Raw genomic sequence first — 144,179 nt, 5'->3', positions numbered from 1 at the left:
TCCATTGCCCCCACCCCCAACCCCACCCCATCCCTCTCAAAAAATAAATAAATAAACTTAAAAAAATAAAATCTTTAGAAAATAAATAAATAAAATTCCTCATCTTGCTCATACTGTGCAAAATGAAGTCTTTGTGAACAAAAGGATCTTGGGTAGAGTATGTCCGCTAAATAATATATGTGCAGGTTCTAGGTGATAAATAAATGGATGCAAAGAGTGGATAAATACATTTGGAGAGTTCAATATTTTTAAAGAAAGGTATATAAAGGAAAGCATACTTCTGAAACAGTAAATAAACACTTATATTTGCTAAGTCTTATTTTTTTCATAAGCACACAACTAATATATTTTATTTTCATGATTAATATAAACCATTTACCTATTACACATAATAAAGCTACCTATAACAGAAAACATATGTATATGCTTAATATGTGCATAATAAAATCTACAAGTGCAAATAAAAATACTCCCTTTACTTCTGAAGAGGCCAAAAGTTGTCCAAATATGCCAATCCTCAAAAAACATTTTAATTAACTCACTTTTCTTATTTTACATCCAAAAATATTTTTTAACACAAAGTGAGAAATTATTTTTATGTATATAAGATCAATATTCTTGCTCTTCTCCAGGATTACTTCAACGACAATAAACCCTTTCTGTTGATAATAAACTTTTAATAGGACCTTTATACACCTTTTCCTGTAGAAAGCACAGATTTTCTTTGAAGGCAAAGAAAAATGCATGTAAATACAAAGGCTTAGAAATAACAAATGTCATCACATTTTGTGCATTTTTGGGCTTAACATAAAACCGTAGTCTGCTTGTGTGTACCTATGATCACACTGATTTTTGTTCTCACTTAGTGATCAACTAAAGCACAGCTCTGCATCTCTGTGTATATCTATTATCTATGCCACTTTCAATGATCACATATCCATCTTATGGATGTAATGACATTTACTTATAAAAGCCATTATACGAGTTCTTCTTAATACATTGCTATTTTAAATAGTGCTGAGAAAAGCAAAATGTATGTCATTTATCTCTAGTGATTTCCTAAAGATATTTTAGTAGAAATAAAATTGATGGGTAAAAGGAATACATATTTTTTAAATGTGGTACTTACACCAAATTGTCTATTGGAAAGTCGAAAACAACTTAAACTTTAGCGGCAGTATAAGCACCATCACTCTATTTTCACAAAGGTTGTAGATGGAAAACTGTATTTCAGTCCCTTTTTCACTTAAATTTCTTTTTTCCCAGGGACACTATATTTCCCTATGTCCACTGGTCCCTTGTAGATATGCAAAGAAATACTTTGCACGATTTCAAATTACAGGTTTTTGTTCGTTTTGATTTCAAAGACTTCCCTGTAAAACGAAGATAGATTCTGTTGTCTGATACAAATATGTTGTAAATATTTGCAAGTGCATTGTCTTTTATTTTAATAATATTATTTTCTGATAGAGGCTTTTAGTTTTTTATGTTGCTAAATCAATCTCCAGAATTCTTGATTTAAAAAAATATTTTTTAATATTTATGTATTTTTGGGAGACAGAGACACAGCGTGCAAGCAAGGGAGGGGCAGAGAGAGAGGGAGACACAGAATCTGAGCTGTCAGCACAGAGCCTGAAGCGGGGCTCGAACCCACAAAGCACGGGATCATGACTCCCAAAGTCAGACCGCTTAACTGACTGAGCCACCCAGGGGCCCCAATTTTTTTTTTTTTTGAGAGAGAAATAGAGAGAGACAGAGAGAGACAGAGAGAGACAGAGAGAGACAGAGAGAGAGAGAGAGAGAGAGAGAGAGAGAGAGAGAGAGAGGCAACACAGAATCCCAAGCATGCTCCACATTGACAACAGGGAGCCCGTCGAAGGGCTTGAACCCATGAACACCTGAGATTATGACCTGAGCCAAAATCAAGAGTCAGAGGCTTAACTGACTGAGCCACCCAGGCACCCCCCAAAAGTCTTGCTTTTCAAGTCATTCTTAGGATGGGTAAATAGGCATTTGTAGGATTTTTTTCTGTTACTTTTCTTATTTTGCCTATTAAAATTTTTAAATTGATACCCCATCTGGAACTTAATTTAGGGAGATAAAATTCTAACAAGTTTTCTCCAAATCGGCTGTTTCTCCACTACTTACGAATAGTTCACCTTTTCCTACTAATATGAAATGTCACCAGTATGAAATTCTAAAGTCTTATGTATATTTGAGCGTTGGTCATGTTCTACTCTGCACCACTCCTTTATCTGTCTTTTCAGCTGTGTGTAAATGAATAATTTGTGGAAATTTCAGGTACATTTTGATATCTGGAAGGGCAATCTACCTCCTATATAAAAACATAAGTTCTTAGGTTAATTCCAGTTTGTTAACATACAGTGTTCTATCAATTTCAGATGTACAAGATAGTGAGTCCAAAAATTTCCTTAATGACATCACAAGAAGAGCATGTGTAGCTCAAAATTCTTAAAACCAGGATGCTTTCATTTGCTTTACCTAACACTGACAAATACAGGAAGGGTACACATTTTGAGAAAAAGGAGTCCTCCTATTCAGAGCCATCTTCCACTTCAAAATGTCCTTCCAAGGTTCCTCAGGAAATAGCACACATACCTAAGTGTACACAGACATAAACTGGATACTGGATTTTGTCCCAAGAATTTCTAGCCCAGAAGTTGATTACAGGAATTATTTCTCCCATTATGCGCTTTTCTGTGACGTTATGGTATGAAAATGAGTCCATTAAAAACAACATGTTGTCGACACTTAATTTCGTGTGTATTACTATTGAAATTTGGGTAAATCACGTCAAACTTGAGAGTCAAGTGGTCTGCTCAGGAATTACCGGGTAGGTGCCAGGGCAGCTGAAGACTTTGTTTTTGCCGCTCACGCTGTTGGCCTGGTGCTAGACCACGTAGGGTTCCCACGACCGAGGGGCAGCGGGACCTCAGGAACCCAGCCCCCTGAGGGAGGGCTCGGATGCACAGGTAGAGCTAGGCCAGGTGTGCTCTTCTCCCAGGTCCGTCCCACCTCCTCCCTGCCAGCCTCCAAGCCCCTATTACCTGTTCATCTTGTCTCTATCATCCACGCCATTTTCCCCCAAGAACAGAATCTGTTGCACTTGTGCTGCATTGCCCACACAGGCAGCCTTGTGGATCTTTCTGAGATCTCTGTCTTGGACATGGTAACCCAGCAGCAAGTTGTCAATTCTATTGTTCTTCTGCCCAACGCCCCTGCCCTGCCTCTGCAAGCCAGAAGCGGAGCCCAAGGGCGACATGCCCTTCTCCCTCCCGAACCCCCAAATCCTCTTCATGGCGAAGCCTGCGGGCTCCACAGAGACTTCACCCCGCCCTCCCTTTCCACTACCTCCGGAGCCCAACACTAGCGCCGGAGACAGGCCAAACCCGCCTGGCCACAACACCCCAGCAGTGAGGATCCGGGTTTGGGTAGCTGCCACTTCTCAGTAACCGGCAACAAGCAATACCGCCAGACACAAGCGCGCTTGCGCACTTCAGAAGAGGCAACCACTGCGCATGCGCACAGAAGCCTAACTGTCAACGGTACCCACAGCTCCAAAGCCCCCGTCCGCCGGCCCAGCGCGGCGCAGCGAACAGAGGGGAGGGGGCTCCGGTGGGGGGTAGGGCGGGGTCCCAAGCCGCGGAACCGAGCGGGAGCCAGCACCTCTGCTCGCCACGCTCGGGTCTCGCCTCGGCACCCTTCTCGCCCCACGCGCGCCTCCCGAGGGGCCCCGCCCCCGCGCCGGGGCCCAGGGTGCAGCCAGGCGGCCGTGCCTGGACCGTGGGAAGGGCTGGAGGCGGGGCGTGAGGCGGGGAGAGGGGCCGGGCCGGGGCCGCGACGCCCGCGAAGCCTGGAGCCCGCTGCAGCCGCCACCGGATCCCGGGATGGGACGAGAGACTGCGGCGGAAGCCAGCATCTCCCAGCCTGGGGCCCCGGGGGCCGCGGAGCCAACGCCGCCGCCGCCGCCACCGCCGCCGCTGTTGCCTCTGCTGCTGAGACCAGGCTGGAGATGGGTGAGTTGACACTGGCGTCCCGGGGGACCCGCGCCACAGCCCCTCCATCCAGGCACTCCTAGCCCTCGGCCTTGAACTCCGCGCTGCCGGCCCAACCCCCCCCCCCCCCCCCACGCCTTCAGGGCTCCCACAGCCCCCTCCCTCCCTGAGCATGACCCTAGGGGCGGGAGCGGAACCCAGGGGCCGTGGGTTGGGGGCTTGGAGACAGGGAGGTGGGGGCCGGATGCCTGGGAGACTGTTGGGCTCCCACTCCCACGCCCAGGCCCAGCGGGGCACTGTGAACGGAGGGGAGGGGGCTCCGGTGGGAGGTGGGGCGGGGTCCGGAGCTGCCAAGACAGGCGGGAGCCCGCACCTCTGCTCGCCGCGCTCAGGCCTGCCTTTGGCACCCCTCTCGCCCCACACGCCACTCCCGGGGGGCCCCTTCCCCGCGCCGCGTCCCAGGGTGCAGACTGGCCGCCGTGCCTGGACCGCGGGAAGGGGTGGAGGTGGGGCCGGGACGCGGGGCTATGGGCCGGGCGCGGGGCCGCGATGGCCGCGATGCCGGGCGCATGCCTCAGCCTCCGCCCGAGCCCGAGATGGGGTCAGAGGCTGCAGCAGACGCCAGCATCTCCCCGCCGGGGCCTCGAGGACCGCGCAGCCATCGCCGCCGCCGCCGCCACCGCCGCTGTTGCCTGCGCTGCTGAGACCAGGCTGGAGATGGGTGAGTTGACCCTGGCATCCTAGGGACCCCGCTCCGCAGCCCCTCCATCCACGCCCTCCTCCTGGCCCTCCGCCTCCATCTCCGCGCTCCCGGCACAACCACCCTCCCACGGCGTCAGGGCTCCCACAGCCCACTCCCTCCCTGAGCGTGACCCTTGGGGCAGGAGTGGGAGCCCCGGGCCCGGGTGTTGGGGGCGTGGAGACAGAGAGGTGAGGGCCGGATGCCAGGGAGACTATTGGATTCCAGGGAGACTGTAGGGCCCCGCGCCTACAGGGGAACTGCGAACAAAGGGCAGGGGGCTCCGGTGGGGGAATGGGGTGGGGTCCGGAGCCGGGGAGCCTGGCGGGAGCCGGCACCTCTTCTCGCCTAGCTCCCTCCGGCCTCCCCTTGGCACCCCTCTCGCCCCACACACCCTTCCCGGGGGGGCCCCTCCCCCGCGCCGCGTCCCAGGGTGCAGCCTGGCGGCGGTGCCTGGAAGGCGGGAGGGGTGGAGGTGGGGGCGTGAGGCGGGGATGTGGGCCGGGCGTGGGGCCTCAAGGTCCATGATGCCCTGCGCTCGCCCCAGACTCTGCAGGAGCTCGAGTTGGGGTGAGAGGCTGCAGCAGACGCCAGTATCTCCCCGCTGGGGCCTCGAGGGCCGCGCAGCCATCGCCGACGCTGCCGCTGTTGCCTGCGCTGCTGAGACCAGGCTGGAGATGGGTGAGTTGACCCTGGCGTCCAGGGTGACCCTAGCCGCAGCCCCTCCATCGCCGCACTCCTGACCCTCCGCCTCCATCTCTGGGCTCCCGGCCCAACCCCCACCCCGCCAAGCCGTCAGGGCTCCCACAGCCCCCTCCCTCCCTGAGCGTCACCCTAGGTGCGGGAGTGGGAGCCCCAGGAACAGGGTTTGGGGGCTTAGAGACAAGGATGTGGGGGCGGGATTCCAGGGAGACTACTGGGCTCTGATGCCCCCTCCCCCATCCAGGCTGGCCCCAGGACCTTTCCCAGGCCCTGGAGGGCAAAGCCTCATGCCTTAGATCCCCTCCTTAGGCCTGGGCAGGGGCATCCCCTACGCGAGGGGCTCAAAAGGCTCTTTGTGAGCTCTGCCCCCCCACTCCCCAAGCCTCTAGCTTGGGGGTCCTGGAACAGGGCGGGAGCGGAGGCTGGGACTGTGGCTGCTTGTCTGGACCAGGCAGAGGGGCGTGGGGAGAGCACCCTTAGTCCTTTAGTTGGGGTTGGGGGGGGGGGGCGTGGCGAGGCTCAGTTGCTTTTCACTGCACTGGGAAGGGTGGGGAAGGGAACCTGGCTGGAGGAGGGCTCTATCAATATCTGCAAATAGTGAGTTCTGGAAGCTGGGTTGGGGAGGGGAGCTTGGATGTAAGTCAGAATGGTGGCACCTGAGCTGGAGTGCCATGAGAAGCAGAGGTGGGTCTCAGCCAGCTCTAGTAGCTGGAGGTCATGTGACTCTCCTGGCTCTGGAAGACTCCCTTGAAGGCCTGTGGGCAGGAATACTACCCCAGAGAGACCCCTCCATGGCTCCCCAGAACTGGCACTGCCCCATCCCCATAGCACTCTTTGCCACTCCTGGGACACCAGTCCTGACCTGCCTTGATGGGGAGCTGTGGATACTGGCGGGTCACCTCCCCGGGCAGGGCAGGTACTGAAGATCCAGGCCTCCGGGTGCTGAGGAGATAGGCACAGGGTCTTGGGAAAGTTTGGAAGAGGTTCTGCCAGCCCAGGGAGGAGAGAGAAGTTGCTGGAAGAGTTGGCTTGCTCAGCACTAAAGGGAAGGGCACTCTAGGTAGAGGGAATGGCTGGAGCAGAGGCTGTGAGATGTGAGCGCCTGGTCGGGGTGGAGAGTTGTGGAAGGGGGGGCTGGTCAGGTATGGGAGTGACCCACGTGAACGAAGGGAAGGAGGGCCAGGTGGAGGTGAGGTGTCAGGCCATCCCAGCGAGCTGGCCCAAGCAAGCTCCCAAGGACAGCGAGGAGCTGATGGGGCGGCAGTGCTGCCATCTGGCTCAGCAGCCCCTCTGGAGTCTGCCCAGGGTCCCTGCTGTGGTCAGGGCTGCTTGGCTCACATCTGCCGGTGGCTGGACCACCCCAAGCAAGCCCGCTTTCTGAGTCTCAGTGTCCACATCTGTCAAACGGGGAGACTCCTCCACAGGGTTGTGGGGAGGTCTGCATGAGGTGATGAGTGTAGGGAGCCCAGCACCTGAGAAGGCCTCGGGAAATCCTTGGCCGCTGTGCCAGTATGTTTACCTGGAAAACGGGGGCATTGATGTCAGCTGGTGGGCCAGTCTCAATTTACCCTGTGGCGATGAGGATCCTGTGAGGGCTGGATGTGACCCAGGGAAGCCAGGGCTGGGGGCACTGCAAGTCCATGTGCTCATGCTATTCTGGAAGAAGAGAGAAGCAGTGGGTGGCGGCCGGGGCGGGGTGGTCCTCCTTGTGCCCCTATGGGCACCTTAGCCATGGCATTCAACGGACCCTGCTGTGTTCCCCAAGGCCAAAGCCTCTTTGTTCTCCATGCTGCACGATGCACCCCTTCCTCCTAGTCAGCCCTAGCCCTGCACATGGGGGACCAGGGCTCCCTTCCAGAAGGTTCTTCAGACACTGAGACCAACAAACACAATATCTTCCTGCGAGGGGCACTGTCATGGGCAGACGGGTGGAGAGGACACAGACCTTAGCCCCAGGAGAATGGAATCTAGTTGGGCAGCAAAACCAGTCGGGCCTCCATGGTCTTGCGTAGCACTGTGCTGGCTGCTTAGGGGTGTGTTTGGGGGGCTGGGGTTGGGGGGATGGGGGGCTGGGCGTTGCAATAATTGCACCATGGGACAGTCAAGGGCAGAAGTTAAAAGCAAGGACTCCAGATCCAGTGGCCCAGGTTCAAATCTCAACTCTGCCACTTCTTACTGTGTGAACGTGGACTGGTGACTCTGCCTCTCTGTGCCTCTGTTTCCTTGCCTGTAAAATGGGAACGAGGCACACTAGTGCTATTTGAACAGCTTGGTTCAGTTTCTAGTGGGCATTTATGCCCCCTCTTCCAGAATGGGTCTCCCAGTTCACCCCTGCGTCCTGGAAGACTACACAGCCTGCTCCAGTAGGCTATCGTCTTCCTCTTGTGTGTGAGTCCCTATAGGCGGGGGCCTGCCTTTCTGTGTCCGTTGCTTGGGCAGGGGGCAATGGTGTGCTGGCAACAGGCCCTCTGGGAGAAAAAGGTACCTGATAAACAGCGTTGGCAGGTTTCCATGGTGTAAATCTTCCAGCAAGGCCCATTTGAGGCTACCAACAGCTTAACCATCTCGCAGTGGGAGCTGGTCCATGCCAGCTTTAGCACCCAGGCATTCAGTAGGTGCTTAATAAATGATGGTTGAATAAGGAGAGAAGGCTCCAGAGACTTGGAGAGCTGCCAGGCCATACTGTAGCTGAGAGAGGGAGGCATCCGACAGGCTGAGGCCAGGACAAGAGACCACTCTGAATAAGTAACCCATGGTGAGATGGAGGGCAGAGGGGAAGGAGGACTGGTGTCCTCCCTTCCTGGGAACCTCTGCACCTCTGACCCTGCGTCACTTCTGTTCTGGATCCTCTTGACCTTGGCCTGGTTTGGGCTGTCTGCACAGCATGACCTAACTGGATCCCAAGCGTTAACCTGACAGAGCTCTGAGAAAGGGTCCAGACGGGTCTCAAATGTCAGATTCTATTCCCTTGCTTATGCTGTTCCCTCTGCCTGAATGTCTGTTCCACCCACTTCTTCCTATGTGCCCTGAAACTCTGTCACCCTTCAAAAGCCTCCACCCCAAATCCCACAGACCCTCCTCCCCTTCTGCTGTTTCTCTGGCCTTGCAGCCCTTCTCGTGTGCACCCTGCCTGTCCATAAAAATATTAGTAGCTAACATTGCATCTGGACAACGACCTGTGATAGAGGTACTGTGATAATCCCTTTTGCAGATGGGGGAATGGAGGCTCTGTCTTGTTAATGACCACCCATCCTTTGCCTCTCAGCTTGAGCATCCGTTCGTTGTGCAGAGAGGCTCCTTGCTGTGGGCTGGGCAGAGCACCACTTCTCTTTCTTCAGTGTGTTTGCTGTGGCGTGTTCCACTAGGCCGTGAGTTCCCTATCCTATAGGAGCTTGAATGAATGAAAGAATGAATGAATGAGTGAATGACTTTCAGCCCCAGGGAGCATCCCTGTTCTTTTACCCATTCCTCCTCCCTTTCCATCCCTGTGGGAGGAGACTGACCCTCCAGAGGGCATCCTCACACCATGGAGGGATGGTCACAGGGACCCTGCTTAGCCACACCTGCCAGAAGGGAAAGGGAAGTGAGGCTTTGGGCGGGGCTGAAAGCAGGCATGGTGGAAGGGTAGTGGACCACCCACCTGTGGTCTAGAGTGGGGCTGACATGGGCCCACAGCACTGCCTGTAACCCAGGAAGTTAACGGGGTCTCAAAATACTTTTTCTTGCACCGCCCCAAGTGGAAATTCCCCTGTTGGCCCACTTATTTTCGTTTTATCTAGAAAAATAAAGATGGAAACAATCATTCACACACCCTAATTACTCCATTGCTTTATGAATTTAGAGCCTGTTTGGCTCTAGACTTTGGCTCCTGCTGAAGGAGGAATCCCCTGGGAGGGGCAGGGTGAGGGCCAAGGCAGGAGGCCAGAGTCTGCTCTGACGCTGGGGCCTCCTCGGGGTCTGCCCTCCAGTTGCCCTCTCCTAGCAGGCTGGGAACTTCCCAGAAGCAGCAGCTCAGATTGGGGTCTGAGCAAGGGAGGGTGGCCAGAGGCAGTCTCCAGGATTCTGGTTGACTGGGGCCCAGAATGGATGACTTCCCAGGCTGTTCTACCCCACCTCGACCTCTGAGTCATAATAATTTGCTGCTATTTATCGAGCACTTACTATGTGCTGGGCGCTGGGCCAAGCACTTTGTCGGCATCATCTCAGCTATGCCTACTAACTTCCCTTGAAGCAGGTACTATTATTCTCCCCTTTTGGCACTTTGAGGGTGCCTGGGGCCCGGGGCACAGGGCCGGGAAGTGGTGGGGCTGGGATTGTATCCAGCCTGAAGGACCCCCATAGCCCGATGGGGCCCCTTGGATAGACCCCTCAGTCACTCAAAAGGGAACGGTCTCTGAAGCCTGGACGCCCAAGATAACCACGTCACTGGTATCCTGGCCTCCAGGCCACCCTCCTTGTGGCCCTGATTGCCACTCCCTTCTTCCCCATAGTCCTGGGGCTCTGTCTCTGGAAGCCCCGTGTAGCCTCACCTGGGCGGCTTGGGGAAAATACAGACTTCCTAGGCCCTGCCACACCCCGCTGAGTCAGAGTCCCACTACGGGAGAGGGGGCTGGAAACCCAGATTTTAAAATGTTGTCCTGGGGATACAGAGCTTGCAGACTCCCAGAACCGCTGCCCGGCCCAGTGGAGTTCAGGCTGCTTTAAGAGACTCCCTTGCCCTTAACCCAGATCTCTATGACCCTGCCCCCGCTTGTGTTCTCAGCCTCTGCCCCCTGCTACCCTAACCCAGCTCTGCACACACCACACCACACTGACCCCCCACGCCCCAATTTGCCTTTATCCAGGCACCTGCTGCCGCTGTTTCCTTCTGGAAACAGGTCCCAACTGGCCACAGACCCCACAGAGCTTGTGTAATACTCTGGACTGGTCGATCGCGGCCCCGCTCTTGCTAGCCCGGGCCTGGAACACAGCCTGGGGGAATCATGGTGGGTGAGCGATGGTGGCCGGGGAAGGCGGAACAAGGGAGGGCTGCCCATGACAGGTAGGGCTTCTAGGCTGGGCACACAGGCACTCTCTGGGGGCCGGCACCTTGCCTAACATGCAAAAGGCATTTGATGACTGTTTCTTAACTGCTTAATGAATGGTGATGGGTCGTGTGACAGGTGAGGGCCACTTCCGGAAGCAGTGCAGATTGGCCGGTTTAAGCAAAAGATGGAGAAGGTGCCTTCCGGGCCATCTCTGAGGACCGTGAATATTAATGGTCCGAACTCATTTATGGCTCGGATGGGAGTGAGGGGCTGGTGCTTTCTTGCTTGATTTCATTTCAGTATCTCAGGAGCCCTGGGAGGGGGTGCTGATGTAATCTTTATTTCGTTCAATGGAAACTGAGCCCTAGACAGGTGACTTAGTAGGGTCACACAGCTGGGAGGGGTCCTGCAGAACGGGGCCTTGCCCATTGTGTGAAAAAAAAAATAAATGAGTCTGCACTCTACAGTTTCTGAGGCAGTAACACATTATCTCAGTTGGTTCTAGCTGTGGCTTGGAGGTGTGGCTCTACATTTTCACCTATGCCCACATCCCAGGGTCAAAAAACCTGCATCCAGGGGCCTTCTGTGTCTGTAAGGGGCGGTGGTGGGAAGAGATCCTGCCTCCGGCCTGGCGGGAGAGAGAAACAAAGAGGCAGTGTTGAGGGCTCTGGCACATAGTAGGTGTTTGGGAACCCCTGTGGTCAGTTCAGGCAGAGCCAGCTCTGGTCCCATCTGGACCTTGGAACAGCCCAGATCAGTCTCCAGTCTTTGAGCCAAGGCCCACAGGGTGTGGGTGACGGGTCCAAGGTCATACCTGCCATAAGGACTAGAGCAGAGGGTGTGAGGCTCCTCCACCACGGCAGAGAGGTCCAGGGAATGGGGCAGGGGCATTCTGTGTGTGCGGGATGACCTCTGTCAGAGCCATTAAACCACAGAGCCTGGCCTCAAAGGGCCCCCAGGCAAACCCCCTCTCAGGGGTGTCCAGGACTGCTGTGGGGCCTGGCGTGTTATTGCTGTCACGGAAGTTCGGGGCCATACCTGAGTAGGGACAGTGGTCCTACAGCCACCAGTGGGGGATGTAACAGACTCTGTGGTCTGCCTCCAGGCACTGGCATGTGGGGAGGGCAAAATGCACCAGCACCCCACCCAGACTAGAATCCAGGTGCTGGCTTCCCCCACACACACCTCCCCCACCCCCACCCCGCCCCGCCCCGCCGCTGGGCCTTTGCAGATGCTATCCCTCTGTCTGCAGTGGCCTTCCCCTCCTCTCCTGGCAGGTGCTGGCTCATCCTTTAAGACCCCACCAGGAAGCCCTGCCTGACTCCCACCCCAAGGGCCAGGCTGACCCACCCTGACAGGATTTCCATCTGGCTGCTCCACAAGATGCTGAGAACCTTGAGGGCCTGATCTGAGATGCCAGTGGAGTGGACAGGGAAAGCAGCTGTAAGGTGCAGCCCAGTTCAGGCAACTGTCCCTGCAGCCCAGAGAGGAGACCATGCTGGGGAGCTAGCCAAACACGTCCATTTCACAGAGGAACCATTGAAGGCCCGAGGTGCTTGGGACTGACCCAGAGCACCCTGGGGAGTGTTTGGTAGTCCCTTTGTGTCTTGTAAGAGGAGAGCCCAGGGCTTTGTGGCCGTACCCCTCCCCCACTCCGGTCCCCAGCTGGAACATTTGTCTGCAGGATCCAGGTCAGGTCTGAGGGGGATGGGAAGAAGCCCAGGAGAGCAAAGTCCCCAGGGCTCAGGTCTGCACTCGGTCTTCCCATGTGGAGGACAAAGCTCCTTAGAGAAAATGCTTGCTGTCCAAAAGCTGGCAGGAAATCCACATCGATAGCTCATTCTAGCAAGAAGGTGCACGGGAAAAAAAGCCTGTGAGAACTTAGGCCCAAATGTTAGGCCAGGGATGGTGGGTGATATTACCCTTCTTTCGCTGTGATTTTCACATTTCCTAGGTTGTAGGTGAAACCTTTATAGCCAGAAAAATGAAGTTACCATGTAAAGGAGAGAGGTCTAAGAAAAGGTGCCCTGAGAACAGCCAGCTCCCCATTCATGAGACTCTGGGGTCACCAAGTGTCAGTGGCTTCCAGAGGGACCCTGGCCCCGGGCCCATCCCCCAGAACAGGCGTGCCTGGGGCAGACAGCTTAGCCTATGTGTCTCTTTCTCAGAATTTGGGTCAGCGAGAGACCTGGGGTTACTGGGAAGTAGCACACCCAGAATTTCATTCAAACCTCTGCTGTCCTTCCTGTCGTGTGGGATGGGCCTCAGGGCCCTCACCTTCCCACCTCCACCTGGAAAGCCACCCCACCCCACCCCACCCCAGGCTGCCCTCTGCCCCTCCCAGCCAGAGGTGGCCCTAGGGCTATTTGCTTCACCTCCATCCGGGTGCCCAGGTGGGTGCATAGCACTGTTGACTGTCTTCCTACTGACTCCGGCCCCGAAGTGCCTTTCCAGGGGGTCTACCTACAATGTAGTCAAGTTCGACCTTGTGGAAATGGTCTTTGGAATCACAGCTGAGCCTTGATCCTGGGTGAGGATTCGATCTCCGTCTCCCCCATATACCTAGTACAGAGCACCCATTCATTTGGTCACCTGTCATTCAGCCAAGTGCCAGGGCCCAGGCTAGGTGCCAGGGGCACAGCTCTGCTGACTTGAGGGTGTGACGTGTCTGTGTTTTTGAGCACGTGTTTTGTGCACATCACCTGCACGCACACACAGCATGAGCATCTCTGTCATATGTGAACTCTGGTCTTTGAGGCTGTGACAGTGTGTAATCCTACCGGGACTCCGGGCACACCTGGTTAATTCATTCTGCAAGTGTTTAACAGACACCCACTAAGGAAGTCAGGCTCTGACCCCAAAGAAAAATGACCCAAGGTCTCTGTCCTCGGGAAGTGCCATCTTGGGGGCTGTCGCCGTGCGGACTGGTGGGGGCAGAAGCCAGAAGGGCTGGGGGTGGTCAGAAACGTGGTCCTGGAGACACAGGGAAGAGTGGGGAAGGGGGTTCCTGCCCAGCTGTGAGTATGATCTCCAGTATCCCGTTCAGCCCAGTGATCTGGGGCCTGAGACAGGCCTCCCCAACTATTTTCATGCCCTAAAGCAGCCCCGCGGGCCGACGGAACCGGAGCTCCAGGTGGTGACCTGTGAGCCCCGACTGCTGGGGGCTGGGAGAGAATACAGGGAATGAAAATGAAGCATGTGGGCCGGAGAACCTACCTGGGCTGCAGACCTTTCTGAGAGGTGAACTTGGGGACCAGACACCAGAACACAGCACCTGGAAAGTAGAACCCCGTGATCCAGACCAGAGAAGCGGGATCACGGAACTCAGAGGAGGAAGATGGAGCAGCAGACCTAGAATGTGGGCCTTCTAGAACCTGGAACACTCAAGTCAGCCGGAAGCTGGAAGATCCAGTCTGTGCCCCCGATGGTCAGTGGGGGAAACTGAGGTCCGGCAGGAACGGGGAGGTCTTAAGCATTGGCGAGCTGCAGTGGCACGCACGTGGTCTCTGCTGAGCCAGGACCTCTCCACAGCTCGCTGCTGCCTGACCTGGGGCGAGTCCTGTCCCCTCTCCAAACCTCAGTTTCCCTCTCTGTGAAATGGTCACGTGATGGTGAGACAAGATGGAGCACTTCACCTGGTGCTCAGGCTCTCCCGGCAAACTTAGTGGCATTGCTAAGGCCTGGACCCTGGCCACTTGACTCCTGAATGACTCTGTCCCATTGTGGTGATGGTCTGGTCACTGCTGTTCCTTTCTCTTCTTTCTCACACTCAGTGGGACATTTGGGCACTTGCGGCCCTTTTCCGGAATGCTCTCGGGATCTAGCAGAGGGAAAAGACTAATCAGAGGAGCAAGAACAGACTGGCAGCTCCATATGAAGGAGCAGGCCCTGGTGCCTACAGCCCTGCATGGTGCCCTGTGCCATTTGGTGAGGGCTTCTTGAGTGTCCCCCGGTGGAGACAGTCGGGTCCTGAGCCGAGGGCACCACGGCCCCTCGAAGGCAGGGGTGGGCAGAGGTGGATTGGGAAGGGAAAAGAGAAAGGGCTCATTGTTCCAGCTCCACAGAGGCTCCCCAGGCGCACCTGCTCCAGGCCACCTCTCCTGAAGGAGGTGGAATACCTTGATCGGGCTCCCAGAGAGCCGGAGCTGTAGGATCTGGGCCAGGAGCAGCCTGGTCACTTCCCCAGATCCCCGTGAGGCGGCATTACCAGCCCCCGCTTTTCTGCCTCCAAGAGAGTAGGATTCCAGAGTTGGGGGCAGGGGGCAGAGCCAGGGTCCCAGCCCATCCTTTGAGCCAGCAGCAGCCGGGCATGGTGCCAGGCACTGATGGGGTGAACCAGGGGTGAACTGAGCACCCAGGGGTGAACTGAGATCCCTTCCTGTTTCCCCTCCTTCCTTGCCGGGTCTCCTCCGGACCATCAGCCATCCTGCTCAGAGGGCTTTGAAGGCTGGAGCCCTTCCCTGTGTCTCTGCTCTCCACCACTTCACTCCCATTGTGGGGGACCCGTCGAGTTCCTGTACATGAGCCACCTCATCGGGGTGTGCTTTGCCCAGGCAGGACTAGACTTTTTCCAACCCCAGACCATTTGTGAGAGCCCAGCAGCACTGACTGCAGGTGCAGGTGTGTGGATTTGGGGGCGGGGGGTGGGGGGGGGCTGTCGTCAGCACCTCCTTTGCATCAGGCTCTGTGCTGGGGCCCCAGGAGAGTTGGTCAGCACCATCCAGTGTAGGGTGAGAAGCCCTGCGGGGCAGGCCAGGGGTGAGGCAGCTCAGTCCTTCCTCAGTCTGGGGGAAGTGCAGTTCAGCTGAGCCTACCTGGGCAGGGAGTGAAAGATTACACAGAAACTTGGAGCCTCCTAGAGGATTTGGACTTTATCCTGGGAGCAGGTGTTCCAAGCTGAGAGGGGCAGCATCAGATGTGGCTTTTGCTTGGCTCGTGGGACTCAAGCCAGGAGCCCCTTCCCTGGCAAGGCTGCTGCTGTTGTCCAGGTGAGCGTGGATGGTGGCGCAGGCAGCATGGGACAGTGGCACAGGGGGCCGTGTGGGACAACAAGCACCTGGGCATCGAAGAGATGTGCCTGGCGATGGGGAGCTCGAGGTCAGCGAGAAGCCAGATTCAGGATGACTGCCGGGCCCCTGGCCTGGGAGACTGGGTGGATGGTCACATCTTGGGTTATCAGCTCAGGTTTCGGGAACCACTATTGGAGCAAGTTCTTTGTGCCTGGTTTTGTGGCAGAGGGTCCCAGGCAGGATGGGAGCTGACTCTGAGCCCAGGCCTCTGCCCTCCAGCTTGGCCCAGACCCCGCCGGGTCTGCTCGTCTCTCTCCCTTCACCCTACAGGCACTTTAGCCTCTTGAGTGCACGGCTGCACCTTGCAACTGTGCCCTGTACACATGGGGGAGCACCACTCCACTCCTGCTGCCTGGGTACACGGGGCCCGCCCTATGCCCCGGCACGCTGATCCTGTGCATTGATGTGTCTCATCCACTCGCTGTGCAAGGGCATCTCCCCCAGGCCACAAGGCGCAGCTCCTGTAACAAAGCCTCTCCGCACTATAGCTTGAATCTGTCACCCTCCTTGCCCTGTGCTAGAGCAGGCTCCAAGAGGACAGAAGAGGGCTGGGGCACACCCTCCCCTCCCCTCCCCCACTTCAGGCCTGTGGGATGGAGATGGAGCTGAAGCTCCGTGCTGAAGTGGCCCTTTGTACATTGTCCCCCTGGAGGATGGGGGAGCCTGGTGGGAGGGTCTGGCACTGCCCTACACCCTGTGCTGATCTCAGGGGCAGTGAGGATCCAGATGGGGAGTGCGGGGAGTGGGGGGGTGGGTTCTCTGGGCCTGGGATCAGGGGAGAACACCCTGCCACGTATGGGCTCGCACTGGCCGGGCCTGCCGCCCCACACTAGATGGTACTTGTCATCACTTCTCAGGCAAGGTGTGTCCTCAGGCACCAGTTGTTTAGGGAGCGTCTGCTCCAGGCCAGGCTTTGTTCTAGGGGGTGGGTCTCCACTGTGACTGGTGACGGGTGACTGAGGCTTGCAGGCTTAAGATGACCCTGCTCTCCTGTTGACATTCTAAGCGCCAGGGTGTGGGTGGGGGAGACAAACCATGAACAGGTAAACAAGGAGATGGCTAGCTTCCGCTGTGAGTGCTGGGGAGAAGAAGACCTGGGCAGGGGATAGCCGCTGTAGCTGGAGGGCCAGGAGGGCCCCTCTGAGCAGGCAGACACATTCCAGGCCGAGGAGCAGCCAGTGGGAGGACCCTGAGACGGACAGGTGGGGACTGTGACTGGAGCCGTGTGGACGAGGGCGGCGAGGGCAGCAAAGATTCCAGGACTAGATTGGTGGGGTCTGTGGGCCCAGAGAGGAGTTTGGATTTCATTCTGAGGGAGACTAGTGTGCGGTGGGGTCCAGGGGAGGGTCTTGTGGGAGGAGGTTGGGTGGGGTGGGGGGAGGGGGGACTTGCCCTGGTGGGGACTTTGCAGTGACAGAATTTGTGGGGCCCAGTGCCAAATGAAAATGTAGGCCCCGAGGGACGCCTGGGTGTCTCAGTGGTTTAAGCATACGACTCTTGATTTCTGCTCAGGTCAGGAGTCCAGGGTTATGGGATTGAGCCCTGCGTCTGGCTCCGCATTGAGCCTGGAGCTTGCTTAAGATTCTCTCTCTCTCTCTCTCTCTCTCTCTCCCTCTGCCCCCCCCCACTCTTGTGTGCTCTCTCTCTCTCTCTCTCCCTCTCTGTCTCTCTCTCTCTCTCCCAAATAAACTAAAATAGAGGCAGCTGGGTGGCTCACTTGGTTGACCACTTCAGCTCAGGTCATGATATTGTGCTGACAGCTCAGAGCCTGGAGCCTGCTTCAGATTCCGTGTTTCCCTCTCTCTCTGCCCCTCCCCTGCGCACGCTCGGTCTCTCTCTCTCTCAAAAATAAACATAAAAAAAAATAAAATCATGAAAAGAAAAAAAATGAATGAAATCACAAGTATATTCAGTTAATCTGAGAAATGCAAAGTTGTTTTAACATGAGCAAATAATGTAATTCCCCACATTAACAAATACTTTATTTTATTTTTTTTTATTTTTACTTTTTTAATTTAATTTTTATTTTTCAGAATTTACATTCCAATTAGTTAGCATAGAGTGAAACAAGATTTCAGGAGTAGATTCCTTTGTGCCCTTGCCCATTTAGCCCATCCCCCCTCCCACTATCCCTCCAGCAACCCTCAGTTTGTTCTCCATATTTGTGAGTCTCTTCTGTTTTGTCCCCCTCCCTGTTTTTATATTATGTTATTTTCCCTTCCCTTATGTTCATCTGTTTTGTCTCTTACAGTCCTCATACGAGTGAAGTCATATGATTTTTGTCTTTCTCTGACTGACTAATTTCACTTAGCATAATACCCTCCAGTTCCATCCATGTAGTTGCAAATGGCAAGATTTCATTCTTTTTGATTGCCGAGTAATATTCCATTGTATCTAGATACCACATCTTCTTTATACATTCATCCATCGATGGACATTTGGGCTCCTTTGCATACTTTGGCTATTGTTGATAGTGCTGCTACAGACATGGGGTGCATGTGTCCCTTCGAAACAGCACACCTGTATCTCGTGGATAAATGCATAGTAGTGCAATTGCTGGGTCGTAGGGTAGTTCTATTTTTCGTTTTTTTGAGCAAACTCCATACTGTTTTCCAGAGTGGCTGCACCAGCTTGCATTGCCACCAACAATGCAAAAGAGATCCTCCGTCTCCACATCCTCGCCAACATCTGTTGTGGCCTGAGTTGTTCATGTGAGCCATTATGACAGGCGGAAGGGGGTAGCTCAGTGTGGTTTTGATTTTTATTTTCCTGATGATGAGTGATGTGGAGCATATTTTCATGTGTCAGTTGGCCATCTGGATGTCTTCTTTGGAGAAGTGTCTATTCATCTCTTTTGCCCATTTCTTCACTGGATTATTTGTTATTTGGGTGGTTGAGTTTGAGAAGTTCTTTGTAGATTTTGGATACTAACCCTTTATCTGATATGTCATTTGCAAATACCTTCTCCCATTCTGTCAGTTGCCTTTTCGTTTTGCTGATTGTTTCCTTCTCTGTGCAGGAGCCTTTTTTGTCTGATGAGGTCCCACTAGTTCATTTTTGCTTTTGTTTCCCTTGTCTCCGGAGACGTGTTGAATAAGAAGTTGCTGTGGCCAAGATCAAAGATGTTTTTGCTTGCTTTCTCCTTGAGGATTTTGATGGCTTCTTGTCTTGCATTGAGGTCTTCCATCCATTTTGAGTTTATTTTTGTGTATGGTGTAAGAAAGTGGTCCAGGTTCATTCTTCTGCATGTCGCTGTCCAGTTTCCCAGCACCGCTTGCTCAAGAGACTGTCTTTATGCCATTGGATATTCTTTCCTGCTCTGTGAAAGATTGGTCAGCCATACGTTTGTAGGTCCATGTCTGGGTTCTCTATTCTGTTCCATTGATCTGAGTGTCTGTTCTAGTGCCAGTACCATATTGTCTTCATGATTACAGCTTTGTAGTATAGGTTGAAGTCTGGGATTGTGATGCCTCCTGCTTTGGTTTTCTTTTTCAAGATTGCTTTGGCTCTTTGGGGCCTTTTCTGGGTCCATACACATTTTAGGATTATATGTTCTAGCTCTGTGAAGAATGCTGGTGTTACTTTGATAGGGATTGCATTGAATATGTAGATTGCTTTGGGTAGTATCGACATTTTAACAATATTTGTTCTTCCTATCCAGGAGCATGGAATCTTTTTGCCATTTTTTTGTGTCTTCTTCAATTTCTTTCATAAGCTTTCTGTGGTTTTCAGTATATACCTTTTTCACCTCTTTGGTTAGATTTATTCCTAGGTATTTTGTGGCTTTTTGTGCAACTGTAAATGGGATCCATTCCTTGATTTCTCTTTCTGTTGCTTCATTGTTGGTGTATAGGAATGAAACCGATTTCTGCGCATTGATTTCATATCCTGCAACTTTGCTGAATTCATGAATCCATTCTAGCAGTTTTGTGTGGCATCTTTGGGGTTTTCCATATAGAGCATCGTGTCATCTGTGAAGAGGGAAAGTTTGACCTCCTCCTGTCTGATTTGGATGCCTTTTATTTCCTTGTGTTGTCTGATTGCAGAGGCTAAGACCCCCAATACTATGTTGAGTAACAGTGGTGAGAGTGGACATCCCTGTCTTGTTCCTGACCTTATAGGGGAAACTCCCATTTTTCCCCACTGAGGATGATATTAGTATTATGATCTCGAGGTATGCTCCTTCTCTCCCTACTTTCTTGAGGGTTTTTATCAAGAAAGGATGCTGTATTTTGTCAAATGCTCTCTCTGCATCTATTGAGAGGGTTATATGATTCTTGCCCTTTATTTTATTGATGTGATGAATCATGTTAATGGTTTTGCAGATATTGAACCAGCCCTGCATCCCAGGTATAAATCCCGCTTGGTCGTGGTGAGTAATACTTTTCATGTATTGTTGGATCCGGTTGGCTAATATCTTGTTGAGAATTTTTGCATCCATGTTCCTCAGGGAAAGTTGTCTATAGTTCTCCTTTGCAGTGGGGTCTCTGACTGGTTTTGGAATCAAGGTAATGCTGGCTTCATAGAAAGAGTTTGCAAGTTTTCCTTCCATTTTTATGTTTTGGAACAGTTTCAAGAGAATAGGTGCTAACTCTTCCTTATATGTTTGGTAGAATTCCCCCTGGAAAGCCATCTGGCCCTGGACTCTTGTTTTTTGGCAGAATTTTGATTACTAATTCGATGTCCTTACTGGTTATGGGTCTGTTCAAATTTTCTATTTCTTCCTGTTTCAGTGTTGGTAGTGTATATGTTTCTAGGAATTTGTCCATTTCTTCCAGATTACCCATTTCATTGGCATATAATTGCTCATACTATTCTCTTGTTATTATTTTTATTTCTGCTGTGTTGGTTGTGATCTCTCCTCTTTCATTCTTGATTTTATTTATTTTGGTCCTTTCCTTTTTTCTTTTTTGACCAGACTGGCTAGTGGTTTATCAATTTTGTTAATTCTTTCAAGGCACCAGATTCTGGCTTGACTGATCTGTTCTACTGGTATTTTTCTGGTTTTTTTTTTTTGTTTTTTTTTTTGTTTGTTTGTTTGTTGGTTGGTTGGTTTTGATAGCATTAATTTCTGCTGTAATCTTTATTATTTCCTGTGCTCTGCTGGTTTGGGGTTTTATTTGCTGTTCGTTTTCCAGCTCCTTAAGGCGTAAGGTTAGGTTGTGTATCTAAGATCTTTCTTCCTTCTTTAGGAAGGCCTGGATAGCTATATATTTTCCTCTTATAACCACCTTTGTTGTGTCCCAGTGGTTTTGGGTTGTGGTGTTATCCCTTTCATTGACTTCCATATACTTTTCCATTTCCTCTTTAACTGCTTGGTTGGCCCATTCATTCTTTAGTAGGATGTTCTTCAGTCTCCAAGTATGTGTTACCTTTCCCAATATTTTCTTGTGGTTGATTTCGAGTTTCATAGTGTTGTGGTCTGAAAATATGCACGGTATGATCTCAATCTTTTTGTACTTACTTAGGGCTGATTTATGTCCCAGTATATGGTCTATTCTGGAGAACGTTCCATGAGCACTGGAGAAGAAAGTATATTCTGCTGGATTAGGATGAAATGTTCTGAATATATCTGTTAAGTCCATCTGGTCCAGTGTGTCATTCAAAGCCATTGTTCCCTTGTTGATTTTTTTTTTTTTTATTAGATGATCTGTCCATTGCTGTGAGTGGGGTGTTGAAGTCTCCTACTATTATGGTATTACTATCGATGAGTTTCTTTATGTTTGTGATTAATGGATTTACATATTTGGGTGCTGTCACATTTGACGCATAAATGTTTACAATTGTTAGGTCTTCTTGGTGGATAGACACCTTGATTATGAAATAATGCCCTTCTGCATCCCTTGACACAGTCTTTATTTTAAAGTCTAGATTGTCTGATATAAGTATGGCTCCTCTACCTTTCTTTGATTGCCCATTAGCATGATAGATGGTTCTCCATCCCCTTATTTTCAATCTGAAGGTGTCTTTAGGTCTAAACTAAGTCTCCTGTAAACAGCATATAGATGGACCTTGTTTTCTTATCCATTCTGTTACCCTATGCCTTTTGATTAGAGCACTCAGGCCACTGACATTTAGACTGAGTATTGAAAGACATGAATTTATTGCCATTGTACATGAATTTATTGCATTGTATGACGCTTGTACACTTGGAGTTTCTGGTGGTGTTCTCTGCTCCTTTCTAATCTTTGTTGCTTTTGGTATATATATATATATATATATATGTATGTATATATATATTTTTTCAACTTTTCTTCCCTCAGAAAGTCCCGCTTAACATTTCTTGCAGGGCTGGTTTAGTGGTAACAAATTCCTTTAATTTTTGTTTGTCTGGGAAACTTTCTCTCTCCTATTTTGAGTGACAGCCTTGCTGGGTAAAGAATTCTTGGCTACATTTATTTTTTTTTTAATTTTATTTGTTTAATGTTTATTTATTTTTGACAGAGAGAGAGAGAGAGAGAGAGAGAGAGAGAGAGAATGAGCAGAGGAGGGGCAGAGAGATAGGGAGACACAGAATCTGAAGCAGGCTCCAGGCTCGGAGCTGTCAGCACAGAGCCCAACGCGGGGCTCGAACTCACAGACCGCGACATGATGACCAGAGCTGAAATTGGACGCCTAACCGACTGAGCCACCCAGGCGCCCCTGCATATTTTTCTGATTCAGCACCCTGCATATATCCCGCCACTGCTTTATGGCCTGCCAAGTTTCTGTGGATAGGTCTGCTGCAAACCTGATCTGTCTTCCCTTTTAGGTCAGGGACCTTTTTTTTTTTTCCCTTGCTGCTTTCATGATTCTCTCCTTGCCTGAATATTTTGTGAATTTGACTATGATATGCCTTGTTGATGGTCGGTTTTTGTTGAATCTAATGGGGGTCCTCTGTGCTTCCTGGATTTTGATGTCTGTGTCTTTCCCCAGGTTTCGTAAATGTTTTCCGCTATGATTTGCTCACATAACCCTAATATCCCTATTTCTCTCTCTTCCACTTCTGGGACCCCTATGATTCTGATGTTGTTCCTTTTTAATGAGTCACTGGTTTCTCTAATGCTTAAATCGTGCTCTTTTGCCTTAATCTCCCTCTTTTTTTTTTTTTTCTGCTTCGTTATTCTCTATAAGTTTGTCCTGTATATCACGGATTCTCTGTTCTGCCTTGTCCATCCTTGCCGCCCCTGCATCCGTCCGTGATTGCAGCTCAGTTACATTATTTTTAATTTCATTCTGGCTATATTTTACTTCTTTTATCTCTGCAGAAAGGGATTCTAATCTATTTTCGACCCCAGCTAATATTCTTATTATCGTGATTTTAAATTCTGGTTCAGACATCTTGCTTGTATCTGTGTTGGTTAAATCCCTGGCTGTCGTTTCTTCATGCTGTTTCTTTTGGGGTAAATTCCTGCTGAATTCTGTGGTTCAGGTTGTGCAGATTGTTGTGTTAGTCCTCCAATCAGTGTTCTAGGTGTGTAGGATGGTTTCGTGTTGGCCTGGCTGTATTTCATGGTTGGGAGACACACAAAACTTCCATGCTGTTCCGCCATCTTGGCCCCTCCCCCCATTCACAAATATTTTTTTTTTTTTTTTAATTTTTTTTTTCAACGTTTTTTTTATTTATTTGTGGGACAGAGAGAGACAGAGCATGAACGGGGGAGGGACAGAGAGAGAGGGAGACACAGAATCGGAAACAGGCTCCAGGCTCTGAGCCATCAGCCCAGAGCCTGACGCGGGGCTCGAACTCACGGACCGTGAGATCGTGACCTGGCTGAAGTCGGACGCTTAACCGACTGCGCCACCCAGGCGCCCCATAAATATTTTTAAAACTTATCTCAGGGTACCTGGGTAGCTCAGTCAGTTAAGCATCCAACTTAGGCTCAGGTCATGATCTCACAGTATGTGAGTTTAAGCCCCACGTGGGGTTCGCATTGGGCTCGCCACTGTCAGTGCAGAGCTTGCTTCAGATCCTGTCTCCCTCTCTCTCTGTCCCTCCCCTGCTGGCTTGCTTGGTCTCTCTCAAAAATAAACAGTTAAAAAAAATTATCTCAATAGATGTGAAATAAACATCTTTTAACATTCAATATTCATTCATGACAGAACTTAGAAAACTAGTATTATAAGGGAACTTCCTTAATATACTTGTAGCAGAAAGACCCTAAGTGACCCCACAATATCTGCCCTTGAGTGTTGTCACCTTTTCTTTATACTTCTTTTCTCTTAAGATCTGTGACTTGACTCTAGCTATTACAATATGGCAAATGTAAAGGAATGTTGCAGACATAATTCAGTTAATTCAGAGTCAATCAAAAGAGGATTATGCTAGGCAATCCTGATCTAATCACATGAACACCCTTCAAGGAGGACTGAGCCTTCTCTGAAGTGACATTCTCCTTGCTGGCCTCCTAAACTAAGCGGTCGTATTGAGGAAGTCTACGTGGCCAAGAACAAGGAACAGCCTTGCTCTAGGCTGAATATTTGTGTCCCCACTCACCCAAATTCATGTGTTAAATCTTAACGTTCAACGTGATAGTATTTAGAAGTGGGGGATTTGGGAAATGATGAAGTCACGAAGGTGGAGCCCTCATGAATGGGATTAGTGCCCTTATAAAGGAGGGCTGTGAGAGCTCCCTTGGCCCTGCACCAAGCAGGAAGACCAGCATCCATGAACCAGGAAGCAGGCCGTCGCTGTACACTGAATCTGCCAGTGCCTTCATTTTGGACTTCCCAGCCTCCAGAACTGTGAAAAATAAAACTTTTTTTTTTTCTTAAGACTATGGTATTTTGTAAGAGCAGCCCAAAAGGACTAAGACAAGTGTCTGGGAACGCTTAGGACCTAAGCCTCCAACTAGCCGACAACTAGCAAAGAGCTATGAAAATGAGTCCAGTCATACAGTCACAAGGATATTCTCTTAAAAACAAACTCAATGGGCTTGGAAGGAGATTCTTCCCCGTTGAAGCACCCAAATGGGGAAGCGCATTCTAGCGGACACCTTGGCTACAGCCTTGTGAGAACCTGAACAAAGGACCCAGCTAAGCCATTGCTCAGCTTCTGGCCCATAAAAATGTGAGATAAATGCGTGTGGCTTTAAGGCACTGTGTTGATGGTGATCTGTTGTAAACGGCAAGAGCAAACTAAGAGACTAATAACAGACATACACTTTTAAAAACCCCACTATCTACATAGTTACAGAAAACTACTTTTACATGTTGCAATTTCAAGAAGACATGAACACTCACTATCCTCACATTTACTCAACGTCATTCTTGTAGTAGGAAGGAAAAAAAAATGAAAGCTCTAGGAATTGGAAACAAAAATGCCACTATTTATAGATTATATGTCGCTGCATGTACCAAATGCAAAGGAATCTGCAGATAAAACACTCGAGTAAGAAACAATATATTGTGGGGAATAAGCTTAGACAATTAAAAGACTAGTTGTTTGGAAAAATCAGTATAAGAAATGTCTTTCCTTACAAACTGTTGGCCGATTCGATGCAATTCCAGTGAGAAACGGCTTTGGAGAGCTTGCCAAGTTGATTATAAAAGACCTGTGGAGCCCTTCCTTCCTTTCTTCTTTCTCATCCCCAACATTTTAGTTCCCAGTCCTAGAAACAGAGGCATGGAGTTGGGGTCCAGAGTGAGGTGTTGGAGCTTAGAATGGGGAAGGCATTACGTGTAGGACAGTCACCCTGCACAGTGTTGGAGCTCAAGTGAGAGCATCCCTGAAAGGTGAATGGTATAGAATAATGAAGTATCACAGACTGAACAGGGTAGGGAGGCATCTGCACAGGGGAAGAATAGCCCAGCGGGGGTTTTCGGAACCTGCAGGGGGGCAAGTCATCTGCAGAAGAGGTGGCCTGGCACAGGGTGTCTGAGAAAGGAGATATTTACATGTCTCAAAGTACTTCCCCATAAAATACTAAATAATTGGAAAGTGGAAACCTGGCAGATAGTACCTCCAGTGGCCAACATTAACATCACCAGTATGGGAACAAATCAAAATTGTAGGTCACATGATAGGATGCAAAGAGTAGGTTGTAGTGATACTCTTGCTAAAAATGTATGATCTGAATTTTACCATAAGGAAACCTAAGAAAAATCCGTGTTGAAAGACATTCCACATTACTGGAATTTAGTCGTCAACAGGTTAAAAGTCATGAAAGTCAAGGAAAGACAAAGGAACTGTTCTAGAGTGAAAGAGACTAAGACATACAACTGAATTCAATACATGGCTCTGAGCAGGACCTTCCTTGGTATAACGTATACTACAGATAAGTGACCAAACTTAAAAAGAATTATGAGGAATAAATGATAGAATTATACTGAACCCTTGAACAAAACAGTTTTAATGGGTGTACTGACTACACACAGATTTTTTTTTTTTTTCAGTACTGGAAATGTATTTTCTTTTATAATTTTCTTCATGGTATTTTTCTCTGTAGCTTACTTTATTTTAAGAATAGAGTATGATACATACACAAAAGATTATTGGTAGTAGTAGTGGTTAAGTCTTTGGGGGTCAAAAGTTGTTCATGGCTTTTTGACTGTGGAGATCGTGGTCAGAGCCCTTAACCCCATTGTTCAAGCATCCAGTGTATTAGAGTTAATGTTCTGATTGTGAAGGTTGTATGGTAGTTATGTGGAATGTACTGACTTGTAGGATTTAAATGCTACAGGAATCAGGCATCCCATTAGCAATTTACTTGCAAATGACTCTGGGGCGGGGGGGGGGGGGTTTCTTTTTTTTCTCTCTCTAATTTTTCTTTTCTCTAACTTTGTTTCTAAAAAGCAAATCAAAATAAATAAATAAATAAATAAATAAATAAATAAATAAATAGAAAAAGTGAAAAGCCTTAGGCAAATCTTATTTCTCCATGTGGAAAGAGCTACGAATCAGTGTTTACAATTAAAATTGTAGATAGGTTTTATGGCACTATAAAAAAAATGTAATATGTACAAACATTGGCAATAGCCATAGCAGGAATACATCAAAATAATGTCTAAATCTTTAGGCCCACATATAGTCATAAAAATTGGAAAATACAAAAAGCCATCCATGAACACTACTGAAGTGTTAATGACAACTTGGTTGTTTGGGTGCTGTTCAAACCGCTGGTAGTGGAGCAGTCTGATGTATGTAAAACCCTCTAGTGCTGGTTTCCATGTACAAAATGTGCTTAAAAGTTAATGAGATGCCAAGAAACATAGTTTAAAATATTATAAAGATTTTCATTACACACATATGATACAAAAACATTTTCCTTTAATCAAGACTTTTCCATATAGTGTGTTCAATTGGGAAACAATGAAAATGTTTTGTAAGCATCCAGTAAATTTTTTCTATTTATTTTTCAAATCATATAATTTTTGTTCAAAATCTGTACATATTCTCGTGACGCTTTCCATACTGGATCCTGATTTAGAATTGAATCATCAGTAGATACTAAAGGCGTTCTACAGGATCCTCATTCAAATTCGGTAGCAGCTGAAAAGGAAAAGAAAGAATTATCTTCTTTCTCCAAAATACTTTTCACTACAAGTGATTAAAAAAAAAAAAAGAAGAAAAAGAAAAGAAAAGAACAGAAAAGAAAAGAAAAAGAAAGTTGGGGCTTTTATGAGTGTTAAGAAAAATGAAAAATACCTACGTACAACTGCAATATGAAACCCAAGATTAGTATTAAATATATTTTGCTCAGGGTTGCACACTGAATTAATTGCTATTGTGGATAAATATCAGAGTTTCTGTTTTTTTCATTACAAGGTGAAATTACAAGATGAGGACACAGTCCACCCTGAACAATCATAAACTATAAACCGAAAAATCAAACAGGCATTTCCAAACAGAGCCAAGTATACAGATGTAAGTGACAGGTATAAAACACAGCACTACTGGAACATACGGAAGGGACATCCCAGCTTTGTGTCAATATTGTCTGCTCTTTGGTGAAGGTGATATGTCAGCTGATACCTGAAGGACAAGGAAAAAGTATGCTAGGTAGAGGGAAGGAACACATACAAAGAGCTAGAAGTGAGGAAGAACACTTGTGCAATTATGAGTAGTTTAGTTTGACAAGGTGCTAGAGCAAAGCAGCAGAGTAGGGCAAATAGTGAGAGACAAGGCTGAATCATCTGGCAAGAAGCAAACTGATTTGGGTGTTTTCATTCCATGCTAAGGAAATTGAAGTTTTACCCAAGGGCAAAAGCAATGACAAAATCAATGAGTGAAGATTGAAAACCTTTACCTGTCAATGGCAGTTATATGACCTCTAATTACTTAACCAAGCATTACTAAGATGACTTTGGCTTTTTGGGTCTTCTATCACTAGCAGAAATTGATAAATTTGATAAAGCACACCTTTTCTGAGACTTGTGCAGGTTGACAGTTCCATAGGGATGGCACCAGTGAAGGAAGATTGTCGCCAGAAATAATAACAGATATGTAGACTTAGGGAGATTGAAAAAACTTCTTTAACGTTTATTTATTTTTGAGAGAGAGACAAACCACAAGCGGGCAGGGGCACAGAGAGAGGGAGACACAGAATCTGAAGCAGGCTCCAGGCTCCGAGCTTTCAGCACAGAGCCCTCTGTGGGGCCTGAACCCACCTGAGCTGAAATCAGTCGCACAACCGACTGAGCCACCTGGGTGCCCCTAGACTTGTGGGAGATTTTAAAAGAGCTATGACACATGAGGACTAAATGAGGAAGAAGTGTGTTCTTCATTATGCTCATGCTTTTACATTTTTTATTCTATATGTACAAAAAAATGTGAATGTAGTATCTATTATCCAAACAATGGAAAGGGATGCCATTTACTATTTATAGTTTATTTCAGAAATCAATGATATCTAACTTCATACATTTTGGCAACATACCTTCTTCTAGTGCTCTGGTTATTCTTTTCTCTAACTCCCGCTGCGTCTGAAATAAGGCAAATATTATTTAGAATGTGTAAGGTAAACAAAAGACATGGTAGGAATTATATATAGCTTACGACATGTGGTCTTGAAATAATACTTGTAGAGATTAAACCAAAGATAGGGTTAGCTTAAACAGAAAAACTATCACATGAATAAAATAAATTCCTACCTATTTTATTTTAGTTTTAGATAACGGAGAACAGATACATATATACACGCACACACACACACACAAACATGTGTATATGTATACATATATACGTGTGTGTGTATACGTATATATAATATGTGTATATTATATATATGTAATATATTATGTGTATTATATTAATATATATAATATGTGTATATTATATATATAATGCTATTTAAGTGAATCTGATAAAAAGCACAATTAATATTGATTTATTGAATGTGTATAATCTCTGAAACGTGATGTTTGATCTTACTGGTACAAAAAAGTTTAAACAAGAATCATATTGTATACAGAATTATTACTTGGAAATGATTAGGAAAAACTGCCATTTGTGAAAGTTTAATCAGTTTTTTACCTTAATGAATTGTTCCTTAAAATGGGCTTTCCATTTTTTCACTCTTAGAAAAACAAAATTTGAAGGAATGCTTTTTGCTATTAATTTTTCAGGACCGACTCTTAAATACATATAAAATGAAGAAAGTGGGACTGTCTTACTGTCATGTGGAAATTCTACTGGCAAAAAATTGATTGAGTAAAAATATTTTGCTATCTGTGTTATGACTAAAACACTTATTTCTTTTCATATGCACACAAAGATTTCAGAAAATCTCTTTGAAGAAAGGAAAAATAGTGGGTTACAACAGTTTTCAAACTTAGCTTCTGATTTATAACTTTCTCCATTAGAGATAAGGAAAACAATATACAATTTTCAATTGTAACTTTGTTTCCTTTCTCTAAATTAGGACCAAGTTTTGAAACACTTGACTTATTAAAGTTATGGTTATCCACTTATGAAATGTGTACAAATATTTCCAACTACAGGTGACCCTTGAATAACACAGGGGTGGGGTACAGTCAAAAACCTGTATATAATTTTTCATCCCCCCAAAAGTTATTACTAATAGCCTACTGTTGACCGGAAGCCTTACCGGTAACATAAACATTCGATTCATACTTGTTTTGTACAGTAGAATAAGCTAGGGCAAAAAATGACATTGAGAAAAATGGAAGGAAGAGGAAATACACTTACAGTACTGTACAGTGTCCAAAAATAATCCATGTGTAAGTAAAGTAGACCCTCACAGGTCAAAACCATGTTGGTCAAGGGTCAACTGTATATTACAACTGTTCCTGTCTAGAATGTTCTTATTTATATCTTTCTGAGACAAGGTAGCCTCTCCCTGAATGCCCCAAACGGGCTCCAAAATAGTGTACAGGACATAATCAACACTGTGGTGATAAGGATTCCAATGTCTTTACAAATTTGGGTGTGAGGACAAATGTTTTGGCTGACATGTTTCCCAATATTTTCAGAGACTGTTTTCCCTAATACCTTTTTTTAATTGAAGTATAGTTGACATACAATGTTACACTAGTTTTTCAGTATACAAATTCAGATTGGACAATTGTGTACACTATGCTATGCTTGCTACCGTACGTGTAGTTACCGTCTGTCACCATACAACATTAATACAATATTATTGACGATATTCCATATGCTGTATTCTTCATTCCTGTGACTTATTTACTTTAAATTTTTTTTAACGTTTATTTATTTTTGAGACAGAGAGAGACAGAGCATGAACGGGGGAGGGGCAAAGAGAGAGGGAGACACAGAATCAGAAGCAGGCTCCAGGCTCTGAGCCATCAGCCCAGAGCCCGACGCGGGGCTCGAACTCACGGACCGTGAGATCGTGACCTGAGCTGAAGTCGGACGCTTAACCGACTGAGCCACCCAGGCGCCCCTTATTTACTTTATAACTGGAATTTATACCTCTTACTCCCCTTCACCTATTTTGCCCATACCTCTCTACCCACCTCCCCTCTAGCAACCACCAATTTGTCTTCTGTAGTTATGATTCTGTTTGTTCACTTGTTTTGTTTTTTTATATTCCACATGTAAGTGAAATCAGATGGTATTTATTTGTGTTTCTCTGATTTATTTCACCTAGCATAATACCCTCTAGGTCTATCAATGTTGTCACAAATGGCAAGATCTCATTCTTTTTGATAGCTGAGCTATATTTCATTGTATACATATTACACATTGTCTTTATCCATTCATCTCTCCATGGACACTTAGGTTGCTTCCCTATTTTGGTTATTGCAAACAATGTTTCCATAAACATAGGGATGCATACAACTTTTCAAATTAGTGTTTTCATTTTCTTTGGGTAAATACACAGCAGTGGAATTAATGAATATCTATTTTTAAGTTTTTGAGGAACCATAACACTTTTTTGACAATAGCATTATATTCAGGCCTTATAAAATGAATGGGACAACATGACTATACCAGACTTGTAAAATTAATAACTCAATACCAGATGATGGGGGAAGGCTGTATTCAAACAATTTCATATTACCATTAATAAATACGATATAAAATATAAACCATGTTTTTTATATGACATGACTTAAGGAGCTACCAAGGTAATGTTGCATCTTTTCCCCAAAAGCTCTTTTCCTAAATATTTACCTCTGTGACCTTTATGTTTATTTCTAGGTAAAAACTGTGTTTTGATGGTGAAAATAGCTTTCAAGTCCATGAATAAGAACACATGTGTATTTTTGTGTATACCTTTCCATTGATCAGAAATATAAGAGGGTGAGAAAATTATACACAGAAAAACTATATATCAGCAAATTTTAATTCAAAGAACATTTTTAAAGGATTTTTAATTAGAAGGATTTTCTCATTAACTGTTAGCATTCAAATATGGCCCATAGAAATCTAAGGTTCGGTTGGGGACACTGCAGGATTGAGGGACAAGGAAGTCACAGCCGTAGTCTCCATCTCTCCTTTAGTTAGACAGCTCTACTTCTCTCTGTTTTACACAATACAGTTTAATGCAAAAAAAAAAAATACATTCTATTCTTTGAAAAAAATCATTTTGAAGGTATAAAAGTCACTAATTTAGTCAAAGTCCCGAATTTTGCATAATAGACAAAAAGGGCTCAGAGAGGGTGTACTTTGCCTGAGGTCATGAATCCAACTAGATGCAGACCAGGAATACACTTGTGGTCTTACCAAGCCTAGAGTTCTATGCCAGTTACTTCCTCATAGCCAGGAAAAATACGTGTATTTTAAGTATAACTCAGAGAAAATGAATACATAAAACTTTGTCATGTGGCTCAGTAATGCTTAGGTATGAGGCACACAATACTAACTCTCTAACTAAATTACAAATTTTAAAGTCATGTATGAAAATAAAGGAACAGAAATTATGTTAAGTCCTTTGAGTAGCAGTCAATTTTTAAGCACAACTTTTTTATTTTTTTAAAAAACATTTTTTTAACGTCTATTTATTTTTGAGACAGAGAGAGACAGAGCATGAACGGGGGAGGGTCAGAGAGAGGGAGACACAGAATCTGAAACACGCTCCAGGATCTCAGCTGTCAGCACAGAACCCAATGTGGGGCTCGAGCTCACGGACCGCGAGATCATGACCTGAGCCGAAGTCGGCCGCTTAACCGACTGAGCCACCCAGGCACCCCAAGCACAACTTTTGTAAACCACAGGACAGAGAACTTGAAAGAGAAAATCTTTAGGTGAAGCAAGCAAGCTGAAACTGAGGAAATTCTTCCTGAAAGCATTATTTATTCCTTCCAAAGAAAATCTGTTTTATCAAAATCAATCAACAAATGAGTGAACCCATGGTGTGGTTATTTATAGCAAACTTTAAAACCCAACACAGATTTCTCTTTCCCTTCTAGCATGCTTCTGCCTAACCTCTCATCATTCATTGGTATGTACAAAAGACACAATTCACCTTATTAATAATTTAAATCCAGTCGGAAATTATAGGTGAACCTTCACTTCTCACATGTGGACTTATCTCTGTCTCCCTCCCGACGGGAAGGGAGACTTACCTAACGGGTGAAATTGGGAGAAGGAGCTAAGCAGTGCTTATGCGTTTCTGAATCTCCTCTTTGAAAAGATGTGCCTGCCCACAGTAACATGAATTTGGGTCTGCTCTCAGCTCTGTGGTAAGCACCCAACCCCCGGGGTGGGGGTCAAGCATTTGTTTCCTCAATTTACAACTGTGTGGGGAAGTGCCCAATTTGGGAGGAAGCCCAACGTGGCTAACATAACCTAAATCATATCTTCCAATTTGTTAGTGTGTATTAGTAATAAAGCTACTAAGTTTCTCTCCATCTCCCTGTCTCCTGTGTTCTGAATTTAGAAAGAGAAGAGCAGGGTTACTTGCCGCCTACCCAGTGTCACCTGTCACGGCTCCACCAAGAAAAATGACTAGACAACACTTACAGAAACATTCTCTTCTTCCTTGACTTCATAACTAACGTACATTGTTCAAAAGCAACGCCCACTTGAAAGAGAGAAAAAGTTGAAAGGAACCATTTTAAGAACAAACATAGAAAGTCAGACAAACTGAGGACACAGAGGAGTACATTCCAAATGAAAGAACATGACAAAACCTAAGAAAAATAAGTGAAACAGAGATAAGTAATGTACCTCATAAAGAGTTCAAGGTAATGGTCATAAAGATGCTCAGTGAACTTGGGAGAAGAATGAATGGATCCAGTGATAACATCAGAAAGAGATAGAAAATATAAAAAAGAACCAATCAGAGCTGAAGGATACAATAACAGAAATGACAAATACACTAGAGGGAATCAACAGCAGATAAGAAGATGCAGAAGAACAGATCAACAATTTGCAAGACAGGGTAGTAGAAATCATCCAAGCCGAAAAACAAAAAGAAAAAAGAATTTTAAAAATGAGGCTAGGTTAAGGGACCTGTGGGACAACATCCAGGGTAATAATACTTGCATTCAAGGGGTTCCAGAAAAAGAAAAGAGAAAGGGGCAAAGAACTCATTTGAAGAAATAAAAGTTTCATTTTCAAAATTCAAATATTTGCTTGATTTAGCTATTTATAAAATGCTCTACAATCACTCATCAAGATATTTTATAAAAATAGAAACAAAGGTGGTATAAGTCAAAAAAAAAAGGAAAAAGAAAAAAGAGTGCCATAAATAAGAAAGCAATTAAAGATGGATTCTCATGTAAGAAAATAGCAAAACTTTTAACTTAAAAGAGAAATTAACCTTTTAATTTTACAAGTTGATTTAATTCATAAAAAGGACTTACCATGGATTCTTTTTTTTTTTTTTTTTTTTTTTTTTTTTTTTTTTTTTTTTTAGAGTAGCCTCCATGCTTAGCGTAGAGCCCAATGCAGGACTTGAATTCATGACCCTGAGATCAAAACCTGAGCTGAGATCAAGAGTTAGACACTGAACTGACTGAGCCACCCAGGCACCCCCATGGATTCTTTTAAATAGTAAACATTCATATGTCGTTAAGTGTTTGGAGGACGATCATTCACTGACATACAAGGGTGGAAAAACTGGATTATAGCAAAACTTTCAGATGTTTATGAACCACTGCCAACTGAAAATAAGTCCAAGCATCTAAGTGTACCTGTGGTTAGCAGGCAACAACATTTACTTTCTAAAATCAAATCTGAATGAAAGCTTTTCAAGAAATTTAACATGGGTAAGTTTAGTTATATTTACTGAATACAGTTAATGCTAGGTGTCTCTTGTGGCACACCTGGGTGGCTCAGTTGTTTTTAGTGTCCAAATCTTGATTTTGACTCAGGTCATGATCTCATGGTTTTGAGACTGAGCCCCACATTCGGCTCTGTGCCGAGCATGCAACCTGCTTGGGATTCTCTTTCTCCCTCTCCTTTTGCCCCTCCCCTGCATGCACTCACTCATACTCTCGCTAAAATAAAATAAAAATAAGTATCTCTAAGAAATGAGAGATCAAGGGACTAATATATATATAAAATTAACCTCAGTTCTTTCTTAGCATGTATAATTATGACTTTTACTTCGTATGTATTGGTTACTTAAACAACTCATAATTTCACGAAATTAAAAGCAACAATTATATCAGATATCTGAAACCCAAAGTAAAACAGATAATATAACTAACCTTCCACAAGGAAGTCTCCCAGTAGTCATATGATGGCCGTGGGTTTAAGGTAGGAATCACTAAGTTTCCTCTTGGAGTAAGGTTTCCATTGAGCACTAAATTATTTTCAAAATGTCCACAATAAGGTGGTTCCAGGCCTGGGCTCATAGTAAGGGTCCTGAGTAAAGTTTGGTGCTGCTGTCTCTCCACAAGAAGTTTTGTATTGCTCTCTGACAGTCTCTCCTTAGCCCTGTGAAGACTAAAAAACACAAATACATTTTCTTTTTCCCTAAATCATTCCTAAATGACTTACATTTTTTTTAAGTTTCCATAATAGTAAATAGCATTTGCCATTGAACAGTGTTTTAACACTGAACATGTGACGGAGCACACCTACTATCTAAAATTATACTTTTAAAATTGTTCTAAAGAAATACTTATGTTTCCAGGGGGATTCCTAACTAACAATTCAAATTAGGGAAGGGAGAGAAGTGGCTATCAGTGATGTACATGGCTTAACAAATAATACTTGCTGTCTTCTGGAATGGCTGTACTGACAGTATCCTTCAGGATGCCATTATATATACATACTTATATTTAGTAAACCTGTTTACAGATATAAAACTAAACCATCCCTCAAAGACATTTTCAAGCGTTTGCTTTCACCACTCTTGTACATTTATTATCTCAAAGAAACTGAGCATTTGACACTGAGGAATCATTGAGACCAACAATCTCTAGGGGAGATAGTAGATGGCAGAGGTGTAATCAGAAAGAACTAAAACAGCTACAGAGGCAATTAGCTTATAATAGTTACCAAGGCACTGGAGACAGAATCTGCCCTTTCTGTCTTCAGTCTTCCACATGCCTCCCTCCCACCATGGTGCTCTTTTTAGCCACTTTGGGAATTATACTACCCTTCATCCCTGTGTGAGTCTTTCTGTATTGCCTGTTTGCCTTTATGTCAAGTAGAAAAAGCATAAAGGGTGGTTTGTCTCAAGGCCCACTCTAGTAATCATACCAAAGATCACAATCAAGAGAATAAATGTACCAAGCTGCCAGGATGAGTAGTAGTAGTACTTGACCTTTTAGGTTAAAGATGTAATCTTCCAAAAAGAAACTCATCGAAATTTCTATTTAGGGTAATTCTGACAAGCAATTTTATAATAATATGCTTCTAAATGAGAAAGCTCTGAACAATGCACTTAAAGACTAGCAGATCCGATCAATGGAAAATATACAGGGCGGGGGGTGCAGGGGGGGGTGGGGGAAGAGGTCCTGTAAAACCGAAAAAAAGAGGAGGGATGCAAACTGTCCTGGACTAACATTTCAAAGGTAAGTTCACTTAGAAACCTCATTTTTCCAAAATGACACGATCTAGTTGGCTTTCACTTCCTACTCATCTCATGATCTTGACTCCACAGAAATTATGCTTTAGAGGCAAATTAATAAGCTAAATTTCTTGTCTATGATTCTGTTTTGACTTACGTGTTCAGCTTATTTCTCAAGGACTTTCTAACTTTTTATTCTTCTAAGTAGAGTTGCCTGTAGGTTTCCAACTCTGTTTTAGTAGAATCTTCTTGAGAAGTCTTCATTGTAGAGACCTGAGATTCCAGATCTCTAATTCTAAGTTCCATTTGACTTCTCGTTGAAGCATGAGCATTTTCTCTTAACTGGTCCAAGTTTTCTCGAGCTGCTGCTTGTGCCTAATGAAAAAAAATTAACAGGATAGTTTCAAAATAGCTATAATCTGAATAATTAATTATACCTGTTTCTTTTACTTCTGAGTCAATGTTTCAGAGAGCAATTTTAAGTGAAAAAAAAGCTCAAGTGTAAACTATTTGTCACCAACGTCAACTGAATTAAATATGATTTATAAAATTAAAGTTCAATCATTCTTGTATTAGTATTCATGCAATCTGATAATTCAAATAATAGAATCAATGAGAAAATTTTAAAAGTCAACAATAAACTTAAGAATAATCCAAGTACAGTGCAATTTTTAAATCATAATTTTTCTTTTCCTCTTAATAGTGAGACTAGTTGTTTAAATCATCATTTTTTCTTATCCTCTCGATTTAGTAGGAATAGTGATGAAAACTGAAATCTTTAAAGGGAGGAACAAATGCCTCCAGAAATCTACAAATTACCATAAAGCAAGTAGAGGAAACCCATACAATACATCTATCCAAAATTTAATTTTCAGTGAAACGAAATACAGCACATTACAGATCAATCAATTAACCTGTAAAAACAGGTTGACTTCGTGTAATTTTTCTACTATGTCCAGTCGTGCTCTTTCTTCAATCTCCCGTTTATACTGTTCCACTTGACTGTGTTCTACCATATTCATTTCCATAAATTGTTTCAATTTTACTACTTCTTGCTGTAACTTCTTGTTATTGCTCTCTAGCATTTCACATTCTCCTTCGAAAGCTTTCATTGATAATAACTCTTGTTGGAGAACTTGTTTTTTTGCATCCAGGTGTAGACATTTTGAAGATGTAGTTTCCAGTTCTGTTGTAAAGACATCAGCCTGCATGAATAAAACACTATAGTTTGGAAGTGGAGTGAAAAGACTCTAACTCAGAACTACTATCAAAATTTGTTCTTCAGATTTTAAGTAATCTCTATGCCCAGTGTGAGGCTTGAACTCACAATCTCAAGATCAAGAGTACCTGAGCCAGCCAGGCACTCAAATTTTTAAATAAACTCATTTGCAACAAAATGTTACCTGTCTTAGAATGTGGAACCTTAAACAACTCAGAAAATCAAGAGCCAAGTTAAAGCCATCAGGTGTTACTGAAATAGATCTTTGCTATCATTCTCTTTACTACACAACATTTGCACTTGATTCTATACATTTATTTTTCTATGATTTTTTCATATCTTTCTTTCATAAAATAAGTCCCCTCTTAGGAGAAAGTCTCTTAGCCCTTCCCCCATCTTAACACTCCATAATTTTTAAAGAAGTTTTAGCAATATCATATTGACTTATGTATGCCCAAGTCAAAAAATACGTCCCAAGGTAAGACTCTGGAAATAAGACTCTAATTCATGAATCTATAAGTAATGCTTCTAATGCCACGGCCTGTTTCTGAACTGCAAATGTTTTATGCTAATTTGAACTGCATTCCCAGGAGAAATGATTCTCTGGGATGTGTTAAGAAATCACATCTCCCAGTATAAAACTTTAATTGGATGATCCAAATATGTTTTTGAGGCAAATTTTTTTTTAATTCAATACTGTTATCTTGTAATCCATTGTTACTTTCTAGAAAATAAGAGATCATACTAAACAAAAACAACCACAACAACAAAACTGGCTGGAGTTTCAGTGATGCTGAGTTGGGAACGACTTCCATCCATTCTATATGATTGGTAAGACAAGGTGAGTGGATGTGGTGGTTTTATAAATTTGTTGATACTTCTGTGAAAATCCCTCCCCTTAAATATATGCTGGCTTCAGTAACTGGTTTCTAGTGAACAGAATATGCAGAACTGCTGTGATTTTTAAGGCCAGCTTAGAAAATGTGATACAGCTTCCATCTGACCTTCTTTCTCTAGGGAAGCTCACCCTTAGAACGCAGCCACCACGTTGTGAGGAATCCCAGGCTACCTAGTGAGTCTTCATGTAGATACTCCAGCTGAGACTAGCCAACGTCCTAGCCAAAGGCCAGCCTCAACAGCCAAACACATGCGTGAACAAGCCTTTAGATGATTCTAGTCTCCAGCTTCCAGTTATGCCAGCTGATGCCAAATGAAGAAGAAATGAGTTGCCCTACTCTGCTTTGCCTAAACAAAAGATTGGTGAACAAGAGAAACGCTGTTTTGAACTACTAGGTTTTGAGGTGGCTTATTATGCAGCAGTAAATTACTACCACAGATACTGATACTAAAAATGGTGTGCTGCTATTCAAAAAAACCTAAAACTAAACTTCCTTTGAACCAGGAGGTAGGTCGAACCTGGAAAGATGTAGAAAAGCGTAAGAATGAGACCCAAAAAGGGCCTCCACAAGACTCTTAGTGGAAACCTGATGGCCTGTGAAGAGGCTGACAGCAAGGGTTTCTAAGCAAGTGAAGAAAATGACACTGGAGGAAAGGGAAGTCATGCTAGAAAACACCTGAAAGTAAAATGGATAGGAAAGAGAAACTAAAGACTATGCAACTGAAAGGAACCAGGACTTACTGGGTTCAAGTATCTGTTTCTCATTTACAGCCTCTCTACATGTTGAACTGTCAAATAATGCTAAAATAAAGAAATGGCTTTTGGGTTAAGAGAAAATCCAGGGTGCTACCAGGAAAACAGAAAGATTTAAGGTATGCCTCCAATTTCTTTAAGGATCTTGAGTATAAGATTTTTTTTAAAGTGGGTTCCACACCCGACATGGGGCTTAAACTCAGCACCCAGAGGTCAAGTGTCACATGCTCTACCAACTGAGCCAGCCAGGAGCGCCAAGAGTAGACGAATTTTAAAGGCATTTTCCTATAAGAGCTTCACAGGAAACCTGAAGCGAAAAGCTTATCTCAAAAGGACTTGGGAGTGTTGCTTTGCTAAAACACGGCATGAAATCCAGTAATATTTACAGAAAACTAAAAAAGGTAAGAGATTTATAGTAGCAAACATACTATTTGCTACCTTGGACTAAAAGGGGCCAAATAGTGCAAAATGAAAAGAGGCCTTTGGGTCTTAGAAGTCTCACAGGGAGGAAGCAGGATGAAAAAACAGCTGCAAATACAGGTCATTCCTTATGAAAAGGAAGGAACCAAGAGCTCAAAGAGTAAGAAAGGGAAGAGACATGGAGAAAGTATTCCCGTGGTTAGGATTAAGTCCTAACTTAAGAACTGACAGCATGCATCAGGCTATATTTCAAAACTCTTATGGACTAGGGTGCTTCCCATCTTCTTTTTCTGAATGGGAGAGTCTTCAGCAGTTGACTAGAATGTTGCATTTGTGAGTGGTAAATAACTCTTTCGTTCTCAAGTCCTCATATTGAGAACCCTTGCACTCGACGACGGGCTATACTTTAGATACCATAACCCAGGCAGCTTATCCCCACTGCACCTGATTAAGATGGTAAGATCTTGGACTCAAGCCCTGAACCTGAGGCCATGATAACTGAGACTTGCAGGAGGTATTGGAGGGGGAGGGGAGTGAATGTATTTTTCAGGTGGGAGGAATACAAACATTTGTGGCCAGTGGGTAAAGTATACTGCTTTTTAAAGGTGTCCATAGGTTTTAAATATTAATTCCATTTAAAAAAAGGCCATGGAACACCTTAGTGACTTGCTCCTAATGAACAGAATATGTGACTATGATCCTGTGTGTATTCCAAGCCTAGGTGACAAAAGGCGATACAGCTTCTTCCTTGCTCTGTATCTCAGGCTGCTTACTTGGAATCTAGCTCCCCATCTAGTGAGGAAGCCTAGGCCACAAAGAGGGTCTAGGTGTGTCAGTTTAAGTGTTGCTGCTGCCTCCTGAACTGAAGTCCCAGGCAACAGCCAGCATCAACCACCAGACGTTAGTGAACAAATCTTCAAATGGATCCAACCCCAAACCTTTCAGTTGCCCCACCTGAAGCTGAGCGGGGCAGAGACTAGCTGTCCTGGCCACACTTTTCCTAACAGATTTGTGAACAAAAGAAATCTAACCTTTGGGCAGTTTGTTAAGAAAAAAAACAAAAATGATAAATTGAAAAGTGGATAAAAAAAAAAAGAGATAAGACACATAAACCTGTATAGGAGAAATTGGTCTCCATTAAAGTAGGATGTAATGAATGTTAAGATTAATTTATTAACAACCAATGGTGCTAATGAGAAGAAGCAGATAACTAGAAGCAAGATCTAAGAAGTTTTTCTCTCAGTTTTTCCCCAGTTAGGATCATATTAGTTGCTCATTTTCCATATATGGCCTTTATTATGTTGAGGTGTGGTTCCTCTAAGCCTACTTTGTTGAGGTTGTATCATGAATGGATGTTATAGTTTGTCAAATTCTTTTTCTGCGTCTATTGCAATGATATGATTTTATTCTTTTTTGAAAATTAATATGAGGTATCACATTCATTGATTTCCAAATATTGAACCACCCCTGAAAACCAGGGATAAATCCCATTCGGTTATAGTGAATGATTTTTTTTAATGTTTATTTATTTTTGAGAAAGAGCACAAGCAGGGGAGGGACAGAGAGAGAGGGAAACACAGAATCTGAAATAGGCTCCAGGGTCCAAGCTGTCAACAGAGCCTGACACTGGGCTCAAACCGATGCACCATGAGATCGTAACCTGAGCTGAAGTTGGATGCTTACCTCACTAAGCCACCCAGCTGCCCCTGCCCCCCGTGAATGATTTTTTAATGTATTGTTGGATTCATTTTGCTTATTTTGTTGAAGATTTTTGCATGTTCATCAGAGATGCTGGCCTGTAATTCTCTTTGTGGCGTCTTTATCTGGTTTTGGTATCAGGGTAAAGCTGGCATAGAATGAATTTGGAAGTTTCCCTTCCTTTTATGTTTTTCTAGAACAATTTGAAAAGAACAGGTTAAACTTTGTTTTTTCTTTTCTTTCCTTTTCTTCTTCTTTTTTTTTTTTTTGTATTAGCTCTTCTTTACATGTTAAAATTTACGTCTGAAGTCATCCGGTCCTAGACTTGTGTTTGTTGAGAGTTTTTTGATTCCTGATTCAGTTTCCTTGCTGGTTATTGACTTTTTTCAAATTTTCTATTTCTTCTTGTTTTATTTTGGTAAGTTATATATTTCTAGGAATTTATTCATTTCTTCTAAGTTGTCCAACTTGTTGGCATACATTTTTTCACAATATTCTCTCATAAATGTTTGTATTTCTGTGGTGTTGGTTCGTATTTCTCCTCTCACATTTGTGGTTTTATTATTTTGGTCTTTTCTATTTTCTTGTTGATTACTCTGGCTAACACCTTATCAGTTTTATTAATTTTTAAAATTAATAAAAGAACCAGCTCTAGGTTTCATTGATCTGTTCTAGTATTATCGGTTTTTTGTTTAACATTCATTTCTGTTTCAATCTCTTTTTTTAAATTTTATTTTGAGAGAGACCACACATGAGTGGGGGATGGGCAGAGAGAGAGAGAGAGAGAGAGAGAGAGAGGGAGAGAGAGAATCCCAGACAGGTTCCATGCTGCCAGCAAAGAGCCTAACACGGGGCTCGATCTCACAACTGTGAGATCATGACCTGAGCCAAAATCGAGAGTCAGACACTTAACCAGTTAAGCCCCAAGGGCCCCCTGTTCTGATGATTATTACTTGCTTTCATCTGCTGGCTTCAGGCTTCATTTTTGTTCTGTTTCTAGCTCCTTTAGGTGTAAGGTTAGGTTGTTTGAAATTTTTCTTGCTTCTTGAAGTAAGCTTATATTGCTATGTACTTCCCTCTTAGGACCACTTTTGCAGCACCTCAAAGGTTTCAGACCATTGTTTTTTCATTTCCATTTGCATGCACGTTTTTAAGTTTCTTCTTGTATCTCTTGCTTAACCCATTCCAGTGTAGTAGCACGTTATTTAACCTGCATGTATTGTTTTTAATAATTAAGGCCTGTTTTTTGTTTGTGATCCATTCTTGACAATATTCCATGTACACTTGAAAACAACGTGCATTCTGTTTTAAGATGGAACGTTCTGAAAAAGTCTCTTAAGTCCAATCTGGTCCACTGTGTCATTCAAAGCCATTGTTTCTTTTTCTTTTTTTTAAAAATATATGAAACTTTTTGTCAAATTGGTTTCCATACAACACCCAGTGCTCATCCCAACAGGTGCCCTCCTCAACACCCATCACCCACCCTCCACTCCCTCCCACCCCCCATCAGCCCTCAGTTTGTTCTCAGTTTTTAAGAGTGTCTTATGCTTTGGCTCTCTCCCACTCTAACCTCTTTTTTTTTCCTTCCCCTCCCCCATGGATTCCTGTTAAGTTTCTCAGGATCCACATAAGAGTGAACACATATGATATTTGTCTTTCTCTGTATGGCTCAAAGCCACTGTTTCTTTGGTGATTTTCTGTTAAGATGTATTTTTTGGTGATTTTTTTGTTAAGGTATTGATGTAAATGGGGTGTTAAAGTACCCTATTACTGTCTTATTATCAATTAGTTCCTTTATGTTGGTTATTGTTTTATGTACTTGAGTGCTCTCATGGTGGGTGCATAAATATTTACAATTGTTAGATCTTCCTATTGGATTGTACCCTTTATTATGATTTTGTTTTTGTTTTTGGTTGTTTATTTATTTTGAGAGAGACAGAGTTGGGGAGGGATATAGAAAGGGGGAGAGAAAATTTCAAACAGCCTCCATGCTGTCAGCCTGGAGCCCAACATGGGCTCAAAGCCACCAGCCATAAGATCATGACCTGAGCCAAGACCTAGTCGGTCGCTCAAATGACTGAGGCACCCAGGTGCCCCACAGTCTTTGTTTTAAGGACTCTTTTGTCTAACAAAAGTATCACTATTTTTTCTTTTAGCATGATAAATTTTATTCCATCCCCTCGCTTTCATTTTTTTTTTTTAATAGAATTTATTGTCAACTTGGCTAACATACAGTGTGTACAGTGTGCTCTTGGTTTTGGGGGTAGATTCCCGTGGTTCATCACTTGTAGACAACACCCAGGGCTCAACCCAACAAGTGCCCTCCTAATGCACAACACCCACTTTCCCTTCTCACCCACCGCCCCCCATCAACCCTCTCTTTGTTCTCTGCATTCAAGAGTCTCCTATGATTTGCCCCTCTCCTTCTCTGTTTGTAACTATTTTTCCCCTTCCCTTCCCCCACGGTCTTCTGTTAAGTTTCTCACGTTCCACATAGGAGCAAAAACATATGATATCTGTTTTTCTGTGACATATTTCATGTAGCATAATACCTTCCAGTTCCATCCACATTGCAAGAGATAGCACAATTTCACTCTTTCTCCTTGCCAGGTAGTATTCCAGTGTATATATAAAAACCACATCTCTTTATCTATTCATCTGTTGATGGGCATTTAGGCTCTTTCCACAATTTGGCTATTGTTGAAAGCACTGCTATAGACATTGGAGTACATGTGCCCCTATGAATCAGCACTCCTGTATCCTTTGCATAAATTCCCAGTAGTGCTGTTGAGGGGTCGTAGGGTAGTTCGATTTTCAATTGTTTTGAGGAACCTACGCACTGTTTTCCAGAGTGGCTGCACCAGTTTGCATTACCACCAACAGTGCAAGCATCCCCTCACTTTCAATCTTCAGGTGTCTTTATGTCTAAAATGAGGTTTTTATAGGCAGCATACAGATGGGTCTTGTTTTTTAATCCATCCTGTCACCCTAGGTCTTTTGCTTGGAGTGTTTATTCCATTTATATACAAAGTAATTATTGACAGGTATGTATTTATTGTCATTTTACTACTTGTTTTGTGGTTGTTTCTGGAGATTTTCTCAAATCCTTTATTGTTTTTCTCCCTTTGATGTCTTTCTAATTTGCTTTAATCATATATTTGGAATTCTTTCTCTTTATTCTTTGCATGGTTATTAGTGGGTTTTGGTATATGATAAGCATTAATTTGTATATCACCTCTTCTGCGTGTAGCAGTCTATATTAAGTTGATGGTCACTTAAGTTAGAGCTCATTTCCCCCCCCCCCCCATGTTTTGATAAGCTATTATATTGTATATCCTTTTTTGGGACATTCCTTGACGATTTTTTTTTACAGAAATATACATTTTTTTACTGCTTTTACATTTCCTGCCTTTATACTGTCACTTTTGATCTCTCCTTTCCACTCAGAGTCCCTGATAATATTTCTTACAGGCTGATTTAGTGGTCACAAACTCCTTCCATTTTTGTTTGTCTGAGAAATTCTTTATCTCTCCTTCTATTATGAATGATATCTTACTGGATAGAGTATATTTGGCTGCAGATTTTTCTCATTCAGCACTTTGAATATATCATGTCATTTCCTTCTGCCTTGCAAAGTTTCTGTTGAAAAATCTCCTGCTAGCCTTGTGGGTTTTCCCTTGGAAGTGAATGACTTGTTTTGCTGCTTTTAAGATTTGTAGCAGTGGGGCGCCTGCGTGGCTCAGTTGGTGAAGCATGACTTGATCTTAGCTCAAGTCGTGACCTCCCAGTTCGTGGGTTTAAGCCCTCCAGTGGGCTCTGCACTGACAGCACAGAGAGTGCTTGGGATTCTCTCTCTCTCTCTGTCTCTCTCTCTCTCTGCCCCTCCCCTGCTTGTGTCTGCGTTTTGTCACGGAAATTAAAAAAAAACAAAACAAAAAAACAAAACACTAAAAAAAAAAAAAAGATGTTAGCAGTATATTTTGCAAATTTAATTACAACATGTCTTGGGTATTGACTTTGATGGAAGTTCTTTGTGCCTCCTGGATCTGGATGTCTGTTTCCTTCTCCACATTAGGGAATTTTTCAGTTATTGTGTCTTCAAATCAATTATCTGTCCCCTTCTCTCTGTCTTCTTCTTCTGGGACTCCTATCATATGAATGTTTTTACATTTGACGGAGTCAACGAGTGCCTTAAGTCTATTCTTGCATTGGATAATTCTTCTTTGTCTTCTTCAACTTCACTGCTTTCCATTACTTTGTCTTCTAGGTCATTAATTTGTTCCTCTGCTTCTTCCAGCTTGCTGTTCATCTTTACTTCACTCTTCATCTCTGCTTCTTCAACTCTTTTATGTCTGTGGTAAGGGTCTCTCAGATGTCTTCCATTCTTTTCTCAAGTCCAGTGGATATCCTTATGATCATGGTTTTAAATTCTCCATTAGGCGTGTTATTTACATCTGTCCCATTTAGGTCTCTGGCCATGGCCTTATCCTGTCCTTTCATTTGGGATAAATGCCTCTGTCTTTTCATTTTGTCTAAGTATCTGCCAGCTTCTGTGTGTTAGAGAAGCCAGTTATGTCACCTGCTCCCGAAAGTAATGGACTTAGGAAAAAGACGTCATGTAATGCCCAGGGTCTAGCACTTCAGGGAGTGTCACCAGTGTGTGCTGCATGTGTTCTGCTGTTGTGTTCTGGCTATGCTATCCTTCAGGCCAGTCATCTGCCCAGGCTCTCCTCGCCTGGGCTGGTGAGTGTTTGGTCCCTGGCCTGAACATAGCGAGTTTTAACTAGGTGTGCTCTGGTCTGCTTAGGAAATGAGACCTGTCACCACCTCTACTGGAACTGAGGCCAAGGGAAACTCTCTGGTTGGGAGATGTGGTGTGGGCAGGCATTTGTCCTGGTCTTCTGGGGGAGGGGTCTGCTGTGCTGGGACTCAAGCAAGAGTGATTGAGAAAGGTAGTTCCACCAGTGTGCAAGGGGGTGGTATTTGGTGTAAGCAAGTTAGGTAGCCAGTGTTAGCAATGCAGTGCTTCCTGCAGGTGGCTTTATGTTTGTGGTGAGGGGCAGGAGAAGGTGTTGGTGCCAGCCAGCAGCTTTGTTCCTACAGACAGGTCTCTCTGAACTTTGCCTCTGAGGGACGTGCTCTGAGAAGAGCAAATAATCTCCCCACTGTGTGCCCCAGGCGCTCTTCAGACCACTGTACCCATGCTATATGCTCCCACGTTGTTTGCCTGCCCTCTGTCCAAGAGCAGTGCAGTACCTCAGGGGTCTAACCAAGCTAAACCAAATGCCCTTTGAAACTCCAGACTTTACGCACTACTGGTTACAAGAACTCACGAAATGCAGCCCCTCATTTTCCAAGCCAGTGGCTATGGGGAATGTTCTCTTTGTGCGTTCCCCTGTACGTTCCTCTCTCTCACCCTTACCCACAACCTCGACTCCCTCCCCTCTGCAGCAGCCAGGATCTGTTTCTCTTCTAGATGACATTTCTGCATCAAGGACCTTCTTTGATGTGGCCTCTTCTCTCCCTTTTGTTGTGGAGTTTGTTCTGTCAGTCTTCAGGTCAATTTCTGGGGTATTTAGGGTGAGCTGATTGTTATCTAGTTGTATTCGTGGGATGAGGCAGGCCTAGAGTCCTCCTACTCCTCTGCCATCTTCCTGTCTCTAAGATCTTTTTCTAAAATTCCCTTCAATTCCAACTACTCTTACAAGTAGGAAGGAATGCCTCTTTAGAATTTCCCCTCAAGTTAAGGTAGAAGCACAGAGACATACGATTTGAAGCACAATAGTTGAAAAACTAGAAAGAGTCAATTTGATAGCCAAAATTGGGCCTTTGATCTGACTTCAATTAAAGGAAATAGGCAGCTTTGAGTATTTTTTAATCCATTGAATGCTCAATCTTCATTCTCCTTTCCTCAGTGAGGAAATAAAGAGAATGTCATGGAATCATTTTTCATCTTTTCAGTAGCAAAACAAATGTACTGTCCTTTAACACTACTTAAATTAACTGCACATTCTCCTTTACCTTACTCCAACCTTGTTTGTGTGGGAGGTAAGACCACTTCATCTTTGTGTTGTCCCACAATGCTTCTCCATATCATACAAGTTGGCTTCAAAATTTTTTTGTCATTCAAATTACCAATCTACTATTTGTCTCTGATAAATCAACTTAATACTACTTCACTTTGTACAGCTTTAGTATTTGAATGATGTAATGTTTATTCCATTAATTATACGCTGAGCTATAACTTATAGCTATGCATATCTTTCTATTTAAGTGAAAGAAGGGGAAACAGGCTACTGTGTTTTCCAAGAATGTAGGATCTGTGCCAAGAACAGGATTAACACCAGTGTTACACACAAGAACCAGGTCAGAAGATGATCTCATTGTGAATTGCAAGATGATGGATTAGCAAGATTTCTTAACAGGAATGAGGAATAGCCCAGAGTTAATCTTTTCCTTCCTAGAAGGTGACAACTATGGATGAGTCTATGCATTATGAGATAATAAAATATAATGAAGTAAACGGTAGACTGAGTCAAGAGATCCTATGGCCAAGATTTGATGGAAATGAAAGTGGGCAGCACTGACTGAGACACTAAAAGTTTGCACAGGCGGGGAACCTGGGTGGCTCAGTCAGTTGAGCCTAACCTCTCAGGTCATGATCCCAGGGTCATCGGATCAAGACCCCTGTCAGCCTCCACACTAAGTGTGAAGCCTGCTAAAAATTCTCTCTCCTCTCTCTCTCTCTCTCTCTTTCTCTCCCCACACACCACGTCGTCCTGCTTGTGCACGCTCTAAAAAAATATATAAATATAAATAAATTAATGAATGAATGAATAAATAAATAAATAAATAAAAATCTGAACATACTAAAGAAAGAGCATTTTATCTTTTTGAGCCTGACTTCACATCGAGTCATGGGGTCAGCAAGGCATAGGCTGGCGAAAGCGTCCTTAAAGAAGCAAAAATCTCTATAGGAGCAAAGTTAAGTTCTACTACATTGACTTTTTATTATTACATAAGTGATTGGTAATTTGCAAGATAACTAGGAAGAAATTTTCATAAAATTTGATATGGTACTGGCATAAGGACAGACATATAGATCAACGTATTAACATTGAGAATCTAAAAATAAATCTCACATTATAGTGAACTGATTTTCCACAAGGGTGCCAGACAATAAAATGGAATAAGAATAGTCTTTGCAACAAATGGCACTGGGACAAATGGATATCCACATGCAAAGTAATAAAATCAGACCTCTACCCCATAGCATATATACAAAACTAACTTAAAATCTAAGAGCTAAAATGATAAAACTCTTAGAAAAAAGCTTATGTGTATATGTTTGTGACTGGATTTGGCAATGATTTCTTAGACATGACACCAAAAGACAAAAGCAGATTAAGATTACTTCATCAAAATTAAAAAGTACTATGCTTCAAATATCACCATCAAGAAAGTGAAAAGGCAAGTGACTAAATAGGAGAAAATACCTGAAAATCCCATATCTGTTAAGGGATTTGTATGTAGGATGTTTAAATAACTCTTCCAATAACGAAAAGACAAACCAATATAAAAACGGGCAAAAGAATGGATTAGTTCTTTAAAGACGATACAGAATTGGATAATAATCACGTTAAAAGGGGGGTGTTTGGGGTGCCTGGGTGGCTCAGTCAGTTAAGCTTCTGACTTGGACTCAGGTCCCAATCTCACGGTTTGTGGGTTCGAGCCCCACATTGGGCTCTGTGCTGACAGCTGAGAGAGCCTGGAGACTTTCAGATTCTGTGTCTCCCTCTCTCTCTGCCCCTCCCCTGCTGACACTGTCTCTCTCAAAAATAAAAGAGACACGTTCAACATCATTAGTTCTAAGAAAATGCAAACCAAAAACCACAGGATGCCATTTCATACCCACTAGAATTGCTATCATGAAAGCAACAGATAATGACAAACATTGGCAAGAATCAGGAAAATGGGAACTCTCAAAAACTGCGGATGAAAATGTAATGTTGCTGCCACTTTGGAAACAGTCTGGCAGTTCCTCAAAAGGTTAAACTAGAAAAACAATTGTTCTAAACTTATTTGAGAGAGAGTGCACAAGTGGGGTAGAGGGACAGAGGAGAGTGGGCAGAGAATCCCAAGCAGGCTCCATGCTCAGAGCAGAGCCCAATGTAGGGCTCGATTCCACAACCCTGAGATCATGACCTGAGCTGAAATCAAGAGCCAGCCACTCAACCGGCTGAGCCACCCAGGTGCCTGCCCTTCCTCAAAAGGTTGAAAAAAACAAAAACAAACAAACAAAAAAGGTTTATTTAACAGAGTTACCATATGAACCAGCAACTGTATTTATAGGTATATACCCAAGAGAAATCAAAACATGTTCACATAAAAAGTTGTTCGTTACACAAAAAATAACCTCAAAATAGGTGAAAGACCTCAATGGAAGACAGGAAGCCATCAGAAGAAAGCAGGAAAAACCCTCTTTGATCTTGCCTGCAGCAGCTTCTTATTCAAAATGTCTCCGGAGGCAAGGGAAACAAAGACAAAAATGTACTAGGGGGACCTCATCAAAATAAAAAAGCTTCTGTACAGCGAAGGAAACCGTCAGCAAAACTAAAAGGCAACCGACAGAATGGGAGAAAGTATTTGCAAATGACATATCAGATAAAGGGTTAGTATCCAAAATCTACAAAGAACTTCTCAAACTCAACACCCTGAACACAAGTAATCCAGTGAAGTAATGGGCAAAAGACATGAATAGACACTCCTCCAAAGAAGACATCCAGATGGCCATACAAATCAAAACCACACTGAGATACCACCTTGCACCTGTCAGAAAGGCTTACATTAACAACTCAGGCAACAACAGATGTTGGTGAGGATGCAGAGAAGAGGATCTCTTTTCCATTGATGGAGGCAATGCAAGCTGGTGCAGCCACTCTGGAAAACAGTATGGAGTTTCCTCAAAAAACTAAAAATAGAACTACCCTACGACCTAGCAATTGCACTACTAGGCATTTATGCAAGGGATACAGGTGTGCTGTTTCGAAGAGACACATGCACTGCCATGTTTATAGGAGCACTCTCAACAGTAGCCACAGCATGCAAAGCGCCCAACTGTCCACCAATGGGTGAATGGAAAAGAAGATGTGGTATGGGGAGCCTGGGTGGCTCAGTCGGTTAAGCGGCCGACTTCGGCTCATGTCATGATCTCACGGTCCGTGAGTTCGAGCCTCGCGTCGGGCTCTGTGCTGACAGCTCAGAGCCTGGACATGTTTCAGATTCTGTGTCTCCCTCTCTCTGACCCTCCCCTGTTCACGGTCTGTCTCCCTTGTCTCAAAAATGAGTAAAATGTTAAAAAAATTAAAAAAATAAGATGTGGTATGTATATATTCCATGGAGTATTACTCGGCAATCAAAAAGAATGAAATCTTGCCATTTGCAACTACGTGGATGGAACTGGAGCATATTATGCTAAGTGAAATTAGTCGGAGAAAGACAAAAATCATATGACTTCCCTCGTATGAGGACTTTAGGAGACAAAACAGATGAACAAAAGGGAAGGGAAAGAAAAATAATATAAAAACAGGGAGGAGGACAAACACAGGAGACTCATAAATATGGAGAACAAACTGAGGGTTGCTGGAGGGGTTGTGGGAGGGGGGATGTGCTAAATGGGTAAGGGGCATTAAGGAATCTACTCCTGAAATCATTGCTTCACTAAATGCTATTTTGGATGCAAATTTAAAAAAAAATTAAAACTAAATATACAACAAAAAGAGTAACGCCCCCAGCCTCACCAAAAACTTTCTCAACCCAGGAAGCCTCTGTTTGGGGATTCAGGAGATGAGGACCTTCTAGAGAAGTCAGAGCTATGGACTGAGTTGGCCAAATGCAATCTTAAGTTTTTGATTTGCAGGGAAGACCTTAAAGTGGCAGCTAATTTCATACCATGACCCTAATTCCTTTCTATAGAGATGTACAGAAAATCCCTCGTTATTCTTTAATAAGCTTCATCAGTTTCGCGTATTCTTACAAATTTTAGTTTTTGAGACCTTTATGATTTCTTTAGGGCACAGTAGCAGGACAATGCCTAGCACTCTCATTCATAGAAGACTGATCAACAGAGTGTCATATTACTCGCATGAAAAGTTCCCTATTACAATGTGACTCATTTGTAAGACGTCTAGAAAAGAAAATGATTTTCAATGTCTCTTCAGCCACAACAAGGACCAGTCAACAGAATGTTCTAATTCCCCTGATGGGTATAGCTGTCTAATGAAACTTGCATGTATATTATATAGCTTTTTTGACTGACAGAAACGAGTTGGCCAGTGTATCTACCTCATTGCTTCCGCTTAGGATTTACAATGAGCATCCTCCAAAGGAGGGTGAGAGTGCAAGGACATTAACTGTTCTGCTTGGAAAACAGTTGGGGTTTCACTACATATCAATAAATTAGAATCCTGAATGGCACATTAGTCTTTTCTGAGGCTGAATTGTGAAATCTCTGAAAGGCTGATTAACTCAAGTGAGTGGAAAAAGAAAATGGGTTTCTGAACTTGCAATGGTAGGAGCACTATGTTACTAGGTAAGGCCCTGACAGAGCAGACATTTCTACTTTTTCACTGGCATTTCTTTTCCTTTACAAAATCCAACAAGGAGAAAAGTCCATTCCTTTGAGAAGGACGTTTGCATAAAGACCTGCTAGTCATTCTTGATGAAGACAATAAATTGAGAACTTGTAATTACAAATTACAACAAATCATCATTAAAATAACCCGTTCTCAAACTCTCACTGAAGGGTTGAGGCTACAAGAGAAAGTCAGAATTCAAATGACATGATCACTCAAAGTGTGCGGAAGTTGGAAACACACTGAAAAATAGTAGCGGGGACTCACACATCTGCATGCCAACGTTCACAACAGCATTATTAATAGTAGCCAAAGGTGTACTAAACCAAACGCTAACTGGGGTGTAGATAAAATGTTGCTTTTTAAGACTCTCACAATGTTTTTATGAAAATCTCACTATAAACATCATTACTTTATGAGTTCAATCAACTTCATCTATATTGAAGAATTACAACACTAGTAGCAAGTAGGAACAATATCAACCAAACCTTTGGAGCAGTGAGATTTTCCATAGGTTCCAAAACATTCTTATGTACTACTACTAGTGAAATAAGGATTCCTTTTCAGTAGGACAGACATTAAGAGACCGACTTACCAAACTTGTCTTTATCACGTTACTCTCAAGATCTTGAATTTGGGCCGCTTGATGTTTGATGGTTGCTTCTTGTGTGGCATTTTTAACCTGTAGCCTAAAATGCAGATCTTAAGATAATTATTCTCACACATAAATCTAAAACAACATCATATAACTTCTGAACAAATCACGGTATTACAGAAATTCTTTAAATTGTATCAAGAGGAAGATATGGGAGTTGTGCCCTTTCTCTCATTGTGTTTTGTGGATAAGGTGCAAAATTGAGAGATAATATGCCACAATTTTGCATTTCAAAATAGTTCAAAGGTGGAATTTGTATCCAGCTTAACAGTGATATACTGGCATAACTAATACATTTCCCATACTACACTGTTTATCTGCTTTATAAATAAACAAGTCATTTTCTGTGAGGTTTAAATTATACTTTTGCATATGATCTTTCATCTCCTCAGCATATCTTACAGCCTCTGCATGTCGTTTCTGTTCTTCCTGCAACTAAAATAAAGAAAAAATAATTTTAACCACTGAAAATCTAGTAGAACACCATCACCTGCTTCTTTGTTTTTTTTTTGACTTGAGAGAGAGACGGAGAGAGAGAGAGTATGCAGAAGTGGGGAAGACAGACAGAGGGAGAGACAGAGAAAATGGTAAGCAGGCTGCAAGCTCAGGGGAAAGCCTGATGTGGGGCTTGGCCTCATGACCGGTCTCATGATGTGGGATTTGGGATCATGACCTGAGTGGATATTAAGAGTCAGGACCTCAAGCAGCTAAACCGCCCAAGCGCCGATGTAAGTAAAATCTTTTTGGAGCCAGCCTCTCTCTCCTCTACATGCTGATTGATGGCTACTTTGAGGTCATAACAAAAGAGTTCAGCTTCTGCAACAGAGACTATGGCCTACAAAGACGAAATGTTTCAATACTCTTACAGAATAGTTTACCAGCCTACTCTCCTACAAAAACATAACATTGTTAATGTTTCTATATTATATATGATGAGATAAATGTTCAAACGTATCTATTGGTCAAATGGGAGGAAATATAGGAATTTACCTTATGGTAAACATTTCTAGTTTCATATTCCTAGCACCACATCAACTATGATTTTACATATTCACATAGGTGAATGACGTTGCTATTCTCATGATTATAAAACTGAACATGCTGTTTTCAGTGACAACAAGATATTTCATGGAAGAATTTGAGAAGCAATATCCTAGTAGGGGCCAGAATGCCTGGTCTGAATTCCCACTTCTGCTCATTATGAGCTGTATGACCTTGAGCACACTACCTAAAACTTCCATGTCTCAATCTCTGCATCTGTAAAATAAAGGTAATAATAGCACCTACTGGGGCACCTGAGTGGCTCAGTCGGTTCAGTGTCTGGCTCTTGATTTCAGCTCAGGACATGATCTCAGAGACATGTAATTGAGCCCCACATCGAGCTCTGCATGGACAGTGAGGAGCCTGCTTGGGATTCTCTCTCTCTCTCTCTCTCTCTCTCTCTCTCTCTTTTTTCTCTCTCTCCCTACATGCCCGTCCCCACAATCTCTCTGTCTCTCTGTCTCTCTGTCTCTCTCAACAAAAGGACCTTAAAAAAGTGATCTCAAAATAAATAATAATAGTATCTACCCCACTGGGATGTTGGGAAGATTAAATTAGGAAATAAGGAATGAACAACTTAGAAGGGTAGGTGGAACATAGTCAGCTCTAAGTGTCTGCATGTAGCATGATTACTGTTGCGGTAGTTAACATTCCAATACAATGTGATAGTTTAGGCAGGTGACCTGCCAATACAAGTTTTCCCCTATACAAATTATACTGAAGTTATTCTTCATTCCACCGCAAGTGGTAGCAAATGGGGAGCATGAGGCCTAGAATCTCCTCAGTACTTCAAAAACTTTGCCAATGCCACTAGCCAACAGTACTTTTTCCCACTTATAATCATTTTAACATACTTCCTCTCTATACCACGCAGTGGACAATGCTCACAGACTATGGTACAAATAGCACCTCCTTCACTGAGTAGTAGATCCTTTACATGACCATCAGAGGCAAGGGAAAACCACTGACATGGAAATAATTGAGTCTTGCGAAACTAAAGTTCCTCAATCATTTCATGTCCATACCGTTTACGTTAGGCTGCTTTAGCATGTACTCTGATGAAGAGATTAAGGCTTTGTGGTAAAAGCATATCAGAAAAGCTGCCCCCATATATTTGCAGTTGGTAAAGTGCTATCAATCTGTAAATCCCAGTTTGGGGGCTCCTGGGTTGCTCAGTCGGTTAAGCGGCCGACTTTGGCTCAGGTCATTATCTCGCGGTCCGTGAGTTTGAGCCCCGCGTCGGGCTCTGTGCTGACAGCTCAGAGCCTGGAGCCTGTTTCAGATTGTGTGTCTCCCTCTCTCTGACCCTCCCCCGTTCATGCTCTGTGTCTCTCTGTCTCAAAAGTAAATAAACCTTAAAAAAATTTCTTTTTTTAAATCCTAGTTCTGGCTGTGTAAGGAAGAAAGACAAATTTAGCATGCTTTTTCATAGTGAGAGGGAAAAATAAACTAGACATTTGATTGAACATTTCTCCTCTATTTGATTAAGTGCTTTCATTAATTGTTTTACTTATATGTGTGTGTGTGTGTGTGTGTGTGTGTGTGTGTGTATAGAGATTACACACATTTTTTAAACGTTAACTTTTGATACAGAGCACGAGTCTGAGTGGCGCAGAATGTGAGGGACACAACAGATCCAAAGCAGGCTCTGCTGACATCAGAAAGCCTGATGCAGGGCTCCATCTCAAGAACATGGTGATCGTGACCTGAGCCAAAGGCAGACTCTGATCGGACTGGAGCCAGCCAGGTACCCCTCAATTTAGTATTTCATTTCTTAGCATACATTTAGAATAAAAGCTTTGTTATACCAATGTTTCCAAGAAGAATTTATTGATACAGTATAAAGCACTTAATTTTTTCAGAAAAACTGTTAAAATATTTTCAATTTATACAAGGAAAAGAACCACACGTATCAATTATTACTATCCCTTAAATTTATACTTAGGAAGACGAAATTACCTGTCATGAAAAAAAAGAATAACAATGTCAAATAAATGACTGAATTGTTCTTCACAGGCTAGATGACAAGTGTCAAGAGAGTTAAAGCTAATGGGAGTTAGAACAGTCAGAGAAAGTTCATTGGAAAGGAGACTGTGAGCCAAGTCTGAATAACATAGGTTTACTCAAGAGGAACAGAAACTAAAAAGACAGTAAGGACAGCATGAGTAATGGCTGAGAGATGGTGAAATCAACCCAATCAACTCAGAGGATAAAATCTGATGGCAGAGACATTAAAAACGGATGTCCACACAAGAACTACATAAATGTTCATAAGCAGCAGTATTAATAGGCAAGAAGTGGACACAACCCAAAGGTCCATCAACTGATGAATGAACAAGGGCCTTAACCCACAATGGAGTACTGTTTGACAATAAAAAGAAATGAAGCACTGATATAAGCTGTAACCAACACAGATGAACCCAGAAAACATTAAGTGAAGCTAGCTAGTCCCAAGGGACCACACGTTGTGTGACTCCATTTATATGAAATATTCACAAGAGGCAACTCCATTGAGAGACCAAGTAGTAGACTGGTGGTTGCCTGAGGCTGGGAGCAACGGGTAAGGGTTTCCTTTCAGGGTGAGGAAAACATTCTACTTGATGGCAGTGATGGTTGCACGAGTGTACACAGAGACAGTGAACTGTGCGTGGCAAATGGGTGACTTTTATGGTATGTGTATTGTACCTCAAAATAGCTTTAAAAAAAAACCAATGGCAGGACACAGAGAATGTTCTTAATTCTCGCTTTTGGGCGTCCATACTATACATGATCTGAATATTTCCGTGCTTTGACAATATGTCTAAAAGGCAAAGAAAATGAAGGAAATGCCGAAGTTCAAGTGGTTTGTTAAGTGAAATCAGTACGCATTCTTCCCAAAAGGGAAGATGAGAACTAAGACAATTATCTGAAACATTCCATTAAACATTATCTTCTGATTTGATCCAGCTTGCCTCATCATGGTAATAGGGATATCATTAAAAGCATTGTTTAGTAGGGGACAAAAGTCTCTTGGGCACCCGGGTGGCTACGTCAGTTAAGTGTCTAATTCTTGCTTTCAGCTCAGGTCATGATCTCACGGTTCATGAGACTGAGCCTCACATTGGCTCTACACTAACAGCATGGAGCCTGCTTGGGATTCTCTCTCTCTCCTCTCTCTGCCCCTCCCCTGTTAATATGCACACACACACTCTCTCTCACTCTTTCTCTCTCAAAATAAATAAATAAATAAACTGTCACAAAAATTTTAAATTAAAGAAAGAATGAAAAAAGTCTCTCAATTTCTGTGAGGAAGGATACAAAAGCCTCAACTTTCCTAAGAGTAAGTATTATAAGAAAACAATGTATAACACAAATAGGAGAAGGAGAGGCAGAAGCTTACGAAATAAATGCATTGTAAAGATACTAAAATCATAATAAATTAATATAATGAAAATACCAAAGAAAGCAGTCCATGGAAATTGGTATCCTAAAACACTTTATATTATTTAACCAGCTATAGGTTAGGTGGTGACAGGTTACATTTACTGCATACCTGACTTCTGATTTGACCTAATTTCTTCTTGAGATCCTGTGTTTCATCTTCCAGACAAAGATATGACGTAACCTCTGGGGAAGCCTCTGACATAGACTGTTTCTTCAGAGTATCAGCCAGTTCCTGTTGAAGTTGTCTCACAACTACCTAATAAGACATTTCTGTTACTGATTTTCTAAATCATCTTATTATTAAATTATGTTAATAATAGACAACTCTCACATACGTACTTTGAGAAATATCAACACATACATCAATTCACCATCTTTTTGTAACACATACTCATTCCTGTTCACTGAATTCAGTTAAAGACACAAAAGGTGTTATCTCCCTGGCTACTTCTGATTGTTTATGGTGTCTCTTTCCAGTCTTAGCACGACAATTTCATCCTGCAACATGTGGTTTTTATGCAACCGATCTTGTGTTTTCTCATGATTATCAGAAAGCTAAGTAAAACCAAGCACATTTTCAGATAGCACTCAATAAAATGGCATTATCATGATTTTCTTTGAAATGAAAGTATAATCTATGTTTAAACAATGAAAAGGTTACAGGGGGTGCCAGGGTGGTTCAGTTGGTTAAGTGTCTGACTCTTGATTTTGGCTCAGGGAATGATCTCACATTCTGTGGGTTCAAGCCCCGCATCAGGCTCTGTGCTGACAGTCAGGATCCTGCTCAGGATTCTCGCTCTCCCTCTCCCTGCCCCTCCCCTTCTTGCATTCTCTCTCTCTCTCTCTAATGAATAAAGAAACATGAAAAGAAAGAAAGAAAGAAAAGAAGGAAGGAAGGAAGGAAGGAAGGAAGGAAGAAAGGGAGGAAGGAAGGAAGGAAGATTACAGTAAGTGAATATCCAACTGGAAAAAAATAAAGTTGGCTCCAAATCTCAAATTTTAGACAAGCATAAGTTCCCAAAAGTTCAGAACTTTAACCGAAGATAATGAAGACATGAAAGTAAAAAAGAATTTGTGAGAAAAGTGTTCAGAATCTCAGAATTGGAAAAGCCTTTCTCTGATTTACAACAAACCAGAAGGCCTAAAATAAAAGATCAATAAATCTGACTATACTTAAAAATTGAGTTTACAGTAGGTATCGAACACAGCGACCCCACAGTACAATCCTTAGCTCTGCATATACTCGGACAGATTAAATTTCCTAAAATTCTTCTTTCCTGAGAATATTTCATAGATATCTACTTTGCTACCATTTCTATAGTCAGTTATAAGAATTAGATCTATTGATAACTGAAAAATCTAGGCACTGTACTATAATAGAAACACTTCTACATACATCAATGAACTCATTTGGTTATCACAATTCTAGAATGGAGAGATTAAAACGGTGAGCTGCAGGACTCTCCCCAGGTCTTCTCACTCCACAAATAGTGCTCTTGCACCAACCACTGCCACTTCTCTAGTGTAAATACACAAGTACAAAAGAAGTCTTGTATTTCAAAATACTCATAGGAAATAAGGTGAAATTTATACCTGTCTTAGAAAATCATGAAATCATTTACTGCTGCAATGACTTGTATTTCCTCTTCATGTTGAAAACAGTAATAAATATAAAAGAGGGGAAATACACTCAACCATTTTATTAGGAATAAAATACCTATCAATAAATTATCATTAAGTATATACCACAGCATACCATTGTTATCAAATTTCCTTGTAATGAAATAGGATGCTACTTGAAGCAAAACTGTTACTTTTCTCAAAAGTAGGAGACTTGATACCGAAAATATGATCAGTGAACTGGCTACACTCATCCTCCTGTCCATTAGTGGAAGTGTTCAACTAACCTATTAATATATCAAGGCAGTGAAGTAACTGTTCAAAACCAAAACACATGTTGCTAGTAGAAATAGTTTTGAGATTAGGGAAAGCTCATCAATGCCTAACGAAAGTAATAAAAGCCTCTCCTTTGGATGAGGACATTATGAATGTCACTACTTGTTGCAGACAAATGCATTTAATCAAGAATATTATTTTATCCAGTGAAGCAGAAATGCCACCGTCCCCCATGCCCCTCCATAAATATATGTGCTTTTAAAATCCTCTATAGTTTCCATGATGAACAGAGTTCAGTTTCATATATACATATATATATATATATATATACACACATATATAATTTATACATACACACGGAGAAAAAAGTAATAGTAACTAAAAAATAGAATGTATACAAATACATAAAAAATAACTAAAGAAGATACCTTAGAATTAGTTTTCTTATGAGCCATTTCTAGCTCCTTTTTCTTGTAAAGGTGATTGTTTAGACTTCCATCTTGTAAGACTCTGGCCTTCTGTTCTGGAGAAAGTTGCCACTGAGTGTCACTGTGCTCTTCTACAAACTGGAGACATATTTCATTATGATTCTGGTCTCATACTGTTAAAAAAAAAAAGGTCAAAAACTGAAGAGGAGAACTTTAAAAAAAGCTCAAAAGAACATGATCCCATGTTTTAATTTATTTTAAACCTAAATAATATATATTGAGTCAAAGGGATACTATAAAATATATATGTATTACACTATGTAATATTGATGGAAATACAGTTTTTATCAAAAACTGATTTACCTTATTTTTTGTGGCCTTCAATTCCATGTTTAGCATTCTAAGAGCGAGTTCAACTTGTTTTGTTTCAACTACTTTCTTATATTCACCTTCGTTTCTTCTTAACTTTTCCCTAATATTTTCATATAACATATCAGCATTTCTTCTTTCTTCTTTTTCTTGTTTTAAGGTACATCTGCAATTACATGTGCTTCTTTTATTTTTTTTTTAATTTCTTTTTTTAACATTTATTATATTTTTGAGACAGAGAGAGAGAGAGAGCATGAATGGGGGAGGCACAGAGAGAGGAGACACAGAATCGGAAGCAGGCTCCAGGCTCTGAGCCATCAGCCCAGAGCCTGACGCGGGGCTCGAACTCACGGACCCCAAGATCGTGACCTGTGCTGAAGTCGGACGCTCAACCTACTGAGCCACCCAGGCGCCCCTACATGTGCTTCTTTTAAAATTTGTTTTGTTAGACATAAAAAGTTCATTTTATGATCTGGTTCCACATAAGTTGGCTTATTATCCAAATGAAAAATTTCTATGTTCTCCGATTGTTTTCCTTGTAGGGCTCATGTTTTTAATTTGTCACTTCAATCTCTTCCAAACCATATATACAGTTGAAAAAAAGCCAGGAGAAAGCATTATGCAACTTAGTTTTAGTCAGTAATAACTCTGGTAGATGTTGTAGGAAAGGAAGTTTGAAATTATTCAGGAAAGTTAGAGTTGAAAATTACCCCCTTTCCCACAGTATAATTATTCCTCCATAGGACAGATAATTCAGTTTCTCATTAAAAAGAGAAGTTTATCAATTCACTGGAAATAAAATTTCCACTTGACGAAACCTTACAGGTACCTCCAAAAATGATGTGCAGTGAAAGAGAGCATCTGTGGATGTTGTTTACACAACATACACGTGCAGATTACTGTCATCCAAGACTACGCTGACGAGTCTAATATCTGTTGCCTATACTTTTTGTTTCTTCTTCCACAATACTTGCAACTTACCTTGTTGAGGGTGATTACCTACTTTAGGAATCACTTCAACATCCCTTTTTAGAACAACACAGGATACGTATTAATTAAGTAAACAATAAAGAGTAATATGACCTTTCAGCATACACCTTTGAATTAATTTTATCTACCTATGACAGAGATGTTGAAAAAACTTATCAGTAATCACTTTCCGTATTACTTTTTTTTAATGTTTATTCATTTTTGAGAGAGAAAGGGAGAGCCCATGCAAACAAAGGAGGGGCAGAGAGAGAGAGAGAGGGAGGCAGAAAATCCGAAGTGGGCTCTGCACTGACAACACACAGCTCGATGTGGGGCTCGAACTCACGAACCCTGAGATCATGACCTGACCCAAAGTCGGACGCTTGACTGACTGAGCCACCCAGGCGCCCCCATTTTACTTTGTTTAAATTTTTTATTGAGAGAGAGATGACTCAAGTGAGCGAGGGCAGAGAGAGACAAAGAGAGACAGAATCCCACGAGGGGCAGACAGAGAGGGAGAGACAGAGTGAGAGAAGAGGAGCTCACCCGAAGCGGGGCTCGTGCTCACCCAAAGCAGGGCTCGAGCCCACCCAAAGCAAGGCTCAAACTCACGAGATCATCACCTGAGTCGAAGTCAGATGCTTAACCAGCTGAGCCACCCAGGCACCCCCACTTTACTTTTTAACCCCTGCATGTTAAGAAGCAAACGGATTCAATTTTGGCGAATTTTACTGTCTTGAGAAAAATGACCATTTTATACTCTGTTAGTAGGTACAGAAAATAATATAAACTTTCCTGAGAACAACTTAAAAATATGGATCAAAGACCTTTTTAAAAATTTTTATACTTTAACCAGATTACATTATATTGAAGAATTGATTCCAAGTAAGTAAGCAGACATGTAGAAACAGATTTATATAAAAGACATTCCTGACAGCATTAATTAAAATACTGAAAGATGAAAAACAAGCAGAATTCAATCTCTTAAATAATGATGTTTCTTGGACTATGGTGGACTTTTATAGGGCCATTAAAATTGTGATTTGGAATATACATTAAGTATTAGAAGTATTCACTGTTAAGAACTTGCTGTGTTATTGCCAAGAATCACACACCTCACAACACTAAACAAGTATTCTTTCCAGGAAAATCCCATAAGGTAAGTCAGCAATTAGAAAACTGCCCCTACACATCTGTAGTATAAAAGGAAACAGTTGAAATATTTCCTTAAAGCCAAGATGCTGTACCTCAAACTGCAGAATTCACGTTCCCATTCCACTTTTTGATGTTCTAACCGTGATATCATGTCTTTGGCTTCTCGTAGCTCGTTTTGTAGTGCACTAACCACTTTGTCCATTTCTGTCATTTTTCCCGTAAGAAGTTTACAGTGATTTTTGTTAAGTTTCCTTAATTTCTCATAAGAAACACGTACATCTCGGATTTTCAAGAAGCCAGCATAATCTGCATCAGAGAAGAAACAGAAATAAAATAGATGAGTACTTTTTGCATATACAGGCCTGTGCATCTTCAATTCACTCATTCACACATTGAATAAATATATACCTTCAATGGAAGATGTTATACTCAGCTCTACAGATACAATAGAGAAGACCCCTGGCTCTCGATTAGCTTAAAGTCTAGTGAAGGAGAAAGACAACTCAAATGGTAATTCTAAATTCAGATAGTTCCTATTAGAAGACAGAGTTCTGTGATCATAACTTGATCTAGATTGGGCCCAAGGAAGATAGATGTCCCTGAGGAAGAGATAAATATACTGAGGAATGAAGGATGAGCAGGAGACAATTAAGCAAAGGAGGAAGACAAGCACACTCGACAGTCTAGAGCATGTGCCGAAGTTCCACTGTAATCTGCTTCTGGCCAAGATGGGGTAACACGTACTGATTGATCTTCCTACCTGAAGCAAGCAAAAACAAAACAGACAAAATACAATTTTAACATGATTTTCAAGACACAGAACTTCAGACAATGAAGGACAATGATCCCTGAAAACAAAACACGTTAGCCTAACACGTATGCCCAAGCTCACTGCCTTGAGAGAGTTTTCAGGCTACGACACAAGAGACATATATGATTTAAGTAGATTTCACCAGACTCCTTGAGTCAAGGTGGCAAAACTGAGAGTCTGGTGAAGTCAAGGCAGATAGAGACGACAGGTCAGCATCCAAGAGAGGAGAAAGCAGGACACAGAAAGAACCCTGGGCATCTGCACAGGGTCCCCTTTGGCTATTCAGCAGAGTAACAACCAGTGCATACATGGAAGGAAGTCATCAAGGGAAAAAAAATCTGAAAAGAGTAGAGGAAACACTGACTGGTGCTACCACAGCACGAGGGACAGTATCTATTCACATTAGCTAAGATAGAAAAACTCATAATTTGCCATAGGCTGATCACCACTCTGGATTCATCCAATAATTCGTAAGAGCAAGACTAAAGGATCCAACTGTTTGTAAGTAACTTAACTATATCTCCAAACAAAGCATGAAAAGATAACTAGAGGCATGGAAGCTATTGTTTTACAAACCAAATAGCACTTACAGAGATGTAAATTATGTTAGCCATGAACAATACGATGGGTAGGAATAAACACATATTAGACCTCACAAAACAAAAGACTGAAGTTTAACATAGGAAACCTGGGAGAAAACTTCAACTGGGAAATATACAATTGCCCAAAGAGGCAGGGGACAGGGACAGGAAAAAAAAATGGCCCAAATCTTCCTAAACCTCATGAAAACTATAATCCCACTGACCCAGGAAGGATATATCTAGGAAAGAAGAAATGGAAGTCAACTCTTGTGATTTGCCTAAACTCTATACGATGTGGTATAACATTACTGGAAGGGAGACTGTGATGCTGAAGCCATAGACTATAAACCCTAAACCAACCACTAAAGCAGCAAAACTGAAAAGTTCTAGCTAGGAAGCCTAAATAAATAAATGAATAAATGAATACATGAATAAATAAATAAATGGATAAAACTGAATCATAAAAATTACTCGATTAAAAGAAAGCGGAAAAAGAAGAGAACGGGAACAAGGAGCAGATAGGACAAATGCAAATCAAACAGCATGATGACATATTCAAATCAACTATCTCAAAAATCACAGTAAATGGCCCTTTGTAGCAACGTGGATGGATCTGGAGAGTGTGATGCTAAGTGAAATAAGCCATACAGAGAAAGACAGACACCATATGTTTTCAGTCTTATGTGGATCCTGAGAAACTTAACAGAAACCCATGGGGGAGGGGAAGGAAAATAGAAAAAAAGAGGTTAGAGTGGGAGAGAGCCAAAGCATAAGAGACTCTTAAAAACTGAGAACAAACTGAGGGTTGATGGGGGGTGGGAGGGAGGGGAGGGTGGGTGATGGGTATTGAGGAGGGCACCTTTTGGGATGAGCACTGGGTGTTGTATGGAAACCAATTTGACAATAAATTTCATATATTGAAAAAAAACATCACAGTAAATGAAAACGGTCTAAAAGCCTCAACTAAAACGCAGACTGTCAGAATGGATAAAAAAGGAAGACTCAACTATATGCCACCTATACAAAATGCACTTTAAATGTCAAGACAGAAATTTGTTCGAAAGACAGAAATATGATATACCACACTAACACTTGACCAAAGAAGGCTGAGCTAGAGTGGCTATATGAATAGCAGACAAAACAGTTTCAAGCAAAAAAAATTATTACCAGCAATAAACAACAGGTCATTGTATAATCATAAAAGGGTCAATTAATTTTTTTTTAACGTTTTATTTATTTTTGAGACAGAGAGAGACAAAGCATGAACGGGGGAGGGGCAGAGAGAGAGGGAGACACAGAATCGGAAGCAGGCTCCAGGTTCTGAGCCATCAGCCCAGAGCCCGACGCGGGGCTCGAACTCACGGACCGCGAGATCGTGACCCTCTGAGCCGAAGTCGGCCGCTTAACCAACTGAACCACCCAGGCGCCCCATAAAAGGGTCAATTAAGAGCAATCTTAAATGTTCATGTATCTGTTAATAGCTTCAAAGTACATGAAGCAAAAATTGATAGAACTGAAAAGAGAAATAGGCAAATTCACAATTATAGTCTGATATTTCAATAGGCTCAACATCAGCAAGGGCATAGTAGACTTGGCCGCCACTATTCTTCTCAAGGATCTATGGAACACTTACCAAAAAAGACTATGTTCTGGGTAAAAAATAAATCTTAATAAAAGGAAGAAGTCAAGAGGCCTGAAGTCATAATAGTGTGTTCCCTGACCACTAAGCAATCAAATCAGAAATCAAGCACAAAAATATCTCTGGAAAATACTCAACTATTTGTGCACTACAGAACACATCGAAATATCCCCTGGGTCAAAGAAGTAATGAAAAAAGAAAAAAAAATTAGAGAGGATTCTGAACTGAATGAAAATGAAAACATAGTAGAATTTGTAGAGTCCTGCTTTAGTAGCACTCACATGAAGACTTATAGCACTGAATGTATACATTAAAAAAGAAGAGGGAAGTGCGGTGCTCCTTGCTGCCTTTGTGGCTCCTCCCCCAGCTTCCCAAGGCACCCTGCCCTGCCCCGCCCCACCCTGGCAGTGGCTGGAGAGCAGGTGCTTTTGTTCACACGCCCACAGCAGGACTTGGGTGGGTGGGGGCGGGGTCCGCTACCTGCCGGGATTTGAAGGTGGGGGAGTAGCTGTAGGAGGCGACCCCCCCTAGACTGAGGTGGGCATGGGCCGGGCCCCAGGCTCTGCTGGAGCGGGAGGCTGCGGCGGTGGCAGAGGCATGGCCCTTCTGGAAGGGAGAGCCCAATGCCTGTGCACCTGTCTCCCCTCCCTTCCTCTCCGCCACTGCCATGGGTTTTGTGTTCTAGCTCCCCATCTTTTTCTCACTACCTACATCATCACCCTTCTTCCGACTTCGCTTCCCACCTTCTTGCGACCCTTTCTCTCACTTAAGCCTCAGTTACTCAGGCTCTTTTCACCCTAGTCTTGCCGGAGACTTCATATGCCAGCAGTCTCTTTCATGGGATGTCCCCATCCTTCCCCTCTCCCCACATCCTATTCTGGGCTGATGGCAGCCAGAAATCCTTCCTATTGCGTTTACCGGCAGTTTCTACCTGGCCCTGAAGCGTGGCGCAGATCAAGTCCACCACACCCATGCTGAGAACGACCCCTAGGAGAACCACTTGTCCCATGGTGGTATTGGACAATATGTTCTCAATTTTCCTCTGGTTGCTTATTTTAGTCTGAATATTTGTTACCTCCACCTCTATACTTTACAAACGTATGTTTTGGTTGCGTGACAAGGAGTTAGAAATGAGCCAGAGACCATTCGCAGGTAAGGAGAAGATTTAGACATTTAGGATTAAAGGAAGAAAGGAGAAACAGAATGTTAAGAAGGTTAGATTCCTGAAAGTATTTTGATATCTTTTGTGATCTGAGGAAGTAGAGATTACTGAGCCTACACAGACTGACATTTTGGGAAAATTTCACGATGCTTGATTCGCTCTTGGGGTAACGTGAACACAAGTTCTCAAACCTGCATATTCTCTCAGTTGGAACCAGCTGTATATCTGAATGTCCACTTTCATCAGAACATGTATCAGAGAAAGAATGGGAGTCTGCTTCAACGAAAATGACTACGTCCGGGACCTGAAAAGGGTCATTCTGTTTCCTAATAGTGTATATGGCCATTTTAGTGGGCACAGATCAGGATTTTTACAGTTTACTTGGAGTATCCAGGACTGCAAACAGTAGAGAGATAAGGCAAGCTTTCACAAAGTTGGCATTGAAGTTACATCCTGATAAAAAACAAAAAACAAAAAACAAAAACGAATAACCCTGGGCGCCTGGGTGGCTCAGTCACTTGAGCGTCCAACTTCCGCTCGCTCGGGTCATGATCTCACAGGTCGTGTGTTAGAGCCCCACGTCGGGCTCTGTGCTGATGGCTCGGAGCCAGGGGCCTGCTTTGGATTCTGTGTCTCCCACTCTCTCTGCCCCAACCCACTTGCATTCCATCTCTGTCTCTCCCAATAGTAAATAAACACTAAATAAATAAATAAATAAATAAATAACCAACCAACCAACCAACCTACCAACCAAATGAATAATCCTAACGTACAGAGTGATTTTCAAAAATAAATAGAGCATATGAAGTACTCAAAGATGAAGATCTGTGGGAAAAGTATGACAAATACGGAGAAAAGGGACTTGCAGATGATCCAGAAGGTGGCCCGTATGAAAGCTGGGATTATGATCGTTATGATTTTGGTATTTATGATGATGATCTTGAAAGCATGACATTGACTAGAAGAGAATTGGATGCTGCTGTTCATTCTGGAGAACTGTGGTTTGTGAACTTTTACTCCCCAGGATGTTCACACTGCCATGAATTAGCTCCCACATGGAGAGACTGTGCTAAAGAAGTAGATGGATTACTTCAAATTGGTGCTGTTAACTGTGGTGATGATAGAATGTTTTGCTGAATGAAAGGAGTCAACGGATCTCCCAGCCTCTTCCTTTTTAGGTCTGGAACGGCCACAGTGAAATATCACAGGGACAGATCAAAGGAAAGTTTGGTGACTTTCGCCATGCAGCGCGTTAGAAACACAGTGATGGAATTATGGACAGGAAATTGTGTTCACTCCATAGAAACTGCTTTTGCTGCTGGTATTGGCCAGCTGATCACTTTTTGTTGCAAAGGAGGAGATTGTTTAACTTCATAGACACGACTCAGGCTCAGGGGCATGTTGGATGGTCTTGTTAATGTAGGATGGACGGACTGTGCCACCCAGGACAAACTTTGTAAAAGTCTGGATATTATGACAAGTACTACTGCCTATTTTCCTCTGGCGCCACATTAAATAACAGAGAGAAAAGCAGCGTTTTGTTCCTTAATTCATTGGATGCTCGAGAAATATATTTGGAAATCATGCATAGTCTTCCAGATTTTGAGCTACTTTTGGCAAATACACTAACGGATCGATTGGCGCATCATCGGTGGCTTTTATCGTTTAGTTTCGGAAAACATGAAAATCCAAATGATCCTGAGTTGAGGGAACTAAAAACTCCACTCAAAAGTGAACATATTCAAGTTGGCAAGGCTGACTGTCCCTCTGCGCCAGACATCTGTAGTAATCTCTCTGTATTTCAGCCGTGTCTAGCAGTATTTAAAGGACAAGGAACCAAAGAATATGAAATTCATCATGGAAAGAAGATTCTATAGAATATACTAGCCTTTGCCAAAGAAAGTGGTAATTCTCATGTTGCCACACTTGGACCTCAAAATGTTCCTGCCGATTATAGGAACCGTGGCTTGTTGATTTGTTTGTGCCATGGTGTCCACCATGTCAAGCTTTATTGCCAGAGATACAAAAAGCATCAAAGCATCTGCGTGGTCAGCTTTAGTTTGGTACACTAGATGGTACGGTTCACGAGGGACCCTGTAACACGTGTAACATTCAGGCGGATCCAACAACAGTGGTATTCAACCAATCCGAGGTTTATGAATAAGAAGGACATCACTCTGCTGAACAACAGATCTTGGAATTCATAGAGGATCTTAGGAACCTTCAGTGACCTCCCTGACACCCACCACTTTCAATGAACTAGCTAAACAAAGAAACCATGATGAAGTCTGGATGGTTGACTTCTATTCCCATGGTGTCATCCATGTCAAGTCCTAATGCCAGAATCGAAAAGAATGGCCCGGACACTAACTGGAGAGTTACTGTGGGCAGTATAGACTGCCAACAGTATCATTCTTTTTGTGCCCAAGAAAATGTTCAGAGATACCCTGAGATAAGATTCCCCTCCCCCAAAACCAAATAAAGCTTTTCAGTATCACAGTCACAATGGCTAGAAGAGAGATTTGGGGTACGGCATTTCTACCTCAAGCATCCACAAATCTAATGACTCAGCTTTCGATGAAAAAGTTATACAAGGGAAAAATCACCGGGTGATTGAATTCTATGCTCCTTGGTGTGGACCTTGCCAAAATTTTGCTCCAGAGTTTAAGCTCTTGGCTAAGATGATGAAAGGAAAAGTGAAAGCTGGAAAAATAGACTGTCAGGCTTAGGCTCAAACATGCCAGAAAGCTGGCATCAGAGCCTATCCAACTGTTAAATGTTATCCCTATGAAAAAGCAAAGAGAAACATTTGGGGAGAGCAAATAGATGCCAGAGATGCCAAAGCAATTGCTGCCTTACTAAATGAAAAATTGAAAAATCTCCACACTCATGGAGAGAGAGATAAGGATGAAGTTTAATGATGTGAAGATGAAGAAAAAAGAGAAAAGGAATTCTAACCCATGACATCAGAGGATCATCTTTGTAGGATGTTGCTACATTCTGGGTCAGAATAAAGGAACATTATCTCGGAATTGTAATTGCACCGTCTGAATTCTGTACAACATTGGTATAAATGAAGGGTCTGCAAGCTTTTTCTGTAAAAGGCCAAACTGTAAATATTTTAACCTTTGTAGACCATGTACTTTTGTCACATAGTACTGTTTTTGCTTTGTTTACAACCCTTTAAAAAATCTAAAACTTTTCTTACCTCAGGGCCATACACAAACAAGCCAAGCCACATTCAGTCCATGGGCCATAGATTGCTGACCCCTGGAAATGATACTAAAGCTGCCTGGCTCAACCAGGAGCCTGCTCTGTCACGTACATACATGTCTAGGGTCTATTCCTTAAAGTTTGTGGCTGGACTGAAAGGAAATAATTTGGTATTTAGTTACCTGTCTTAAAAATTGTGTGAAATGGATTATGGCCATAGTTTAATTAAAACAACCACACACACACATGCACACACACACACACACACACACACACACACAATGTGGCAAGCAGATAGCCTATTTTCATGGTGTATTATAGTAAAGAGATTTTCTTCTTTTTTCTTTCTAAAGGTTGAAGAACTGATCTGAATTTTTCACAATTGAGAAAAATTTTGGTAAAATATTGCCAATAGATTTCTACAGTATCTAGAAGAAGAAGAAGAAGAAGAAGAAGAAGAAGAAGAAGAAGAAAAAGAAGAGGAAGAGGAGGAAGGAGGAGGAAGAGGAGGGAAGGGGGAGAAGGAGAGGGAGATGGAGAGGGAAAAGGAGAAGAAGAAGAAGAAGAAGAAGAAGAAGAAGAAGGAGGAGGAGGAGGAGGGAAGGAGGGGGAGCAGAAGAAGAGGAGGAGGAGGAGGAGGAGGAAAGAGGAGACAGAAGAAGACAGAGGAGGAGGAGGAAGGAGGAAGAGGAGGGAAGTAGGACAGAGAGATGGAGAGGGAAAGGGAGAATAAGAAGAAGAAGAAGAAGAAGAAGAAGAAGAAGAAGAAGAAGAACGAGGAGGGAAGGAGGAGGAGCAGAAGAAGAGGAGGAGGAGGAGGAGGAAAGAGGAGACAGAAGAAGACAGAGGAGGAGGAGGAAGGAGGAAGAGGAGGGAAGGAGGACAGAGAGATGGAGAGGGAAAGGGAGAAGAAGAAGAAGATGAAGAAGAGGAAGGAGAAGGAGAAGAAGAGAAGAGGAGGAGGAGGAAAGAGGAAGGGGAAGTGGAGAGAAGGAGGAGAGGGAGAGGGAGACAGAGTGGGAAAGGGAGAAGAAGAAGGAGAAGGAGAAGAAGAAGAAGAAGGAGGAGGAGGAGGAGGAGAGGAGGAGGAGGAGGGAGGAGAAGGAAGAAGAAGAGGAGGAAGAAGGATAGGAAAAAGAAGAAGAAGAGGAAAAAGAGGATGAGGAAGAAGAAAGGTCTGAAATCTATGACATTGGGTTCCACCTTTTGAAACTAGAAAATGAAAACAAATTAAACCCAAACCAAACAGAAGAAAGGAACTAATAAAACTCAAAGACAAAAATCACATGAAAGAAAGCAGAAAAATGATAGAGAATAATTAATGAAACCAAATGCTTTCAGGAGGTGAAAAAAGGGATCAATTTCTACCAAGACTGATCCCAAAATGAAGAGAAACAAGGGAAGTATTAACAATATATCCGAAATTAGTAATGTAACTAACATTACTGGAGATTCACAGATACTAAAAAAATAACAAAGGAATATTATGAACTTTATATAATTAATTTGACAACTCAGATGCAGTGGGTAACTCCCGTGAAAGACAAAAATTATCAAAGCTCAATCAAGAGTAAAGGGTGCCTTGGCTGGCTCAGTTGGTAGAGCATGTGACTCTTGATCTCTGGATTGTGAGTTCAAGCCCCATGTTGGGTGTAAAGATTACTGAAATGAAATAATGAAATGAAATGAAATGAAGTGAAGTGAAATGAAATGAAGTGAAATGAAATAAAATAAAAAAATAAAATACAATAAAATAAAGGAAAAAAAGAACAGATAAACTAACTAACTCTATATGTATAAAAGAAACTAAAGTCTTAGATAAAGATCTTTCCACAGAAAACAATTCCAGGGCCAAGTGGCTACACTAGTAAATTCATCCAACACTTTAGGAAGAAATGTTATCTATTCTACACAAAGTCTCCCCCCAAAATGGAGAGGAGAAATATTTCTCACCTCATTCTATAAGGCTAGCATTACCTGAGACCAAAACTAGACAAAGATACTATAAGAAAGAAAATTCTGTCATAAGCATGGGAGTCCAATTTCTGAAGAAAACATCCACAAATCAAGTCAACACTACATTAAAGAGGGGTGTGTGTCAACATGGCAGAGAAGTAGGGGTACCTGAAATGACCACATCCCTCAAACACAGCAGTGAGGCAAGATGATGTGGAAATCTAGGAATCCGGGCTACGGAGTGACATAAACATCTCCAAGGGCCCATGGGGACAACTTGCCAGGTCATGGAGATTTTTAATCTATTCTTTCTGCACCTCTTCTGTATCTCCTTCTTATTTTCCTTTCTCTCTCTCTCTCTCTCTCTTCCCTGCCTGGATTAAGTTGTATAGTTTCTCTGATTCTCTGCCTGGTCAATTTTTTTGTCTTCTTCTCTTTTCCTTTGCCCCTGTCATTTCTCCCTTTGTTTGAGATAAGGCATCTTCCATCACCCCCCCCCCCCAGTGTTTAAATTCTTTTCCAAGGTTACATTATGAACAAATCTAAGCACACCGGCTGGAATGGCCAACCCACCAATATGAGTAGGGAAATAAAGCAACCAGAGTCACAAAAACAGAGAGCATGAAACACACTCCAAAGATACCTGTTGAAGGGCCAGGCCCTGGATAGTATATGACCCCTTTTTAAAATAGTAGTGCTCATAGGTGCAGGACACACGACAAATAGAAAAACACATAAAGTACCGAACACTGATGAAATGGAAGAATTCTCCTCAAAAGAAACTCCAGGAATAAATTAGAGCTAGAGAATTGCTCAAAACAGATATAAACAATATATCGGTTCAAGAAGTTAGAACAATAGTTGTAAGGTTAACAGCTGAGCTTACAAAAAAGCATAGAAGACAGCAGAGAATCTATTGCTGCAGGGATCAAGGAAGTAAGAAATAGTCACAGCAATTAAGAAATACTGTAAATAAGATGCAAAATAAACTAGGTGCAGTAACAGCAAAGATGGAGGAAACAGAGGGGAGAATAAGTGACATGAAGATGAAATTATGGAAAATGACGAAGCCAAGAAAAAGAGTGCTAATAAAATATTAGACCATGAGGGGAGTATTAGAAAACTAAGTGATTCGATGAAATGTAATAATATCTGGATCATAAGAGTTCCAGCATAAGAGAGAGAGAGAGAGAAAAGGGCAGATGGTTTACTTGAACAAATTATAGGTGAGAACCTCCCTAATCTGGAGAAGAGAGCAGACATCCAAATCCAGCAGGCACAGAAAACTCCCTTCAGATTCAACAAGAATAGGTCTTCTCCACAGCATATCATAGTGAAAGTGGCAAGTTACAAAGAGAAAAGAGAATTCTGAAAGCAGCAAGGAACAAATGGGCCTTAACCTACAAGGGTAGACACATATGGGTAGTAGCAGACCTGCCCGCTGAAACTTGGCAGGCCAGGAGGTGATGGTAGGAAAAAGTCCATGTGCTGAATAGGAAAATATGCAGCTAAGAATCCTTTCTCCAGCAAGGATGTCACTCAGAATAGAAGGAGAGATAGGCTTTCCCAGAAAACCAAAAACTACAAGAGCTCATGACCACTAAACCAGCCCTGCAGGAGATCCTAAGGAGACTCTGTGAGTGGAATGTTGTCAAGGCTACAAAGGACCAGAAACATCACCACAAGCATGAAAGCTCCAGACAACACAATGACATGAAATCCATATCTTTAAATAATCACTCTGAAAGTGAAGGGACTAAATGTCCTTATCAAAACACACAGGGTATCAGAATGGATTAAAAAACAAACAAAATCCATCTATATGCTGTCTACAAGAGACTTATTTGAGACATGAGGACACCATTAGATTGAAGGTTAGGGGATAGAGTACCATGTATTATGCTACTGGAAGTCAAAAGAAAGCTGGGGTAGCCATACTTAGATCAGACAAATGAGATTTTAAACCAAAGACTCTAACAAGAGATGGCGAAGGGCAGTATATCATAAGTAAGGGATCTATCCATCAAGAAGAGCTAACAATTGTAAATGTTGGTGCCCCCAACTTGAGAGCCCCCAAATATATACATTGATTAATCACAAACCGAAGCAATCTTATTGATAATCATATGGAAATTGTAGGTGACTTAAATACTCCCTAACAACAATGGACAGATCACCTAGGCACAAAATTGGTAAAGAAACAAAGGCCCTGAATGATACGCTGGACCAGATGTATTTGACAGATCTATTCAGAACTTTTCATCCAATAGCAGCAGAATACACATTCTTCTCGAGTGCACGTGGAACCTTCTCCAAAACAGATCACACAGTGGGTCACAAAACAGCCCTCCATAAATATAAAAGAACTGAGGTCATACCATGCGTATTTTCAGATCACAACACTATGAAACTTGAAATCAAACAAAAGAAAAAGTTTGGGAAGCCTCTAAATGCATGGAGGTTGAAGAACATCCTACTGGAGAAAGAATGGGTCAACCAGACGATGAAAGGCAAAATTAAAAAATATATATACGGGCAAATGAAAATGAAAACATGACAGTCCAACCCCTTTGGGATGCAGCAAAGGCAGCCCTAAAAGGAAAACACATCGCCATCCAGGCCTTTCTCAAGAAATAAGAACAATCCGAAATACAAAATCGAACCTCACACCTAAAGAAACTAGAAGAAGAACAGCAAAGAAACCCTACAGCCATTAGAAGAAATAATAAAGATTAGAGCAGAAATAAACACTATAGAATCCAAAAGAAAAACCCGTAAAAACAAAAAAAAAAAATAGTAGAACAGATCAATGAATCTAAGAGCTGTTTTTTTTAAAGAATAAATAAACTTGATAACCCCCTAGCCAGCTTTCTCAAAAAGAAAAGAGAATCCAAATAGATAAAATCACGAATGAAAAAGGAGAGGCCACAATCAACACCACAGAAATACAACTATTAGAGAATACTACGAAAATGTATATGCCAACAAACTGGACAACCTGGAAGAAATGGACACATACCTAGACAACCACACAGTACCCAAACTCAAATGGGAAGAAATAGAAAATTTGAACAGACCCATAACCGCAAAGAAATTCAATCAGTTATCAAAAATCTCCCAACAAATATGAGTCCTGGACCAGAAGTCTTCCCAGGGGAATTCTACAAGACATTTAAAGCAGAGTTAATACCGATTCTTTTCCAGCTGTTGAACAAAGAAATGGAAGAAAAGCTTCCGGACTCTTTCTATGAAGCTAGCATTACCTTGATTCCCAACACAGATAGAGACCCCACTAAAAAGGAGAATGACAGGCCAATATTCCTGATGAACATGGATGCCAAAATTCTTAACAAGATACTAGCAAATCCAATTCGACAGTATATGAAAGAATTCTTCACCATGATCAAGTGGGATTCATTCCTGGGCTACAGGGCTGGTTCAATATTCGCAAATCAATCAAAATGATACATCACCTTAATAGAAGAAAGGATATGATCATTCATATGATCCTGTCAATAAATACAGAAAAACATTTGACCGAATACAGCATCCTTTGTTAATAAGAAACCCTCAAGAAAGTTGGGATACAAGGAACATACCTTAACATCATAAAAGCCATATATGAGAAGCCTGCTGCGAATATCCTCAATGGGGAGAAACAGAGAACTCCCCCCCTACCCTGCCCGCCGAAGATAAGGAACACAAAAGGGACGTCCACTCTCACCAGTGTTGTTGAACATAGTGTTGGAAGGCCTAGCCTCAGCAATCATACAACAAAATGAAATAAAACACATCCAAATTGGCAAAGAAGAAGTTAAACTTTCACTTTTCGCAGATGGCATGATACTCTACATGGAAAACCTAAAAGACTCCACCAAAAAGCTGCTCCAACTGATACATGAATTCAGCAAAGTCACAGGATACAAAATCAACACACAGAAATTGATTGCACTTCTATATACCAATAATGAAGCCACAGAAAGAGAAATCAAGAAACTGAGCTCATTTACAATTACACCAAGAACCATAAGATACCTAGGAATCAACCTAACCAAAGCTATAAGAGATTTGTATCCTGAAAACTATAGAAAACATATCAAAGAAATTAAAGAAGACACAAAGAAATGGAAAAACATTCTATGCTCATGGACTGGAAGAAGAAATATTGTAAATATGTCGATAACGACCCAAAGCAATTACACATTCAGTGCAATCCCAATCAACGTTGCACCGGCATTCTTCTCAGAGCTAGAACAAACAATCCTACAATTTGTATGGAACCACAAAAGATCCCAGATAGCCAAAGTAATGTTGAAAAAGAAAACCAAAGCTGGAGGCATCACAATCCCAGACGTTAGCCTCTACTACAAAGCTGCGATCATCAAGGGAGTATACTATCGGCACAAAAAGAGACGCAAAGGCGAATGGCATAGAATAGAGAATCGAGAAATGGACCCACAAATGTATGGCCAACTAAACCTTGGCAAAGCAGAAAAGAGTATCCAACGGAAAAAAGATAGGTTCTTTAGCAAATGGTGCTGGGAGTGCTGGACAGCAACATGCGGAAGAATGAAACAGGACCAGTTTCTTACACCGTGCATAAACTCAAAATGGATGAAAGACCTCAATGTGAGAGAGGAAACCATCAAAACCCTAGAGGAGAACACAGGCCACAACCTCTTTGACCTTGGCTACAGCAACTTCTTCTCAACACATCTCTGAAGGCAAGGGACATAAAAGCAAAACTGGACTCTTGGGACCTCATCAAGGTAGAAAGCTTCTGCACTTCAAAGGAAACCATCCACAAAATTAAAAGGCACCAACGGAATGGGAGAAGATATCTGCACATGACATATCAGGTAAAGGATTAGTACCCATACTCTAGAAAGAATTGGCCAAACTCAACACCCAAAAAACAAATAAACCAGGGAAGAAATGGGCAGAAGACATGAATAGACACTTTTCCAAAGAAGACATCCAGATGGCCAACAGGCACATGAAAGGATGTTCAACGTCGCTCATCATCGGGGAAATACAAATCAAAACCACATTGAGATACCACCTCACACCGGTCAGGGTAGATAAAATTAACAACTCAGGAAACAACAGACATTGGTGAGGATATGCAGAAATGGGAATTCTCTTGCACTGTCGGTGGGAATGCATCGTTGGTGCCGCTGCTCCAGAAAACAGTGTGGAGGTTCCTCAAAAAATTAAAAATAGAATTACCTTACAACCCTGCAATTGCACTACTAGGCATATATCCAAGGGATACAGGAGTGCTGATTCATAGGGGCACGTGTGCCCCAACGTTTATACTATCAACAATCACCAAATTATGGAAAGAACCCAAATGTCCATCAACTGATGAATGGGTAAAGAAGATATGGTTTATATATACAATGGATATTACTTGGCAATGAGAAAGAATGAAATCGTGCCATTTGCAACAACATGGGTGGAACTGGAGGGTACTATGTGAAGTGAAATAAGTCAGTCAGAGAAAAACAGATATCATATGTTTTTACTCATATGTGGATTTCGAGAAACTTAACAGAAGAACATGGGGGAATAGAAGGGGGAAAATAGTTTCAAACAGAGAGGGAGGCAAACCATAAGAAACTCTTAAATACAGAGAACAAACTGAAGGTTCATGGAGGGGTGGGGGAAAGGGGAGAGTAGGTGATGGGCATTGAGGAGGGCACTTGTTGGGATGAGCACTGGGTGTGGTATGTAAGTAATGAATCATGGGAATATACTCCCAAAGCCAAGAGCACAATGTATACACTGTACGTTAGCTAACTTGACAATAAATTATATTTAATTAATTAATTAATTAATTAAACTACAGCCGTGTGTGTGTGTGGGGGGGGGAATCTAACAATACACTAAGGGATAATTTGTTGTTACCAAATGGGGTTTATCCCAGAAATGCAGAGTTGGTTTAAGATTCAAAAACCGTATCTATCTCCGTAGATAAAATAAGTTCCTTGTCAAAATTCAACATCCATTCCAGATAAAAACTTTCGGCAATCCTGGAATACAAGGGAACTTCAATATGATTTAAAACAAAACAAAACAAAACAAGTCATGATAACTCTGCAGCTAACGTTATATATAATGGTGAAAAACTGAATGCATTTCTTGTAAGATCAGGAAGAAGACAGGAATGACATTCACTGAATGACTTCTTCTGTTCAGCACTATACTAGCAGTTCTAGCCAATGCAATCAAAGAAGATAAAGCGACAAAGGACATCCAGATAGAAAATGAAGTGAAACTGTCTCTTAGCAATCACATGGTCACAAAATAGAAGTTGGCAAACTCCAGCCTATGGGCCACGTTACTTGTTTTGGTAAATTAAATTTTATCAAAATACAGCCATGTCCATTAATTTATGCAGTATCTATTGGCTGCTCTTATAGTACAATGGAAAAGCTGATTAGTTGTGAATGTATTGGCTACAAGTCTACAGTATTTAGCATTGCTAGTAAAATAGTAGTTAAAAATGAATTTTTATGACCTTTGCTTATGTAGAAAATCTGACAGCATTAAGAAAAATGCTACTAGAATTAATAAATGAATTTATCATAGCACATGGATGACTCAGTCGGTTGAGTGTCTGTCTCTTGATTTCAGCTCAGGCTATGATCCCAGAGTCATGGGATGGAGCCCTATGTCAGGCTCGCACTGAGCATGAAGACTACTTAAGATTCTCTCTCTCTCTCTCTCTCTCTCTCTCTCTGCCCCTCTCCGCTGCTCATGTACTCTCTCTAATATTGAATATATCTATACATATAAATTTATCAAGGTTGGAGGATACAGAATCATTACACAAAAAATCAACTGTATTTCTATATATTAGCTATAAAGAATCAAAAATTAAAATTTCGGGGCATCTGCATGGCTCAGTTGGTTAAGCACAGGGCTCAGGCTCAGGTCATGATCTCACCGTTGGTGAGTTCAAGCCCCATTTCGGGCTCTGTACTGATAGCTTGGAGCCTGGAGCCAACTTCAGATTGTGTCTACCTCTCTCTCCGCCCCTCCCCAACTCATGCTCTGTCTCTCTCTCAAGAGTAAACATTAAAAAAACTTAAATTTAAGATATTATTTACAACTGCACTGAAAATAAAAAACAGAAACAGACAAACTGATTCTAAAATTCACGTGGAAATGCAAAGGATCCAGAGTAGCAGAACACTGAAAAGAACAGAGCAGGACGACAAACACTACCTGATTTCAAAAATCCTTATAAACTGGCAGTGATTAAAACAGCATAATATTGGTACAAAGATGGACAAAGAGATCAATGAGACAGAATAGAGCCCATACTTAAACCCTCACATATGTGGCCAACTGATTATGACAAAGGAACAATGGCATAAAGTGGAGAAAACACAGCCTTTTCAATAAATGGTGCTGGAACAACTAGATATCCATATGCAAAAGAATGAACTTGTATCCGTACTCTGTATCACAAATAAAAAAGAATATAAAATGGGTCATAGATCTAAATGTAAGACCCAAAACTATAAAACTTCTAAAAGAAAGCATGAGATAAAAGCTTTGTGACCTTGTGCTATGCAAATATTTCTTAGATATGAAAACCAAAAGCAACAATCATACAAGAACAAATGAATGTGTAAACTGGACTTCACCAAAAAGAAAAACTGCTCTTCAAAAACACTGTTGAGACAAGGAAAAGTCACAGAGTGGGAGAAGAAAAACCTTGCAAAAAAAAGAGAGGTGAGAAAGGAACTGTATCTAGCTCTTTCTACCATCTTTCTGTGCCACCATCATGATGCATGTGAATGTCGTGGCAGATGCTCCCGAAAGCATAACAATACTGAAAAGAGAAGCAAACTCCAGGTTCTTACTAGGCCATGCTCCAAAGATATTGTCCATTTTCTAACTGTGATGATGAAGCATGGTTACACTGGTGAATTGAAAATCATTGATGATCACAGAGTTGGGAAAATTGTTGTGAAACTCACAAGCAGGTTAAGCAAGCATGGAGTGACTGGCCCCAGAATTGATGGACAATGCAAAGATCTAGAAAAATGGCAGAATAATCTGCTCAGTTTGGTTTCATTATACTGACCACCTCAGCTACAGTCATGGACCATGAAGAAGCAAGATGAAAACACACAGAAGGGGAAATCCTGGGATTCTTTTTCTATGGATGTAATACATATGTGCAAATAAAATGCCTCAGTGGAAACAACAACAACAACAACCACAAAAAAAGAAAACAAAATAAGAAGGAACTGTGTCTATATTATACAAAGAATTCTGAAAACTCAACAACTAAGAAAACAAACAAATTTTTAAAACAACCAAAGACTTGGACAATTCAAAGAAGATACACAGATGGCAAACAAGCACATGAAAATATGCTCACCATCATCCGTTATTAGGGAAATGTATATTGAAACCATAATGAGATATATACTAAATATCCATCCGAATGGCTAGGATTTAAAAAGCTGACAATACTAAGTGTTCATGAATATGTATGTAGGAATTGGTGCTGTCACAGACTGCTGGTGGGAATGGAAAACCATACAACTCCTTTAGAAAACAATTTGGCAGCTTCATAATAAGGGAATATAAAGGGACATGAGATTTTTAAGGGTGATGAATATGTTAACTGTCTGGATTATGGTTATCGTTTCATACGTGTAAACATATGTCAAAACTATCAAATGACACACTTCATATATGTGCAGTTTACCTAACTAAAGCTGTTGGAAACAAAAAGCTCTTTCACAGGAAGAACGTCTAAAACATTGGATAAGACACAGATGGAAAGAAGGATGTAAAACCATACAAGATGAAGCCAGAGGACTGTGGCCTTTAACCTAATAGCAATGAGAAGTAATAGCTATGCTTTAAGCAAGGGGGTACCATGATGAAAGACACATTTTTTAAAACATATACTAATTATGGTTGCAGTGTAGACCAAGGTCCTGGGAGGTAGAACGGCAGGGAAAACAGTCCTGACGTTATTTCAGTCATCTAGGAGAAAAATAATGACCTGACCTGGGTGAAGGCACAGAAGAGAAGCAGAGTTAACAAACACATTAGATGTGCCATTCCCACTAAGAAAGGTACAGTAGAAATGATGACTCTTTGGCTGAGAGGATACAATAGTGCTCCTTTTATTTTAATATAAAACATATTTCTGAGATGAGCAGCTCTATAATACAGCAGTGCTCTATGGTGCAGTAGTAGGCAAGGTGTGCACATATTACTACAGCAATATATGTAAAAAGGCTTCCTACCTTTACAATCCATGCCAAGTTGTTCAATCAGCAACATGAAATTCTTAGAGTAAGGCAACTCACAATGCTCTGAAGCTGTTTCAGATGACTGAATGAAGTCGACAAGGTCATCCATAGAGGTAATTTGCTTTTTGACCTACCAATGAATATACCATTTCAAAATGTCCCCCAAATATTTATAAAATATACTAGGTGTAGAGAAGTGATAAATAGCCATCTTTTTATAAAAGCAAAAACAGGGGCACCTGAGTGGCTCAGTCGGTTGAGCATCCGACTCCATTTTGGCTCAGGTCATGACCTCAGGGTTCCTGAGTTTGAGTCCCACGTTGACCTCCACAATGACAGCATGGAGCCTGCTTGGGATTCTCTCTCCCCCTCTCCCTCAGCCCCTCCCCCACTTGTGCGTGCTCTCTCTCAAAATGCATTTTAAAAATAAGTGAATGAACATTTAAAAGCGAAACCACAGAGACTTTTTAAAAGAACGGATTTTTATCAAAAAGACTGTTATCCATAGCTAGTATTTCTAAGTAACTTTTTCACAGCAAATGTCTCTACAACAAAGGAAGATTTTCTATTTTTTCACTACATCTTTCGTAAAGTAATTTTTTGCCACTGAACAATATTCCTAACAAATATGTATCAAAATGATATAATAAAATAAAAATAAAATAAATAATAAATAAAATAAAATTACATTGTCTCTTTTGCTTACCTTGTTCTTTTTCTTAGAAATTTTCTTTGCAGGTCTGAAAAAACCCAACAATTCTTTTCAGGCAAATATTAAATACTTAAAATACAAAGCATATCTAAACCTATTGTTTCTGATATAAAATCTCTGCATTTGAAACTAATTTTCTACAAAGGGGATTAAACAACAGAGTAACATTAAACCACATCGAAAACATACTACTGCTAATATTAACAAAGGATTAGGTGTATCCAGTTCTAGTATATGTGCTGCTGAAGCAAGCACAACAAAGTACTAACATCAGGTAAAAACTAACAAAAGCAAAGGAAAATCCTAATGCTACTTGCATTATTTGATAGGAATGATACCATTGTTTGTGTTGTTGTCATTTTACTAAAAATAAGCTTTTACTGGCACTAAAACCTACTTGGAAAGTGCAAGTTAACTCCCTATATGAAAGAACCCCTTTTTAACAATCATGATATTAACGTGTTGAAGACTCACTATGCAGCTACTCTCTAGGCATTACTATGAGCACTTTACATGTCTTCAAGGTATTTGAAGCCCCACAACAATCCTATGAAGTAGGTTATTATATTAGGTATTTTACACGGGAAGAAAATGAGGCACAGAAAGTCGAAGTGACTTGCCCAAGAAGCCCTCGTCGCTGGCCAAGAACAGACCCTGAATTCAAACCCAGGAATGTGCCTTCAAAGCATGTGTTTTATACTATGTGGTTAAAGTAATACTCCAGTGTTTCTAACTAATATGACAGCAAATGAATCTATATTATGATTCGATTTCTAGCTATAGTGATACATAACAATTTCTGAATCTTACACATTTTTTAAGAGACTATATACTTGGCAAGATGGGAAATCTACTTTCAATAAACTAAAGATTTGCTTCTTCTAGAGAAGTTCCTCAACAGGCATTCATTCATTCATTCATTCATTCCACTGTTTATTCCCACATTCAACACATACTTATTGAGCATACAATCTGTGTCAATGGCACTGTTGGTACAGGAAGCATGGTTTTGGTAATTTAGAGCTCTCTAGTCCAAAAGGAATAATCTGTTATGGATTACTAGTTTCTTTTCCAATTGTAAATAAACAAAATCTTCCCCTTTCCCCAGAACCTAAATAATATTAACTTAATAGAACCAGATACTTTAAAGTCCCTAACAAAATCATAGCTATTTGTGATATTATCAAAGGCACTGGATATCTAAAGGCATCAAGGAAGGTTTAGTTTTATTCAGAATGGCCTCAGTGTTTGCATACATTTATGATAAGGGTGTGTGTGTGTGTGTGTGTGTATACAAATATATAGATATAGAACTTATACACATATACTTATATATACATATATAAGAAATTATACATATAATTTGTATATTATGCATATACATATACATATACATATAATATGTATATTATACATATAATATACATATAATAAATATACATATACATACATATAAGAAATTATATAGCCACATATATATAAATAAATATATATATTTATTTAATATATATATAATTTAAATATATATATTTAAATATATATTTATATATATATAATTTTAATATATATATATAATTTAAATATATATATTTATTTATATATATGGCTATATAATTTCTTATATGTATGTATATAAGTGTATATATATATATACATATATATAAGTATATATATAAGTGTATACACTTGCATACATACATATATATTTTTAAATCTGTATATTCAATTGTATGAGAATACCCCATTGTGGAACCAATTCAGAATAAACCAACTTCTTGCACAAAATCACATGAATAAGAGTACTAAAGACAATTACTATAATCTTTAAAATATAATGTAATACAATCAACAAACTTCCTAATGTTTGGAAACGCAAACAAAATTAAATTAACTAACCATGTCTATCTCTATTGATCATTTCCAACAGAATACATACTCTAAAAGCTCCCATCTTAAAATAAAAAGAGAAAGAAAATGCCTTTGCAATTCACATTCTTTTTCAGTTATCATCCATTTCTCTATTACCTTTCCCAATTAAAATGCTCTAAGGAGTTGTTTACACTTACTCATCTTCCATGCTTCCATGGTGACTACTGAAACTGTTCCTTGACAAAATCACTTACCCTCATCACAACTTTTCAAGCAGTGTGTTTGATATGTTGAGTATTTCTTGCTTTAGCTTGGGCCTACCTACACTACAGCATTTTATTTCCACAAAAGGTAATCACTGCTAAAATTCCTTCACAGGCACATAAAGAATTTATAGATTTTACCTGCTTTCATGCTGATCCTTTTCACTGAAATGGCTGCCATCCTTCTTTTGTAGTGGACCACCAGTTAGGGAATCTGTCTTCTGCAACACTGGTGTGATCACAGATCCTTTTGATGTCCCTTTTTCATTTTCACCTTTCTTTAACTTCTTCATATGTAAACCAGGTTCCCTCCTTAAAAAAAAAAAAACAAAGCCATTAAAAAGCCATAAAAAAGCCAAATTTTCTAATAATTTTACTGATAAAGAATAAAAAGACAATTTTCATCAAGTTCTGAATTTTACCCACCTGACTTAATTTGATTAATTCAGAGAACAGTGCTGAAGTACCAACAGTACAAAAGGAAATACTCATCTGTTGCTTCAAACACAGGTAAATATACAAATAGAATACAATGTGATTTGTAAGAATTGACATGTGAAAAGCTGTAAGTGAGGACGAGAAAGGCTTTACTGAAGAGGGAAAATAAACTGCAGAGGTCACCAGGGAAAGAAATGGGAGAAAACCATTTTCTTAGAGGTTAGAATGTGAGCACAAAGATTACACAGATGGCATCTAGGTGCCTTGAAAGGAAAAAGTATAAGCTTTTAGGAACTTGGGAAAAAAAACATAAAATACATGGAAGCAAGTAGTAAGAGATCAGTCAGGAACCTTGAAGGTTACACTAAAAAGTTAGAGTTCATTGCCTAAAGGCAGTGACTCTTAGACATGGGAGTAATAACTAGATGTGTGCTCTATTTTTGGCTTTGCTTTTAAATATAAGAATGCTTAACTTCAACAAAGTTTTAAAGTAGCATGAGGTCCATATAACATGAAAGAAGAAATCAGGGAAATATCTTAGGGGAAAAACTACTTTTAAAATACCCATATGTCAGAGCGATATCAGTATCATAGCTGAACAAGATGTACGTTGTTGCGTCTCCCCACCTACAACAAACTGGCATCTTATCCACCCACAGACAAAACTGCCTTTGCAGGAGCTGTGGGAATCTAGCACTATATTCCAAGGGACCGAGGAAAAGTCTTGCTTACCCGTGCATCAGGTAACAGGCAGACATACTACAGTCTAATCTGTGGACCTAGCAATAGCCCATAAAGTGCCTCCAGCCCCTCCCTCTCAGCCACATCTGGGAGTTCCTCCCTAGAAAACACTCTTTAAGAATCACCTGTGGATTCAAAAATAGCAGTTTTAAGGAAACTCAGTGAAGTGAGTTACAAGAAAAACACAAAGGCCAATTCAATAAAATCAGAAAAACACTCTATGAATAAAATGAGAAGCTTAACAAAGAGCTGGAAATAGTAAAAGCTAACTAAACAAAAATCCTGGAGCTGAAGAGTATAATGAAGGACATGAAAAAAGCAAGAGTGATCACTGACAGGAAATGGATCAAGCAAAAAAAAAAAAGTGAATTGAAAGACAGGAACTCTCAGATTATCCAGTCAGCAGAGAACAAAGTCAAAAGAATGAAAAAGAGTGAGGAAAGACTATGTGACTACAAGTGAACCCTCATAAGACTATTAGCGATTTCTCAGCAGAAACCTTACATGCCAGGAGGCAGTGGGATTACATATTCAAAGTGCTAAGAGAAAAAAGACTACCAATCAAGAATACTTTACTCAGCAAAATTATCCTTCAGAAATCAAATCGAATAAATACATTTGATACACCGCATTAACAGGATAAAAAAATCATATCATCATCCCAGCATGTGAGGAAAAAGCATTTGACAAAATTCAACATCTTTTCAGGATAAAAACTCTCAGCAAAGTGGGTACTGAATTATCACACCTGGACATAATGAAGCCCAATATGATAAGCCCATAGCCAACATCATATGCAGTGCTAAAAAACTGAAAGCTTTTACTCTAAGCTCAAGAACAAGGCAAAGTTTCCCACTTGACCACTCCTATTCAACAGGATAGAGGAAGTCCTAGCCAAAGCAGTCAGGCAAGAAAAGGAAATAAAAGGCATCCAAATCAGAAAAGAAGAAATAAAACTGTCTTTGTTTGCAGATGATATATTCTTATATATAGAAAATCCTGAAGATACCACCAAAAAGCTGTTCCAAGGATGAAGGATACAAAATCAACATAAAGATGCAGGGGTGCCTGGGTGGCTCAGTCAGTTAAGCTCCTGACTTCGGCTAAGTTCATGATCTCGTGGTTTGTGGTTCAAGCGCCCTATTGGGCTCTGTGCTGACAGTTCAGAGCCTGGAGCCTGCTTTGGATTCTCTCTCTCTCTCTCTCTGTCTCTCTCTCTCTACCCCTCCCCTGTTAACACTCTGTCTCTTTAGCCTCTACTACAAAGCTGTGATCATCAAGACAGTATGGTATTGGCACAAAAACAGACACACAGACCAATGGAATAGAATAGAAACCCCAGAGGTGAACCCACAAATGTATGGCCAACTAATCATTGACAAAGCAGGAAAGAGTATCCCATGGGAAATAAAGACAGTCTTTTTCTTCTGGGAGAACTGGACAGCAACATGCAGAAGAATGAAACTAGATGACTTTTCTTACACCATACACACAAATAAACTCAAAATGGATGAAGGACCTGAATGTGAGACAGGAAACCATCAAAACCCTAGAGGAGAAAGCAGGAAAAAAACCTCTTTGACCTCCACTGCAGCAATTTCTTACTTGACACATCTCCAAAGGCAAGGGAATGGAAAGCAAAAATGAACTATTGGGACCTCATCAAGATAAAAAGCTTCTGCACTGCAAAGGAATCAATCAACAAAACCGAAAGGCAACGGACAGAATGGGAGAAGATATTTGCAAGTGACATATCGGATAAAGGAAGGGCTAATATCCAGAACCTGTAAAGAGCTCACCAAACTCCACACCCACAAAACAAATAATCCAGGGAAGAAATGGGCAGAAGACAGGAATAGATACTTTTCCAAAGAAGACATCCAGATGGACAACAGATACATGGAAAGATGCTCAACGTCACTCCTCATCAGGGAAATACAAATCAAAACCACACTGAGATACCACCTCACGCTGGTCAGAGTGGCTAAAATGAAAAAATCAGGAGACTACAGATGCTGGCGAGGATGTGGAGAAACAGGAACCCTCTTGCACTGTTGGTGGGAATGCAAACTGATGCAGCCACTCTGGAAAACAGCGTGGAGCTTCCTCAACTAATTAAAAATAGAACAACCCTATGACCCAGCAATAGCACTGCTGGGAATTTACCCAAGGGATACAGGAGTGCTGATGCATAGGGGCACATGTACCCCAATGTATACAGTAGCACTTTCAACAATCGCCAAATTATGGAAAGAGCCTAAATGTCCATCACCCGACGAATGGGGAAAGAAGATGTGGTTTATATATACAGTGGAATAATACTTGGCAATGAGAAAGAGTGAAATCTGGCCATTTGCAACAACGTGGATGGAACTGGAGGGTATTATGCAAAGTGAAATAAGTCAGGCAGAGAAAGACAGATACCATATGATTTCACTTATATGTGGATCCTGAGAAACTTGACAGGAGACCATGCGTGGGGGGGTCAGGGGAAAAAAGTTACAGAGAGGGAGGGAGGCAAACAATAAGAGACTCGTAAACACTGAGCATAAACTAAGGGTTGATAGGAGGTGGGGGAGAGGGGAAAGTGGGTGATGGGCATTGAGAAGTCACCTGTTGGGATGAGCACTGGGTGTTGTATGGAAACCAATTTGACAATAGATTATATTTAGTAAAAAAAAATTACAAAATCAGCATCAAGAGATCAGTTGCATTTCTAAACAATAACAATGAAATAGCTGAAAAAGAAATATAAGGAAAAAATCCCCTTCCCCAAAGCATCAAATAGAACAAAATACTTTGGAATAAATTTAATCAAGGACTTTCTGAAAGATAGGTACAGTAAAAACTACAAGACATTGGTAAAAGAAACAGCAGAGACACAAACAAATGGGAAGATACCCTGTTGTTTATGGATTCGAAAAATTAGTATCATTAAATATCCACATTACCTGAAACCACCTACAGAGTCAGTGCAATCCTTGTCAAAATTCCAATGATGTTTTTCACAGAAATAGGAAAAGCATTCCTCAAATGTGCAAGGAACAAGAAAGACCCCAAATAGCCAAAACAATCCTAAGAAAGAAGAACAAATCTGGAAGCATCACACTTGCTGGTGTCAAACTATTACAAAGTTATGGTAATAAAAACCGTATGAAGTTGCACACACACACAAAAAAAAACAAAACACAAAGATGAATGAAACAGAATCAAGAACCCAGAAATAAACCCATGCATAAAGTCAACTAAAAACCCGTGCATAAAGTCTCTTTGTTAAGAGACCCAAGAATACTCAAAAGAGAAAAGGTAATCTCTTCAATACATGATGGTGAGAAAACTGGATATTAACATGCAAAAGAATAAAACTGTGCCTCTACCTTACACCACTCACAAAAGTCAACCCAAACGCAAATAAAGACTTCTATATAAAATCTTAAATCATAAAACTCCTAGAAGAAAACATAGGATAAAAGCTCCTTGACATAGATCTTACCAATGATTTAGGATAGGACATCCAAAGTACAAGCAATAAAAGCAAAACCAACCAATGCAATCAACAATGTTTCTGCACAGCAAAAGAAACAAGCAACATGACGGAAGGCAACCTATGGAAAGGATGAAAACATTCGCAAGCTACAAATATGAAAAACGTCAATATCTAAAATGTGTAAGGAATTCGTACAATTCAACAGCTAAAAATAAATATAATTAAAAACTGGGCAAGGCACCTTAAAAGACGTCTCTCCTCAAAACATATTCAAATGGCCAAGGGTACACAAGAAAGTGCTCGATATCACTATTCATCAGGAAAATGCAAATCAAAACTGCAGTATATAGATATCACTTTGACCTATTAAAATGGCTATTGTCAAAAAGACAAGAGATATCGTTGGCAAGGATGTACAGGAAAGGAATTCCTTGTACTCCTGTAGGACTGTAAATTGGGATAGCCACTATGTAAAACAGTATGGTGGCTCCTCAACAAACTAAAAATAGAACCTTCATATGAGCCAATAATCCCATTTCTGGGTACATATCTTAAAGACATGACATCCTTACCTTGGAGAAATATCTGCAGCCCTATGTTTATTGCAGCATTATTTACAATAGTCAAGAAACAACCTAAGCATCCATCAGTGGATCCATGGATTAAAAAATATGGTATACATTTACAATGGAATATTTTCAGCCACAAACAAGAAGGAAATCCTGCCATTTGTGGCAGCATGAGTGAAACTTGAGGGCTTTATGCTTAGTGAAAATAAGTCAGACACAGGAAGTCAAACACTGTATGATCTGACTTATATGTGGAATTAAGAAAAAATTGCGCGAAAAACAGAACAGACTGGTGGTTGCCGGGGTTAGGAGGCTTTGAGAAATGGGTAGATATTGGTCAAAGGGTACAAACTACCTGTTACAAGATTAATAAATTCTGGGGATTTAATGTGCAGGATGGTGATTACAGTGAACAATACTGTATCCTATCATTTGAAAGTTGCTACAAGACTAGATCATCACAAACAAGAAATGATATTTATGTGAGATGATGGAAGTATTAACACTATTGTGGTAATCATTTGACAATATAAAAGTGTATCAAATTAATACAGGTACACCTTACAGTTCCACAGATGTGTGTTACTTATATCTCATAAATCTGGAAAAACTTCAAAAATTCAAAAGTACTCTTATGTCATTATCTATCGCTCAAAAATAAAAATCATCTGATTAGTTATGCTTTTGTCTAAAAAAAAAAATGGTTTGCGGCACCTGGATGGCTCAGTTCATTAAGTGTATGACTTTGGCTCAGTTTGTGATCTAAGGGTTTGTGGCTTCGAGCCCCACATCAGGCTGTGTGCTGACAGCCCAGAGTCTGGAGCCTGCTTTGGAATCTTTGTCTCCCCCTCTCTCTGCCCCTCCCCAACTCTCACTTTGTCTCTCTCCAAATGAATAAACATTAAAAAATTAAAAAAAATGATTTGGGGGTGCCTGGGTGGCTTGGTCGGTTAAGTGTCCGACTTCGGCTCAGGTCATGATCTCACGGTCCGTGAGTTCGAGCCCCGCATCGGGCTCTGTGCTGACAGCTCAGAGCATGGAGCCTGTTTCAGATTCTGTGTCTCCCTCTCTCTCTGCCCCTCCCCTGTTCATGCTCTGTCTCTCTCTGTCTCAAAAATAAATAAACGTTAAAAAAAATTTTTAAAAAATAAGTAAATAAAAAATAAAAATAAAAAAAATGATTTGTTAACTTTTGTATACTTTTAGCCTAATATCTAATCCTGATAGAAAAAAAAATGGGGGATTCACCAAAAAGAAAATTATAATTCTGTTTTCATGGACTAAATGCATGCAACAGAATATTATTACCATACAGCTACGTACATTTCCAAAAAATAATGAAATTTCCCACAGATTTTTTAGGACTTAAACATGAGCCCCGAAGAGCACCAAAAACAAAAACAAAACTAACAATTGTGTTTTTTTTTTTTAAAAAAACTGTTATACAGATAACTTTTCTCATGGAAATAACATCCAAGAAAAGAAGAATCTTTCTGAAAGCAATTATCAAACAATTCCTCTTGACTCAAACTTCAAAAATGAATCTGTAATTATAGAATTTGAAATAGCTTTCATTTTGAACCCAGTCAATAGAAGCAACTTTTAAGTAGAAAACATCTGGTGAAAGCCACCTCAAACTTAGAAAAAACAAAACAAAACAAAAAGAAACCCTAACACGTAGCTATGGTAACAAGAAGCCACCAGAATCAGTTTTAAATGTGTTAATCAATGTGCACCAGCCCTACTCACCAACCAATCCATTTCAGCTCCTTCCTTCTGAAAGACAGCGAATAAAGGACAAAAATCACTCCAATACACATGCTTCAGCGTGCCAACCAATCCACAACAGTCTCACCCAAATAAGCATGGTGCTTCAGATGATGACAAACCATTTAATTTTCTGAAAGTCCCCCAATCCTTAAACTCCACTCTTCCCCAAACCCTGTATAAGAATAGCAGACTGCTCTGTTAGAAAAGACTATACCTAACCAGCATAGCTCGCTCTTATTTGGAAGTGATCAATTCCAACTTCATCTTTTTATTTCAGATATTGAGGGCTCATAATCCTTTGGCAAGAATTTTTAAAGTCCTATAAAAATTTGCCACCATATTTTAGTTTCCTTAATAAATATAAAGGAAGTTTGCTATTCCTTTGATACATTTCACCATAATGAAAACTAACATAAATACAACTAAAAGAATAAGTAGCAAGTAAACACAATATTGGGCCCCCCAAAATCCAAAAACTGTATATAACTAGCAGGTTTAGTTGTCAGAATGAACCCACGCCAAACTTTGTCAAAGTGGGGACTAGTATTAGGTTAAAAAAATTACACACAAGTTAAACTCTGTTCACTCAATAAACATTATTGAATAAGTATTATATAGACTAGAACACTTTCTAGGCATTGAGGACATGGCAATGAACAGATAACAATCCTACTCATGAGTGAAGTAAACATACAATAACAATAAGCTACACAGGCAAAGTATACAGTATTAGAGGAGAAAAGCTAAAGCAGAGAAATCACATTTTGATGTGTTATAGGGAAAAGGGTAGTTGAAGTACTAGTCAGGATGGCCAAGAAAGGCCTTGCTGAGAAAGTGACTTTTAAGCAAAAACCTGAAAGGAAAAACAAACAACAAAGGAAAAATCAAGCCATGAGGTATCTGAGGGAAAGCATTCCAGACAGAGTCAACAGCAAGTACGGAAGTATGTCCAAAGTACTTAAAGAGTAGTGAGAAATCAGTATGGCTGGACAGAATGAAAGGAGTAGAAAAGAGTTCAAATCAGAGAGAGAGAAGGAGACACCTGATCATATACAGGCCTTGTCGGCATTAGGAAGAGTTTTGGCATGTACTCTGAGTGAAATGGGAGGCAATTAGGCTTGGAGCAGAGGAAGGACACAATCCGACTTATGTCTTACTAGATCCAATGTGTTTAGAATTAACGGAAACAGGAAAAACAAAAGGAAGACACAAACAAACAAGAAGACCATTTAGTTACCTATTACACCAATATAAACAACAGATGACAGTCTATTGGTCATGGAAGATGTGTTTGGATTCTCGATATATTTGAAGGAAGACATGACAAGACTTGCTGACAGATGAGATGTGATGTGTATGAAAAAGAAAAAGAAAATAGAAGGAAAAAGTGAAAGGAAATGAAAAAAAGACAGGAGTCAAAGATGACACCAAGTTTTTTAGCAGAGCAACTCATAGAACTGTTATTAACTCAATTAGGAAAGACATGAAAGGCAAATATTAAGAAAGAATACCAGGAGTTCAATTTGGGACATGTTAAGTTTGCAATAGCTATCCAGAAAGAGATATCAAGTAGGCAGTTTGATATGCGGGCCTGGAATTATGGAGAGAGATCCGGGCTGGAGATACAAACTTGAGGATCATTAGAATATACAAGATAGTAAAAGTCAAGAGAAGGAAAATCAAAGGCAAATTCCTGGAAGACATCAATGGGTTAAAAGGTGGGGGACGAGAAGAAACAAGCAAATCAGGCTGAGGTGTACAGACTAGAAAGGCAGCGGGAAAATCAGGTGAGTGAGTGATATCCTACAAGCACCATGGAGACAGAATTTTGGAGGAGAGAGTTTTCCATTGGGTCAAATATTGCTGAAAGGTTAAGTAAAATGAGATGTATGAAATTATGTTTAGATTTATTAAAGTGAAAATCGGTGGTAACCTTGAAAAAACCATTCTGAAGGAGAGGGAAATTGCTACAATGAATTCAAGAGTGGATGGGAGGGAGGGAAATCAGGATCAAAGAGTGAAGAAGGCTCTTGAAGGATTTCATAGCTAAGTGGAATGGTCATGGTTGATCTAATTTTCTATTATTGCTGTAGTTTTCAATTGTTACATAATGATTAGGTAGTATTTTTGTAATATTTGGAAGTCTTAAAAATTGCATATATGTAACAGTAGTTTTTTTTTTTTTTGCTTTTTTGAAATACCAGACTAAGGTACTAAATAACTCACAAAATTATACACTGAGAAGACTCCTTAAAATTTTTCTAGATATATGATATTATATAAGCTGATTACCATTTTTCTCATGCTTAGAAAGACCACAGAAAAACTAAGTTTCAAGGGCAGTATTTCGTGCTTGATAAAAATTATTGAACTCTAAGGGCACCTGGGTGGCCCAGTCCATGAAACATCCAACCCTTGATTTAGGCTCAAGTCATGATCTCTATGTTCTCTAGCATCGAGTTCTGCACTGACAGCATGGAGCCTCCTTGGGATTCTCTCTCTCTCTCTCTCTCTCTTTGCTCCTCCCCCACTCATGTGTTCATGCTCGCTCTATCTCTCTCTCTCAAAATAAACAAATATTTTTAAAAAGTCACCCAACTCTAGGAAATTTTATACTATCCAAAGTAATTAGTCATATTAAAATTTTATACACAGAAGTAAAAGGGGTTGGGAATGCAGAAAATAGTCCTACTTTGTAAACTGAATTGTCACAAATGGTATAACATAAAGGCACTGTTGAAAAATTTAGTGTGGTTCATGTTGAAATATATTCTCTACAAAGGCAGGATAATGGCATGCAAACAAGGTACCTTTATAAAAACGATTCATTGCATTATCAGCATCTTGGTTTATAGCACAGGGGTCATGAAATGTTTATATAGAATATGAGACATGTTGCCACATGAATCCTCTTGACAATATTCAGATTAAGTTGAGGGTCCAACATTGGAGCACTCATGCACTGGGAAACAAAGCCAAAAATCTAATAACTAGCAATTTTGTTGGTAGACTGCCAGTGTAGCAGGGAACTTCCGTTTGCAATTCAGTAGATATTAAAAGTATTCTAACAAAATGTGCATAAGACATGACATCAAACCAAACCAAATGCTTTAAATATACTTTGTTAAACCATCAGTACACATAGACCTAGGTTCATTTTTTAAAATGGTCACATGCCCCATTACTTTATAGAAGTGAAACTTTACTTCCATATTAATGAATGGATATTTAGCCTATCTCTGGGGCACCTAGGTGGCTCAGTCTGGTGAGCATCTGACTGTTGATGTTGGCTCAGGTCATGATCTTGTGGTCATGAGATTGAGCCCTGTGTTGGCCTCTGCACTGTTAACATGGAGTCTGCTTGGGATTCTCTCTCTCTCCCTCTCTGTCTCTGCTCCCCCTCGATGCTTGGGCTCCCGAGTGTGCACATTCTCTGTCTGTCTCTCAAAATAAGTCAATAAACATTTAGACTATCTCCAAATGTTTGATATGAGAATGCTATGATAAATATCATTCACATACATGTAACATATTTATATAAGTAACCTTAATATATCTGTCCTATTTTGAATATGTAATAATATATAATAAATGCCCTTATAGTATGTGTGTGTGTGTGTGTGTGTGTGTTTGCACGTGCAGGTGCACGCGCTTACTTATAGAAGTCACGTATTTCAGAAGGACTCAGTCCTGGCAATGAAACCATTGGAATAAAGGGATAACCTACCTGAAATATTTTTCTCACATTATATTATTTATTTTTGACAGTGACAGAGACAGAGCACAAGCAGGGGAGGGGCAGAGAAAGAGGGAGACACAGAATCTGAAGCAGGCTCCAGGCTCTGAGCTGTTAGCACAGGGCCTGACGCAAGGCTCAAGCTCATGAAGAGCAAGATCATGACCTGAGCCGAAGTTGGACGCTTAACCTACTGAGCCACCCGACATATTTGAAATTTTGAAATACACTGTTAAATCACCTTTCAGAAAGGAGTTACCAATTCCATCCAGCCACAGGGTCTAAGAATGTCATTTTCCTCACATTTCCTAACTTTGGTTATTTTTTTAAATAAAATATTTATCACTATGACTGCAAAAAATGGTATCTCATTGGTATTTACATTTTTCTCATTAGCACGTAGGATGAAATATCTCCACGAAAAATACAAAATTTGTTCATCATGAACATTAGCTCAAACTAGAAAAGTTTGTTGCATAGGAAAATAACAATTACCTACTATTTAAATATTGCTATAGGCTTACCTATCAGAATCTTTATTTTCTGTAATAGGCAATTGATGGTTATCAGTTTTTCCATTCTGTCTTTGTGGAATTAATCCAGCAGCAGCAGCATCATGTATGTTTTCTGATACTTCCATGTCACTTCCTCTGTGCTTCTTTTTTTCTTCAACCTTTAATGGAACTTGATACTAAAGGTAATTGTTACTTTAGTCAATAAAAAGAAATTTTTTTCATTAACTTTATCAGTTGACACTTAGTTTGTCATAAATTCAATGGAGGAAAATATTTTGTGTCTACTTTATCATTACAAGTAATTGTAATTTTTATAAACTCGGCTTCATTTCTGTTGGAATTTAAAAAAAAGCAGAAGTTACCAAAATTTCTAAAAGGGCTTTCTTAATTTTGTACTCTTATTCATATCCACACTTTGCTACTGAGAATTCCCCACCCACCCCCACCCCATCTGACCAAGAGATACAAAGAAATAAAAAGACAAGAGACAAAATTTGTCCTTTTCTATCCTTACCACCTGGGTTTAACACAACTGCCAGATTTAAAACATGTGACATGGAGGTGCTCCAGTAACAAAACCAGGAAGCTTTCCTCTTTCTGCACGGAGCTATACTTTCCCTGACTGCCTTTTAAAATTCTTTTCTTTTGGATCCTAAGGTTCTCAAAATAAGTCACAGTGTCCCCTAAAATTTATGAACCAAAGTCTGCCACAACCCAAAAGGAACAAAGTGAAATGGACGTTAGGGTGGAATTCTGGGTAATTAGTAATGCTCTCCGAATCTCACATTCAATAACCATAAAATTTTATAGGGAGAGGGTATAAAAGTAATGATCACCTTTAATCCCATTTGCTACTGATAATGCGAGTAAAACTCAAAAAGGTTAAATGATTTGTCCCAAGTTCCTAAAGTGGCATTAGCTAGCATTTTGTGGCACCAAAAGAGACGATACAATTCTTGAATGCTGAATCAGAGAAATGACCACAAATTCATTAAATTAGTCAGATGCATGAAAAGTGTGACTTTGGCACAGTAAATTAATACCTTGATAGGGGACGAGGAGATTAGCTACTTATTTTTTTAAAGGAGGGTACCTCTAGATTTTGTCTATTTCTAAAGTCCACACATCTCAAAACTCAGTTTTCTCCCTTGGAGTTAAATACTGAAGGTTTGCTGAAGGTTTATGCTACCTACATGGTAAAAATCATACAGGCCAAAAGGTATCATACTCTATTGAACATAAAGTGAAGGTTTGACTCAACAGAAACATCTGAGAATAAGATTAAAAAATGTGAAAAAAAGGGGTGATAACACAAATAGCTGTTATTAAGCATACCTCAAAGGGGTCATGTTTAAATTCTAAGTTCCAAGATTATGAGTAAAGCAGACAAGACTGCCTATATTTGTGGGCAATAAGCTTAGGAATTCCCTGAGCCTGCACTGATGGGTTAACCAGGCATAGAAAATTACAAAGCCATAGGATGCTCACACCCAAGTTTGGGTAAACAATATTAGGCATCTAGGTATAGAGAGGGTGGGGCAAAAGCTCCAAGACCAAGGTGTGAGAGGTAAACAAGATTAGATATTCAGGAGGACACACTCCCCAATTTAGTACTATAGCAGAAAGCTGCTTTCACAGGAAGGAAGGACCAAATGAGGTAAACAGGTAAATAGGGCTATAGGCTGTAGGCTGCAGGGTGAAGATGCCCAGAGAGGAGCTAATTAGCAAAAGAGAGGTGCCTTGTGGATCCTGAGGTAGCATCTGTCTTCTCCCCTAGACTAGCTAAGATAAACAGAGAAGCTGCTTCAGGTCAGCTGTTAACAACCATCTGCCAGGCACCAGGATTTTGTTTTATATTGACCCTAACACCTAACACCCTATATCTTGAAACCCCCTTTCCCTCATGCCCATGAGTTCATGTTCACAGATTGATTGTCTCTTTGTGCACATCCATCACCATGTTCGGAAGCCTTCTGATCCTAATAAAAACAGAGCAAGGACCCTTAATCCAGGCTTGTGTATTCTCCAGGACATTAGCTGTCTCTCCCATTGTAATCCTGTATCCCGCTGCTGTCTTGCTAGACAAGCAAGAACCCTAGACCCAGAGTCTACAGACAGATACTCAAGCAATAAATAGATTGCTTTAGCTGGGAATATGTGTTTATATTCCTTCTCTTAGTTACTGCTTCTTTCTCATTTTATTGTTTATGGAAATGCAATTTATATTTAAGCCAATATATTAAAAAAAAACCCTTGAGATTATTATGTTTTTTAAGCAGTTTCTTTATGGTTATTCTGGTTCGTGAGGTCACATGGTACTTATATAGCTAAGTTAGTTTCCCAGTTCATATACTACTTGGAAGCCTGACACAGAAACTTTCAGGAAAACAAATCATAAGAATGTTTTCCTGAACTCCTATTAGTTAGATAGCAGAAATAATCTATTTCCAGACACAATTACTTATTTAGACAATTCCGTTGTATGCACACTCTTGTTATCTTGAGTGGAAAATCAGAATGGATCAGATAATTGCTAAAGAGAAAAAACAAGTGTAACAGCAAGGCAGACCTCCTTCTCTTTTGGAAGTTGAACTTTCTCTCTTTCCAAAGACAGGAACTCTACTTGTGACATGCCTATCTCATTCTTAAACCTTTGCATATCTTGATGTAATTCTTCACTTAGATGTACTTCAGATGCTGTAAAACTAGATGCTGAAGAAGAACTCACAATTTCTAATTCAGAATCAGTACTTTTATAGTTAGGAGTACTGCCATTCTCTGCATATAATGGCTTCTGGAAAAAAAGTCTTGTACTGGTTGTCTTTTCTCGTGTTTGTGACATCAGAAATATCATGCCTTATTGTTTGAACCATGTGCTTCATCACATCGCAGCAGGCAAGCCACAAATGAAAAAGGCTCTCTGAATCACTAGACTGAGGTCTAATTTACAATCGGTGGTATTTTGGTCCATATTTTTTTGCCATTTGCATGTCAAACTCTTGGCCTTCTTTCACTTTAAATGTAACTAGTGGGTTCCTTGCTTTTTTATTTTCTATATCATTTTAAAAATCCTCATTGTTGTTAAAAAGATGCTCAATGTCTGGTTTGTTCTCATTTTCATAGTCTGATTTACTTTCTTTCTTTCTTTAATATGAAATTTATTGTCAAATTGGTTTCCATACAACACCCAGTGTTCATCCCAACAGGTGCCCTCCTCAATGCCCATCACTCAGCCTCCCCTCCCTCCCATCCCCCATCAATCCTCAAATTATTCTCAGTTTGTAAGAGTCTCTTATGTTTTGGCTCTCTCCCTCTCTAAGGTTTTTTTTTTTTTTCACTTCCCCTCCCCCATGGTTTTTTGTTAAGTTTCTCAGGATCCACAAAAGAGTGAAAACATATGGTATCTGTCTTTCCCTGTATGACTTATTTCACTTAGCATCACACTCTCCAGTTCCATCCACGTTGCTACAAAAGGCCATATTTCATTCTTTCTCATGGCCAAGTAGTATTCCATTGTGTATATAAAACACAATTTCTTTATCCATTCGTCGGGTGATAGACATTTAGACTCTTTCCATAAATTTGGTGATTGTTGAAAGTGCTGCTATAAACATTGGGGTACAAGTGCCCCTACGCATCAGCACTCCAGTATCCCTTGGGTAAATTCCTAGCAGTGCTACTGCTGGGTCATAGGGTAGATCTATCTTTCATTTTTTGAGGAACCTCCACACTGTTTTCCAGAGTGGCTGCACCAGTTTGCATTCCCACCAACAGTGCAAGAGGGTTCTTGTTTCTCCACATCCTCCCCAGCATCCATAGTCTCCTGATTTGGTCATTTAGCCATTCTCACTGGTGTGAGATGATATCTCAGTGTGGTTTTGATTTATATGTCCCGGATGATTTGCTTTCATTTAAAGAAAGCTTAGAAGATGACTGGCAAGCATATTCTGGGGACCCAGAGTAAGAATGAGAGAGAATGACATTTTCAAGACTAGGCTCTTTTTGTTCAGGAAATGCCTGAAATACTACCGAGACAGACACTCCAAATGCATCTTCTTCCTCACAATCAAGTACAGTATTTGTCCAATTCGAAGGTATTTCCTTTCAGTTGGTTCCTCCTGAGAGTGACCCCATGGTGGTTCTTCTTCAAGATGAGTAGGAATGCTGTATTGTTAACAAATTTCACCAAACTTCAGCTTTCACTCACTGGTGATGAGTTTTAAGCTATTTTTCCAGTCTAATATGCCTTATTTGATACACATTTCCTCCAAAGTTTTGCATAGAAGCATGTCTTACATATAGACATATATCATACTCCCTATCACATTCCTTATTCATTGCTGGTCCTTGAGTCATTCTCTGCAGTTGCAAAAACGGATGGTTAATTTCCTTGTTTTGATTTTCACATGTCTTTTCCGGCAGGATACATGTTTGTAAAAACACCTTATCCTTAAGTAATCAAGTATGGACAAACAAAAATGAGAAAATAATTACAAATTTACTGTTAACTTTCTTCATCTATGTTTAGCTGTTCCCAAGTCACTGGATTGTAACTTCCTGTAAGAAGTGAAAACTAACTTGCCTTAGCCTAAGACAGAGGAAAATATGAACTCATAAACTTAAGCTTGTCAGTTTTTGGAACTAAACAATTCATTACATGTTAAATCGACCAAAAAATAAGTTAGATGATTTTTAATGTTACAAACCTTAAAAACTATTTAGCTTACGATCCCTTATAACGAGCACTACAGTACATTTGAGTACTTTTTAAAGATTAATAACTAGACAATTGGAAAACTTTAAATTATTAGCAGCCAAATCAATCAATATCAAAGAGAAAGAAATATGCTGGCAGTGTGAATCAGCTTAAGATTCTCTCTCTCACCCTGCCCTCACCTACCCACCTGCTCTGTCCTCACTCCCTCTCTCAAAAGAAAGAATTAAAAGAAAAAGAAACCATAATTAACAGAAAATACATTTACACGATGGTACTCTATTTATTGAAAAATATCTGTGTGTAAGTGGACTCCCACAGTCCAAATCCACCTGGTTCAAGGGTCAACTGTATACCTATATGATGTCTCCACTAAGAGATTACCGGAAGTTAACATAGCGCCAAATTAGAAAATCAAAAACCCATTCCTACTTTCCCATTCTTTTCTGAACGCTACGGCCATTTTATTGGCCTTCAGACATCTTCACATTTAAAACAAATATTCTTGGGGGGCCTGGGTGATTTAGTTGATTAGGCGCCCAACTTTGGCTCAGCTCATGTTCTCACATTTCATGAGTTCAAGCCCTGCATTGGGCTCCTTGCTCTCAGTGCAGAGCCTGCTTCGGATCCTCTGTGCCCCCACCCCCCTCTGAACAATAAACAAACATTCACCAAAAAAAACTATGCTCAATATTTAGTAAGTCACTAAAAGCCACTGTGATCATATTGTCTTCTATTTCTATAGCACCCTTTACAGGTTACAAAACGTTGCCACATTTGTTCATTACACATAACCAAGAGGTGGGTATTGGTGCCATTTTTAGGAACGATGTCTTTGACCTTCAAACAAGTTTTTCCAAGATCCCACAGCTAGGAAGTGATGGAACCAAGATGCTAGCATGTCTTTGATTATAAATACAGTGCTTGTAGCATTATGCATCAGCTGCCTGGGCCTAAGAGATCAGGACTTTTTTTACCTCCTTCCCGAGTTGTCACCTTAGAATAGGTCATCATTACTTTACTTATATTACTACAAGTATGACTGTGATGTTATTTTAATCATTCAAAGGTCAAAGTCGAAGCATCTCTTGGATGTTTTAGCATCACTCCATGCTTATACTTAAAAATAAGAAGAAGACAGTACCTCAGGAAGAGAAGGTGATTCTACATCTTCCTCTTCTAATTCTAATGCTGACATGATATCTACAGAACAGGGTCACAGATAAATTAATGAAAACATGTTACTATGAATTTTAAACACATACACAAGTCTATCTCCATTCATGAATATTTCAATAAAATAAAAGAAATAGCAGAAAAGATGTTCAGGGGGTTCAAGATTTTCCATAAGTAAAAAGGGGTAGTACTTGGGATACTTCTAAAGAAAGATAGCAACAGAAAAATATCTTCATGATAAAAAGATAATATATTTGAATCTACATACTTCCAGATTTTTTTAATACTATCATTTAGTCATAGGAAAACAACTCACAGAGATTCACTAGCTTACCACTTCTGTAATTTTAATGCACTCCACCAGCAGAAGTCAAACTGTCATTAACTGTTTGCTCGGGTGGCACATTTTCAATAATACCAACACCATCTTCCTTTGCTTCCATTGCTGACTTTGCTGTTCCTTCCTAGAAAAACAGCACAAAACAAAAAACCAACTTCAGAAAAATATCACATTAATTCATTTGGTCACGCACTCACCCACTCAGAAAGACAAGCACATACTGTATCTGTCAAGTCACAGCCACGATTCGGGAAAGAGCTGGAAATATAAGTAAAAGATAGAGTCTGTTCTATATGCTAGTAGCAGTAGACATGCATGAAAACAGGTAAGGGCATAAAAAATAGCATCCACTAGTTCTGCAAGGGAAGTGAATAACGTACAGTGAACGCACAAAGGAGAAAACACTTACATTTGGGAAGCTGAGCAAACGTTGGGAAGATAGGGCTGTATCTTAAAAGACAGACAAAGTGCACAGGGAGGGTGTGAAGGGCATTATATAATGGCTAAAGGATCAAGTATGAAATAATATTGTAAGTGACAAGACCTATGCAATATGGCAAAACTGGAACAGAGTTATTGGGAATGGGATAGATAGAGAGATTTACTGGAACATCAGGATGAAACAAAAAAAAAATAGAGCACTGTTATGCTAGAACCTGAATTTACACCTTCAGTTAATGGGGATCCATTGAATAAGCATGAATAAGCAGAGGAGTGACATCATCACAAGTATATTTTAGAAAGGTCACTCTGGCAGCAATGTAGGATGAACGTAAAGGAAGCAAAACCAGAAGAGTACTGCAAAATTATAGGTGAGCGAGTGAATTACAGGAATAACATATGAAAAATGGTAAGCAGGTACAAAATATCGAATGTGGTGAGTGACTGGATGCGGTGATTTCAGGGAAGTTCAGAGTCCAGGACGTTTCCTGTTCCAGGGCTGCTATTTATTAGGCTAGGGAACACGAATGACAGAGCAGATTACAAAGAGTCAGGGAAGAGGAAAGGGAAAGGGTCAGAAACAATGTCTTTAAACTAAGGCATATTAAATTGAAAGTACCCAGGGGACTACCAAAGAAAATGTTAGAGCCGCCTAAATGCTTCTTTCAGTTAGCACCTGACTCTTGATTTTGGAACAGGTCATGATCTCGCAGTTCATGGGTTCAAACCCCTCATCTGGTTCTGCGCTGACAGTGCAGGGTCTGCTTGGGAATTTCTCTCTCTCCCTCTGTCTCTGTGCCCCTCTCCACTTGTGCTCTCTTTGTCTCTCTCTCCAATTAATAAATGAATAAACTTTAAAAAAGAAAAAGACAGAAAATTCAGATCAATACACTTCATGTAAGAAAAGACCATCATAAATATCTATAAAACATATTAAACTGATATAATAATGCAAACCTACAGAGAAGTGTGAAATTGTGAAAAGGAAAGTAAAAGGAGGTGGGAGGAGTAAAGATGGCAGAGGAGAGGGATCAGAATTTCCCTTGACCCTCAAACACAGAAGTATTGAGGTCACAACACTTGGAATACCAGGAATACAGGCTGTAGAGGGACAGAAAAATCTCCACAGGTGCAAAGACACAGCTTGGCGGGACAGAGGTGTGTATGCAGATTGGGAGAAGTAAAATGGTCCCCACAGGCATGGAGTGGGGGAATCCCTTTGGTGGAGAAATGAAAGGAAGATAGAGAGAGAGGCTGTGGGAAGTGCATTTGGATATGAGAAAACCTGTCCAGACCACACACCAAGGAGAGGACCAGAGAGCCAATTCTACTTTGCAAAACAGCCTTAGAAGCTAAAAAACAGAATTTTCAAGGTTTCCAGACTTTCTCTAGAAAAGAGCTGCCACCTCCCATGCCTGGTGGGGAGGGAGCCGCCCCTAGGCTCTCAGGTCAACACTGGGAGAGAACACCTAGAGTATGTTGGAAAGGGGAGATATTGCCCGGCCCAAGGGAAAAAGATCCTGCAGGCACGAGCCAGAGGCCCTTTGTCAACTGGGCAGAGTGGTGCTACTCCAAAACCATGTTTGAGAAAAGTGGGAAACTATAGGGTTTTGAATCCCAGCTCAGTGCTCTGGGAGCACGGGAGACTGTGCAGCAAGGCAAGCCGGCCACCCAGGATATTCTGTGAGGACGGTGTAAACAGTGAGTTTTGAGACACCTCGTGTGGGCAGGAGAGATTGGGGTGTTGCCATTTCTCTCCCCATGACCAACATCGTGGGGCTTCAGGGAATGGACAGTGAGCCTCAGTGGAGGCAGGCCCATTACACCGAACCCTGGCTCTCTGTGCCTCGTAACTGCTTCTCTATGGGAGTGAGACTGACACTGATGGGACCAGACAGCCCCTCCCCTAGACCAGCACAACCACCTGTCCCACGCACCAGTAGACAACTCTCCTCTGCTTTTCTATCTTTGTTTTCATTTGAATTATTATTATTTTTATCGTTTCTTCTCTTTTTTAATGTTTATTTCTTCGTTTTGAGAAAGTGAGTGATCAAGCAGGAGAGGTGCAGAGAGAGGGAGAGAGAAAGAATCCGAGCAAGATCCACACTCTCACTGCAGAGCCTGATGGGGGTTACAAGCCCACTTACAGCGAAACATGACCTGAGCCAAATTCAAGAGTTGGACGCTTCACCAACTGAGCCACCCAGGCGCCCATCTTTTCTTTCCTTTGCTTTCTCTTTCTTCTCTTTTCCCTTTTTTCTCTTTCTACTCTCCTCTTTCCTCTTCTCCCTTTGGAATCAGCCTAGTAGTCTCGGTTGGACTGTGAATCAAAGCTATTTATATATATTTATATTTTCACTTTGTTCTTCTGGTATGGTTGTTTGTTTGTTTGTTGGATCGGGCATTTTCTCTATACTTTTCCAGATGTCCTTCTTCATTTTCTTCCCTCTCTTTCTGGATTAATCCCTATAGCTCCTTTGAGTCACTGCCTGGTCTTTTTTTGAACTCCAGTCATTTCTCTCTTTGTTTGGGCTAAGGATTCTTCACCACCCTCTTCTCCTTTTTTCCAAGATTACTTCAACAAACAAATCAAAGCACACCTGGTGGAAGACCCAAAGGACCACTCCAAGTAACCAGAAAAGCAGCCAAAGATGCACCAAAGGAGTGCACACAACACATTCCAAAACCATTTGTTCAACTGCCAGGCCCTGGACAATGTTGGAGCTCTTTTTAATATAGTAGTACTCGCAGGTGTGGCACACAGAACAAGCTATTAAAACACATAAAGGGTAGAGGTGCCTGGGTGGCTCAGTCAGTTAAGTGGCCGACTTCAGCTCAGGTCATGATCTCATGGTCCGTGAGTTCAAGCCCTGCGTCGGGCTCTGTGCTGACCACTCCGAGCCTGGAGCCTGTTTCAGATTCTGTGTCTCCCTCTCTCTCTGCCCCTCCCCTGTTCATGCTCTGTCTCTCTCTGTCTCAAAAATAAATAAACTTTAAAAAAATTAAAAAAAAAGAAAATATTATAAACACACACACACACACACACACACACACACACACACACACATAAAGGGCAGGAATCTAGCCAAAGCGACGAATGGAAGAATTCTCCTCAAAAAGAATTCCGGGAAGAAAGGACAGCCAGAGAAGTGCTCAAAAGAGACAGAAAAATATATCTGAGCACGTTTTTGGAATAACACTCATAAGACGCATAGTTGCGCTTGAAATCAAGCATAGAAGACAGAAGACAATCTACTGCTTCGGAGATCAAGGACCTAAGGAATCGTCAAGATGAATGCTGAAAATGAAATGGTGTAAACGAGATACAAAATAAACTAGATGCAGTGACAGCAAGGATGGGAGAAGCAGCAGACAGAATCAGTGAAACGGAAGATACAATTGTGGACAAAGATGAAGCAGAGAAAGGAAAGAAAGAAATTACTAGACCACGAGGCAGGTATTAGAGACCTAAGTGATTCGGTGAGATGAAATATTAGCCACATCCTAGGAGTCCCAGAAGAAGAAGAGTGAGGGAAAGGGGCAGAAGGTTTATTTGAACAACTTATAGCTGAGAGATGCTCTCATCTGGGGAAGGCAACAGGCATCCAAGTCCTGGCAGCACACAGAATTCCCTTCCAAGTCACCAAAACCAGGTCAACACAGTGACATGTCATAGCAAAACCAGAAAAATAAAAAGATAAAGAGAGAATTCTGAAAGCATCTAGGGACAAACGGGTCTTAATCAACAAGGGAAGACACATAAGGGTAGCAGCAGACCTGTCCAAAGAAACTTGGCAGGGCAGAAGGGAAGGGTAGGAAATGGTCAATGTGCTGAATGGGAACATATGCAGCAAAGAATCCTTTCCCCAGCAAGGCTACCATTTAGAATAGAAAGAGAGAGAAAGGCTTTCCAAGACAAACAAAACCTAATGGAGCTCATGACCAGTAAAGCAGCCCTGCAGAAGATCCTATGGGGCGACTCTGTGAGTGGAAAGCAGCAGACACTACAAAGGACCAGAGGCCTCACCAAAAGCATGAAACCTTCAGATAACACAATGACACTAAATCCATATCTTTAACTAATCACTCTGAATGTGAATGGACTCAATGCCCCAATCAAAAGACACAGGGAATCACAATGGATAAAACACAAAAACAAAACCAAAGAACAAGATCCATCTATATGTCATCAACAAGACACTGATTTTAGACCCCAGGACACTTCCAGATTCAAAGGGAAGGTATGGGGAACCACCTACCATGCTACTAGAAGTCAAAAGAAAGCTGGAGTTGCCACACTTCCACCAGAAAGACTAGATTTTAAACCAAAGGCTGTAGTAACAGATTCAGAAGGGCATTGGATCATAATTAAGGGGTCTATCCATCAAGAGGAGCTAACAATTGCAAATGTTTATGCCCCCAAAGTGAAATGCCCACACATATGAATCGATTAATCACAAACATGATTAAATGTATACACTAAAATACCATGATTGTAGACGAATTTAAGACTCCACTCATGGCAATAGGTGGATCGTCAAGGCAGAAAATCAGTAAGGACACACACATCCAATGTGTCATTGGACCAGATGTATTCAGATATACATAGATATATATTGGCCTAATATATACATTTATATACATGAGTATCAACACCAATATCTTGAGATCTTTTCATCCAACTGCAGTAGAATGCACATACTCTTAAGTGCACATAGAACATTCTCCAATATAAGTGACATCCTGGGTCACGAAACAGCCCTCCACAGATATAAAAGGACTGAGATCATACCTTGCATATTTTCAGATCACAACAACTAGCACTTGTTCATTCTTTCTCTCTCTCCCTCCCTTTCCAAGAGAAATACAAACATTACAAAAACATTTAGCTCAGCTCCTTCCAAGAAAGAGAAAAAAAGAATAATAAACCTTGTGGGGCGATGAGTCATGGATGGAAACCACACACAGTAGAATTCCATAACCAATATGTTGACAATGGAGTTGACAGAAATGATGTACTAAAAGGACAGACACTAAAGAAATAGTTTCTGCAAGGACAAATTAGGGTAGGGGTAAACCATTAAAAACGAGCATGGTGCGGGGAACACGTATGTGGCACAGTCAGTTCAGCGTCCACCTTCAGCCTCATGAGCATGATCTCACGATTTGTGGGTTTCAGCCCCACATTGAGCTCTGTGTTGACAGCTCGGAGCCTGCAGCATGCTTTGGATTCTGTGTCTCCCTCTGTCTCTGCCCCTACCCCAATTGCACTCTGTCTCTCTCTCGTCTCAAAAATAAATAAACCTTAAAAACATAAAAAAAAATACGTTAAACAGCATGGGGGGAGAAGAGGAAAAAAGGAAAAAAAATAACACATGACCAACTAATCAAGCATGAGCTTAAGACAAAAAAGAAAAGGGGGGCGCCTGGGTGGCGCAGTCGGTTAAGCCTCCGACTTCAGCCAGGTCACGATCTCGCGGTCCGTGAGTTCGAGCCCCGCATCGGGCTCTGGGCTGATGGCTCAGAGCCTGGAGCCTGTTTCCGATTCTGTGTCTCCCTCTCTCTCTGCCCCTCCCCCTTTCATGCTCTGTCTCTCTCTGTCCCAAAAATAAATAAAAAAAAAAAACATTGAAAAAAAAAAAAAAAAAAAAAAAAGAAAAGGAAAAATGTGAGCAAAGGAAGGTAAGTGGAAACAACATATATTTATCAACAGGTACATAAGTAGGATTGGGAATACACTATGAACAATAGTCTCTTTTAAACCTTTTAAAGGTATATGTGTATATATATGTGTGTGTATATTTATGTGTGTATATGTGTACACACATATATATATGTGTGTGTATATATATATATATATATATATATATATATATCAGTAAACTTGGAAGATATATGGTTAATGAACAGAAATAAGTTAGGTTCTAGACACTAATAAAGAAGTAGCAAAAAGAGAATTTAAGAAAACAGTTTAATGTACAACTGCACCAAGAATATAATATCTAGGAAAAAACTGAACCAAGGAGGTGAAAGAAGTATATTCTCAAAACTATAAAATATTGATGAAAGAAATTAAAGATAACACAAACAAGTGGAATAATATTCCATCCTAACGGATTAGAAAATTGTGTATTGTTAAAATGCCCATGCTATTTAATGCAATCTATAGATTCAATGTAATTCTTATAAAAGCACCGATAACATTTCACAGTACCATAAGAAATAATTTCAAAATTTGTATGGAACCACTCATACAAAGAGTGGTTTGAATATACAAAGAAATCTTGAGAAAGAAGAATAAGTGTGAGGTATTATAATCTCAGATTTCATGATATACCACAAAGTTATAATAATCAAAACAGTAAATTCCTGACACAAAAATGGACATATAGATTAATTGAGCAGAAAAGGACAGTCCAGAAATAAACCCATGAAAATATGTTCAATAAATATATGAAAAAGTAAGCAAGAATATACAATGGGGTAAAGAAAATATCTTCAAGGGGCCCCTTGGTGGCTCAGTAGGTTGAGTGCCTGACTTTGGCTCAGGTCATGATCTCCTGGTTTGTGAGTTTGAACCCTGCATCAGGCTCTGTGCTGACCACTCAGAGACTGCTTTGGATTCTGTGTCTTCCTCTCTCTCTTCCCTCCCTCTGCTCATGCTGTCTCTATCACTCTTAAATAAATAAATGTTAAAAAATAAAAGTAATAAAAATATGACAGTTTCTTCAATAAATGGTTGTAGAAATACTGGACAGCTACATGAAAAATAATGTAACTTGACCATTTTCTTATATTGTACACAAATTTTTTAAATTTTTTAATGTTTTTATTTATTTTTGAGACAGAGAAAGACAGAGCATGAACAGGGGAGGGGCATAGAGAGAGGGAGACACAGAATCCAAAGCAGACTTCAGGCTCTGAGCTGTCAGCACAGAGCCCGATGCAGGGCCCAAACCCACTGTGAGATCATGACTGTGAGGTCATGACCTGAGCTGAAGTCAGATGCACAACTGACTGAGCCACCCAGGTGCCCCAAAACTTAACTAAAAATGGCTCAAATACACAAACTTTAGACCTGAATTCATAATATTATTATAAGAAAATATAGGCAGTAATCTCTAACATCTTAAATTTCTAAGATCATCTCTAAGATCTTAAATTTCTTTAAGATCTCTAACATCAACCTTCACAACATTTTTCTAGGATGTCTTTTCAGGCAAGGGAAACAGAAACAAAAATAAAATATTGGGACTACACTGAAATAAAAAGCTTTTGCACATCAAAGAAACCATCAATGAAACTAAAAGTCAACCTACAGAATGGGAGAAGATATTTACAAATAATATATACAGTAAGAGGTTAGTATATAAAATTTGTAAGAAGCTATAAAACTCAACACTAAAAGAAAGAATCTAATTACAATTAAGCTGAGAACCTGAATAGCCATTTTTTTCCAAAGAAATATACAGATGGCTAACACATGAAAAGCTTCTCAACATCACTAATCATCAATGACATGCAAATAAAAATCGTAATGAGATACTACCTTAAACCTGTCAGAATGGCAATAATCGAGAAGACAGGAGATAACCAGTGTTGGTGAGAATTAGAAGAAATAGGGATTTTGTTCACTTCTCGTGGGTAGGTAAGCTGGTACAGCTACTGTGGAAAAGTATGGAAGTTTCTCAAAACGTTAAGAATAGAGATAACATGTGATACAGTAATTCCACTACTGTGTATTCACCCAATGTAAACAAAACTGCTAATTCAAAAAACTATGTACACCCCTTGTCCTATGTTTGTTACAGCATTATTTATAATACCAAGATTTGAAGCAATGTAAGTGTCCATCAATAAATAAATGGATAAAGAAGATATGGTATATAGATACAATGAGATATTACTTAGCCATAAAAAGGATGATATTTTGTCATTTGAAACAATATTAATAGACCTAGAGGATATTATGCTAAGCGAAATAAATCAGACAGTAAAAGAAAAAAATACCATATAGTTTCACTTATATGTGAAATCTAGAAACAAAACAAAGAAAAAAAAACAGAAAGAGACCCACAAATACGGAAAAAAATCCTGGTTGTTGCTAGAAAGAAGGTGAGTGGAGGATGGGTAAAAAGGAGTGAAGGGGAGTGGGAGGAAGTGGCTTTCAATTATGGAGTAAATAAGTCACAGTGATGAAAGGTATAGCATAGAGAATAGAGTCAGTGGTATTGTAATAGAATTGCATGTTGACAAATGGTAGTTACACGTGTCGTGAGTTAACATAACATAGATTTTCCAAATCACTATGTTGTACACTTGAAACTAATGTAACATAGTGTGCCAAGTACACTTCAGTAATAATATAGTAAAAATGGTAAAAAGAAAAAGAAATCACATTCCATGTCCCCAAAATGCAAGATTCAGGTGATAAACATTTTCTTGTAAATATTTTCAAAATCTGCATAAAATTATAATAGAAAATATTTACACATTAAATTAATAGGACTTAGATGTTTTTCTAACCCTTATAAATTGCCATAAGAGTTCAGGACTTTTCATTTTAAAAGAGAAGGAGAAATGTCGTCCTGAGAGTCTTCTTAGTTGGAATGCATGGAGACATTCTCTTCAAGATGGAATACTATTAGCAAGGAACTCAGAATACTATTAGAAGTTGTTAAATCTCCAGTAGAAATATTATGTATTATATATAAAAAAAGTGTCAGATAACAATAAAGGACTTCTTGAAATTAAAAATATAATAATTAATACAATAGATTTATTAAAATTTTCAAAAGATAAGTTGGAGAAAATTGACCAGAAAGAAAACAAAAACAGAAACAAAATATAATAGTTTGAAATTAAAATAAAATATAAGATAATTAAGAATTAATAGAATTCAACTTATGCATATGGATTTTCCTAAAAATGCATATGACATAATAACTGAGGAGTGAATATCATAAACAAAATTCACAGAATTGTTATATATGAGGTATAATACTTAAATACAATGCAAAGAACACAGAAGAATAAAGGATAAATGATGCATTAAAGGATTTCTTGGAAAATTCCATCTTCTAGTGGACAATTTCTTGATAATTCTTAATATCATCCAAAAAGTTATAATCTTAAATTTCTTTAGGGAATTACAGTGATTAAGTAGAAGACATGTATTTAGCAATAATCAATAAAATTGTATAAAGTTTTCAATAATGTTATATTTCTATGTAAAACCATTAATTTATAGAAGATGAAACAATACCATCAACTCATGTTACCAAACATAAAGTGGTATGTAACTGTGATGAGAGCATAAGAGGACAGAAAGAATGAGTGATGACGTAGAAAGGGAGCAGAGTCTCATTCACAGTGGCCCAATTTACAAATTATGGTTTAAGATTAATAAACTATAAGTGATATAACTTAAGGAAATATTGCATCTGAGCAACCTCAGCCATTGAATATATGTTCTTTTTTTAACATTTAATTATTTTTGAGAAAGAGAGAGTGAAAGTGAAAGGAGGAGGGACAGAAAGAGAGAGACAGAGGACCTGAAGCAGGCTCCATGCTGTAGGCACAGAGTCCAATCTGGGGCTCAAATTCACAAACCATGAGATCATGACCTGAGCAGAAATCAAGGTGTGGCTGCTTAACCAATTGAGCCACTCAGATGTCCAAATACCTGTTTCAAGGTCTAAAGTAATAATATGTTTTCATTTACAAAATTAGTTAGATATTTCCCCTTTCATTTTGATTTAGTCCAATTAAATAAGTCAGCGATCTATTTACAGACCATTTACATATTTTCACCACCTTGATTTTTTTTTTTATGCTACAAATATACACAGGTGAACAATCAAGTTTTTATTGAGTTGGAGAAACAAGTCTTGTCTGTGAATAAGGTCTATACATGAAGGAGAATACAGAGCTATCAACTTTTGTTGGCTATATTCACTGGCTTTAATCTGACTTCTGTCAAGATTTGTACCAGAATTTAATTTTATTTAATCCTGATCAATGGCTCTTGAGTTTGAGGTAACTTCAGCGTATTATAGATGATATACCAAGATTCAGGGTAAGCGACTTTCCCTGATTCCCCTGCTAGTAATTTAGTTTCTAGATGAAAAGGCACAGGTATTTACATGTTAATATTGGATTTAAATTGATAAACAGGGAGGGGGCCAACATGGCAGAGAAGTAGGGGGATTTGAATTTCCCTCATCTCTAAAACAAAGCAGTGTTGAAGCTAAAGGATTTTTAACTCTGAGAGTCCAGGACACAAAGAGACAGCCACTTCCAGGGACCCACCGGCACAACATGACGGGGGCCATAGGTGAGTGATTGTGAACTGGAAGAGATAAAATGAAAGGAGGTGAAGGATCCCTTCTGTGGAGAGAAAAAGGGAAGAGAAAGAGAGACTGGGAAAACATAGGACTGTATCTGGAAAAAAGAAAAACCACTGACCAGGACAGAGAAAGATCCAATCTCTAACTGAGGGGCTTTCTCTGGACTGGGGCCAGCTACCCATATCACGCACCTAGGGAGGAGGGGAGCCAGCCCTGGGTTTGGTGGATAGGTCGGGGACATTCTGAAGTAGGAGAAAGTTATCCCCTCCCCAGAGTGGTTTGGGACGGGACAAAGCCTGCCTGTGTCCACCAGCCAAGGACCATATATCAGGCGGCATGGAGAGGCACTCCTCCAATACCTGGGTGCACAGAGTGGAGTTTGAATCCAGGCCAAGCACCAGAGCACTGGAGTAGGCTGAGCAGGACAAACGGCCTAGTTTACTACCACACCACAGTGAGGACTGCTTGAATACAGTGGTTTGGGACACCTGGTTCTTGGAGGAAAGATTGAGGTGTTGCCATTTTTCTCCCCATCACCACCAAGGTGGGGCTTCAGGTATTGGAGAGCAGGCCCACAGTAGAGGCGGGATCAGCCTACACTAAACCACCCCCCTCCGCCTGGTAACTGCTTACCTACTGGAGGAGGGTTGACACTGATGAAACAGACAGCGCCTCCTCCAGACCAGCACCGTTTCATTGCCTGGTTTAATTCTCCAACAATTCTTATAAATATATCTTCCTTCTTTTTCTCCTTCTTATCTTTTCCCTCCTCTACTGGGTTGTTGGTTTGTTTAAGCAGACATATTTACTCCATTCTCTTGATAAATGTTCCACACCTCCTTCTTTATTTTCCTTTCTCTCTCTCTGGATTAAGCCATATAGTTTCCCTGGATGGTCAATTTTTATTTTTTATTTTTCCCTGCCCCTGTCATTTCTGTCTTTTTATGGGATAAGGTGTCTTCCATCAGCACCACCTCCACCCTGTTGTTTATTTGTAGCTGGTGTTTCTGGGTTTTTTTTTGTTTTTGGGTTTTGTTTGTGTGTTTGTGTGTTTTTGCTCTCTGCTTGGTTTTTTGTTTGCTTGTTTTCCTTTCCAGGGCTGCTTCAATGAACAAATCAAAGCACATCTAGTGGAGGGTTCAAAACATCACTATGAGTAGGGAGATAAAATAACCAAAGTCACAACAACAGAGAGCAAGTAACACTCTCCAAAAACACCTCCTGAAGTGATAGGCTTTGGGAAGTGTATAAGCCCTCTTTAATATAGGAGTGTTCACAGGTGCAGGGCACATAACAAGTTTTTAAAACACATAAAGGACAGAAAACTAGTCAAAATAATCAAACAGGAGAATTCTCCTCAAAAGAAATTACAGGAAGAAGTGACAGCTAAAGAATTGCTCAAAACAGATATAAACACTATAACTGAAGAATAATTTCGAATAATAGTCATAAGATTAACTGCTGCACTTGAAAAAAGAAACATAGAAGAGAAAAGAAAATCTATTGCTGAAGAAATCAAGGAACTAAAAAATAGCCATGATGAATTAAAAAATGTTGTAAATGAGCTGCAAAATAGACTAGAGGTGGTGACAGCGAGAATTGAAGAAGCAAAGGGGAGAATAGGTGAAATAGAAGATAAAATTATGGAAAAAGAGAAATCTGAGAAAAAGATAAAAAAATCTGGATCACAAGGGCAGAATTAGAGAACTAAGTGATCCATTGAAATGGAACAATAACTGTATTATAGGAGTTCCAGAAGGAGAAGAGAGAGAGGGGCCGAGGTTGTGCTTCAACATCTTATAGCTGACAACTCCTCCAATCTGGGGAAGGAAGCAGACGTTGAAATGCATGAGGCACAGAAAACTCCCTCCGACCTGACTTGAATTGATCTTCTGCACAATATATCATAGTGAAACTGGCAAAATACAAAGATAGAGAATTCTGAAAGCAGCTAGGGATAAAAGGGCCTTAATCTACAAGGGTAGACACACAAGGATATTAGCAGACCTAACCACTGTAACTTTGCAGACCAGAAAGGAAACACAGGAAATTTTCAGTGTGATGAATAGGAAAAATATGCAGCCAAGAATTCTTTATTCAGCAAGTCTGTCATTGAGAATAGAATGAGACTTAAATGTTTTCCCAAACAAAAATTGAATGAACTCAACACTACTAAACCAGCCCTACAAGTGATCCTAATGGGGATCCTGTGAGTGAAATGTTTCAAGGACCACAAAGTACCAGAGACATCACTTCAAGCATGAAATCTACAGATAACACAATGACTCTAAATTCATATCTTTCAATAATAAAACTGGATGTAAATGGACTAAATATTCCAATCAAAAGACATAGGGTATCACAATGGATAAAAGAAAACAAAACCCATCTATTTATTGTCTACAAGAGACCCATTTTAGGCCTGAAGGACAACTTCAGCTTGAAAGTGAGTTGATGCAGAATCATCTGTCATGCTACTGGGAGTCAAAAGAAGCTAAAGTAGTCATACTTATATCAGACAAACTAGATTTTAATGTTTATTTATTTTTGAGAAAGAGACAGAGACAGAGTGCAAGCAGGGGAGGAGCAGAGAGAGAGGGAGACACAGAATCCAAATCAGGCTCTGGGCTCCAAGCTGTGAGCATGAAGCCTGATGTGGGACTCAAACTCATGGACCGCGAGATCATGACCATAGCTGAAGTCGGACACTCAACTGACTGAGCCACCCAGGCACCCCATACAAACTAGATTTTAAACTTAAACTGTAAGAAGAATGAAGAAGGACATTATATAATAATCATGGGGTCTAGCCATCAAGAAGAACTAACTGTTATAAATGTATATGTACCAAATTCAGAAACACCCAAATATGCAAAATGATTAATCACAAATATAAGCAACGTTAATGGTAAGAATGTGGTAATTGAAGGGATTTTAATACTCCACTTACAGTAATGGACAGATCATCTAGACAGAAAACCAATAAAGAAACAATGACTCTGAATGACACATTGGACTCTGAGAGTCCAGGACACAAAGAGACTCTGAGAGTCCAGGACACAAAGAGACAGCCACTTCCAGGGACCCACCGGCACAACTTCCGCTTGAAATTTTTGTTTGATATGGACTTGACAGATATATTTAGAACTTTCATCCTAAAGAGGCAGAATATGCATTCTTCTCGAGTGCACATGGAACATTGTCCAAGATAAATCACATATTGGGTCACAAAACAGCCATCAATAAATACAAAACAATTGAAACCATACCATGCACACTTTCAGATCCAATGCTATGAAACTTGAAATAAACCACAGGAAAAAGTCTGGAAAGCCTCCAAATGAATGGAGGTTAAAGAACATCCTACTAAAGAATGAATGTGTCAACCAGACAATTAAAGAAGAAATTTAAAAATATACAGAAATGAATGAAAATAAAACCACAACAATCCAAAGTCTTTGGGATGCAGCAAAGGCAGTCTTTTGCAAAATACATTGCAATCCAGGCCCATTTCAAGAAACAAGAAAAATCCCAAATACAAATCTAGCAGCATATCTAAAGGAACTAGAAGCATAACAGAAAAGAAACCCCAAACCCATCATGAATAAGCAAGTTCCTTTATGCCCAAATGAATTGGTCTAGTGTTTAATTTTTCTCGTTTTAAGATCTTCTTCCTATGTTTCCTCTTCTTCGATGATTACCACACTGTCACTTGTTCCCTGCACATATACAACTCTAATGAAGTTGTAGAGAATGCAGATATAATTTCCAGATTCTCCAAATTAACTGCAATTCACGCCTTGCCCCAATACCAAAGTGTCCCCCAGTAATTTTGTTTACAAAAAACATTCGTATTATCTCCTCTGTAAATCAAGTTGTAAATATGTATATTCAAGATATATTCAGTTTATTCTTATATCATGATGAAGAAAATTTTCCAACTGCTGTCAAGTTTCAAGGTGATGGGCAAATTGCCATCACATGAATTCAATATCCATTATATATATATTCTTTATATATTATTATATTTATATTTATTATTATATTTATATATATTATATTTATATATTCATTATATATATATATATATATATATATATATATATATATATATATATGTTATTGTAAAAACTCTCCAGAAGATTTCACATCAATTTAGGGTCAGACACTCTCAAGATTCTTGAAATAGTCTAAAGTGCTTCACTTTACCAAAAGGGAATGTTTTTATCTACCAGTAAGGGAGGAATTCTATGAAAGAGCTACCAGGTCAGATTTCCCAGAGAATTTTGAAGCCCATTGGTTTCCTAAAGTCTACCTTGGTTCCTTGAAATGTTTCATCATGCTTGTATTTAGACATCCCTATATAATAATTATTTTGTATTGCCTTAAGTCATCTAGAATTTACAGCATTGTGAGATGGCTTTCAATGTTTTCAAATCATAACCCCAAAAGAGTGTCCTCTGGGGTCTTAGCAAGCATAGTTCTACACAATATCCTTTCATGAAATCTCACATAAGATTACACATCCCTTCAGGTGTTTCCACTATAGATTCTACTAAAAACAGACAGAGTATATACTTTGTGTATTGTAGGTACTTAGAATGAGTTATTACATATTTAAGAAAAATGTGATTTATTTTTTAAAATTTATTTATTTATTTAGAGAGAGACAAAGACTGCATGAGTGGGGGAGGGGTATAGAGAGAGGGAGAGAGAAAGAGAATCCCAAGCAGTCTCCCAACGGTCAGCGCAGAGCCCTACATAGGGCTCAAACTCATGAAACCATGAGCTCATGACCTGAGCTGAAACCAAAAGTCGGATGCTTAACCAACTGAGCCACCCAGGCACTCCAAGAAACATGTGACTTATTTTTTTAAAAGGGCATACAGTTTCAGATGCATAATTATGTTAAAGAGGTATAGAATACACAGTATTTGTAATGCAGATATTTTTATACCTTTATATTACATGCTTTTATGAAATTTCATGTAATGAATTACCATTAATAGCTAGATAAATATGAAAATAGGCAGACATATTTTGAGAGATGAAAAGAAAATAATTACTACTGGAAGTACTTTGAGTTTGGATTCAGAATGAAGATGGGTTTGTTCTGTTTTATTGCACAAGAATGTGACAGATAGTTTGGAGTCCAAACTAGATCTAGTTCTAGTATTGCAACTTAGAAATAGAAAAGTTTGGATTACTAAATTTAACTCTATGAATGTTATTTAAGGTAAGCAAACCAAAACCAGAATGAGATATGATATCACACCTGTTAAAATGGCTATTATCAAAATTATAAGAAGTATTGACCAGGATGGAGAGAAAAAGGGATATTTGTGTACAGTTCATGGAACTGTAAATTAGGTGTTCTTCAAATAATTAAAAATAGATATACCATATGATCCCACAATTCTCCTTCTGGGAAGTAAAAATCTATATCTTGAAGCAACATCTGCAGTCCTATAATTATTGCACCATTATTTCTAATAGCTAAGATAGGTAAACAAACTAAGTTTTCATAAACAAATGAATGAATAGAGAAAGTGTGGAATATATATTAAACACAAAAGACTTCACCCAAAAATTGCTAAAACTGAAAAAGAATTCAGTAAAGTTTCAAGATACAAAATCAAAGAACAGAAATCTGTTGCATTCTGTACACAAAAAGCGAAGCAGAATGAAGAGAAAGTAAGAAATTAATCTTATTTACAATTGCACCCAAAGCAGTAAGATACCTAAGAATAAACTTAACCAACGTAGTAAAAAAACTGTACTGTGAAAACTTTAAAACACTGATGAAAAAATTTGAAGAGGACAAAGAGAAATAGAAAGATATTCCGTGCTCATGGATTGGAAGAAAAAATATTGTTAAAATGTCTATACTACCCAAAGCAATATACACATTTAATGAATTTCCTATCAAAATATTAACAGAAGTTTTCACAGAGCTAGAACAAACAATCCTAAAATTTTTAATGGAACCCAGAAGACCCAGAATAGCCAAAAAGAACTTGAAAAAGAAAAGCAAACTTGAAAGCATCACAATTTCAGACTTCACAGAAAAATAGGTGTGATATTTACCATCTTTATGATAATGATCCAGCAACATCAAGAAAATTACCATCAAATTATTTTCATAAATACACCAGATATGCCTAGATTTATCATCAATATAGTTTCCAAATTATTTCTGTGTACCATTTCCATCTGATTTTCCCAAAGTATCCTTAATTTCTAATGGAGATATTATTATTTCACTTGAAGTTCAATTATACATACAGGAAGTTAAAAGATAAACTACAAAAGTTAAATAGAGAAAGTAAAATTAGTCACAATCTGTGTTTGGAAAAAGAAATTTATAACTAATACATCCTCTATTTCTGTGAATACTTCAATTATTTCTAGATGTCCTTTAAATTTGGATAATCTACAATTGTCCCAGAAACAGACAGATTTTGCTTTTAATCTTTTTTGCCTTTATTATAATTTCAATTTTATGTTTTGAATAAAATTGAGACAAGGTATCACTTAATTAGAAATAACATATTCATTTAAATTAAGACAGTGTATAAGTAATAATAAATTTGCCCTGGCAACCCCATAGCCACTATGCTCATTAGCAAAAATTCATTAGAGAGAACAGAAGGAGATATGTGCTTTCAGTTATGAAATGAATAAATCACAGGAAAAAAGACACAGCACGAAAATATAGTCAATGATATTGTGATAGTGTTGTGATTTAACATGTAGTAGCTACACTTATGGTGAGTGTAGAGTATGTATAAACTTGTCCAATCGCTATGTTGTACACCTGAAACTAATACAACACTGTATGTCAACCATACACAAATAAAAATGTAAACAAACAAACAAAGCACACAAAAATCCAAGTAAGAACAAGGGAATTCTACTTTCTACTATTGTTATTTAGGATTTGGACTCTTACATGTTAGTTTTTTTCATCAAATTTTATGTGAGCCATCTAAAATCTATGCCAATATGACTTATCTTATATTTTATGAATACCTTCATTCCTTTCCATTCAGGCAGCATATTTATGAACTAATTCCAGAATCATTTTGTGTTGTAAAATTTCTGCCACTCCAACTTTACTTAAAATATTCTAATTTTGGACTCAACTAACTCTTACATAGAATAAGTTACTAATTTCTTAAATTGATCACCTTAAAATTATAATGATTTTAATACAAAGTGCCAGAAGGATTAATGCAATGGAATCAACATTTAAATGAGCACATCATATTCTGGCATGAAAATAGCTCTACTTCTGATGAATAGAATTCATTTTTCACATATCATACTAAAGTATTCACTTAGCTACAATTTTTTTCCATCTCCAAAAGATTCATTACAGGCTCTGGGTGCAATGCATCTTCCCTTCCTTGATAAGTATGATTTATATATCAAATATAACTGTTTCAGAAAATGTATTGGTTTAATTATGGGACAAATACATTCTTTTCACATTTGAAGTGTATTTTGCATCATATAAATATTTAGCATACATTTTGTGACACAGAATTATTATTTTTAAAGTTTCCATATTTTCATGAACATGTCATCATTTAGTATAGACCATGGTGTTATTCAGCAAATATCCAGAAAATAAATTCATAGATAATATCAACCATTGACTATATTATGAATTTTACTCTGTTTTACTGCTAGTTTACAATAGAGTTTTAGGAGAAATGCCAATTCTTTCCAGGATTCTATAATGACTTATGTTTTAGGTTTAAGCAGAGGTTAGGGGCGCCTGGGTGGCTCAGTTGGTTAAGCATTTGGCTTTGGCTCATGTCATAATCTCACTGTTCCAGAATAGCGCCACATCCGGCTCTGTGTTGACAGCTCAGAGCCTGGAGCCTATTTCAGATTCTGTGTCTATCTCTCTCTCTCTCTGCCCCTCCCCCACTCAGGCTCTGTATCTCTCTCTTTCTCAAAAATAATAAAATAAATATTTTTAAAAAAATAAAGACAGGTACATTTTTAAATACACATGTTTCAGAAATTGATTAATATTTTAATTGTGCACACACACACACACATGACCTTTCAAACCTATTTCAATTAAATGAAATTTGCTTTTTGAAATCTCCTGCTTATAAGATAACTTAATGTTACAATTGTTTATTTTAATAGTTTAAAAACAGAAATTCTTAATTAATTATAATCAAATTCCTTTAGGTACTTGTAGAGGAGTCTTGTTGCTTATGTAATAAATTAAAATAAAAATACAATTAGGACATGTACCTTTTGTTATCTTCCAATTTAAATTTTTTTGTAATGTTTATTTTTGAGAGAGAGAGAGAGAGAGAGCGGGGGGGGGGGGGGGGGGAAGGGCAGAGACAGAGAGGGAGACACAATCTGAAACAGGCTCCAGGCTCTGAGCTGTCAACACAGATCCCAACATGGGGCTCAAACTCAGGAATGGTGAGATCATGATCTGAGCTGAAGTGGACACTTAATTGAATGAGCCACCCAGGTGCCCCTGTTATCTCCCAATTTTAAAATATCACTGGATCGAATAGGCGAGAGTGGTTCTACAGTCATCATATGAATATCTCTTTTCTGAAAAGACTTCCATGAATACTTTTCAAACAAATGTATATATTCAGCTCTTATCCCTGCACTTGACATCTTAGATAATTTTAGTAAGACTCAGCAGCAACCATGATTCCAGCTCTTATTTACCTAGAAATTAAAGATAAGACTTATTTTGTGTGTATGTGTGTGTTCACTTGGGAATGTCCATGGAGATTTGAATAATGTAGTTTAAGTCATTAATAACTCAATATGGCCTCAGGCCAAGATTGGAAAGTTCTTATAATTTATTTAGATCTTTTCAAAGATGTGTCAAGGGTCTATTCAGTCGAGAAACAAATATATTTATTTATATTTTTCCAAGATTGTTATATCTCTAAAGTTTTATGAAGTCACAAATTTTATATATTGGTATTCATCAATTGCATAAGAATAATGTATAAACAGGGGCACCTGGGTGGCTCAGTCCACGGGATGTCAGACTCTAAATTTTAGTTCAGGTCATGATCTCACAGTTTTTGGTTCAAGCCCCTCATCAAGCTCCTGCTGTCAGTGTGGAGCTCTCCCTCTCCCTTTCTCTCTGGGTACTCCCTGCGTGTGTGTTCAGTCTTTTTCTCTCTATAAATAAATAAATAAATAAACCTTAAAAAATATAATGTGAAAACATATTATTTGGCAATTTGTAAAAAAATGCCTTAAAATTAGGTACATTATAATGGAATATGATAAATTTTATATAAACACAGGCAGAAATTTGTAAAATTCTTTAAATTCTTAAAATGTTTAAAATTTGCCTATAAACTTTAATTTAGTGTAGATATTTATTATGAATTATTCTCATTAAGTTAGAAATTGCCATTAAATTATAAAACATGTTTTAAATTTTAATACCATTCTCCTTGGTAGACTATTATTTAGATAATATTCAATAATGCATTTTTTATTGCAGATAACACCTTAAATGTTCTTAGGTTTTCTATAGCCTCCAGTATATGCATCAGTGATACATTTCTCTTGGGAAGGGGTACCACTAGTCTAATTTAAGTGTTTTTCCCAAACTTTTTAATTATATATATATGTATATATATATATATATATATATATATATATATATATACATACACTAAATATATATATATATATATATGTATATATATATACATATATATATATTTAGTATTGGAATTTGTTATATATATATATATATATATATAGTATTGGAATTTGTTATATATATATATAGTATTAGAATTTGTTATATATATATAACATATTTGACAATTTTAACCATCTTTGACTGTACAATTCAAACCATCTTTGTACAATTGAGTGACATACATGCATTCACATTTTTATTCAATCATCATCACTATCCATGTCTACAATATTTTCACCAGCCCAAACTGAAGCTTCTCATCGTATAAACAATACTTCCCCAGTCCCCCATCCTATATCCCGCTAACAATTCTTTCTGTCTCAATTTTGCCTATTTTAGCTAATTCATAAAAGTGGAAACATATAATAGTTTCCTTTTCTGTTTGGCTTATTTCACTTAGACAAATGTTCTCAAGATTCATCTATATTGTAGGATGTATTAGAATTTCATTCATTTTTAAGTGTAAATAATCCATTATGTGTATATATCACGTTTTTAATGCATTCCTCTTCCAGTAAGCATTTACCTTTCTCCCTATTGTGAATTATGCTGCTAAACACAAGTGTACACATATCTGCTAGAATTCCTGCTTTCAATTACTTTTTATTTTTTATTTTTTTACACATGAATTGTATTTTTTTATTTTATTTATTTTTTAATATATGGAATTTATTGTCAAACTGGTTTCCATACAACACCCAGTGCTAATCCCAAAAGATGCCCTCTTCAATACCCATCACCTACCCTCCCCTCCCATCCACCCCCCATCAACCCTCAGTTTGTTATATATTTAGAAGCATAATTACTAAATCATATAAGTTAATGGTGAACTTTCAGAGAATTGCCATACTGGTTTTCAAAGCATGTGACCATTCTACATTCCCATCAAAAATGTGCTAAGTTTCCAATTTCTCCATATTCTTGCCAACATTTGTTGTTATTATTATTTATTGTTTAACAATAGCTTACATAATGGGTAAAAGGAATATTTCATTGTGGTTTTTATTTTCATTTCTCTAACACCTAGTAATGTTGACTGTTTTGTCAATTGCTTATCAGGCATTTGTATATATTTGTTGGAGACATGCGTGATTAAATACTTTACCCATATTTTAGTAACGTTTGTTGTTGAGGTTTATGAGTTATTTATGTATTCTAGATATTTATTTTTATATGATATATTTCCTTCAATTTAATGAGCTTTATTTTCACTTTATTAAAAGATGATTACCAGAGGGGAGGTGGGTGGGGTGGGAGGAAGGTTAAATAGGTGATGTGAATTAAGGACTTCATTTGTGATGAGCAATGAGTGTTCTATGGAAGAGTTGAATCGCCATATTTTACACATGAAATAATATATTACACTGTATGTTAACTAGCTGTAATATAAATAAAAACTTAAAAAAATAAGTTTTCTTTGATGTACAGTATTTTTTTCTTTTTAATATTTAAGAGATCCAAATTTTCTGTTTTTTGTTTCTTTGGTTGCATGTACTTTGGTGTCACATCTAAGAAATCATTGTTAAACAATGTAATTAACATTTTCTCTTATTTTGTCCAAAAATGTTATAGTTTCAGTGCTTATGTTTAGGCTTTAATAAACTTCAAGTTCTTTTTGTATATTAGGTGGGAATAGTTTCATTTTATTGCTTTGTGTATAGATACCAAGTTTTCTGAGTACCCCTTTTTGAAATACTGTTATTTCCTAATTGAATGTTTCAGACAACTTTCTTGAAAATAATTTGATTTCCCATGTGAGAACTTATACACGATATTTATTCTATCCAACTGGTCTTTTTGTAATTTACATTTAATTACCGTAGCTCTTATTGTTAGTTTTTAAATTAAGAAGTGTGTGTCCCTTTGGAAAAATGTCTATTCATATCCTCTGCCCATTTTTAATTGGATCATTTGTTGTTTGAATGTTGACTCTGATAAGCCTTCTATATATTTTTTTTACTAACAAGACCAACAGACACATGAAAAGATGCCCAGCATCACTTATCATCAAGGAAATACAAACCCAAACTATAATGAGATACAACCTCACACTTGTCAGAATGGCTAAAATAAACAACATGAGAAACAACAGTTGTTGGTCAGGATGTGGAGAAAGGGGAACCTTCCTGCATTATTGGTGGGAATTCAAACTGATGCAGCTACTGTGGAAAATATAGTGGAGGTTTCTCAAAAAGTTAGAAAACTACCCTACAATCCAGCAATTGCACTACTACGTATCAAATGTCTGTCTGTTTCTGTAATTACTACAAACTCTAAAATGGATATTTATAACATTTCTATTTATTCATTCATAGAAATCTAACATGATTAAACCTATTAGTAGTTGCACTTTTGTGGGGAGAGAGTAGAAGAGTAGGAGGACTCCCTGCTGCCCCATCCCACAACTACAACAAGAAAACTGTCAAATCATCTTAAATACCCCCAGAAATCTACCTGAAAACTGACAGAAGAAACTTCACAACTAATGGGAAGAAGAGGAAACATCAAAGAAGGTAGGAAGTGTGAAGAAAGGGTTTCAGGAAGAAATAGATCATAAGTGCTGTAGAGGGGATGAAACCATGGTCACAGAGAGGGCCAAAAAGGAGCACGCAGGGGAATGCACAAGGAAAAGATTTCCCTAAATGCAATGAAATGGAAAATGAGTGGCTGAATTTTATGAATTCTTACAACCAGAGGGGCTTAAAGCCTGCAATTTTAAAGGTCACTGAGCTTGCCTGGGATAGGTCCCAGAGGGCAACACCCTGATCCTAGACAGAAGGCAAGCAAACAACACAGGGGCAGATAGCATAGAAACACTGATCTGAAGAATGCTTGGAGCACACAGTGGGGAGATTATTCACTCTTCTATGAGCTTCCTGAAAGGCAACTTTAATGCGGTCACCTCTTTGGGAACAAAGAAACTGGTCAGTGCCATTTCCCTCCTCCGTCCCTCAGCATAAACACAGAGCCACCCACCAAAAGCAGCACAATTCTGACACTGGCTGACTAACCAGGCCCCATCCTCCTGCTCACTGGTGGAGGTGCCCTTCTCAGTCACATTTGCCTCAGTCTCAGTGCAGCAGGCTTCTCCCCTAGGGGAGCAGCAGAAACCCTTGCCCACATCATGTCTTCCAGTCAGAAAGTTCTGCAGGGTATAAGTTTGGGTGGAGGGAGTAAGAGATCTTATTTCACAAGCAGACAACGGGCACCTAGTTAAGAATCATAACATTCAGGCCAGCGACCAAACACTGCCCTCAACAGGAAAGGATAGCCTCTACAGACAAGTGGCCTGAAGGACAGAACAGCCAAAATACAAAAGCAGAGTGCACACAGCAAACACTGGAGACACTCCTTGAAGTGCCAGGCCCTGGGCACACACCACATGACCTCTTCTTAATAAGTCCATTTTTTTTTCAGGAGCAGGGGACATAACTGGCTTTTTAACACAAAGAAGATGGCAGAGACTTAAAAAACTGCATAAGTGGAGGAATTCATCCTCAATGAAAGAACAAGGTAAAACCATAGCCTGAGACCTAAGTGAAAAATACATAAAGTACCATGACTTATGGAAAATTTAAAGCAACAATCATAAAGATATTAACTAGGGGTTGAGAAAAGAATGGGAGATATCAGGGAGACCCTTAACATAAAGATGAAATAATTTAAAAAGAATCAATCAGAGATGAAGTCTATGATAAATGAGATTAGAAACACCCTTGGTGCAATGAACAGAAAACTGGAAAAAGCAGAGGAACACATTAATGACCTGAAGACAAAGTAATGGAAATAAATGAACCTGAAGAAAAGAGAGAAAGGAGAATTATGCAATATGAGAAAAGAAACATAATAACATTCATATTACAGACATAACAGAAAAAGAAGAGAGAAAGGGGGGCAGAATATTTATTAGAAGACATAATAGTTGAAAACTTCCCTAATTTGGGTAAGGAAATAGACATCCAGTTGCAGAAGGGAATGAAGAATCCCATGAAAATCAACAAAAGCATGCCCAAATAAAGACATATTGTAATTAAATTTGCACAAGATAATGATAAAGAACAAAATCTTAGAGCAAAAACAAAGAAATCCTTAAAATACATGGGAAAACCTGTAAGTCTAGCTTGAGATTTTCCAACAGAGACTTGGCAGGCCAGAAGGGAGTGGCATGATATATTCAAAGTGCTGAATAGGAAAAAAAAATGCGATCGAGAATACTCTATCCAGCAACACTATCATTAAGAATAGAAGAATACATAAAAAGTTTCCCATACAAACAATAATAAAGGAGATCATGACCACCAAACCAGCCCTGACCAAAATATTAAAGGAAAATCTTTGGATGCAAAGAAGAGAACAAAAGTGACAAAGTCAAAAAAGGATCAGAGAAAAATCACCAGAAACAATAGAACAAGAAATAAAATGGCAATGAATATATATCTCTCAATACTTACTTTGAATATAAATAGACAAAATGCACCAACCAAAAAACAAAGGTTGTCAGAATGGAAGAAAAATAGGACCCACCTATATGCTGCCTGCAAGAGACTCATATTAGACCTAAAGAAATCTGCAGGTTGAAAGAGGGAATGGAGAAATATTTATCCTGCAAATGGATGTCAAAGCAAGTGTGGGAGAGGCAGGAGAGAAGCATCAAGAGAAAAGACTTCAAAAGGGAAGGGCTGGAGAAGGTGCAAGGCCTTAGGACATGTTTACATAGCTGAACACGGCTGTGGCTAGTAAGAAATGCCTAGAGCCATTAACATTGTCCAGGGCTGGATCCTCCTTCACACCTGACTCTTCTTAGTGTTATAGAAACCAATTAACTCAAAATTCAACCTTGAAAAGCTAAACCATTAGATTGATTAACACACTTGCTTAGCTGACTTTATGCATGTAGTCTTTAGCAATTATCCTAATAAAAAGAAGCTTCATTCTGGAGTCAGGGCCTCATTCCGACTTTAGTATGAAGACTTTCACTTAACTGTACTTTGTGGAATCATCTTTTGCGACTCCGGCCATACTCCCTGAAACAAGCAAGCAAGAGAAACAAACTTATATTGGAAAAACTATACTTTACAACAAAGACTATAACAGAGATAAAGAAGGACACTATATAATACTAACGTGGACAATAAAAGAATAAAATTGAATAATTGTAAATATTTATTCCCCAAACATGGGACCGAAAAATATATAAAATAACTAATATAAAGGATCTAATTAATAATAATGCAATAATAGTAGGTGGCTTTCATACCCAACTTACATCAAAGGAAAGATCATCTAAACAGAAAGTCAACAGTGAAACATTGGCTTTAAAGACACACTGGACCAGATGGATTTAGCAGATATATTCCAAATATTCCAACCTAAAACAGCAGATTGCACATTGTTTTCAAATACGAATACAAGATTCTCCAGAATAGATCACATATTAGGTCACAAATCAGGATTCAACAAATGTAAAACAATTGAAGTCATGCCATAAAATTTTCTTACCACAAAGCTGTGAAATTTGAAATAAACCATAAGAAAAATAAAATATGTAAAGACCACTAATACATAGGGCTTAAACAACATGTTAATAAACAATAAAATGGCTAGCCAGGAAATCAAAGAAGAAATTATGTATATAGATATAGATAGATATGGATATAGATATAAATAGATATAGATATAGATATATACACACATGCATATATGTATTTGTATATATTTGTATGTATATATAGTAAATACATATATATATGTATATTGTATGTATATATATTTTTGTATATATATCTTGTATATATGTTGTATATATATGTGTGTGTGTGTATATATATATATATATATATATATATATATATAAATGAAAATGAAATCACAATGGTCAAAAACCTTTGGGATGCACCAAAAGTGATCCCTTTAGGGAATTAATATAGCAATACTGTCCTACAACAAGAAGCAAGAAAAATCTCAAACAACCAAAACTTACATCTAAAGAAGCAATACAAAACCAACAAATGAAACCTAAAGACAGCAGAAGGAAGGAGACAATGAAGGTTAGAGGAGAAATAAATGATATATAAACAACAAAAACAATAGAATAGGATAATGAGACCAGGAGATGGCTCTTTGAAAAAAAAAATTAATAAAATAGATACACCTCTAGCCATACTTATCAAAAAGAAAAGAGCAAATACTCAAAACAGGTTGTCTGACTCTTAGTTTCAGCTCAGATCATGATTGCATGGTTGACCTAGAGCCCTGCATCAGGCACTGCACACTGAACGCAGAGTCTGCTTGGGATTCTCTCTTTTCTATCTCTCTGTCCCTCCCCTGCTCTCTTTCTCTCTCTCAAAATAAATAAATATCCATCAGCAGTGCAAGAGGGTTCCCGTTTCTCCACATCCTCTCCAGCATCTATAATCTCCTGATTTGTTCATTTTAGCCACTCTGACTGGTGTGAGGTGATATCTCAGTGTGGTTTTGATTTGTATTTCTCTGATGAGGAATTTACCCAAGGGATACAGGAGTGCTGATGCATAGGGGCACTTGTACCCCAATGTTTATAGCAGCACTTTCAACAATAGCCAAACTATGGAAAGAACCTAAATGTCCATCAACTGATGAATGAATAATGAAATTGTGGTTTATATGCACAATGGAATACTATATGGCAATGAGAAAGAATGAAATATGGCCTTTTGTAGCAACATGGATGGAACTGGAGAGTGTTATGCTAAGTGAAAACAAGTCATACAGAGAAAGACAGATACCATATGTTTGCACTCTTATGTGGATCCTGAGAAACTTAACAGAAGACCATGGGGGGAGAGGAAGAAAAAAAAATAGAGAGGGAGGGAGCCAAACCATAAGAGACTCTTAAAAACCGAGAATAAACTGAGGGTTGATGGGGGGTGGGAGGGAGGGGAAAGGGGGTGATGGGCATTGAGGAGGGCACCTGTTGGTATGAGCACTGGGTGTTGTATGGAAACCAATTTGACAATAAATTTCATATTAAAAAAGAAAAATAAACAAACAAACCAATAAATAAATAAACATTTAAAAAAACTGACCCAAATAAATAGAATCACAAATGAAAGAGGACAAATAACAACCAACATACAGAAATTCAAACAACTATAAGAGGATATTATGAAAAAATGATATGCCAACAAATTGGACAACCTGGAAGAAAATTCCTAGAAATATACAAACTACCAAACATAGAACAAGAAGAAATAGAAAATGTGAACAGACCAATGATAAGGAATGCAACTGAATCAGTAATCAAAAAACTCCCAAACATAATCCAGGATCAGGTGGCTTCTCGGGCAAATCCTACCAAACCTTTAAAGAAGAGTTAATACTCATTATTTTCAAATTATTCCAAAAATTACAAAAGGAAGTCAAACTTCCAAATTAATTCTATGAGGTCAGCATTACCCTGATACCAAGTCATGTAAGTATACCACTAAAAAGAGAACTACAGACCAATATCCCCAATGAACATAAATACAAATGTTATCAATAAAATGCTAAGAAACAAATTCCAGAAATACATTAAAAAATCATTAACCATGATTTGGAGGGATTTATTCTTGGCTTGTAATAGTGGGTCAATATTCACAAATCAATCAATGAGATAGAAAACATTATTAAAAGTAAGGAAAAGAATCCAATGATCATTGCAATAGATGCAGAAAAAAGCATATGATAAAGTACACCACTCATTCATGAAACAACACTCAACAAATTAGGGTTAGGAGAAACATACCTCAATATAATAAAGGCCATATATGAAAAACCCATAGCTAATATCATCCTCAATGGGGAAATACTGAGGGCTTTTCCTCTATGGTCAGGAATAAGACAAGGATGTCCAGTCTCACCGATTTTACTCAACATAGTACTGGAAGTCCTAGCAATTGCAATCAGACAACAAAAAGAAATAAAAGTCATCCAAATTGGCACTCGAAAGACTCCACCAAAAAAACTGTTGAACCGATTCATGAATTCAGCAGTCACAGGTTACATAATCAATGTAAGTACTTTAGTTGAATTTCCATACACCGATAATGAAACAGCAGAAAGAAAAATCAAGGAATCAGTCCCGTTTTGAATTGCAACAAAAACAGTAAGACACCTAGGAATAAACCTAATCAAGGAGGTGAAAGGACCATACTCTGTAAACCATAAAACACTGATGAAAGAAATTGAAGTTGATGCAAGGAAATTAAAAGACATCTCGTACTAATGGAATGCAATAACAAATATTGTTAAAATGTCTACACTACCCAAGGTAGTCTACACATTAATGCAATCTCTATGAAAATACCAATAACATATTTCAGAAATCCAGAACAAACAATCTTAAAACTTGTATAAAGCCACAAATGACCCAGAATAGCCAAAGCAACCTTGGAAAAGAAAAGCAAATTTGGACACATCTCAATTGCTGACTTCAAGTTACATTACAGATCTGAGGTGATCAAAACAGTATAGTACTGGCACAAAAATAGATAGATCAATGGAACAGGATAAAAAACTGAGAGATGGGCCCGGAAATATATGGTCAATAAACTATAGAAAGCATGGAAGAATATCCTATGGAAAAAAAATACTGTGTCTTCAACAAATTGCGTTGGAAAAACTGGACAGTGACATGCAGAAGAATGAAACTGGACCACATTCATACACCATACACAAAAAGAAATTAAAAATTGATTAAATACCTAATTGTGAGACCTGAAAACATAAATCTCCTAAAAGGGAATACAGGTATTAACTTCTTTAAAATCAGCCCTAGCAACTTCCTATTAGATGTCTCCGAAAGCAAGGGAAACAAAATAAAAAATAAACTATTACGACTACATTAAAATTTAAAAAGCTTCTGCACAGCAAAGGAATCAATCAAAAACATGAGAAATCAGAATAAGTGACACCGGAAGATGGTGCCATAGGAGGACGCTGGGCTCACCGCGCGTCCTGCTGATCACTTAGATTCCACCTACACCTGCCTATATAACCCAGAAAACCACCAGAAGACTAGCAGAACAGAGTCTCCGGAGCCAAGCACAGACAAGAGGCCCACGGAAGAGGGTAGGAAGGGCAGAGAGGCGGTGCGCACTACACGGACTGGCAGGAGGGAGCCGGGGCTGAGGGGTGGCCTGCCAGCCAAGCAGAGCCCCCAAGTCTGGCTTGAAAAACCAGAGGGGCCGGACGGAGTGTGTTCTGACAGCAAGCAGGACTTGACATCTGGAAGGTTATAAGCTAACAGCTCTGCTTGGAGAACGGGAGGGCTGCAGGACAACGGGAGGGAGAGTTGTTGAGCCCCGGATGACAGAGCTCAGCTTGGCAGGGAACAAAGGCGCTCGCCAGTGCCATCTTCCTCGCCCATCCCCCAGCCAAAATCCCAAAGGGAACCAGCTCCTTCCAGGAAACTTGCTTGCATCTCCAAAACACCCAAAGCTATGCTTCTGCAGATCCATCCCTCTGGTGGGTCTGACTCCATCCCAGTGGCCCAGGGCCCCTCCCTAAGGGGAACTCAGAAGGAAAAGAGAACTGAGCCTGCCCCTCCCACTCCTGTGCACCTTGAGAGCCACCCCAGCTAATACACCAGATCCCCAGCACCACAAGACTGGCAGTGTGCAAGTAGCCCAGACGGGCCACGCCACCCCACAGTGAATCCCGCCCCTAGGAGAGGGGAAGAGAAGGCACACACCAGTCTGACTGTGGTCCCAGCGGTGGGCTGGGGGCAGACATCAGGTTAGACTGTGGCTCCGCCCACCAACACAAGTTATTCAAGACAGCACAGGGGAAGTGCCCCTCAGTCCTGCACCACTCCAGGGACTATCCAAAATGACAAAACAGAAGAATTCACCTCAGAAAAATGTCCAGGAAATAACGACAGCTAACGAACTGATCAAAAATGATTTAAACAATATAACACAAAGTGAATTTAGAATAATAGTCATAAAATTAATCACTGGGCTTGAAAACAGTATAAAGGACAGCAGAGAATCTCTTGCTACAGAGATCAAGGGACTAAGGAACAGCCAGGAGGAGCTAAAAAATGCTATCAGCGAGTTGCAAAATAAAATGGAGACAACTACAGCTCGGACTGAAGAGGCAGAGGAGAGAATAGGTGAACTAGAAGATAAAATTATGGAAAAAGAAGCTGAGAAAAAGAGAGATAAAAAAATCCAGGAGTATGAGGAGAAAATTAGAGAATTAAGTGATGCACTAAAGAGAAATAATATATGCATAATTGGTATTCCAGAGGAGAAAGAGAGAGGGAAGGTGCTGAAGGTGTACTTGAAGAAATAATAGCTGAGAACTTCCCTGATCTGGGGAAGGAAAAAGGCATTTAAATCCAAGAGGCACAGAGAACTCCCTTCAGACGTAACTTGAATCGATCTTCTGCACGGCATATCATAGTGAAACTGGCAAAATACAAGGATAAAGAGAAAATTCTGAAAGCAGCTAGAGATAAACATGCTCTAACATATAAAGGGAGACCTATAAGACTTGTGACCCATCTCTCTACTGAAACTTGGCAGGCCAGAAAGGAATGGCAGGAGATCTTGAATGTGATGAACAGGAAAAATATGCAGCCGAAAATTCTTTATCCAGCAAGTCTGTCATTTAGAATAGAAGGAGAGATCAAGGTCTCCCTAAACAGACAAAAACTGAAGGAATTCTTCACCACTAAACCAGCCCTACAAGAGATCCTAAGGGGGATCCTGTGAGACAAAGTACCAGAGACATCGCTACAAGCATGAAACCTACAGACATCACAATGACTCTAAACCCATATCTTTCTATAATAACACTGAATGTAAATGGACTAAATGCGCCAACCAAAAGACATAGGGTATCAGAATGGATAAAAAAACAAGACCCATCGGTTGCTGTCTACAAGAGACTCATTTGAGACCTGAGGACACCTTCAGATTGAGAGTGAGGGGATGGAGACCTGTTTATCATGCCACTGGAAGTCAAAAGAAAGCTGGAGTAGCCATACTTATATCAGACAAACCAGACTTTAAATTAAAGGCTGTAACAAGAGATGAAGAAGGACATTATGTAATAATCACAGGGTCTATCCATCAGGAACAGCTAACAATTATAAATGTCTATGTGCCGAATACAGGACCCCAAATATATAAAACAATTACTCACAAACATAAGCAACCTTATTGATAAGAATGTGGTAATTGCAGGGGACTTTAACACTCCACTTACAGAAATGGATAGATCTAGACACACGGTCAATAAAGAAACAAGGGCCCTGAATGATACATTCGATCAGATGGACTTGACAGATATTGAGAACACTGCATCCCAAAGCAACAGAATATACTTTCTTCCCGAGTGCACATGGAACATTCTCCAAGATAGATCACATACTGGGTCACAAAACAGCCCTTCACAAGTATACAAGAATTGAAATCATACCATGCATACTTTCAGACCACAATGCTATGAAGCTTGAAATCAATCACAGGAAAAAGTCTGGAAAACCTCCAAAAGCATGGAGGTTAAAGAACACCCTACTAATGAATGAATGGGTCAACCAGGCAATTACAGAAGAAATTTCAAAATATACAGAAACAAATGAAAATGAAATGGCAACAATCCAAACGCTTTGGGATGCAGCAAAGGCAGTCCTGAGAGGAAAATACATTGCAATCCAGGTCTATCTCAAGAAACAAGAAAAGTCCCAAATACAAAATCTAACAGCACACCTAAAGGAAATAGAAGCAGAACAGCAAAGACAGCCTAAATCCAGCAGAAGAAGAGAAATAATAAAGATCAGAGCAGAAACAAACAATATAGAATCTAAAAAACTGTAGAGCAGATCAACGAAACCAAGAGTTTTTTTTGTTTTGTTTTGTTTTGTTTTGTTTTTTAATAAACAAAATTGATAACCCCCTAGCCAGGCTTCTCAAAAAGAAAAGGGAGATGACCCAAATAGATAAAATCATGAATGAAAATGGGATTATTACAACCAATCCCTCAGAGATACAAGCAATTATCAGGGAATACTATGAAAAATTATATGCCAACAAACTGGACAACCTGGAAGAAATGGACAAATTCCTAAACACCGACATGCTTCCAAAACGCAATCAGGAGGAAATAGAAAGCTTGAACAGACCCATAACCAGCGAAGAAATTGAATTAGTCATCAAAAATCTCCCAACAAATCAGAGTCCAGGACCAGATGGCTTCCCAGGGGACTTCTACCAGACGTTTAAAGCAGAGATAAGATCTATCCTTCTCAAGCTATTCCAAGAAATAGAAAGGGAAGGAAAACTTCCAGACTCATTCTATGAAGCCAGTATTACTTTGATTCCTAAACCAGACAGAGTCCCAGTAAAAAAAAGAGAACTACAGGCCAATATCCCTGATGAATATGAATGCAAAAATTCTCCATAAGATACTAGTAAATCGAATTCAACAGCTTATAAAAAGAATCATTCACCACGTCAAGTGGGATTCATTCCTGGGAAGCAAGCCTGGTTCAACATTTGCAAATCAATCAATGTGTTACATCACATTAATAAAGGAAAAGATTAGAACCATATGATCCTGTCAATCGATGCAGTAAAGGCCTTTGACAAAATTCAGCAACGTTTCTTAATAAAAACGCTTGAGAAAGTTGGGATAGAAGGAACATACTTAAAGATCATAAAAGCCATTTATGAAAAGCCCACAGCTAACATCATCCTCAATGGGGAAAAACTGAGAGCTTTGTCCCTGAGATCAGGAACACGACAGGGATGTCCACTCTCACCGCTGTTATTTAACATAGTGTTGGAAGTGCTAGCATCAGCAATCAGACAACAAAAGGAAATCAAAGGCATCAAAAACTGGCAAAGATGAAGTTAAGCCTTCACTTTTTGCAGATGACATGATAATATACATGGAAAATCCGATAGACTCCACCAGAAGTCTGCTAGAACTGATACATGAATTTAGCAAAGTTGCAGGATAAAAAATCAATGTGTAGAAATCAGTTGCATTCTTATACACTAACAATGAAGCAACAGAAAAAGAAATAAAGGAACTGATCCCATTCACAATTGCACCAAGAAGCATAAAATACCTAGGAATAAATCTAACCAAAGATGTAAAAGATCTGTATGCTGAAAACTATAGAAAGCTTATGAAGGAAATTGAAGAAGATATAAAGAAATGGAAAAACATTCCCTGCTCATGGGTTGGAAGAATAAATATTGCTAAAATGTCAATACTACCCAAAGCTATCTACACATTCAATGCAATCCCAATCAAAATTGCACCAGCATTCTTCTCAAAACTAGAACAAGCAATCCTAAAATTCATATAGAACCACAAAAGGCCCCTAATAGCCAAAGTAATTTTGAAGAAGAAGACCAAAGCAGGAGGCATCACAATCCCAGACTTTAGCCTCTACTACAAAGCTGTATTGGCTTTGCAGTATGGTATTGGCACAAAACAGCATGGTATTGGCACAAAACAGACACATAGACCAATGGAATAGAATAGAAACCCCAGGACTAGACCCACAAACGTATGGCCAACTAATCTTTTACAAAGCAGGAAAGAATATCCAATGGAAAAAAGATAGTCTCTTTAACAAATGGTGCTGGGAGAACTGGAAAGCAACTTGCAGAAGATTGAAACTAGACCACGTTCTCACACCATTCACAAAAATAAACTCAAAATGGATAAAGGACCTGAATGTGAGACAGGAAACCATCAAAACCTTAGAGGAGAAAGCAGGAAAAGACCTCTCTGACCTCAGCCGTAGCAATTTCTTACTTGACACATCCCCAAAGGCAAGGGAGTTAAAAGCAAAAATGAACTACTGGGACCTTATGAAGATAAAAGCTTCTGCACAGCAAAGGAAACAACCAACAAAACTAAAAGGCAACCAATGGAATGGGAAAAGATATTTGCAAATGACATATCGGACAAAGGGCTAGTATCCAAAATCTATAAAGAGCTCACCAAACTCCACACCCGAAAAACAAATAACCCAGTGAAGAAATGGGCAGAAAACATGAATAGACACTTCTCTAAAGAAGACATCCGGATGGCCAACAGGCACATGAAAAGATACTCAACGTCGGTCCTCATCAGGGAAATACAAATCAAAACCACACTCAGATATAACCTTATGCCAGTCAGAGTGGCCAAAATGAACAAATCAGGAGACGATAGATGCTGGCGAGGATGTGGAGAAACGGGAACCCTCTTGCACTGTTGGTGGGAATGCAAATTGGTGCAGCCACTCTGGAAAACAGTGTGGAGGTTCCTCAGAAAATTAAAAATAGACCTACCCTATGACCCAGCAATAGCACTGCTAGGAATTTACTCAAGGGATACAGGAGTACTGATGCATAGGGGCACTTGTACCCCAATGTTTATAGCAGCACTCTCAACAATAGCCAAATTATGGAAAGAGCCTAAATGTCCATCAACTGATGAATGGATAAAGAAATTGTGGTTTATAAACACAATGGAGTACTACGTGGCAATGAGAAAGAATGAAATATGGCCCTTTGTAGCAACATGGATGGAACTGGAGAGCGTGATGCTAAGTGAAATAAGCCATACAGAGAAAGACAGATACCATATGGTTTCACTCTTAGTGGATCCAGAGAAACTTAACAGAAACCCATGGGGGAGGGGAAGGAAAAAAAAAAAGAGGTTAGAAGAGAGCCAAAAGAGGTTTGGAAGAGAGCCAAAGCATAAGAGACTCTTAAAAACTGAGAAGAAACTGAGGGTTGATGGGGGGTGGGAGGGAGGAGAGGGTGGGTGATGGGTATTGAGGAGGACACCTTTTGGGATGAGCACCGGGTGTTGTATGGAAACCAATTTGACAATAAACTTCATATATTGAAAAAAAATATGAGAAGTCAACTTATGGAATGGGAGAAGGTATTTGCAAATGCCATATCCGATAAAGTGTTAGTATTTAAAATCTATAAAGAACTTACAGACTCAATACCAAGAATATTTAATAATTCAATTTAAAAATGGGAAGAAAGATCACCTGGGTGGCTCAGTCAGTTAAGCATCCAACTCTGGATTTCAATTGAGGGGATGATTGTGAGGTAAAGCCCCATGTCAGGCCCTGTGCTGAGCGTGGGTCTGCTCTCTCTCCTTCTATCTCTTTCCCTTCCCCCTACTTTCTATTAAAAAATTAAAGATAAATAAAAATGGGCATAAGACGTGAACAGACATCTTTCGAAAGAAGACACACAGAAAGACAACAGACACATGAAAAGATGCTTAATATCAATAATCTTTAGGGAATGCTAATTAAAACTACAGTGAGATATCTCCTCACATCTGTCATAATGGATTGGCTAAAATCAGCAACATGAGAAAGAACAAGTGTTGGCAAGGATGTGGAGACAGGGGAACTCTTTTGCACACTTTTTCGGAATGTAATTGGTGTAACCACTCCAGAAAACAATACTGTGATCCTTCAAAACTTAAAAATAGAACTAGCCTGTTATCCAGCAATTGCACTACTGGGTATTTACCCAAATTTTACAAAAAAACTAAATACAAGAGATATATGTGCCCCAATGTTTATAGAAATATTATCTATGATAGCCAAGTTGTGAAAACAGTCCAAGTTTCCATTTTCTGATGAAATCAATAAAGAAGAAATGGTACATAGTTCTAATAGTTTTTTGGTGGGGTCTTTAGGGTTTTCTATATAGAATATTATGCCATCTGCAATTAGTGAAATTTACATTTTCCTTACCAATTTGAATGCCATTTATTTCTTTTCCTTGTCTATTTGCTGTGGCTAGGGCTTCCAGTATTATGTTGAATGAAAGTGGTGAATGTAGACATCCTTGGCTTGTTTTTAAGCTTAGCTGAAAAGTTTTCACTTTGTATCCATTAAGTATGATGTTTTCCATGGGATTTTCATACATGGCATTTATTAACGAGGTATGTTCTCTTTATACCTCTTTTGTTGATTTTTTTCATGAATGCTTTTTGTTTTTTCTTTTCTGAATTTTTTATTTCATGAATGCTTTTTTCTGCATCTGTTGAAAATATATAATTTTTAATATTTTCATTATTGATGTGATGTATCATATTCATTGTTTTGCAAATATTGTATCATCCCTGCATTCCATAAATAAATTGCACTTGATCACAGTAAATAATTTTTTAAACGAATTGTTGGATTCTGTTTACTAGTATTTTGCTGAAGATTTTTGCTACTATTTTCATCAGTGATTTGGGCCTGTAGTTCTATTTTTCTTTGGAGTATTTATCTAGGTTTTGTATCAGAGTAATACTGTCCTCACAGAACTAATTTGGAAGTTTTATCTCTTCTTCTCTTTTGTGTAATACTTTGAGAAAGTTTGGTATTGACTATTCTCTAAATGTTTGGTAGAATTCACCTGTGAGTTCTTCTGGTTCTGTACTTTCGATTGTTGAGAGTTTATTTTCATTAATGTTCCAATTTCATTGTGTAGTCTACTTTTCTAATTTTTCCTGCTTTTGTTTTGATAGTTTGTTTCGATAGTTTGATAGTATGTCTCTAGGGATTTACCAATTCCTTCTGGGTTATACACATTCGTGGCATAAAAATTTCCACAATATTGTCTTACGATGGTTTTTATTTCTATGATGTTGGTTGTTATTTCTCCTTTCTCATTTGTGTTTTTGTTATTTGGGTTATCTCTTATTTACTCATTTTTGTTGTTTTTATTTTGTTGAATATGGCTAAAGTTTATCAATTGTGTCGTTTTTTTCAAAAACCAAATTCTGGTTTCTTTGATATGTGCTATTCTTTAATATATCATTTATTTTTCTCTAATCTTTATTGTATCCTCCCCTCCTGTTGAGTTTTAGTTTTGTTTGTTCTTTTTCTAGATTGTTCAGTTTTAAGTTTAGGTTATTTATTTGAGCTTTCTCTTGTCTCTTGAGGTAGGCCTGTATTGATATAAACTGACATCTCAGAACCAATTTTGCTGCATCCCAAAATTTTGGACCATTTTATTTTCATTTATTTTCACGTATTTTTATTTCTTCTTGGATTTCATAGTTGACCAATTCATCGTTTAGTATCATATTATTCAACCTGTGTTCTCTCCTTATTTTTGATTGTGGTTGATTTATATTTTCATAGCATCGTGGTCTGAAAACGTGCATGGTATGACTTTGATTTTTTTAAATCTTTTGAGTCTTGTTTTATGGCCATATATACCATTTATTCTGGATAATATTCCAAAAAAGTTAAAGCCACTTTTTTTGAAAGATAGATTAGCAGTTTCTCACAAAATTCAACATACTCTCACCATACAATCCATCAATCACACAACTTGGCATTTACCCAAAGGAATTGAAAACTCACGTCCACATAAAAACTGCATGTGGATATTATAACAGCTTTATTTATAATTGGCAAAACTTGGAAGCAACCAGCATGTCCTCCAGTAGGTGAATGAATAAATAAATCATGGCGAATCCAGACAATGGAATATTGTTCTACAAAAACAAACAAAAAACAAACATAACAAGCAACTATTGAGACATAAAAAGACATAGAGGAACCTTAAATGCATATTAGTAAACGAAAGAACCAAATCTAAAAGACCACATACTGTATAATCCAACTATACAACATTCTTGTACAAAGAGCAGAATATAGAGATAGGGTTGAGGGAGGAGAAAGGGAAAAATAGGTAGAAAACAGTATTTTTTAAGACAGTGAAGCTATTCTGTATGATACCTTAATGATGGATACAGGTTATTATACAGTTTTTTAATTACACAGTATATATAACATGAAGACTGAACCCTAAGGTAAACTATGGACTGTGAGTGGTTGTGATGTGTCAATGTAGGCTTATCAAATGTAACAAATGTATCACACTGATGGAAAATGTCGATAATGAGAGAGACCAGGAATGTATTAGGAGGAGGTATGTGAAAAATTTCTGTATCTCCCTGTCAATTTTGCTGTGACTCTATAACTACTTTAAAAATAAAATAAAATAAAAAATAAAAGACTATAAATGTATACAATTTAACAAATGTTACCAATGAATATCATTCAATATCATAAGTAAAATATTAGAAAATTAAACTATCAGTAGATAAATAAATGCTGTGCATTTTTAAATAATTTTAAATGTTTATTTATTTTTTGAAAGACAGAGTATGAGTGGGGGAGGAGCAAACAGAGAAGGAGACACAGAATCCGAAGCAGGCTCCAGGCTCCAAGGTGTAACAACAGAGCCTAATGTGGGGCTCAGAATCATGAACCATGAAATCATGACCTGAGCCAAAGTTGAAAACTTAGCCAACAGAGTCATCCAGGTGCCCCAATAAATGCTCTGTTTTAAGAAAACATTTATAACTACAGAATTCCAAAAATGTTCCAACATTTGGACTAATGCAATAATTATTCATTAAAAAGTTTTGAGTTCCTATTGTTGTTAGCTCCTGTTCTAGGTCTAAAATTATAGAAGTAAACAAGATAGGTTTATTACATTAAGAAACTTGCACTTAATAGGGGATTATACAGTAAGTGTATTTATAAATAAAGGTTAAAATGCAAAGTATTGCTAACATTTATGAACTTAAAAAGAACAAGGCAAAAGATAGAATGGTAATGGCACTGCTATATTAAAGATTTTGGTAAGGAAGACCACTTTTATTAATGATATTTGAAAGAGACCTGAATGTGATGAAGTTGAAATCCAGTGAAGGAGAGATATACTATGGATATATCAGAGATGTATCCAATAGCAGATCATGGAAGTTGAAATGAGTTGTAGTGATTACAACTTGTTGGAGAAATTTGAGCAGAGAAATATATCACCTGATTAATGTTTCTAGAGGATACCTCTGGATGTGTCATGGAGGCATTTTAGAAGAAAAAAATAAAAATTGGAAGAGCAGTTAGGAGTTCATCATGGTACCAAAGCAAGAGATAGTGTTGGTGAGCCCAAGGGTCTGCAGGGGGAGCTGTTCGAGAAGTTAGCATATATAGAACCTGTTCTACATATGGTTCTAAGTTAGAGAAAAGCTATGACACCACACCAAATAGGACTACATTTTAGTAAACAATAGAACATAAATTCTTGAAAAACCCTAAATACAAAACATGCACATACAAAACATTTTTGTAGTGCAGGAAAAAATGTGTGTAGTATAATAAATTCCATAGATATGATGAATGAAAAATAAAACACTATCAACACATCCCATGAATATGACCAGGATATTAAACACCAGGTAACATGTATTTTGTTCAACATCTTACTGGAAAGTTGCCATGTATATTATGGTTAATATTCCTGAAACCAAAAATGACATTAACTTTTAGAAAACAAGCAAAAATCAATGTTTGCATATAATATTGGACCATATAACCTGGAATATGTTTCAATTCACCAGAAAACCATATGAATGCTCAGAAAGTATAATTAATATACACTGTATTAATTTTGTATTAATATCTAAAAATGAATGCCCCTAATTTTTATAAAATTACAATTGTAACAAAATGAATGTATTTCTTAAATATGTATTCAACAAGAAATTTGCAATATTTAAGGAAAAAATTCCCCTGAACTTTATGTAGGAGTAAAAAAGTAAATGTATTATGTTTCAGATGGCAAGGTAGAATATAGAGTATAGGATAGAATATACAATTTTAATTCGTCACCGTTTATTCTATGAAAATTGTAGAATTCTGATTCACATCCCAATTTTTAGGATTCCTTTTGGGGTGTTAATTGGAACATGAAGTGCAGAGATATCACAATGAATCTTCATGTATCAACAACACATTCTCAACAATTATCTACTAAGGAAAATATTGCTCGGTATACTCCCACGATTTATTACCCACTGCACATTTTAAAATAAGTCTCACATCACATCTTTGCATCTATAAATCCTTCAGAACACATCTTTGACAATATGGGATGCTTTACAACTAATTATTACACAATGATAAAGTCTAAAACAATTACTATTCTTTAATCTTACAATATTCAATATTAAAATTTCAATGATTATTGTACACATATATGTAAAAATCAGAATTCATAAGTGTTCTATTAAATATGTTTTTAAGTCTCTTTTAGGCTATCTTATCTTACTCATTTTTAAAGTTATCGTTACTATTTTTTTAAGAAACTGAGTCATTTGTACTCTAGATTTTGCAGGTTTCATATCCATGTTGTTGAAGAGCATCATACTTTGTCCTCATATTGTCTGAAAATTATTACAAGTAGTATAAGAGGAAAACCATCTTTATGTACTTACTGTTAGTTACCAAAATACACTATAAAACTGCTCTGAATGAAAAAGTATAGTCCTCATGTAAGAAATAAACAAGTGGAACAGAGAATCAGAAAGGTAAGCCATGGAAATAACATAAATAAATTTGGTATAAAAGAAAGGAGTGTTACAAAAATTAGTAGTAACAACGTGTTATCTACATGCATAACCAGAGCAATCGTAGAGCCAATTAAAAAAAATAGATTCTACACTTACACCAAATTCACAAATTAACCCAAAATGTGTTAAATACCAAAATTTGCATAGTAAACTATATAGGTACTATATAAAATAAATTGGTTGTTTTGTTTTATTATTTTCTGGAAGAGGGAGGCGCGTCACATTATTCACATGACACTAAATAGAAACCATAAAAAACCCACCCATCTCCTATATCTTATAACCAGAAGTTTATGCCTTTTCACCACCTGCACCCATTTGACCTATGAACTTTTATAAATTTTTGATGACAGAATAACATTTGAATTGTTATTTTACTGGTTTATAAAAAAAAACATAAATTATATGGAGATACAGATACACATCCCATATAGTATGATTGTACTAAAATATATTTTTTATATTTTAGGGGGAGGGAATACATATTTACATGTATGAGTTATGAAACAAATACCTCTGAAAATTTTATTTATTATCACCAAGATTTTGGATATATCCACTTCTTTTCATGCTTGAAGAGATATAAACTTTAAATCTCTTTCCAGAAATATTAATAATGGCTATCCTTTAAGTATTGTGTATGCAAACTAGAAAAAAAAAGCACACACTTCAAGCATATTTCATATAATTTTTATGTGGACAGTTAGTTTGGAACACAGTTTTCATTGCCTCCAGAGCATCGTTGTTCCTAAAGCTGTAGATGATAGGGTTGAGTGTGAGTGTGAGAATGGTATAGAATATAGCCAAAAACTTATTCTGGTCTATAATGTGTTATGATTTATGTCTCATATATGTGAAAATAAATGGCCCATAGTACATTGTGATCACAATCATGTGGAAGGAACAGGTAGAAAGTGACTTTTTTTTTTGTGCTTCTGATTTCATTTGAAAGACAGTAAGGAAAATTTGGATGTAAGAGGCAAAGATGAGGGAGAAAGAGATAGGCAGACAAGTTATGCCACTTACATATAAACTTCTAATTCAAAGGGTGTTGTGCCCACACCAGACAACTTCAACATGTCTGTGACTTCACAGAAAATGGTTTGTGAACTACAGAAGGGAAAGAAGAATGCATAAGCTGTGTGGACTATGGAGTTGACAGTCCCAACAATCCTGTACCCTCCAGCCATGACAATGCAGACATAGTCATTCATAAGAATGGGATAGTGCAGTGGATGGCAGATGGCTACACAGCAATCATAATACATTGCTGGCAGGAGAAGGCAGTTACCACAAAGGAGGCTGAGAGATAGAAATATCCAGAAGCCACAACCTACAAATTAAATAGTTCTGCTACCTGACAGGAATTCAGTGACCATTTTGGGAACAATGTTGGAAATATGTAAGATGTCCATAAAAAAACCGAAGGCTGAGTGGAAATAGATGGGAGTATGGAGTCTTGAGTCCCCGAGGATAGGGAGGATCATGATTGTGTTTTCTCTTACAGTCATAATAAAAATGATGAATATAAAAGAGAAGAAAACTAGACTCGATGAAAAGTCCCCAAAGAATAAAATCACTGGAAAAAAAGAGTTTCATGTCCCATCATGAATTCCCCCCCTTTTTTTCTTAAAATAGAAAAAAATAGAGCTAAAATGTAGTAAATTTCAGACACATTTTCATTAGAAGCATAGTAAAATGAGAGTTAGTAATGCATATTTTGCAATTGAAATCAATGGATTCTCAACCAGATTTTGAAGTGGTCTTGTTTTTAATATGGAAATCTATTTAAATCAAGTGATGATATTGGGTATATTGAGTGAGCTCTTAAGTCCATTTAGTCTCAGAATCTTAATTCCCTATTTTTAATGAAGTTCAGTCTTTTCTCAAATGTCACTTTTTCCCAAGAAGCCTACTCTTTAATAATATACTTAAAGTCTCAATATCCTCACTTACACTGTAACTTCCTTAATCTTTCTTGTTGTGCATTCTTTTAATTTTTCTTGCAAATGGCTTTTCATGTTTTAGTATTTAAATGATAAATTTATGAACTGTAATTAGTTTATTGTCATTATAACCCACCAGAATTTAACTTTCTCAATTGGAAATCTTGTTATATCCCTTGTAGAAACTGAATGGCTAGAGCAATGCCTGGTCCATAGTAAGTTGCTCAATAATATTTGCTAAGTACATAAATAAATGAATGATCCATCGAACTCAATTTTCTCTCTCATTTTTTTTTATTTGGGAAAAGCTGTTTCTAAATCTTTCCAAAATATGTAAAAAGTGCTCTTAAAAGCTAACTTAATATATATTTATAATTTGAAATGTTACCTCTATTTAAATGTAAAAAAATAAAAACTTTATTCAGTCAATTAAAAAATATATTTTACTTTGGCCAGTTTTATCAACTTATAAAAATTGAATTATATTTTATTAATTTTTATATAGGTAATTGCAGGAACTTAATGATATTATTTATATATGGATAGGGTCTATTTACTGTTCATTTTTTTTTATGCATAGAAACTCAGTATGGATGATCTATCCCTCAATATAAATAAATACACACATACGTACTTACATAAACAAATACTTACATATATAGTGGGTACAATTCATAAAAAAACACTAATCCATGCTTCTAATCATCAGTTAGTGGTAAGATCATTAAAAATAAATGCAAATATAAAAATATTTGCCATATTTAATAATTAGTTGCAACTTTGAATAAAATGAGCTTTGCTTTTCACTTTTGAAAAGGGAATGT

The 144,179-nt window shown here is 39.6% G+C and overlaps 2 protein-coding genes and 3 pseudogenes across 2 annotated transcripts in view; 2 read left to right on the top strand and 3 right to left on the bottom strand.

Moving 5' to 3' along the window:
* LOC145715479 (ankyrin repeat domain-containing protein 26-like) overlaps window positions 1-3,525 on the bottom strand; it is an 89,115-nt gene extending 85,590 nt beyond the window's left edge. The window contains exon 1 of the mRNA XM_081795673.1: window positions 3,069-3,525. Coding sequence (XP_081651799.1) covers window positions 3,069-3,319 — 251 coding nt within the window. The 5' untranslated portion in view covers window positions 3,320-3,525. The remainder of the gene's footprint in view (window positions 1-3,068) is intronic.
* A 23,256-nt stretch (window positions 3,526-26,781) lies between these two features.
* On the bottom strand, window positions 26,782-100,650 carry LOC132676933 (ankyrin repeat domain-containing protein 26-like). The gene is given in 16 exon segments (XM_081795671.1): window positions 26,782-27,023; window positions 28,411-28,456; window positions 34,616-34,844; window positions 36,083-36,300; window positions 36,840-37,130; window positions 52,143-52,236; window positions 52,567-52,637; window positions 56,776-56,922; window positions 58,991-59,128; window positions 61,506-61,789; window positions 80,130-80,265; window positions 80,842-80,875; window positions 83,121-83,291; window positions 94,245-94,411; window positions 100,094-100,152; window positions 100,460-100,650. Coding segments are annotated over 15 exon segments (2,214 nt in total). The 5' UTR covers window positions 100,148-100,152; window positions 100,460-100,650; the 3' UTR covers window positions 26,782-26,889.
* LOC132675826 (endoplasmic reticulum disulfide reductase DNAJC10-like) lies at window positions 65,942-68,594 on the top strand (annotated as a pseudogene).
* LOC132674951 (small ribosomal subunit protein uS8 pseudogene) lies at window positions 78,644-79,630 on the top strand (annotated as a pseudogene).
* Window positions 100,651-142,078: 41,428 nt separating the features above from the next.
* On the bottom strand, window positions 142,079-143,018 carry LOC132680528 (olfactory receptor 2AJ1-like; annotated as a pseudogene).
* Window positions 143,019-144,179: the final 1,161 nt, after the last annotated feature.

The sequence above is a fragment of the Panthera onca genome, chromosome A1 (genome assembly GCF_046562875.1).
Source record: "Panthera onca isolate mPanOnc1 chromosome A1, mPanOnc1 haplotype 2, whole genome shotgun sequence".
NCBI lineage: Eukaryota > Metazoa > Chordata > Mammalia > Carnivora > Felidae > Panthera > Panthera onca.
The sequence above is the reverse complement of the archived record's forward strand: the minus strand, read 5'-3'. Positions and strand labels throughout refer to the sequence as shown.